This window comes from Amblyomma mixtum, chromosome 1 (assembly GCF_055824585.1).
Source record: "Amblyomma mixtum isolate Tamu chromosome 1, ASM5582458v1, whole genome shotgun sequence".
Classification (NCBI taxonomy): Eukaryota; Metazoa; Arthropoda; class Arachnida; order Ixodida; family Ixodidae; genus Amblyomma; species Amblyomma mixtum.
Genome location: NC_143012.1, coordinates 99,139,782 through 99,243,058, shown reverse-complemented (window position 1 = coordinate 99,243,058; position 103,277 = coordinate 99,139,782). Strand labels below are relative to the sequence as shown.

The 103,277-nt window shown below is 47.5% G+C and overlaps 2 protein-coding genes across 2 annotated transcripts; one reads left to right on the top strand and one right to left on the bottom strand.

Moving 5' to 3' along the window:
• Nucleotides 1-34,255: 34,255 nt before the first annotated feature.
• Nucleotides 34,256-91,510, top strand: LOC149367318 (putative peptidoglycan muropeptide transporter SLC46). The gene is made up of 5 exons (XM_089554972.1): nt 34,256-35,562; nt 78,255-78,494; nt 79,817-79,900; nt 85,799-85,955; nt 91,125-91,510. Exons 1-5 carry the CDS (start codon nt 34,611-34,613, stop codon nt 91,222-91,224), a joined length of 1,533 nt encoding a protein of 510 aa, XP_089411098.1. The 5' UTR covers nt 34,256-34,610; the 3' UTR covers nt 91,225-91,510.
• On the bottom strand, nt 63,597-72,760 carry LOC149367319 (uncharacterized). The gene is made up of 5 exons (XM_089571780.1): nt 72,449-72,760; nt 69,141-69,440; nt 66,611-66,787; nt 65,668-65,850; nt 63,597-63,922 (listed from the first exon to the last, which is right to left on the bottom strand). The coding sequence occupies exons 1-5, from the start codon at nt 72,758-72,760 to the stop codon at nt 63,689-63,691; spliced, it is 1,206 nt and encodes a 401-aa protein (XP_089427906.1). The 3' UTR covers nt 63,597-63,688.
• Nucleotides 91,511-103,277: the final 11,767 nt, after the last annotated feature.

Genomic DNA, 103,277 nt, shown 5'->3' with positions numbered 1-103,277 from the left:
AGCGTGACGTCACCGCTTCCTCTAGCACCGCTCTCCTCCTCTGTCGTAAAATGAATTCAAGCGCGGCATATTCAAATCAGTGCAATGAGTCGCAGATGGATTTCGCCTTCCCGCACTTAAGAGAGGTCTAAATGCCGCCAAGGAATTTTTCTTCCAGTTATAACCATGTCATCCACAAGAAGAACAGAAATGTTGAAATCACGGTCCTGGTTCCCACTAAAATAAAATATCTTCGGATTTATCACGGTGATAACTGACTCTATAAGGGAAAGTGACGCTTGGTTTGGTTTGGTTTATGGGGTTTAACGTCCCAAAGCGACTAAGGCTATGAGAGACGCCGTAGTGGAGGGCTCCGGAAATTTCGACCACCTGGGGTTCTTTAACGTGCACTGACATCGCACAGTACACGGGCCTCTAGAATTTCTCCTCCAAAGAAATTCAACCGCCGCGGCCGGGATCGAACCCGCGTCTTTCGGGTCAGCAGCCGAGCACCATAACCACTGAGCCACCGCGGCGGCCGAAAGTGACGCTGGATGGCAAATTCACCGTAGCCGGCCAAAAGCACAGAAGCCACAAAGCACGGTGGTTCGTGACTAAGCTACCGTTCTTCCCCAAAGCAAGCTACCGTTGCTTTGCACAAACACTGCAGCGCCTCTATGGCACACTGGCTATCCCTCCAGAGCGTGTCATCTCCGAGAATTGAAAAGGTCGGTGTTCTGGTATCTAGGTCGCGTTACGGATCCTCCGTTTACAAGCGCTTGGACCTCCCGGTGAACAGTATATCTTAAAACAACTAAGGATGCGATTTAACCTTCTTCCGACAGATGCTCCATTAAGTAGCGCCGTTTATTTGGATCGCCGCGTTTCTGCCTAAGCACAGGACACAGTGCCGTCCGGCGACTTCACCTTAATTGATGTAAATCATGCCTCCCATCGGCCGATGATACGCTACGCCGCATTGCACACCCCTGATAGGCAGCTCTCAAGCCACTACGTAAGGACTCGTGGAGTAAAATGGCGGATAGGTAATTTCTCGTGTTTCCTCAGTATTGGCCCTCAGAGCGGGCTCAGGTATTGCCATTTTCGATGGACTGCTCCAGAAAAGCCATCCCAAGCCATTGCTTTCGAAGGTTATGAGGAAACATGGGCCGTGTCAAAAAAAATTTACATAAACACCTCAAGTGCGCTGTGAATGGCTGAGGTAGCTGCAACTTGACATTAGGCTTAGAGGGATGCTTTTGAAAGAGGTGGTTGAGTTCTGCCTTTGAGGGGTGGTTTGCAGAGCAGGGTTTAAGAATGACTCTGATATGGAGTTCTGAAGGACTTTGCCATAGAAAGGGCTTTATTATTAAATTATTGATTTTCTGTATCAATCGGCGATGGCAGGGGAGGTTTTGTGATCAGTCAAAAATGTCGAAGGCAGGTGTCGTGACGGCCCTCACTTCCCCTTGACGCTTGTTGATCGCGCACCCAGCGTCATCATGCGCTTTTCGCAAACGCACTGGGTACCCGCGAAAAGGTAGCCAGGTTGCAGCGTATGCCTTCCCTCCGTTGCCAACCGCGTCCCTTCGCTTTTTTCTGCTCAGGGCGACCCGCTCGCCGGTGCTAATCCTCGGGCGGCCTGCAATCATGCGTGGCCGGCCGGGGAATATAATAATAAATACTTTATTGCGCTAAATATTAAAAAAAATGTACAAAACTCCGGCCTGCCAAAGCCTCATAGGGCTTGAGTGGCAGAGCCCGACAGGCAGCGGAACCGTGCAGACATACACTCAGGCATAAAAGCACATTAAGAATTACGGAACATCAAATAAGTACAGTGGAGAAATAAAAATACACAGAATACTCATGTTCCATTAAAAAAAAAAACGCGTCAGAAAAAACTGCGACGAAGGAAAACCAAAATGACATAACAATACCTTAGATCAATGCTAAAAATACAGTAGTATCCGATGAAATCACAGGATTTACTTGACAGGTGGTGAAGCATATGTGTACAATTTCGTAAATCCACTAATTAATGTATCGCAGCACCTTTTTTATTTTATATTTAGTTTTTGTCCGGCGAACACTTGGAGGTAACGTGTTAATGTAAAAGGGAACGCAATAATCTCTAATAACGTAATAACGTAATAACCTCGTAATAATATCTGACAAAGACTGAACGAGCGGGACGCCTTGACCCCGAGCGGCAAAAAGTGCGGGGCTACCCACTTGCTGCGTCATTGGTGGCGAGTAAGCAGAGCGGAGTGGGAGTCTCTCCAACCAGAGATCAATCACAAGGGGACGCACGTGGCTTCTACAAAACGGGGTAAAACACTCGCATTCTATTGCGAGGAGTGCATGTCCTCTACCATGGCGATACCCAATCAGAGTACACGCGGGTGTTCCCATGACTGCATCCGGGACTTGTGAAGCGGATAGGAGTGAAGAGATTGGTTGATGGTTTATTAGGCTTTAACGTCCCAAAGCGACTCTGGCTATGAGAGACGCCGTAGTGGAGGGCTCCGGATATTTCGACCACCTGGGGTTCTTTAACGTGCACTGACATCGCACAGCACACGGGCCTCTAGAACTTCGCCTCCATCGAAATTACACCGCCGTGGCCGGGATCGAACACGCGTCTTTCTGGTCAGCAGCCGAGCGCCATAACCACTGAGCCACCGCGGTGGTTGAAGACAGAAGGAAACTGTCTATGAGGGAAAGTGCAGTAACTCTCTTGCTCTTCGTGGGCTCCTCAACCGTGGTGTAAATGAATGTATGGAAAAGAGAGTGAAAAATTCACTACGCTTGCGCTGTGCTGCGCAAGTCGCGAAACTCATGATGATGATGATTAGTTTCGCGAAACTGAGCGAAAGGCAAACTGAACGTTTTCGATGTTGCTCTACAACGCGTTAGTACGAACTCATATCCAATACTGCAGCTTGGTTTGGGGAACAACAGGGGTAACAAATATTCATAGATTGCATTTGCTGCAGAAAAAAGCCGTCCGGTTCATAGCAAATGTGCCATTCCTTTTCCCCACAAGAAATATCTTTATAAAGTACGATATGCTTCCAATCTTGGCATTATACTTTTACAGGCTTCTATTACGCAATAAATACTCTTCACAACAACGTGATAACCCCTCACTGTACTTGGACAACTGAGAGAAAATAACAGCTGCCGTAACACTAGACACAAATAAACTTGGATCACTGCAACACCAAGAACTTACTCTATAAACCAGTCCTTGAGTTACAACCTTCCCGTTTTGCTAAACAAACTAAGCCATGATAATTTTGATATTACCAGAAATTCAAAACACAACATCCGCGACTACTGCCGTGACAATTTCAGTCTGTGAAAGAAGCAGACATATGAATTTCCCTGTTTGTGACATCTATCCTGCATATTCTAGTTATTCATAACATTTGCTTTGAGTACATGCGTGTATTGCGATTTTTCTTTTGCATGTATGTTCGCGCTCAGCGTAAGTGTGGATCTGTGTCGCCTACCCATGGCATTACGAGTTGATGTGAATGATGTGACCCTCGCCTTCCTTCTGTACTGCCACTGTCTCAAGGAGTCGGGACCTTCAGTCAAGCTGTTACCACAGCTTTTAGTCCCGGCTCCTCCTTTGTAAGAAAGGAAAATAAACTTGAACTTGAGTTCTTTTAAACGCGATAGCGTTATAGTTATTCGCATACCAAATCCCCGCCGACGTCAGAGACAAGTTTTGGTGATCGGTTCAGAGATTTCTTGTGACTTTGACGTCATCGCAACCTGCCCTGATGGGCCACTGTGGATGGTAGAAACAGGTCACGTGACCTCGGGTCGTCATTACATCCTGCCCACCTGGTTGAAAGCAACCTAATTTCTAGATAGCGACCTAGATACGGAATCGAAGTAAAAAATCAGAAATCAAATATGATATACGCAAATGTGGACACTGTCATAGTATAGTAGTTACCTGCTACTGCCACTAGCAGTCTCAATATGGCGGTTTATAGACCGACAACTGCAAAGAAACTGACGCAAACGCACGCAGAAGTTAAAACAGAAGGTGCGACAAATGTCAAAAGTGACGATATCGCATTGCTCAATCAAGGAGGCTTAGAGGTGCACTGAAGAGAAATCTGAACTTGTCTTATGCCGCGGGAACTCGATCTACCATTTTCAAAAACTTCGACTTATTGCCCTTGGCGGCCGATTTCTCTAATTAAATCAGATCAATGTCCGGCTACCGGGTTTTGTTTTGAATTCCCCGCATACGGTGGGAGGAGTCGACCAACGCATAGAGTCCCTTTCAGGCAGTCGCGTGGCGACTTTGCTTTCGTTTTTATTTGGTTTCTTTTAGATTTCAGTGAATAAGTAGGTCTAGTCAGAGACTACATAGCTGCAAATTAGGCCCACCGAAGTAAAAATACGCGTCGACTCTTCGCTTTCGCCGATCGCTATGTATCACTCCGCCGATGGCAGAGCGGCAAGCCGCCACGGGACAGGGTGAAAGGTTGGTCGACACCCCCCACCGTTTGCGGGGAATGAAAAAAAAAGGCGGGGGCTCGATGTTAATGCGATTTAAATTAAGGAAATCGGCCGCACAGGGCAATAATTCCAAGTTCCCAAGAACTCTCGGAACGTGTAGATCAAGTTCCAGCGGTAAAAATACGAGTTCAGATAACTCTTAAGTGCACCTTTAAGGTTCCCGATAGTTTTTTACCTGCTCCTTTTTTGCGCCTTCCCCAACCCCTTCCTTCAAGGAACAGTGCAGATAAAGGTAGAAATTTCGGATAGTTGGCGATTCGCTTTATGGAGCTTTGCAACAGAGTAAACAATGGAGGCATAAGAACAAGGACAGGACAATGGCTAAACGTTACTGGCCTGCACATGTTGCCGTACCACATTGTTTTATATGTCACTACCTACATTAAAGAACTGTTTGACGCCCGGAAATTGTCATATCTGCCTCTTTCCTCGTGTCGCCGTCTTTTAACATGAAACAGTTTCCCCAAACATTCTAGGTGTCCTCCCACTGTAGAATGGCTACCGTGGCTGTCCTTCCGTGTAACCGGTTATGACCCCTACACACAAGTGAACACAGACATTCGGATGTTTCGGGGCAGCGCGAGCGCGGCATGCGGCCAAAGCGCTTGCTGCATGTGTTCAACACGCAGCATGTTTGTGCATCCTGGCCTGCTGACTACATATACAAGTGCGAGACACGGGCTACTTTCACGGAGTGCTCACAGGAAGCGGCCCTCGCTCTGGACCTGACCACTCCCCATGTTACCACCACTGCCATTGATCCTAAATCAGCCGTCCACAATTACGGCGCGGGTCGGATATCCCGTCCGGCCCTGTCTGTCCTTCTAAAACACCATTCAACCCGCTCTATCACTCACTCTTCTTTCGACCCCCGCACACGCAGGCCAAGCGACGTGGTTTCACTGTCCTGGCTCCGGCCGTGAAGTCCTCCTTCGGCCACGCGACCGCGCTTAACTGCGCTGTACCGCATCATATCCTTCCATGACATATATCACCATTACGGCCTCGGTCGCCTAGTATATACTCCACTGCCCACCGCAAAACCTTACGATATCGAGAGATTCTCTGGCGTCCGCTTTAGGCTCGAACTTTTCCCACTCCAATCTTCCGCCACCTCATCCACCAAGCTGTCTATCCTTCCTCGGCTTGCAATTTCTGTCCGGCCAGAGCGAACGTCGACCAGACCGCATCACCCTTGCAGAAAAAGTTTTAGACAGTCTATAGAGTGTGTATAGACTTCTGTCTATAAAGTCTATAGACAAATCCTAGAGAACAATCTATAAGCAATACAAATGCCATAGACAGTCTATAGACCATCTATAGATTTATGGCCGTATACTTTTAGTAGACTTTTGTCTTTAAACAGTCTATAGTCTATGAATAGACAAAAAGCAATATCTATAGAAAGTCAACAGACTCAATAAGAAGTCTATAGACCATTTTTAGCACGCCGGGCTGCGTTCGTCGCCCCCCCCCCCCCCCCCCCCCCCCCACTAAAACCCTGAAAGGAGCAGTGGGAGGCTGCCCTACGCAGCCCAGCGCATGATCTCCAGGACAAGACCCCAGATTACGCTCCTAGAGTATGGAGGCCTACCCAACCTAGGACCTCCCTCCCCGGCTGTCCCCTTCACTTTGCGACAAATAAAGTTGTCAATCGATTGTAGAACGAAGCCAGGCTACAGCAGGAGAGGTGCCGGTTACAGTTACCTCTGTGAAAAGTTTTTTTTGTGTGTGTATTTACATGGAACAGCACGCGGGCGTATTTTGCATTCCGCCTCCAGCGAAGCGTGGCAGCCGCGGCAGGGATTTCATACCGCGTCCTCGTGCTCTATAGTGCCGCACGCAGTAAGCGCTGCCTTGGGAACGGAAGAAGAGAAAACGATCGTATTCCTGGCTTATTTCTTTTTTATTGTATATTCCGTCCTTTGAAGTTTGTACGAGTGTTAGTACCTTGAAGGTAAGGAGTCGGACGCCGCATTTCTCCCAGACGTCGCTCTAACAGCCACTGATATCAAAATATGTTTTCAAATTGGGCAGCCTGCTTAACTCAGATATGCCTAATCTTCCGCAAAAACAAACATTAAATATTTCTATACAAGTGTTCATTTCATTTCAGTATTCCGAATCATTCTTTCATTAATGGAAGTATTTTTTCAACATCGCCTTCTGAGCCGTCCTACGATGGAGTACTTAGGCAAATGCTCCACTTATTCCATGTCGTACAACTTGAAACATTTGACGTCGACTCTAATGTCGCATCTTTCATCACGCATGGGGGCTTTCTCATTACAATCCGCAAATCTTGTGTGCTTTTCTTCCGGAATCCCAACGTAGTTCCGTGCTTGAATCTGCTCACTGCTTCCAGAAAAAAAAAAAAAACTTACGGCTCTTTCTCAACGCACACAACGCAACGCTTGTCCGAGAAAAGTTTAAAACCTCTTGACCCTAAGCTTACGTGTAAAAGCTTCTATACAGTAAACGTTTAGAGTCATTGCTCAAAAATGCGATGTCATACATGTACCACACTACATGCGTACATATGGATTAGGGAACATGTAGACAGTGAAGGCAGGCAGCCTACAGATGCATGACTTGCAGTTCATTTGCAGGCCGGCTCGACAAAATTTGGCTACTTCGACTACTTACGTGTGCTGGATGGGTTGCTTTTCCTTCGTCTTTATTTTCATCATCATGATCATCAGCTTGACTACACCCACTGCAGGGCAAAGGCCTCTCCCATGTCTCTCCACTTAACCCTGTCCTTCGCCATATGCGGCCACTGTATCCCCACAAACTTCTTAACCTCATCCGCTCACCTAACTTTGCCGCCGCGGTGGCTCAGTGGCTATGGTGCTCGGCTGCTGGCCCGAAAGACGCGGGTTCGATCCCGGCCGCGGCGGTTGAATTTCTTTGGAGGAGAAATTCGAGGCCCGTGTGCTGTGCGATGTCAGTGCACGTTAAAGAACCCCAGGTGGTCGAAATTTCCGGAGCCCTTCACTACGGCGTCTCTCATAGCCTTAGCTGCTTTGGGACGTTAAACCCCACAAACCAAACCAAACCAACCACCTAACTTTCTGCCGCACCCTGCTACGCTTGCCTTCTCTTGGAATCCACTCCGTTACCCTTAAGTACCAGCGGTTATCTTGCCTTCGCAGATTGGCCGCTAGGGGGCCGTGTAGTACAGACGCACCCCACATCGGCACCGCACAAAGACAGCGGAATTCGCCAATCGCCAGCATCATCAGCCAAAATTTCACCACCCACGGACCTGCGAATGTGAGCGCTGCACGCCATCACTTTTTCGACCGCCTACGCCATTTTTCGGGCACCCACGGCCCTTTCTTCTCTGTGACCTCTCCGCCTGAGCGAGGCCTCGCTCCGCTGGGAGCTAGGCCTACTCCGACGGACGCTTCCGCCACCAACGCCATCATGGAGGTGCAGGTGCAGGGAGTGGTTCTTAACCCCAACGACTACGACCCAAGGGACTGGACGCACATTCTTAGTGTGCCTGCCCGCTCCAAGGACGTCCTTTCAACAACCTGACGCCAGGAGGGCGCAGCCTCTGCTACCGGTACCCCCAAGTCTCCATGCCTTGAAAAGTCACTGCACCTGCAAGCAACGCGCACACCTGCGCAGCGTTCGCGGCAGCAGCCACCGCTTCCTGTTGCAGATTACAAGATCGTTTTTAGATCACGAGGCGGGCTGCAGCTGGACCTGCTTCCACCCCGACAACTACGAGAGGCCATCCTCCAAGCGGCGTCCCAGCTTAAGGAGCCAGCGCACACCCAAATCAGGGTACACCCGGTCAACAACACCTGCACCGTAAGCACGCCCCTAAAGGATGACGCGCTCGCTCTGGTTCGGGTGAACACCATCACACACCAAGGCAAGCAATTCGCCGTAGCACCTTACATAGCCCCGCCGGACGGAGCAGTACGCGGAGTCATCTCCAATGCCTATTGGAATGAGACTCCGTCAGAGCTCCTGCAAGACCTGCTCACCGGCAACCCAGACGCCCTCATCGTGGACGCCCGCCGAATGGGCTCCACGCGTTCCATCTTAATAACTTTTCGGGCTGGACCTGTCCCACGCGCAGTTCTTTATGGAGGAGCCCTCCACAGATGCACACCGTACCGGGGGCATATAGACGCCTGCACGAACTGCCGCGTCCCAGGTCACCGGGCGGATGTGTGCGTCCATCCAATGTCTCATAAGTGCCCCCGCTGCGGGCAGTCCCACCCAAAGGAAGATGTGCCCTCATGCACCCCCTGCTGCATTCTCTGCGGCGGCCCTCATATGACCGGCACCGGGAACTGCAAGAGACGGGGCCGCAAACTAGCGTCCCCGAAGAACGCTCTCTCTCCTCCGGATACATCGCGGCTTTCCCGCTGCGATCAACCAGGCACAGCCAGCAGACGCAGCTCGACGACTTCCCGGTCGCCTTCTACAATCCGGCAGAATGGCAGCAAGAACGCCACGCGTCTCACCTGGGCAGACCGCGTTTCTGGCAAGGCTACCCGTCATCCCCCACCACCCCAGTCCTCCCAGGCAGATCCGAGAGACCAGGAGCTCAAGGCCTTGCGTGAAGAGGTAAGCCGCCTTTCCTCCCTCCTAAGCACCCTTGCCCCCTCCATGCCCCCTAAACCCGCACCCGCTGTCATTAACTCGACCCCATCATCCACAGACGCATCGAGCACCCCTCCCACAAAGAAACAACGCACCACAGACGCCACACCCCCTCCCGTACCCTCAGAAATAGACGCTAAATTAGCAGCACTCGAAGCCAAATTTGACCACAAACTAAAAGAGCTAGACGCACGCCTCGAGGCCAGATTCAATCACCTTGCCGCCACCCTCACCGAAAAACTTGAGCAGCGCATGGACGCTATGCTTACCAAGATGATGGAGCTCTTGGAACATAATCTTAACCATCGCTTCACCCAACTTCAAACCCCCTCCACTCCCCCCATCCTTCCTCCGCAAGCACAAACCACCTATCCTGAGCCACACATACCAATTGACACCCGTCTTACTTCCATCCTCAATCCCCCTACCATCCAATATGGCGGGGGGAACACTAATTATCTACACATTTTAACTTGGAACTGCCGCGGCTTCCGGGCAAAGCGCGCGCCTCTGCAACTTCTTCCCACCATCACACCCACGCCCCACATACTACTTCTACAGGAGACTGCACACCGGGCAACCCTCCCCTCCTACACATCTACACACTCGGATACCACTAACACACCCAGGGCCTCCACACTCATACACCGCAGCCTCACCTACAAAACTCATCACATCACGTCTGAGACGCCCTGCGTGATCACAGAACTTATACATCACACACATTCACTTCCTTCTATATTTATAGCAAACATATACCACCCCCCGTCCCTGCCGATGGCCCCGCTAGAATCACTTCTGCGAAAGCTACACCATCTAGCAGGGAAACATCCCCTACTCATCGGTGGGGACTTCAACAGTCAGCATACTGACTGGGGATACACAACCACGACACATCGAGGTCGCAGGCTCTGGCTGCTCTTGCAGAACCTCCAACTCACTGTGCACAACACGTTTCAGACGCCTACGAGGATCGGCAACAGTGTCAGCAGCATGGACACCAGTCCGGACCTGACGCTGAGCCGCTGTATCCGCGGCGTTACCTGGAACAGAACACAACATACACTGGGCAGTGATCATTACATTATACAAATCACTGTCCCGTACAAAGCATCCCGTCACGCAAATACAACACACAAACTCATTAACTGGGATGCCTTTCGCGCTGTACGCACCGCCCTCCCAGACACTCCCATCGCAGACATCGACGAATGGGTGCAGTCACTCAAGCATGACGTTCACCACAACACGCGAGACATTGAAACTACAACCGAAACACCTACCCTTGACACACGCCTAGCCCACCTCTGGGAGGCTTATTACAGCATCCTAGAACGCTGGAAAGGCAACAAACACAACAGAACGCTTAAGAAGCGGCTGGCCGCGCTGCAGACACAAATCCAACAGCACTCTGAGGAGCTCTGCCGATCCAACTGGGGACAGATATGTGACGGCATCGCCGGAAACCTGTCCAGCAAACGCGCATGGCAACTCCTCCGACACCTCATTGACCCCACGCGCACAAAATCAGCAACACAGCACCACGTGACACGCCTCACACATGAACACATTGACGATCCCGACACCCTTCTAGACACACTTCAAACCATGTACACATCTCCAGGCGGCCCCATACCCCTACCGCACTACACAGGACAAGCAAATCCAATACTCGACACCGACATCACGGAGACGGAAGTCAGAGCGGCCCTCCTGACTCTCCGCGCCAACTCCGCACCTGGTGCAGACCAAATCACAAACTCCATGCTCCGTAATCTGGATGACCAATCGATCACCCACATTACGAAATACTTCAACCAGTGCTGGAGGGAGGGTAACCTCCCGCAGTCCTGGCGCCACGCGAAGGTAATATTCATACCTAAACCCAACAAACCACTTACACTTCAAAACCTTCGCCCTATTTCGCTAACCTCATGCCTTGGGAAGCTCCTAGAGCATGTTGTGTTAGCGAGACTCACAAGTCACATGGCGGACAACAATCTTTACCCGCACAGCATGGTAGGATTTCGCCCCCATCTATCCGCACAGGACGCTATGCTGCAACTCTCACACGACATTTTCGACCCGATTCTTCCGGGTCACACCAAGGCAGTCTTAGCTTTGGATCTCTCCAAAGCTTTTGATCGCATTGAACATCAGGCGATCATGACTGCTCTATCCCCCTTGAATGTGGGTGTGCGCACGTATGCCTACATTCAAGCATTCCTCACTGACCGCACAGCTGAGATACAATTCGGCCCTCTGTCTTCCCCCTCCTACACTCTTCAGAGTATCGGCACCCCTCAAGGGTCCGTCCTTTCCCCCTTTCTCTTTAACATTACCCTCATCCCCCTCGCCCGAAAATTGGCCACTATTCCCCACCTGAAGCACACTCTTTATGCCGACGATATCACCCTGTGGACCACTCACGGCAGTGACGGAGACATAGAGAACACCTTACAGGAAGCAGCCACCCTCACCCAAAATTACGCACGGACCATCGGACTGTCTTGCTCCCCAGAGAAGTCCGAACTCTTCCTCATCCGGCCTAAGAACCACCGCTGCCCCCGCTCCCCCATTGCCATTGAACTGAATGGTGACCCGGTACATGAGGTTGGAACCCTTCGTGTATTGGGCCTGCACATCCAGAACGATGGCAAAAACACCACCACCCTGAAGAAACTCAAGCAGGTTGTAGGCGCGATATCGCACCTCATCCGCAGGGTTTCTGGACGTCATAGAGGCATGAAGGAGCGCGACCTATGTCGCCTCATTCATGCCTTTGTCCTCAGCCGTGTGCTGTACACTACCCCATACTTACACCTATCCAAACATGACATAAACGCTTTGGATGCTTTGATTCGCAAGGCATTCAAGGTAGCACTTCACCTTCCCCTCAACACACCCACAGACAGATTACTAGGCCTGGGCCTCCACAATACGATCGGGGAACTGGTGGAGGCCCACCGACAGGCCCAATACATCAGGCTCACACAAACCTCCACAGGTCGGTATATCCTGGACACCCTAGGAATCAAAATACCGGCCAACGACCCAACCCTCCTCGCCATCCCATGATCCCTTCACCGAGAGCTCCTCATCAGGCCGCTCCCGAGGAATATGCACCCGTCCCACAATGAGCAGCGCCGCAGAGCCCGTGCGAAGGCACTCCATCGAGCGTACGGCCCCCAGCCGGACGCCGTGTGGGTGGACGCTGCCTGCACGGGTGATGAAGCGACAGCAGCTGTGGTGGACTCCTCTTTATCCGCCCTCCTCACACTACCTCTCCCTCCAGACACGTCCCCAGAGGCTGCAGAGGAAGCCGCCATTGCCCTTGCTATAACCCGCACGGAAGCCCGGTACATTTTATCCGATTCTAAAACTGCGATTCTAAATTTTGCTCGAGGCCGAGTCCATGTCCCTGCTTTTCGCATACTGGACTCGCCCGATGCCCCCCCGCCCCGCCAAGTGGAGCTGATATGGGTGCCCGCGCACTCCGGGAATCCCGGAAACGAGGCCGCCAACCTTTTAGCCCGAGGTTCTTTAAACCGGGCTCAGGTGGCCTCGGATCGGGGATTCACGAAGGATCGCATGCACTCATTCAGTGAGCTGACCCAGGCATACAGAGCCTCTCGCCAGCTCTACCCCCCGCCCCACCCCTCCCTAGATAACAGACACGCAACACTCTGGCGCAGATTACAAACACATACTCTCCCCTCGCCCCTTACCCTAACCCACTATCATCCCTCCTTCCCCACTCCTGCTTGCGCCCTATGCCCAGAACCCTTCGCTTCTTCCCTCCACATCCTTTCCCTCTGCCCGGCGGACCCTCCCCCGCGGGACCTAGAGAACCTCAAGACCTGGGAGGACTGGGAGACCCTGCTGCGCTCGGAGGACCCGGCCGTGCAGACCATCGCCACCGGCCGTGCTGCCAGTGTTATGGACCTTCGGAACATAAACACTTGAGTGCAGTGGGGTCGTGCGGGGACCCTGGGGCGTGCCCCGAATTCCTCTGTAAATAAAGTTTTCTCTCTCTCTCTCTCTCTCTCTCTTGCCTTCGCACTACATGCCCTGCCCAAGCCCACTTCTTCCTCTTGATTTCGACTTGGATGTCATTAACCCGCGTTTCTTCTCTCACCCACTCCACCCAATAAATGTTTATACTACTACCAGTATTCTGAGTGTTCACGAATTTTAAACAATGTCATTTGTTCTTTTTGCTGCAAAAAAGAAAGGCCTAGTTCCAAAATTAGGAGTCACTTTGGCGACTAAAGTGGTGCAAGGCGAAAGCCTGAGTACAGCATTCAGCCACGAATGTGGTTGTGAATGATGATTCAAGTGTTGCCAGCGAATGACGCGTCCATTGGCTGTCTGCTTGTGTCAGTGATGTGTGGTTAAGATGTTAAGCTTCGCCTCTAAAAGTGGAACGCGACAGCGTCTTGCAACGCTGCCAGGGAGTCCACAGAACGCCATCGCCAATTCAGCTGTACGCCTTGCTGGACGGTAAATTTGTTTTTTGAGGAAAGGAAATGTATCTCTCTCGCATATCTGGGTGGACACCTGCACCTCGCTGTAAGGGAAAGGGGGAAGATGGGAGTGAACGAAGACGCCGTATTAGCTAGACGCGCCTTTGTTCATTCCAAACCATTCAGCTGGCATTACGGAGTGGCTAGCGTGCTCGTATTGCACTCTGGAGACCTTGGTTCGATTCCCCAACTCGACCAATTTCGTTCTCGGTTTTATTGATTTATGCGGTCTAACTAGAAAGGTTAATTAGGCTATTTCATATTTATATTATTGCAATTCTATCCATCGTGTTCTGTCATTCACCTGTGAAATGTTGGAACTGTCTAGGATGTTCGACTCAACGTATATGAAACGAGCAACGTCGAACTGAGTGGGGAAGTGCGTGGTGGTGGAGCGAACGCGGCTTCGTACTTATCTGTTTTTTCAGCAGCGTCTCCTTCCGCGGACGCGGTTGTTGCTGCGACGCGCGTCTTTTCTTTTCTTTTCTTCTGACCTCTTCATTCTGCTCTGTCTTAATTAGGCTAATTGATTAATTAAGCAATTAACTAAACTCAGTCCCACTTAGTTGGAGCATCACTATACGATATTGGTTGCATGGTTACTAGCCAAAGTATAACTGGCCCCATTTGAAATTCGCGCACTGTGACGTCACGAGCATTTCGACCAATTGAAAAGCGTGACATTTCTGTCGACAACTCCTGCTTACAACGATGAGGCATTAAAGGCTTCCGCCTTAATAATCAGGTTCGTGTTTTTGAAAGGAAAAGACTCAAAGAGAAACTGCAGCCTTATGAATAAATACCTTGGCAGAGGGAGAGGAAGCAACAGTTGCTTGATGTAATCACGCAATACACGCGTCGCTTTGTTAGATATGTACTACTTTTAGTGGCTGTTCTCCATCATTTAAAAGTGCCGAATCTTGTGCCACATGCCTCGTTCGACTAACGTCCTCACTTTACCTTTCTACCCGGATTCGAACCCGACCGCAGTGGCCGCGTTTCGATGGAGGCAAAACGCAAAAGGCACCCGGGTGCTGTGCGATGTCAGTGTACGTTAAAGATCCCCAGCTGGTCGAAATAATTCCGGAGAACTCCACTACGGCACCTCTTTCTCTCTTTCTTCTTTCACTCCCACCTTCCTCTCTTCACTTCCGGCGCGGTTCAGGTGTCCATCGAGATATACGAGACAGATACTGCGCCATTTCCTTTCCTCAATAACCAATTATTATTATTAATATTACAGTAATGAGGCAAAGTCAGCAATATTAGTGCAAAATCACTGTTCAGATTGGTAAACCCGAGCAAGATCTTGCGATGTTTGTGGCTTTCTGCTAAGTGAGCGATGTTTTTCGGTTTGTACTATGTAAAGTAAATAAATATAAATCAAATAAATATCCACGACTGGGATTTGAACCCACGGCGGCGCGAACAGGTCAGCTTCTCTGGCCACTACGCGAGAGCACTGGGCTATTTTTTTCTTCAACATGCTGTTTGTTACAGTGATGTAATGTTCTATGTACATGAACTATATACAAGCCATTATGAAAACAGTGGTAAACAATACATATTGAAAAGACCATGCACTAGCAAAGGGGCAATGCAGAGCACATCACTAATAGTGAGTGCCACTCCGGTTCGTACTCAGTTTGGGCATACACGTCTCTTAGATGAACAGCCATTCGACTGAAGTGATCCTTTGTAGACACAACAGGTTCACAGTGTCTGTCCATCATGCGGGTTTTCCTCCCTTTTTACTGGGCTATCGCCGCAGCTGAACACGCCTTGTGTTAAACTGCAGACTGCGACATATTGCTAGCGTTAAAATACACACAAAGGACGGAGAGCAGAAACACACAGGACAGACGCTAGACTTCGACTTCGGTTTATTGTACATGTATGCGAAGAAATCACTATACACATCTGCGCATGCTCGATACACAAGACATATTTGATTAACACGATCGCTGGTTATCGCCGACACATAGAGTACAAAAAAAAAATCACAACAGATTGAAGCGCGTACTTTCTGACAGGTATGCAGTTTTGTTACTCGTGAGGAAGGGGTGCTCACGTCGTACTCTCCAGCTTTATCGATACAAAATGCCTCAAATATTTCCCTATAGACTTGCCTGTCGAGCTCCTTCAGCACGCGAGTGCTGCGAAAAAGAATGGTGCATTCTTCCTCCTCTATTTCGCCATCTTTGTTTTGCACGTGCGGCAATGGGCCGCCAAACGGCCACCTCCCATCAGAGCTGTGACTGTTGTTCGATGCTTCCGCAATGTTTCATTCAGGCACTGGGCCATCTGGCCTATGTAGCACTTGCCTCAAGACAGTGGTATGAGGTAGACCACTCCAATGATGCAGTTAACAAACCTCGTGGCGTGCTTGGCTCCACAGGATATGACTTCCTTGGTGCTGTTCACCATGCGGCACATGCGCACTCTTCACGTGGACAACGTTTTGGCAGAAACGCGTTGGTGCTGACAACATTGCTGCAGAAACGCAGCACTGGAGCATAGGCCACCGGCGTAGATTGGGTAACAGTAGCTTGGTTTGGGCTAGTTGGTAACAGTTCTTCGAAAACATAGCGCAAAAAGGACACGGACGACACAGAAGTGGACAGGACAGGCGCTAACAGGATGAACGGTGGCAGGTGAGGATAGAAAATTGGGTAAATTGGCATTGACGATGAAAAGGTAACAGACGCGCCTAACTGGCTCCCTGTGTCAGTGGACACCTCAATAGTGCTTTCAGATACGCGGCGGGTGTGTCCACCTGCAAAAAAAACGGTCCTTTCCCACAATATTTCGTGCTTAGCAATGTTAAACCACCAGCCATTTCTTTCAGTATGCGCAATAATTCTTGTCGTATTGATAACACTTCTGTCCACAGTGTCAAACTAGTTATAAAAATAATATCTCAAGTTTTGGCTCACACTGTCAACTTTATTTTTTCTACTGAAGTTTTTCCAGCAAAAGTGAGTTACAAACGATCTTTCGTTATTCAAATCAAGCGGTAAAGAACACGCCCAGGATTGCAGGCCGATATCAGTATTACCAATAGTCAGTGAAAAATTCCTTGAGCAAGACAACTATTGGGGAAATCATAGCATTCTGTCCCCCTGCCAATTTTGCTTCACAAAAGAATAGTATACAACATCTCCTATTTCAGACTTTGCAGCCATAGCTATAAAATTCATACATTCTGGTTATAAGTCAACAGGCATACTTATCGACTTCGCTAAATAGTTCGATCGGTTAAACCACATGGTTGTAAACTGGTTATGGCGTAAATGGCACACTTGTAAAAATCAGTGAAAGCCGTTTAAAGGAACGTCATCAAGTTGTTTTTTTTTTCAGGAATTCAGATTCCATTGCTGAAGTAACAAGCAAATGTTGGAGCTGTCCTAAAAGCTGCGTTATGGAAGTCTTTACATTTTTTGCTTTATATCAATGATTTGCCTTTAGAATTAACTTTCACCCAAACTCTAATGCATGCTGACGACACGGCGCTAGTATTAGCAGATCGCGATGAAAGTGCCGTAATTAGTGAAGTAAGTAAACATAGAATTACAAATTATACATAAATGGGGCATACATAAATGCAGTGAAGCTTAATCACAGTGAAACTGTTTTCACCCGGCTCCGCTCCAAAAAAAAAGTTATTCCCCACCATTCGGATGCGAATTACATTAGCAGACTTATTGAGCATGATACCAGCACAACATTATGAGGAATTGTGATTGAAAACCATGTGCAGTTTGAATTAGACGTCCGCTCAGTCGTTAAAAAACCCTCATACGCTCTACATGTACTTCGAAAACACTCAAATTTCTTCCCAGTAGATGTTCCTGTTAATATTTATCATGCGTTTGTTCATGCACATAATAATACACGGAAACACGGAAAACGAGAAAGCTACTCTGGGCTACTGTTAAGGATGTTAAGAAGCCCGAGGATAAAGTGTACCTCAAATATGACAAATTAGTTGTCAATAAAGAGGTGTACGCGTGGGACGAAAAGAAGAACCAAAGGTATAAAGTAAGTGGTGCAGTTTTAGTTGATATCGGTCAAAACGCTCCGAGTAATGACGCAACTTCCTCTGAATCAGTGAAAAATGCGAGGGAAATGTGCTCACGCTTCTTCTACTTGACAGGCCACAAGTTCAATTCGGTCTTCCTTCAACGCCCTTATTACTGATCATCAAATTAAACAGGTACCGTCATCTGCAGAGAATATCGTTAGCAATTCTTTTGGCAGTCGGACGAAACCACCACCTGAAATTCGCCAACTACGTGTGATATCTTTGAATGCCAGAAGAATTGTTAATAAAACAGACAGCCTTGAGGTAGTGCTCTTCTCTTATGATCCCCATGTACTGGTGATAAGCGAGACATGGCTACACAGTGGTATTTTTGATGAAGAAATTGTGCCACCGGGCTACGTCCTTTACAGACGTGATCGCGGTTCACGTGGTGGAGGGGTTGCTGTGATTGCTAGGCGTGAAGTGAACGTAACGTTCCTTGACCAAATTGATCAGCATGAAAGCTTGTTTTTGCGCCTAGTAACGCATGGTTTCACCTTTTACCTTTGCGCTGTGTATCGTCCACCTGATGCAACGGATTATTTTATGTCTAGCCTTTTCGATCGTTTAATACATTACCGGAATCGGAATCTAATCCTTACCAGTGACTTGAATCTCCCTGCCATCGAGTGGGACAAACCGTCGTATCGCCTATGTGCCTCATGTGATATTGTTTTAGATCTGATGTTTTCTTTAAACCTTAAGCAAGCTGTTCGTGAATACACCAGACAGTCATCTGTGCTAGACCTATTCTTTGTTAGCTAAACCTTTTTTGATGGAGTGCTTGACGTTGAACCGGGGATATCAGATCATTGTCTTTTATACTTTTGTTGTGCTTCGCCTGGTTCTTCGGGGGTGCGTCCAGCTAAAATGATAAAGGACTTCGTTCGTGCTGATGATAATGCTGTCATCGACGCCGTACAGTCGCTGTTAAGCAGCTCTTCCGGGAATGACGTTCATAGTTTGTGGCATCACTTTAAGAATGCAGTGCAGTACTGTACCGAACATTTTATTCCACTAAGAAAAGTTCATATCAACCGTCGCAATCCTTGGATAAGTCGAGAAATTCTTCAACTGAAACGCAAAGTGAAGCGATTTAGGAAGAAAAAGATATCTTCCTTACAACAGTTCCAACTACTGAAACAGAAACTTGCCTTAAAGTTAAAATCAGCAAAGTTTCATTATTTTAACATGACGCTCCCCAAATTCATCAGAAGTAATCCCCAAAAGTTTTGGAATTTTTTAGGTCGAAAGAATGAGCCGTTGAGTAAGGTTCGAATTAATGAAGGCATTGTGACCGACTGCACAGTGATTGCAGAAGGTTCTAACTCTTACTTTCAAAGCGTATTTCTGACGGAGAGGGCAACCACAGCTAGAATTAGAGGTGAAGATCTTGGTAACTTACCGGCTATTTCTGTGAATGGTGTTCTGTCGATGCTGCGTAAACTTGATGATAAGAAATGTTATGGTCCTGATGGGCTTGCAAATGCTTTTCTTAAACGTTTTGCAACACAATTATCCGAGTTTTTAACACAGATATTTCAAGTCTCTTTAATTTCTGGTGATGTGCTGGAGGACTGGAAAATGGCCCGCGTTGTACCAATCCATAAAAAAGGAGATAAGTTAAGTATTTCTAACTACAGACCGATTTCAATTACTTCTTCTTGCTGTAAGTTAATAGAACACATAGTCACTGGCTACCTTATTTCGTTTCTAGCTGAAAATAACATTTTATCCCCTTTGCAGCACGGCTTCAGAAAGGGTATGTCCACCGTGACGCAGTTGGTTTCTACGGTTAATGGATTCCAAGTTGTTCTTGATAAATCCAGGCAGGTTGATGTTCTTATTTTTAGACTTCCCCGAAGCTTTTGACACTGTTTCTCATGGAAAACTCATTTCTAAATTAGATAGTATTGGCGTCCCTACTTATCTTGTCAACTGGATTCATGCTTATCTTAAAAATAGGAAACAATACGTAGACGTTAATGGCTGCAGATCTAACGATCTTCCAATTACTTCAGGTGTACCTCAAGGCAGCGTCTTAGGGCCACTGCTTTTCCTAATCTATATAAATGATCTGTGTGCTTCCATCCCCGGAAATGTCTCTTTAAAGCTTTTTGCAGATGAGTGCATAGTTTTTAAGACCATAAATAGCCAGAACGATCGCTACATCTTGCAAAATGCGCTTTTAGCTGTTCATCAGTGGTGTGTAAAATGGGATATGCGACTAAACCTTGATAAAACTGTTCTCTTACGCATTTCGCGCAAAAAGCATTTTAGTTCTTTCTCTTACACCCTGCAAAATCATGTAATCCACGAGGTTACACAATATAAATATTTAGGGGTAACGTTAACTCATGACTTAACATGGACTTCACACATTGCAGACATTTGCTCCTTGTCTTTTTCTTTTTCTAAGCTTTGCTACTTAAGGCGGAAGCTTAAAGATGTCCCAAGTAAAGTTAAACTCCTTGCATACTCAACCTTCATTAGGTCCAAATTAGAGTTCGCTTCGGTATTATAGAGATACAAGATAGAGATTGTGCAAAGGAAAGCGGTTAGGTTTATTTATAACAAATACAGGAGGTTAGACTCACCTACAGCACTAATGAAAGCCGACCATATTCCATTACTTGAAATACGCAGAAAAATTTCCCGTCTGTTGTTTATGCATAACCTTTTACACATAAACTAAACATACCCCGCCCCGTAATTCTCAAACAATTGTCGCGCCGAACACACCATTCACGAATTCATTTGCTGGAACCCATTTTTGCAAGGACTGACACATTCAAGCACAGTTTTTTTCCACGGACTGTTTTCGACTGGAACTCTCTTCCCGAGACCATTTTCCAGTCCTCAATTTTAAGTAAAGCTCTTGAGAAGCATTTTCTCGAGTGAATGAGCGTTGTATTTCGTTATTCTGTTCATTGTTTGTAACCCCATGTATTTTCTTAGTATTTGTCATTTTCAATGCCTTGTATAGCCCCTCCTCCATGGGCCAATCTATTGGCCTGCAGTATTTTGAAATAAATAAATAAATAAATAAATAAATAATTACTGTACCTCTATTTGGAGAGGCACGCATTCATCGCATCTGGCCCCCTTACGTGCTTTTCAAAGAAGAGCTGCTCGAATTGTAGCACTAAATATTCAGTGTGAACCATGTGATGAACTATATGCAGTTTTGGGTAACCTAAATATATACCCCCTGGTAACATGATATAATACTGATGCCTTAGTTCATCAAATCGTAAACGGCACATTAAATCAGCCAACCATGTGTCTTCGTTACTTACTACGCATCAGCACGTCCACAAAATGAAATTAGCTCCTGCTTCACATAATATTCATATAATACATGCTAATTATGACCGACAAACGATAGAATTTATACCTCATTTATGAAGTAGCATGACAGTAAGTTTCCGTTTTTACCCGCGCTTCATGTGTGGGTGTATTCGGCCTGGTTTACATTCTTTAGTGGTTTGGTTTGTTGTTTCGAGGCTGGAAACAACACGTTTTTACTCGATGTTTACGCCAGTCACCAGTGTCGGCTGCTTCGGTGTATTCCTTTTTAAATAGATTTTTAAATAGAATACCTCAGTTTACGTTAGTTTGGACGGTTCAAAAATTGTTAGGTAGCAGCATTTGCGCGTATTTTCGTGCTGTATGCTAAATAAACTTGCAAACTTTTGCGCAGTACGCCAAACACACAATTAGAGAATACGCCGCTTTGTGGTAGTGAACGGCTTTCGTGAGCGTTTTTTGCGCATGACGTTGGCTGGAAGTGATTCTGTTGTCCACGGCACTGCCTTATCGAGCGGCGACGAAGGGGTCGACTTTTTTCCTCGCATTCATTCGGGGCGTTCCTTTAGCAAGCAAGCACTTATCCACGCACTGGAAACGCAATCCAACTCATCCCTGATTACGAGCACAAAACCAGCTCTGCTGACACAGGATGCAGCCAACGCACCAGGGTTTGTCAAAACGCCAGACAAGAAGAAAAGTTGCTCTCAGTCATGATAACTTGATAACTCGAGCTTGTCGAAATTTTTTCTTGTCTTATCATCTATGTTCTGCGCTGCTTTGTTCATTGTTAATAAGCAGTGACAATGCGGTTGCTGACTCTGAACCGTCGTAATACATACTGCTCACTGCGGTAATTAGTTTATTGAACGCTACTCTTGGCTTGGCGGCTTGTTTTCTAGGCGAAAATATTATTTAAGGGTACTTTGGGCACTACAATTAATACGTTCTCTACTCAATTCATGCTGGTTGATATGATTTGTTTTTATGTCTTTTTGCACTTGACGTTTTCGCGAGCAGGCGCCTCACATCTGGGACCTGGATAGCATTTCAAGAAGTGCCATTGACCTTGTACATGATCGGATTAATGGGGCAGTGTTTATCGTTGGAATAAAGCGTGACAACGCATCAGTTTAAGACGCAGAACTCTCACGTGAATCATTTATTCACTATCTTTTAGATAGCTTTGTGCATTTTGTCCCCTTTGCACTACTAGAGCTTCCTGATTATTGAGATTTTTTCACCACTGCTTTGGTCGCTGTTGTGTTGACTCGCTCCCCTGCCACATGTAGCATGCTACGCACGGTTAATGACATGTTGAAGTCTGTCAAAACATGCGACGTTTATTGTCTCCTTCTCGTTAATCAGTGCTGCCAAAAACACTATGGTACAATAGACGACCAGACGTGAAAATTTCAGCAAATAAAGTGCCGTTATTTTTGGTAAGCAGTCTGCAGCCGGTGTATTGTGTGCACAGAGTGTGCTGTCAGCGATGAAATAAAGGGCGCCGAAGCACAAATGTTTGTTCTCTTTGGCGGGTGTTCCCTTCTCGAACTAATACAGAATACATGGAGTCTCACAACCAGTCATGATCTTCAGTATCTTCTCTGTTTGTGCGAACAGGGCTTATAATTTCTCATTTATTTTTATATACTGCAGGGCCACCCCGGCATGTCGGAGTGGGGATATTGCAGAAAAAAAGATACCGAAACAAAACGTACTACTTGAAAAACGCGTGACAAAAAGATTGATTTGACGACAGAAAAGCGAGTTTTGGCTCAACATGTACAAAGCAAAGGAAACAAAATGTCCAAGGAGAAGGCTGAGTCGGCCTGGTTGGTTCATGTTGAATGGTACGACGAAACAGCGCTGACGGACGGGACGGAAGAAGATGAGACACATGCGCTGAACTGACAACCAAATGGTTTATTCCCACAGAAGATTGCCTTTCTTTATCAGTGATAATTTCCCGTATGTATGCCATGTTATGTTTGACCCGCATTTTCTTCCCTTCTATGCTTTATATTGCCCCCCTCTTTCGCAATAAACCATTTGGTTGTTAGTTCAGCGCATGTGTCTGTCTCTTCTTCCGTCCCGTCCGTCAGCCCTGTTTTGCCGTACCATTCAACAAAATGTCACATGCTACATAACAACTAAGAAAAGTCAAAATCCTGAATTTTATTAGTAAATATTTCCATAGGAGTAGTCCTATGTCTTATGATAATTTGCTGCAATATGAAATCGCAAATGGGAATAAGGGATTGTTAGGAAATGTTAATGGTGCTAAATAGGCAGCTGTATAGTGCGACTTATTCGAGCTGAATGCCTGCTAGGTTCCTTAAGATGATGTGCTGTGTTTATGCTCCTCGGCAGAGGAGGAAAACAAATGTTATTTGGAAGACTAATCCAGAGGCTTGGTCTTTGACTCGCGCACGCTACAGCAACGGCTTTGGCTTTACATTGAATAAATATAGTTTAGAGAAAAGTTTTTCTTCGCTCAATTGTGTTGACCAGGTTCTCTCGGTACGAGCTCCAGATATGATCCTCGTATTGTAACTTACGCCTTACAAGGGCTTTACAAACATTGTTTTACTTGGGTGGGGTGATGCGGCCACTTCTCAGGAAGCACAGTTTTTGTTGTGAAGCTCCTAGCTTATGTTGCTGGTGAGTGTAACACCTATTACATTTGATTAGCCTCAGTAACTGAAATCTTTTCTAAAGTGTAAACACTCGTAAATTCCAGTGGCCTTTTCCTTTCAGTAAAATTGATCCGAGCTGTCTTTGATGCATTCATCCCAATCTTGAACGCCATGCTTTATCTGCCTGAAACGAGCAATTTAACTTACGTTGGCCTTCGTGTGTATTTATGAGGAGTAAATAATGCAATCGTCCTCAAAGAGTCAAATTTGAACTCGGTGTTCAATACATAACTAAATATTGATTTCGTTTCGTCTATTCAAAATCTTGAGGATGCGGGGTGCGGCGGCAAAAAGCCGAAGGAAAGGCTTGACAGAGGTGTATGCACCATAAAACTGTTTGACAGCAGTCTCAGAGTATCATACAGCATGTAGCATACACTCATACCGGTACCATTCAGATTGCATGAATATAAAAATAAAACGGCATGTGTGCATACAAGCAAAAAAAAAGCTAGTATAAATTCCAATGTCGAACACTGTCACCGGTATCTGGATGTACATCAATTCAGACGCTTTTTTTAATGAGCATGGAAGAGTGTAGGACAGCATTTGGCGACCGTGCTTCGTTCGTGTTTTAGTCTCAAACCATGTGAAGTCAGTAGAGGTAGCGTAATTAATTTGTTAGGTTTTAAAGTGGACAGGTGCATCAGAATTGACTTATTTTATTTAATATTCATTTCCTAGCGTCTTAACAGTACATTTCCATACAGCTTGGCAAGTGCGGTTGAGGCCAAGTGATGCAAAGATCGGTTCGGTATGTTCAAATCGTGAAGCATTAGTAATATATTTTCAACATTTTTCTCCTGAAGTAGATATAATCGTTTGAAATCAGTAAATGACGTTCTACCCCACACCAGGAAACAATAGCTAACAGAAGAAGACAGTGCATTGCACAGCATCTGTTTAATATGCTTCGGCCAGAAATATTGCAGTAGGGACGTGTTACCACCGACCTTTGTCGAACTGTCCCTGACCTGTACAACGTGTTCATCCCATGATAATTTTTATTCAGGAAGCACGGTGTGCACATCGCACACGGGCCAACAAGCAAGCTCCGAGCGTAACTTGTAAATGCTTTAAAAGGATCCCTTGCCACGGGCCAAGTTCGCTGGTGTAGTTTGTCGCATGCCTTGCAGCGATTGCCCAGCTGTCTACATCGGGGATACCGCCATAAACTTTGAGTGTCGCATAAGAGATCACCAGGGCGCCGTCAGTTGCAAGCGCGTGTCACAAAACTTGACTACCATGTTACATCTGGAGTCCTTGGTCATCCAGACGACACCGATCACGACGAACAAAAATCAAGGCACGCGTCATCATATCTACGGAAAAAGATTACGAAGAATCTTGAAGCCTATATAAGCCCCCTTTTCCAGGACAGTCTTATTGTGAGTCTTATTGTGGTACGGGAACCGAAACATCGTTTTATTTATTTATTATTTATTTCATACTGCAGATCATGTTACAGATCCAAGCAGAACAAATACATATTAGATAATACAGATACACCGGCAACAAGTAAAATAAAAAGACAAACTAAAAATAAAAAAAGGCATGCAGGATGACTATGCGCTGACATTCATCGTGTAGGAGAATTCCACTCGCTGATGGTGCGCGGGAAAATGAAAAATTTAAAAGTGTCAGTTCTAGCAAAATACGAGGCAAGTGAACCGGGATGATGGTGACGTGTGCTGCGTGTAGCTAAAAACGATAAATTTGTTTTTGACTTGGTCAGTGACCCGATCTTTGCCTTCTAATAATTAAAAAGCACTCTGAGACTTTTGAGCGCTGGAACTATTTCAACAAAGAAAGAGCCTGTCTTCAGGCAAATTTATGGGGTGCAAAGAATTTTATTTTGGAACCTAAAGAATTGGTGTATTTTCTTAGAACTGTGGCATCGAGATGCGCCTCCTTGTTCCCTTCTCTCTCCGCCCCGCCGCGGTGGCTCAGTGGTTACGGCGCTCGGCTGCTGACCCCAAAGACGCGGGTTCGATCCCGGCAGCGGCGGTGGAATTTCTTTGGAGGAGAAATTCTAGAGGCCCGTGTACTGTGCGATGTCAGTGCACGTTAAAGAACCCCAGGTGGTCGAAATTTCCGGAGCCCTTCACTGCGGCGTCCGCCATAGCCTGAGTTGCTTTGGGACGTTAAACCCCTATAAACCAAACCAAAACCAAACCAAAACAGCATAAAGAAGAAATTCGGGTATAAATTGTTCAGCGTTTGTAGGCCAGTACGACGCGTTGATCCATGTATACTAAGGTCTAACGCATCATTTGAAAGAATAAGGCACTCAAAGAAAAAATTGGTGTCTGTAGTCCTTGAACATGTCAGCTGTCTGGGTACAGGTTTCCGGTAGGTAACTGTCAAGTGGGAGTAGTCGCGGCAGGAGAGAGACGCGTTCGCAAGGAGAGACGTCATCACGCGCATTGTGGCTGGCAACGCGTCCTGAACTGCAATCCTGCTTCGTATAAGAACGCTGTGCCGGGATAATGCACTTCGAGCAGAGAAAATGTTTTCATTCTGAACGTTTCCGCTTGAGTGTCTGCTACGTGCGCGCGCACTTCCCTCTCTCTTGTTTTTCGCCAAGAACGGTCATTGCGATAGGCTCGCTTTATGGAAAGATTATCGAAGATAACCATTATCTTCTTGCACCACAAGACGAAACAGAACTGACAGGAGGAAGTGCTGGCTACTAACTGAACAACTTTTTCATTAGACGCACACAATATATGAGATAAGCGTTAAGAGCCCAGCCCAGGCTATGGTGCAAGAAGTGACAAGCAAAATTACGCGGTATGCAACACCACGACTGAACAAAGCAATCACAGTGGCTAGCCGCTTTTAATGCGATGGCACTGAGGCTGTCGTATCGCAAAAAATTACTGGCTTCTCCGTAACTAAATTCTCTGAGTGGTCAATTAATCCATGGCGTCATCAAGGTGAGTTGACCACAACTGACCAATCAGAGAGACCAGAAAATGTGAAATTTCCCACGAAATTCCCTGATTGGCATCACTACCTGCCCCCGGGATTGTGAGCAAACTGCCCTCCGTTGCCGCGTTCAACGCAATTGAGCCGAGGAAGTGGTGCATCGCTTAACCGCAGCACAGCTGCGCCAGTAGGTCTATGCGGACCCCTTGCGACCTACGAACGCGACTGAGAAGGACGGGACGTCATTAACACCGCGTGACCACCAGCGGACCAATCATTGGGTAGCTGCAAAGTTGGAAATATGAGTACCCTGAAATTTGGAAACTGGGCCACCCGCAAAAGTTCCTAAGGGCGCCCAAAATTTAAGAAGTAGGCCCACCACAGAAAAAAAATTAAGGTGGGTGGGTCAGATTAGTATAATTCTATATAACAATGCAATGGAAGCCACTCGAACAATCTGGAAGGTATTGGCAGGAAAATCGCAAGAACATTAGACGCTCATTATAGCCACCCCTGCAGACAACCTAAATGCTATCACATATTCTCCTCTAAGGCCCCGCCGCGGTGGCTCAGTGGTTACGGCGTTCGGCTGCTGACCCGAAAGACGCGAGTTCGATCCCGGCCGCGGCGGCCGAATTTCGATGGAGGCGAAGTTTTGGAGGCCCGTGTGCTGTGCGATGTTAGTGCACGTTAAAGAACCCCAGGTGGTCGAAATTTCCGGAGCCCTCCACTACGGCGTCCCTCATAGCCTAAGTCGCTTTGGGAAGTTGGACCCCAGTAAACTAAAACATTCTTCTCTAACAATATGGTAAAGAAGGCCCCGAAGTTTTTGTTAAGATAATCAAACTCTGCGTCCAGAAACAACGAAAATGCCTTGCACATTTATCAGCGAACATTCTTATTCTGGTAGCTTGCATAATCTCTCGTGCCGTCTTGTCCTTTTGCTTCCAAAGAACTAGCGTTTTGCAAAACAACAGGCGAGCTATTGTGGCTCTTTACATGGGCCGACAAGTGCAGGCTCGGGTCGTCATCCAGTGACATTTCATGCTCTCGGGTCCGCACACTGCGATAACGACCGGTCTGTGCCGTGTAATCAAGCACGCATGTCAAAGGAATAGAATAAACAACCCCGCAAACACATGCCACAAACAGAGCGGAGGGATTGACACTGTACCCATTACTTTGCTCACGCACTCTGTGACCAACGCCTTCTTCGTCACAGCTTCTTTTTTTTTTGCTAAAGACACCACGTTAACGTCATAGTTGCAAGCAACTTTCCTAAGAATGTGAGAGAAAACACGAGCATAAGGTTTACGGTTTGAAGTTCATGGACTACTCAGGCTGTTAGGGACACTATTTATTTATTTGCTTGTTTATTTATTTATTTATTTATTACAATACCTTCAGGGCCCTGAGGCGTTGTAGAGTTAGTTAATTAAAAGACTAGCGCATAAAACTAGGACAAAGACAGAGGAGACAGGATGAGCGCTAAACATCAACTGAAGGTTTACTACAAAAAACAGGTACTTAAAAACACTTCAGTGGCACATGCGCAAACTAGGTCGTGAGATTTGTGAGGCTTATCACATTAACAGGGAAGGTGACAAGTGTGTCAGCACGACGTCACTTGCCCTGACCAGGAAAGAAACCATGTATCTTCGAAACAGTTTGCCACTTCTTGATTAGTTTGAGCTCTTTGTAACCCAGTGTGCGCATGTGCCACTGAAGTGTTTTTAAGTACCTGTTTTTTGTAGTAAACCTTCAGTTGATGTTTAGCGCTCGTCCTGTCTCCTTCTCTGTCTTTGTCCTAGTTTTATGCGCTAGTCTTTTAATTAACTATGACACACCAACTAGCCCAGCTTTCCGCCTTGATTGTGTTGTAGAGGGTGTGGGTAAAAAAGAAAAAATACATAGTAAAAAGTACAGGCAAAAATCAATGCAGAGGCTTGTTCCATAACATGCTTGGTGATAAGTGGCTTGAAGGATGACGCGTCTTCAATGCAGGTGATATGGGGTGGAAGGTTGTTCTACTCAGTGCTAGTCTTCGGTAAGAAAGAATTCATGCCTACAGGTATGAAATAATAATCTTAATTAAAAACTTAACTAAAAAGCACATTTGTTTTACAAGTAGGGATGGCAACTTTATGCGGATGATCCACACGTGGCGATACCTATAATGGTATAAAGAAAAAAATTCATTTTTTAGTGTCTCATTGTGAAAGCAAATGCTGTTGAAAGACAGGCGTGAAATATTTCTACGAACTGCGACATTAGTCACACAAAGTTTTAGATTTCATTAAGGAAACACTAGCCGTGCGAGAATAATCGACAAGGATGAAGCAAGCTGACCGATTATGCGTATTCTAACGTTGGCCGTATTAGGGTTTGATGTAAAAGTAACTTCAAATTGGATGAAGCCTGAGAGAAGTTTCTGCGTACGTAACCAAGGGCACGGTTTGCATTGTTAATGGCATATTCTATGTGCATGCTCCAGGGTAAGTTATAATCGATGTGAACGCCCATGTATTTATATGGTAAAACATTCTCTAATGAAACTATATTCCTCTTGCAATCGAGCGCTTTAAACGGGTTCATTGGCGTGAGATGGACATAATTTTGCATTTTCATGGATTGAGAACCATAGACCATTGCTGACAATAAATTAAGACGTTATCAAGATCGGACTGAAAGAGAGAACTATCGTTAACGTTATGTACTGCACGAAAAAGAACTGTTATCGACAAAAGGCTTAAGGAAAGAGTTAATGCCAGTCGGAAAGTCACTGATATATATCAAAAAGAGCAAAGGACCCAGAACAGAGCCTTGGGGAAACCAGACATTACGGCACATGGGGATGATAGACAGTCGTTAGCTGATACAAACTGGATGCGGTTAGTCAAGAAAAATTAAATGCATTGAAGAAGATGGGGTCAGTATTCAGGGAACTCATTTAAGAATGAGTGAGTGATGCGATACCTTATTGAAAGCCTTAGCGAACTCAAGAAAGATGCAGTCGGTTAGTAAACCACTATCTAAAGACAACGCTAAGATATTAGTGAAAGATAAGAGTTGAGTCATGAAAGAAAATTTTTTTTCGGAACCCGTACTGACTGGCGCTTAAGAAAGAGTTACTTTCTAGTAAGAAAAAGGCTAGAATTTTAATGTGCTCTAGATGTTTACAAGGAATGCGTGTTAATGAAATAGGTCTGTAGTTAAGAAGAGAATTCGGATTACCTTGCTTGAAGAGAGGAATCCTCCTCGCTACTTTCCAGTCAGCTGGCCCTGTGGCATGTAGGACAGAGTGGGTGAAAAAGGTGCGCTAAATATATGCCAGAATAAATAGCAGTGTTCTTCAAAAACTTCGATCTAATATTGTCAACACCGCAACTGGATGATAAGTTCAAGCCCCGGATTAACGTCACAATGTCAGCAAAATCGATGACAATGGTGCCCATCGGAAAGAACTCGTCCTTACGCACTTCTGGATCAACATCCAAAGAACAGTCAGAAAAAGATTTTGCAAAGGCGAGCTTTAAGGCAGTACAACATTCTCCACCTGCCATAGTATTCCCAGCCCTGTCAGAAAGCTGAATGACTATTTGTTCTTTGGGCCTGCTGGTGTTCCAGAACTTAGACGGATTAGTAAAAAGGACTGATGGCAGTGTGTTACTTAGAAACACGCGCTTGGCTTCTTTGACAGCTAGTCGGTAAGTTCGGAGAACATCACCGTATGCGGACCAGCGTTCCACAGTGTTTGCACGTTTTGCAAGGCGAAAAAAGCGCTTCTTCTTGTTCAAAAGTCGTTTCATGGCGACGGTGAACCACGGTGATAGGGATTTTTTTTTTAATTCGGCGGATTGGGACGTACTTATCGACTAGTGACGAGACTGTATTCTTAAATAAAGCCCAATTTTGGTCAGTGGTTCCCTCGAAGAAGTCAGGCATGTAGCTATCTATGAAGACTGCTAGTTCGCTGTTAATTGATGTGTAGTCACCCCTGGAATAGTCTTGATGCTACTAACTTTCTTAGTAGTGCGCTGCTACTTCGAAATGACTAAGACAATGATCACTCAAACCGAACATGCAAGTTACACGATGTAGAAGATCACGATCAGTGGTAAGAATTAAGTCCAAAAGGTTAGGTGTACCAGAACCAAGCCTGTAGGCTCTGAAACAAGCTGTGTAAGGTTAAACTGCATGCATATGTTAAAAAAAGGATTGGCTCACTGCGGAAGTGTCTCTGACAGTTGGAAAGGGACCGGACCAATCTATCTGGGGAAAATTAAAATCGCCTAACAGAACTAAAGCAATGAAGAGAATTGTGTAACCCCTAACAGAATTAAAGCAGCGAAGGGAATTGTGTAGCCAAAACATTCGATACATCGTGTAAATCATCGCAAAAAGATGGTGCCGCGTTCGGCGGCCTATAGCGCAAAAAGAATAATGCACTTTGGCAGTGAAGGTTTATGCGGACACAAAGCATTTCAAGGGCAGTACAGACAATGACGATGTCTGATACGAGGTAATCGAAAATGGTAATCAGTACACCACCTCCGTGTTTTGGAGTCCTGTCTTGGCGGTGGATGGTGGAATTTTTTTCACGGTCAAGCAATTCTGCATTGCATATAGCGTTTGAAAGCAGCCTCCGTTAACACCACCACATAGGCCGCGCATGCATCAATTACAGACAACTCATGGCGTTTCTTCACAATACTAAGGATAATTGTGAAGAGAAACGATAGATTCCGACGGACGACATTAGGAGCATGTTTTTGGTTAGGATAAAGACGTACAGCCTTTGTCAAAAGTTTAGAGCCCAGGGGGTTTGCTTCTGAGCACTATTGCGGCGCTCCTGTAGGACGCATGGAAGTCCTACGCATCGGCGGGAGCAGCACCAAATATCTTCTTACCTTCAGGAGATTTGGGACGCTGAGCGCGCATTACGAGCAAAGCAGTGTGGCCCAGAAGCAAACCCCCTGGGCTCTAAGTTCGATCCCGGCCGCGGCGGCTGAAATTCGTCGAAGGCGAAATTCTAAAGGCCCGTGTGCTGTGCGATGTCAGTGCACGTTAAGGAACCCCAGGTGGTAGAAATTTCCGGAGTCCTTCGCTACGGCGTCCCTCGTAGCCCGAGTCGCTTTGGGACGTTAAACCCCCATAAACCAACCAAACCAATCAACCTTTTTCGCTATGTTATCGTCTAACTGAATTAGCTACTCTTCGAGCCGCCTCTGAATTTATACCTAGGGGCGCACTCGTCTGATAAAAAATTAGAAAAAAAATGCCCGTCATTCACGCCTTTGTGCCGTGCATGTAGCATTCGATAACGTTGCTTCCAAAGACCTGCTCCTTGCGAGTTTTTTCTGATGGCAAACGGTGACCGCCAGTCGCTGCCGTTCATGTTCGTCCACAGAAAGCTGTCTGCTCTTTCCACCGGCACCAGGCGTCGCCTTTCAAGGCATGCATCTTTGAAGGATGCATCTGATAAGAAGTCTTGCCGGCATTACATACGTCCTGTATTTGTTATTTATTTTCATTGTTTTGCTTTTTTTGAGTCACCGGGTTATTTCCGTAGGAAGGGGGTGACACATAGGCTATAGGTGACACTCGTCGCTCCTGGAAGAAGCGGTTGTTTTCGACAGCGGATCCGAGTTTACGGCGCCTCCGCGTTAGCTGTAACGGTAACGGAATTGTGCAACCACAAGGGGTTAGTTGTAGCTGAGAAGCAATGCCATCGTCGCAATACATATTTTGACGGTAACACCAGCATCATTCGTAATAAGCGGGCGTTCGCTATAACTGCGGCCATTAAAGGTGGGTTCGCGATCGACTGTACAGCTAAGATATGCTAACTATAGTAGTCTGGTTAACGACTGAGGTAACGGAACGTAGCCGGTGGGTGGAATAAAGAATGAACGTCTATTGCTTGGTGCTACTGGCTTTATAACGACACAGCAAAGGTCACATGACTGGTCATGATACGCAAGAGTGCGACGCGTGTGAACCGTCCTGCTCATGCTATACATCAGCACGCGTGCTTGATAATGCTACAACGACCATCAAGAAGTTAGCTTTTGAACTATTACTGTTCATCGTCGTCGTCTTTATTGACGGTCTGTAGCTCACCGCGGGTAATATTATCCATATCAGTTCTTAGAGTTTCCAAACGCAATTGCCCTCGGCGCTGTGGCCCAACACATTTTGCCAACACCGCTCCAAAATACATGTGCTTTCGAGAGGCTGTCAGACAAAGCAAACCCTCCAATGCACTAACTCGTCGAAATAGCCAAAATTTGTTGGGCCACTGCGCCGAGGGCAACTGCGATTTCGGAATTATAAACACTGATATGGATATATTACTTACCGTGGGCTACATATTCAAGAAAACATTGCGCAGAATGACACAATACGGAGGGAGAAACACGTACACACACACACGAGTGTGTGTACGTGTTTCTCCCTCCGTCTTGTGTTATTCTGCGCAATGTTTTCTTGAATATGTCGCTACACCAACTGGCCCAACGTTCTGCTCTACTAAGTGGGCTATATGCCTGTGAAAAAAGAAGGAGGCTAACAGTAATAGAAAGATAACAGTTCAATATTCGTTAACGAATTATGGCAAACAAGCACTTAATTTCCTTATACCTCTAGTTCTACACAGCTACGAATCTAACCAGCTTAGCATGTCTAACCTCCGACCACATGATTTAAAAGTGTACTTTGTAAATAATATTTCATAACTTCTTTTCATATATTGTAGTTTGTGTATGTATCGGTGTCCTTTTCCCATTTGTCATCAACCCACCGGTGTATAACTTTCAAATGCATTTGTTCGGTTGTAATGTTTTTTTTTCCAGATTCAAAGCTACCTCTCTGTGTAGCAATCCGTTCAACCGTAAATATTATAACTTGTTTCAATAGTGTGATCGTATGCGACCTGCCACAGTTGTATGTATGTGTTTATTTTATTTATTATTTTGTAATGGCTCTTCGATGAGCCACTGGCATTTTCAAGCTATTTTCTTTAGCTTTTGGTCTGTGGCTCATTCTAAAGACTGTAAGCACATTTGTTAAATAAAGTGCACCTTACTACCTTACTACTACTACTACTAACTAGCCTACTAGTTAGAACGTCTTAGCTGTATTCTCGTGCACAACAGCGGTAGCAATACTACGGCGAAAAAGCGCTCTTCTAAGTACAGAAACCCTATCTTTGAAAATTGCAGAACATCAAGTGAAACACGCGGTAAATAAATCCAAATGTTTCCATTCTTAGCACTCGTGTATGCGCAAACTTCTGCGCCGGCCACATTATACTCCCTCCGCGTTGCCGTCCGCCAGCGCTCCAAAAGGACGGAAAACGTTCCAATGAAACAAGCAAAGACGGGCACCGTTCCGTGAAAACTCTCCCCCTCTCGCCAGACCGGTCCGTTTCGAACGCTCGCCCCACATACGCGGCTCGCGATATTCGCGGTAGGAAAGGGATATCGCGCCCGTCCTTTCCAAGCTCGTCGACGGGGCTTTCCGCCTTCGAGCGACGGGCGAAACAAGTAACGTCTACGCTGGGCGACAAAAGATCGGCGCTGCGTCGGCACCTTTATCGCTGGCAACACCCTCGGTCGGTGAGCGAGAGAACACGATAGAGGCCGTCGCTCCCTCCCTCGCTTTCGGCGTGGTCGTTGCGTGCGCGTACCGTGTACGAGACTGGCGGCGCGGCCGGGTCTCCGCAGCGTGGGCTCTGTCGTCATCGCCAGCTGTTCGTTGGGGTGAGGCAACGGCGTTTCCGCACACGGGCATCCTTCGGCGTGTTGCTGCTCGCGCCGAAGCCAAGTCGGTTCCCGCGTCGCGCCGTGCTCCTAGCGCGTGCGGGACGACTATGTTGTTGTGTGCGCCGCGCTGCACGAGAGATCGATGATGGCCTCACCGTCTTCTCCCAGCAAGGACCCCGTCCTGCTGGGACCAGTCCTGGAGGAAAGCGTCGCCTGCTCTTCCTCGGTGGTGCTCGCGCCGGCGGACGAGATCTCGCCCGAGTGTCACCTTACCTGGCGCGAGCGATGGATCCCTTTCTTCCGCGGCCTGGGCCTCGAGTCCGTCCTGTTCCTCTACACCATCACGTTCGCCATGCGCTTCGTGGTCACCCAGCAGCTGTTCATCGCCAAGTCGTGCCTGGCGGCCTACCCCGAAGACGTGTGCGCCACGCTGAGCCAGCAGAATGCCACTGTCCGCGACGCTGTCACCCGCAACGCGAACATCCACAACCTGCTGCTGGTGCTCTCAGAGTTCGTGCCCGCCGCTATAATGTCCGTCTTCCTGAGCTCGTGGTGCGACAAGCACGGCAACCGCATCCCGCTGCTGCTTAACCTGTGCGGCGCCTTTGTACTGGACGCTGGCACCGTAGTGACGGTGCTGGTCTTCTCGGCGCCCATGTACGTGAACGTCATCCTGGGCCTCGTCTGCGGCATGACGGGCGGCCTGGTGTGCATGACGGCCATCGTGGAGAGCAACGCGTCGCGCTCCTCGCGCGAAGACATGCGAGCCGTCAAGTTCCTCTTCGTCATGAGCGCGCTGCTCGTCGGCGTACAACTGGGCCAGGTGATATCGGGCGAACTGTTCAGTGCCGGCGGCTACCTGCCCGTGTACTGCGTGTCCGTGGGCATAGTGCTATTCAACATACTCATGGTGGTGGTGTTCAACGCGGGCACGACCTCTTCGACGTCCCGTCTAAGGGACATGCTCAAGGACCTCAGGATGCATAACTTCAAGGAGGGCTTCGACGCCGCCTTCGGCTGGAGACCGCACGGGCTCAGGCATCGGCTGGTGCTTCTGGCCCTATCCCTGGGCGTTATCCTCTTCAACGCTGAAAGTCAGTGCACTATACTTTATTTGGCTCCGTTCGGAATCTTTTCTGGTTTGTGTGTCAACAAGGGGAAGTAGTTTATCGCTCTGATTCAAATTCCTCATCGCGGACAACGGGAAACTGAACGAAAGAGAGGGCTATATGTCAAAGCGATAAAAATTAAATTGAACGCTATTATTATTATTATTATTTGTGTTATTGAAGTCGCGAAATCAGCTACGGGGACCATCGGACCACTATTTATGTATTTATTTATTTATTTATTTATTTATTTATTTATTTATTTATTTATTTATTTTATATTACCCTCAGGGCCTTGCAGGCATTGCAGAAGGGAGTGGGCAGAAAATATAGAAGAAACAATGGAAAAAAAAAAGGAAACGGGTACATAAAAGATTAATCCTGTGTATACGACGTTAGCTAAGACAAAAATACATTAGTGCAGAACATCGTCAGAGTTTATACAACACCAGCCAAAGCTTTGCGAAAGTTATTTATGTCAGTAATAGATACAATTTCTTCAGGAAGATCGTTCCATTCCTTAGAAGTACGGGGAAAAAATGAGCGTCAGAAAAACTGTTTTGTATAAGGGGATGGCAACTTTGTGGGGATGATCAATGCGGCGTGATAAGTAAAATAGGGTCTATGAAAGAAATTATTGTGTAGGCTAGAGTGATAATATAACTTGTGAAATAGGGTTAGCCGACAAATTTTTCGTCGCGAAGCCAATGACTGAAGACTAAGGTGCTTTCATCCTCGGTTATAGTTCGAAAGAATGAAACGAGCTGATTTATTTATTTATTTATTTCGTTACTATCAGGGCCGTTGAGGCGTTACAGATAGGAGTGGTAAGTATACTTATACAAATAAAATACAAGGAGAGTAGTTAACATAGGTGATGAAGAAGAGCAGATCTAAAAACTTCTGGTTCAGAGATGGAGACGATGCTGGCGGGCAGGTGGTTCCCGTCTGAGCTGGTCTTTGGCAGGAAAGAATAAAAATACTGGTTAGTTCTGCAACTTGGAACACTCACTTTGAGTGAGGTATCGGTATTCTGAACACGTTCAAGCGAAGTAATTAAGTATTCATGGCTAGGATCCCATACTGCTGTTGAGTATTCTAGCTTCGAACGTATTAATGTTTTATAAAGAACTGATTTGAAAGAAAAAGGTGCGCGAGAAAAATTACATGGCAGATAACCTAAAGTTTTGTTAGCGTTATTGGTTATGTAATCTATGTGAAACCTCCAAGATAGGTTAGATGTAATAACATGACATAACTTCAAATGAAATTCCAAGTACTGATATACGTTTACGCAATGCAATTGTACCGACCCAGCGCTTGACAAGCGCTGATCACCGCATTCAAACAATATAGCAGGCTAGAGCGCTCACCCATCCTTTTCCTCGTTTCCCAACGGGTGCTGAAACTTGTTTGTGCAGCGCGCAAAGCGTTGCCTTCCGAGCGTGTGTTTGTCATCGCAAACACATCCGCCGGCTATGCATCTGGTACACAGGCTTACAGATGAGTGTGCATGTTCATAATAACAGGATGCATCGCTCACACAACAAGGAACAGAATGAAATGCAGCAACCTGACCTTTGCGCACAAATTCCTTCTTTTGAAAAAGGGCAGTGTAGGATGTTTTCAACAACACGGTTAATAGGTAGAATGCGACTTTGTTATCGGTCGAGAGCAGCTGTACGGCCTACCAGCCTTCCCACATGTCTGAACCATCACTGCCGCCCAGTGACAATGAGCGGCAGGCGTCACGGCTATCAGTACGAAACTTTGCGCCGCGGGGCTGTTTAAACGCGAGTTTGTTTCTTCGGTACCGAGCAGAACGTACTGTTCGTCAGCATTTACGCATTGCAAGAGTGAATTTTGAGCGGATAATTGTGCTCTGAGGCCTCCTCGTTTGTACTGAGCTTTGTTTTGTTGTTTGTTTTATGCATCTTGCTATATTTATATGTGTTTGCTGTTGCTGCTAGCAGAGTAGGAACCCCCTTTAGGGGCTGGTGTCCTTTTGAGGCAATCTTCCTCCTTAGCTGCAACACACGAGAACGTTGTGAACGCTCTGAGCACTAAGAAACCATCACATCTGCTTTACAGAACACTCCAGAAAGTTTGAAACGCCTAGGCGTGTACCGTAATATTTTGTCCGCGCCTGTACTTTCATAACTTACCCGCCGATTGAACCATGCTGTTGATAGCTAGCGTTAAAAGAAGTTTAAAACCGTCCGCTAATTGTAGACGTCGCTTTGGAAAAAGCGCAAGACAGTTTCTGAGAGATGCCCTCAGCTTTGCGCACTGACGAACTGCACTGTATGATGCGTGTTAGCGATTAAATCGGCTTTAATCTGAATTTGAGGAGCTGCGCTGGGGCGGCAAGAAACGGGTGAAATCGTGTTTCTTTTCCTGGAGTATACCCGCACCGTTATCCCGGTGGCCTCACTACATCTGTTCGCGTGTGCGACGACGGAAGAAGAAAGGAAACGCGCCTGTGAACTGTCATTGCTCGGCGCCTGGTTTTAGGCGCGTGCAGAGCCGCGCTGGAAAAGCGCCAGAAACGAGGATGACGAGCCCTGGCGCTCGCCCCCAACTGCGTACAGTTCATGGGCTAAACGTGTGGTGCATATACGAGGCGGGGGCGATTGCTGTCGTTTATTTGCTTTTATAGAAATATGCTAGACTTTTTTTCTCTCTCTCTCTTCGTATGCGCGCGCAAAGAGTTACTTTTGAACGCACCAGGTGTCTGTCCTGGTTGGGTCGTGGTAGATTTTACTGAAAAGAGCGACGGTGGCGCCACAACGCAGCGGTCGTGTATACTGCGGTGCCCGTCGGTGTCCTGCGCGCTGTGTTAAGTGAAAGCAAAGGATGCTGACAACCTAAACCGCAGTGACCTGGACTTAACAGGCTGTGAGCTTGTGTCACCCATTATAGTACTGGCTTACTATATACTATATATATTATATACTATATATATACTAAGCAAACAAATGAAGGGGATTGCTTAACGAGGCCCTCGGTTCTGGCAGCCTTGATGCCATAGGAATCATAAGGGGGCTCTCACACAGCTTCCAGCCTCGCCGTTCGGTGACGTTCCACGTCACACCAGTGGTAACTCAGGATGTACTACATCCGCCGCTTACGAATGTGGATGGCGCTCGTGAACACTCCCAAGGTTAGGTTACTTGTAAACATAAATACCCCCGAAAGCAGAAGATCTGACAGCCGTCGCCGTAGCTCAGTTCGTAGAGCACCGGACGCGCAATTCGGAGGTCGTCGGTTCGGTTTCCACCGGCGGCACGTGGTTGTTGCTTCTGCTTTTCTAATCAATAATCTTGAAGCGACAACATATTCAGTAATATTCTCCGTTGATCAACACCTCAAAATAAATATAAATAAAATCATCTGTGTTCCTTGGTTTCTGTGGCTGTTGGCTTCTCTTAAATTTAATATATATACTATATATACTGTGTATACTATATATACTATATACACTGTACTGTATAATGCAGCAACGCGTATTGGGTAGGTGCTGTCTATTTGCGCAATTACAGCTGCAGAAAAGAGATCGCATCCCGCGACGATATTCAGACTGGAACGAGAGCACACGTATGGAAGCCGGTGGGCAGGAGCCAAGGCTGCATAGTGACAGGGGGTGTCCTCGTGCAGATGCTATGGAGCGTGCATCGAGGCTGCAGTACTTCCTGCCGGCATCCTCTTTGGAGCTCTCGCCCCGAACAGACCGACCTTGCGGTTGTGTGCACTGGGAAAGACCATTACGAAGCGCACTGTCGATCCGACGACTGCGCAAGCGCCGGCATTGTCGTGACAGTGTGTGGCGATAAAAACAAATATACTGAAAATTGGAGGTATCCAACATTGAACAACGTTGAAATTTGAGCTTCTTGGTTCATACTTCGGAGCAATAGCGCAAACAGGACAATGGACCAGGAACGAGTAGACACACACAGCGCTAACTTCCAACAACTTTATTAGAAACATAAGCACAAGAATTTATACATGCATTTTTTGCCGTCTCATCCCAAAGCATGCGCAAATTCACTGCGAGCGTAGGTAAGCCATTTCTTTTTTTTAGAGTCTGACAGTAGGGGTGCTTACACAAGCACTTCCCAATCTGGCTATCTTTTCGGCTTCAATAATTTGACGAGCGCGCTTATCCTTACTTTTCCCAACTAAAAAACACTTGTCTAGTAACGGCTTGCGCTTTACACATGCGTTGCAATGTTTCACAAGTGCTCCATCATTTTCGTTGTTATTTCTTGCATTGCGATTATGCTCACGGAGGTATCCAGTTTGCATGCCACAAACACACTACGTGCACGTGCACGTGCACGATCGTAATCGCGGTGAGCGTCAAATTGGAATAGAGCTTTGTTTTGTTCATAATTCCGTTTAATATTTAACCTCGTAATGCTCACCGTATCACACACGACGCAGACTGCGCGCCTACCTGCGGTTTAGTTTCTCTTCTCAAGGAAAAGTAAAGTAAACCTTCGCACCGTTTGTAGGGCAAACACGCATTCGGAGGTTTATTTCTCGTAGCAAAGTTGAAATGTCAGCAATCCTGAGATACGGGACGCACGCTGTGAAATAGCTAACTGCGAAACTTCTCTCTCTGTCAGTGAATGGGCTCAAGTTTGAGTTCTCCTACCGAGACATAAGCAGTTGGCGGAATGAATCTCGAATTTCCATGCTGGTGCCTTGTGTACCTCGGCACGTGTGCGGAGTTTCATCATTTGAGGCGCCCAGAAATTGCCAGTTTACTTATTTCAATTGTTAAGGATAATGTTGTCATCTATAACTATACTAGATTTTCACGCGATAGCGTATACAGCTCGTTCGGTCGGAAATCCGTCGGCGTAGTACTAGTCGGCACCTCGTGTCGGAAATAATCGGGGGCCGCGTAAAAAAATCGTATCATGGTAACTTGTATTTCTAGTGACTGATGATTTATTGGTGCGTGAAAGGCGATGACGAGTTAATGAAATCATTGTAATTATTTGATTAATTAAATGAAAAAATAAAAGGGGTTTTTCAAAAATGTAAAAATGCTTAGAACAATGTTTGATTATGCTAATTAAGAAGATTCAGAGTGTGTAATTGATCAGTTGATTAATTGAAACAATAGAAAAAATGAAAAATTAGTTCAAAGGTGTCAGACTGCTCAGAATGGAAAGCGTAACGCACTAAGCTATCGCGTCACACCCTTCAGGCGCAGTTTAAGTGTCCTCTCCAATTTTTACATTTCTGTAGGATGCAATTAAGTGAAGGATAAAGTTGTGAAATTCGTAACCTTTACTCGTATTTTCGCTCTCTGGGCCTTGCAGAGCTTGAGCCTGAGATCTACCCATTAAGTGCCAGCTGTCCTAAACAGGATGCCACTTGCCGCATTACTTGTAACGGCGGTTTTCACATTCTCAGGACAGAACGTCTCATCGAGTATTGCTACACTGTGTTGCCAGCCATCATACAAAGGGGCCAGACCAGGCTCCTTTCATTACACAGCCGCGGGTCTATTACCGACTGCCTGTAATTTTTACTTTTTACCGCGAATGCCGATATTTACACATATGCCGCCTCTTTGGTATTGGCATCTTGAGATCCCATCTCGACAATCGGTACCAAGGGCTCGTACTCATAGGCCTGTATGGTTGTCAGTTAAATCGAGCTGGTGTATCGAGAATATTCGTCAAACAACCATCGTATTCAGCCGTTACCCTATATATAGCATCCCCATCTTTGCAGTGTGAACGTGAACCGCGAGAGAGCAATTACATGTCGCCTTTTGTTCTGTCGGAAAAACAGCCTACGCGTATGCAGGAAATTTCATCCTGAGGGCGCAGTGTGCAAAAAAGAAAAGAAAAAAAAAGATTAAGTGGAAAGTGGTCAGATATTTTGCTAAGATATGCCATTGCGCACTGCTGGAACAATGCCGCTGGAAACTGGCCTGATAGCATGGGAAGAGAATGACTGCGCGGACGAACAAACGGCGTCCGATATGTTATCGCCTATAGCGGTGGCCTCCTCTTTCGAAGAGGATAACGGAAAGAAGCGCAAGCAGCGATATGGAGACGGACGCATTCATTGGCGCTTTTCGAAGACCAACCGATGTGCATAAGGTTTTTGCGTCAGGTTTTATTGGGTCACAAAATGCGATAGTATCATGCCACGTTAGTTGAAACGAAAGCCTACTGAACTACAGACATGCACATTTAGCGAGGTCCTATGGAGAAGCGTGCGCCAAATTTTGTTTGCTTTTTGGCCGTTGAGGGCGCTCGGTTGCCCTGTTCGTCAGCTATAATCATCATCACCGTCTGCTATTTGATGCGTGCTTCTTAGCTCGTTCACGTAGTGCTTCTCTGCTCTCTCATTATCGGCAATGAAAACAGCCACAATGCAATTGTTTCCGCTCTTCAACAGCAAAAAAAAAAAAAAACGTCTCTCTTCTGCACCTTTTCATTTCGTAGGCACCATCGCACTTAGCATAGATAAATTGACGATGATGATCGCATGGGCACACGATAAAAATGTCTTCTTTGAAGTAAAATAATAAAGACGGCCTTTTTCCCAACAGGTATATATCAGCGCCACACCGCCGGTAGCGTTTCTATCCTAGCGACAAAAAGCACGACTCATGATGAAGTTAGCGCCAAAAACGAGGACTAAAGTAGCAGAGAAGACACAACACGAGCGCTTAACGAGCGCTTAAGGCGCGAACTAGGACGTGCCGTCTGTGCCGGTGTGTACTTCAATAGGTCTTGGTTGAAACCTCATAGGACATTAGTGATGCGGTGCTTAACAGTGCAAGATACAAACGCGCGTTCAAGAAACAGGGACTCAGACGTTCACGTGCATTCTGCGAAATCGGTGAAGTGCTGCAGATGCCTCCGAAACGTGAGAAGTGAGCACGCCAACTTGGACGTGTCACAACTGGATGGTTCGCAAAAATAAACAAATAATAGGAAAAAGTATTGATTGTGCCAGGCAGCTGGATAAACGGAACGCTCACAACGGCTCACCTCAAAAACAATGCCCTCCGGCATGGCATCCCCCCAAAACGCCCTTTGTCACACAGGCGTATGCGTCCATTGCATCGACTGAAAGCCAGTGAATTAGCGCGGAAACACAGACTTACTGAAGCTCTTTGGATGACGTCAGGTTTCGATGGCGACTGTGTCAGCGATCCTCCGCTCGCTTTCGGCCCGAAAGGGGAGGTGTACTTGTCGGTGGTGACCTAGCGTTTGTCCTGTCTGGATTCCTTCTGCGTGCGTATTCCTTGTGCGCTAGCCACTACGTCGAATTATACTTTATAAGCCTAGACTGCATGCACGGGCGCGGAGGCTGCAGGATGGGTTGTCCACGTTCTCGACGTCAGCTTGTACGAATAGAAAGATGAAGAAGGCGGCCTGAGGAGCCTCTGAGGGCGTTCAGTGGGAATGGATTTCTCCACCCAGGCTTTCATGGCTGTACAGCCGGCCAAATCTTTAGCTGGCGTGCGCGACGGCCCCCTTTTCTGCGCTCCTGATCTTTACGACGAAGCAAACTTGCGGAAAGCTCAATATTAAGCAGGGGCTTAGAGAGCCTGCGCTTTGATGTGATATTTTCGCAAGTTTGCTCCATCACAAGGTGCAGGAGCACGGAAAACGCGGCCGTCAGGCACGCCAGCTTAAGATTTGGCCGGCTGTACGGGCACTTTATTTTCACGCGCGAGAGATTCGGGAAGACCTAAACCCGTGCATCGCCTCAAAGTTCCTTCCTCTCGGAAGACAGGCAGCGTTCAATGTGGCAGGCACGTGCATCCACCGAGATATCAAGAGGGCGCTCCAGGATGTTGCGTCAGAGATGCCGGGCGCTGCTTTTGCGGATCCGCTTTCCGCTTTCTCAATTTTCGCTGCATACTTGCCACTTCGGTTGCCATTTTAGCTTCAAGCGACCACTGCGGCGGCAGAGCTGGGATACAGTCCCCCCCCCCCTCCCCCTCCGTGCGTAGCGATCGGTTCGACTGCATTCCGTGGTGGGTGTCATTATCGTAGAGACTAAATGCAAAAGCGCGTTTTTTCATATACGCATCTGTGTCGGTTATACAAACACACGTGGATGCAATGAATCCGGAGGAGTGGTGTGCCTCATGGTCCACGTGTAGGTACGAAACATAAATATTAGTGATATATAGGCTATGATATACAGATATCATAGCCTTATCATACAAATCATAGAAAATTATCATACAGTTGTAATACATTTCTGTAAAATCATACAGTCATCATAGAGATGTCGTAGAACATCACACAAATTATTCGTATATCATACAAATTGTACGATATTCTACGATGAGGCCTCTATTAGGTTACTGCATCATAGAACTTTTTTCCAGCAGGGTTCTATATCACTTCCGATAAAGTGCGCATTTAAAAGTTTCCAGCAGCGTTAAAGCAGAGTGCTGGCACTGATATTCGCATTGCTACCTATCAGTGTATCGGAACAGCTTATTTTTAAGGGCAGGGGTGAAGGCCGGATACATCCTAGCCATTGTTCAAGAGCGAAGAGCGGTGTGCCAGCGTAGTAGTGATAAGAGGTGGAAATCACGTCCGCAGGGATATTCCATCGATATGGTTGTCAATGATGATGATATTTATTTTTGTATGGCACAAGGGCATCTGAGGCCAAAGAGCTCCATGGCACAAGGTTGTTTCTTCTTCTCAAGGTGGGGTCGATGACTAATTTCTCAAGCATTTCACCCTAAAGAAGCCGAGCGCCAGGCCAGAGGAAAGGTTGTGTCCATTGTTTCCCCGGTGGGTGCCCGGCGGCACAGGGGATCGAACCTCGCACCAGCCGCATGCGAGGCGGATGCTCAAACGACTAGGCAACCACTGCAATGATATTTATTTATTTATTTATTTACTTAAATAAATAAATAAATATTTATTTATTTATGTAATACTGCCTCCAAGCAGCCATGAGCACAGATACAAATAAAAAAAAAACAACATATGCACGAACGTCATGCAAGAGCAATCGATGATGCGAAAAAGGAGCAGTAAGCGAAGTATACCATAAGGAACAGCGGAAGCCCATGCTGGCACCATTTTCAGTAGTGCCAGCACTGAAAATGTCTTTAAAAAAAGTAGCCAATCGCTGGACAGGGTGGCGATGGTTGATTAAAAGCGACCGCATATTAAATGGGGAACAGGTGATAGGAAAAAAATCATGCAGCCTAACGCAACGATATTGGGCACACTCACTAAGCAGGCATACTAAGCTACTCTACACTCGATGAAAAAAACTAGAATGGCGCCACAATGCCGGCGCAGTGGCTCATTGGTTACGGTGTTCGGCTGCTGACCCGAGGGACGCAGATTCGATCCCAGCCGCGGCGGTTGCGTTTCGATTTAGGAGATATGCCAGAAGTCCGTGTTCTGTGCGATGCCAGTGCGCGTTAAAACATCCCAGGCGGTTGAAAATATCCCGAGCCCTCCATTATGGCTCCCCTCATATCCTGAGTCGCTTTGGGACCTTAAATCCCATCGAATGGCGTCACGACACACTGGGAGGCACGAAGATCAGGCAGAGAAGAGCTCAAAGAGTGCCTCGGTATCGGCAGCCCCGCGACGAGGCTTAAACACACGGCCACGTCCGGCGAAGCAGGCTAGCGAGAAAACCTCAACCAAGATTTAACCAGTGAACTGTTCTTTGGGCGAGCTTTTGCCCTGAGCTATAGAGTAACGGCGTCATCACTTGGTGGCTTTTGGAATCGGGAAGCCTACAGCTCTAGACAAAGCTCCGAGTCAACATGACGCGGAACCTTCCGAGATAATAGGGTTGTTCCGAGATAATAGAGTTGCGTTATCTGGAACCTTCCTCGGCATTGCAAAGTCGCACGTGTTTGTTCGTGATTGTTCGCAAACAGGCCATTCGCGTCACTAATACCAAGCACTAGATCATCCGCTCGATTATGTGAAGCTGCAAATGATGCCGTGAGTGCACTGCTATTGGAGAAGAAAACTGAATGGAAGTGGAGACATAGCAAAATTTATCTGCGATATATCCTCCTGGGACCCAGCAACGACGGAATCGCAGGCACGGAAGCCGTGTTGGAAGGAGTGAAGGAGGTTTAGCGCCACAAAGAGCTCTTTGTGGGCAGCTTAAGAACCATGTACTGCTGTCTTTACCTCCTCAGGTGCTCTCAAAGTGCTCATAGTCAGTGCGAGTCAGTCTTAACGGGTCAGTCAAAAGAGGCAAGCATTCCAACCTGCATTCCAACGGACGGTTACGTACTTCTAAGCACTTATCTGCACTTGTGTAACAGTGCAATCGACACACACAGGCACGTAGTTTGATTTTAATCTTTGGTTCCGAAGCTTCGTAATCTCCGCGTATTAGACGTTTTCCGGTACACAGACACAAGTCTGAAACTCAATAAAAGGAATTTCAATGACGTTTTTGGACGAAAGTTATTATGTCCTCACCTTTTGAAAAACTTACTTTGAAAAAAAAAAAAAAAAAAACCTGCGGCACATTTTCAGTGTGGGACTAAGGACAATGTGCGGCCAGTTTCACGTGAGAAACACATCGCCGCCAATATTGGACCATTGCAATCGCGACGGTATAAAGGGCCAGACGGCGCCGGGCTTTGGTGGTAGTTGACGAATGTCTCAAGATATATGTAGCAAGGGCTGGCTATATTATAGCTGAGTTGGAAATGTTTATAAAGCGGGAGCCCAAACTTTGTTTCCGTGTAGCAAACACTGACCTGTGCTGCGCTGTATTGACTAAAGGTTGCTTATAACTTATAACCACTAAGATGGAAAGCAGAATGCTCCAATAATGGGATGGGAGTTGTCACGAAAAAGGCAGACCACCGCTACAGCCTTCTCACCACACCGAAAATGCGGGTAATGCATGAAGCACGGAATGTGTAAGCACAGGCCGGATGTAATTTATCACACGTTTTGATATTATTCGTGTAATGCGCTCCTGTTTTATTGTCACAGCCTTCCGCAACACCCTTTGATAAGCCTTAAAACACAGACGATGCGCTTATAACTGCGTTGTTCGCGCAAAAGATGTGACCGACCCATGCTTCGCAGCCGGCGTTGTCGTGATCATGGCAATGTTCACTCAGTCCCTACATAAAGCAGATGAAGTTCGCAGCTAAGAAAATTGGAGTAATTAGTCTGGAATCGAGCTCCTGACCTTTTGTTGAGAGACGGACGCGCTACTGCTAGGCCACGAAGGCACTTACTTTTTCTTTATCGCATGGAAGTACACCGACACTGACAGGCTTCAAGTCCGTCTTAACCAGGTCGCATCACGCAACCCGTCGTACACAATCACACCATCATCCAGCTATCACTTTGTCAGCACATCAACATTCCGGGAGACACACGCATGCATCGAGGAAAGCGAGCCAAGCAGTCTAACCTGTGCAGTCTAACCATTGTTGGGTTTGGGATGCCCCCCCCCCCCCCCTGCCTTGTGGATTAAGGCAGCTCGCGGTTCTCCTGCTGCCTAAGTGGATTAGGCAGCGACCTTCCAGGACCGTGGGACCATGGTCGCAGCGGCGAAGGTCAAAGACCGCTGAAGGCCGAAGATGCGGCGACGATGGCGGCGTCCCGTGGCCGAGTCGACCCTCGGGTCAACGAACAGAGTGGTGGTGTGCTGAGTGAAAGACAGCAGTGTTTAATTACTTAGCCTCTACCCTCTCCCATCAACCGAGCTGCGAGGGAGCGGGACAGCCAGCACCGCCCAGCCGTGGGTGGTACCCCCGGAGTCCACGTCTGCTCATGCTATTGGACGTCATCCTTCGAACTATATTCCCCAGACAGGGATCTGGGGAATCCGTGGGTTATTTAACGGGAAGTTGTTGTGAGACTTGAGAGCACTCCTGTTGACTCCTGAAGAAGCTCCCTTACACTGAGACACCCTCTCAGTTATCCTTTTGTAAATAATGTAAATATTCTTGCATAAACTCTCCTTTTCCTTGTAATCTACTCGTAACCCCGTCTCCCGCCTTCCTCGTCCCTTCTCCGGCCCGACCACGCTCACCCGAACCTAATACCATGCACACCACTCCCTGAACAGAGACGTCGATGAACGTGGCGGCACTAGTGGCGATCTGTCATACGGCTCATCTAAAGGCTAAACAGCTTGATGAGCACTAAAGGATCAGAGGGAAACTTAGAACCTTCCATTGTAGGCAAAAATATTATGGTGTAGGGCGTAATCTCAGTGCTCTTTTTGAGAGTCCGTTGAAGAATCTCCCAAAAGAACACGGCATCACGACATAACACTAAGCAGTGAACAATAGTCCCTGGCTGATGGCCTGTGAAAAGTCGCTAGACCACGCAGGTACGTTCGTACGACTTCGTTAAACCAGGGCGTTATATTTGTGTCGTGTGGCCTTTCGCATAATGATTGTGAAAGAGGAAACCGTTTCTTTGCCTACGTGGGCAAAAGCAACCACTTACAGGATCCAATAAAGCTGTTGCGTCACGACCTTAAAGTCCGTGCTTAAGTGTCCCGCAAATTTTGAACTTCTCGCTTACACTCGCGGGCTTCGATTTCAAAAAGGAGCGGGTTTTATTGATCAGCAAATATGCAACCGACGTTGGTGACTCATAGCGGAGCGGAGCAACAGAGCGGGGAATAAAAATATCGTTCGCCTTCCGGGACTAACGATCGCCGTTACTCTCGAAAGAACGAACAATCGCTTATAGCGTAGCGTCTGAACCCAAGTTATTAGGGGCGAAAAATAATGACGCTGGCGTCTTTGTTCACTCGATCGCTTTGGCCTGTTATTACATGCATTTATTACGTGTAATTACGTGAAATAACCACGTGTAATTACGTTGTTATTTCTGTATGATTGCTCACATTCGCACGACCTTCCAAAAATGCTTTACTCTCTTACGCGTGTCATTGATTACCTTGTGGGTGACCGAGACGTGACGGGTGGTACACAAGTAGCTTCAGACTACAAATGCTGCTCTTGGGTTGTCATCGTCATCAAGTTCCGGTAGGTAGAGCTGAGCTTAGTAAAAGATATTCATCCTAGCTTGGTGATAACCGCTATTTTAAGAAAAATAGTCCCCGTGATTGGAAGTGACTGACAAAAATTGTGATTACAGTGGTGACACTTATTCTTTCTGCCTTAGGTTGGGCGCCACATTTCGCTGTTGAAACTGCAGCTGCGTCTCGGCGGTGTGTGCGACGCTGCCGTTTCGTGCGTTCGGCAGAAGTGCACGTGGTGATAACGGAAGCGTCGAGGATGCACACCAGCGGCGGACTTTGCTGTCAAACATAAGAGCACGTGCTTATAGCCCATTCTGTGCTCGAAGCTGGCAAAACGTATCAGCAAGACAAACTGACGATACCGCGCTGATATAGCAGCTCCTGTGTTATCGTGAGCAACACTGCACTCTGCATTCTGACCTCAGCTTCGTTGTTCTCGCCCATTGTTTACGTGGCGGTATATATCTGACTGCCTCGACAGGGAAATGTTTTCTAGGGACTTGTTTGAACAAGACGCACGAGGCGGTACGCATGACGGAAGAGAGGCATGGAAACTGACAACGCGCCACTGAAACTAGACGTTTATTGCGCGTATCTCGCTCCATTCAGCAAGGTGCAAAACAAATGAGGCGAAAGCAACAGAAAAAAAAAAAAACTCAGGGCTCGACAGTGATATGCTGTCATTGGCACGGTGCGTGCTCAGCCTGATTTGAGGTTTTTCGACAACGACACCCAGAGGGTACTAACACAAGTTTCGCCTACTGTTTTGGTCAAAAAAAGTCTGGATGACCTCCCCGGCAGCTTTTTTCTTGTGATTTCTTGTGGGATAATATTCTCCTGCCATTCGGGTACCGGTCGGTTTTCTAATGGGCGCATGCATGGTTTCCCTCGCCATGGCGCTTAGCTCTTCTTGGTGCGGAAAGCTCAAAAAATCGGGCGACAGTGGGCTTTACGGTACGAGGCTGATTTCGGTCCATTGCGGAATGTCCATCCACGACGTGCTTGACTTGCAACTAGTCATGTACCAACTCGGCCATCAGTCGATTCTTCTAAACTTTTCTAGGGAGCCTGCATGCAGTCTTTTGCCTCTTCAGAGCTCCTCTCTCTTACCTACATCATATGACACTCTCTTGACTGGGCGCTTCCCCAAGCGTACCCGGATGCGTATTTACAAATTGGACACCGCAAAGCATGCGGTCTGTATCACCCCCGCTGTGCATGTTCCAACAGATCTGGATTGCAATGAACAACCTGAAATGCCTGTGAAGGAGGTCAGCGTAGTGAACTTTTATTAAGAAAGATAAAAAAAGTCATAACTCTCTCTCAAAAAAAAAAAATAGCTACCGGCGGCACTTAAGTTTCCTTGCGTGCAATGAACGAGAAAGCGCTGTGGACTACCGCTGTTTCCGTTGGTGCGTTTGGGGTTTGTCCGTTTGTGTAACTTAGTTCGTGTTGCCCACCAAACCGCACACCCTTCAGAGCTCCGTGGATGCAGCCACCCGTAGGGTTTGTGCGACCCATGTTGCTCTTCCCGAGCAACCTCGCACGCAGCTGGCGCGGCGCTCATCCGAACTTAGCCGAGCTGACCCGAGTTTGCCCGAGCTTCCTACCATTGGCTGAAGCTTGTGCGGCGCTCCTCCGAACTTACCCGAGCTGACCCGAGTTTGTCCGAGCTTCCTCTCATTGGCTGCAGCTTATGCGACGCTCCTCTGAACTAACCCCCGTTACTTTGTGGATAGTGTGGACACTTTCTGTGCGCTCTACGCATGAGGCAAGTAGTGCCTACACTTTAAAAAAATTAAACATCAAAGAGCTGGGGAACTGCATGACCGCACAAATTCCATTGCTTACCAGTAACAATCCTTGTTTTGCATTCATTTTTCTCTGCAGCAGTTTACGAAATCTTCGTCACCATCATCATCATTTATTTACCCTTGAGGGCCCTTGGCTTGGGGCATTACATAAGGGGTGGGGGGAGTCGTCGTTTCATAATACAGTGGTCGGTAGCATCAAAAAGAAATACAAAGTACAAGAAATAAATGCTCATTTGTCTCTGTGTTACTTTATAGTGGTTTTTTTCTTAGGACTTGCGGCTTGCTGGGATTAATGAAGGCGAGAGCATGAATTTGAGAAGTAGTAGGACTTACAGTTGTTTCCGTTTCTTTTTTTCTGGCGCGCGTTCACCTTCAAGCAAAGGCGACTTCAAGCAAAGGCGACTAGACAGAAGAAAATTAACTCCATTACCGCCTATAGGTATGCAAGCCAAAGAAAATGTGTTTAGAATGCGGTTTCAAGATTATTTCGATCAGAATACGATTCTTAGTTTTGAAGAAAAACAAACAAGCTGCTGTTTACTACGGAATGAACTTTTATTTCGGTAACTAGAAAAAAAAATTTGGGTCTGGAATGTCGTACTGGCTGCCAGACGAAAGCTCTTTGTCGCCCACATGCGTGAAAGCTGATCCGGAGTATGTGCTGTGTGAACAACTCGCCACCGGAGACGGCATTTTATGTGTGCCCAGCACAAATAAGAGTGTAAGTACGTAATATGTGGCAGAAATAAGAGCAGTCACTCACTAGTATTCCCTAAGCGGAGCTCTACGGCTACACGGGAAATGTGTACAGTTGGCACTGCTCTGGGAGTCGAACCTCGGATCATGCCCTATCCGAGGCACTGGTTGCATCAAATAAGCCAAAGGACTGCTAGCAGATCGCTGTGGGAGGCCCAATTCATGAACAGCTCGAAGTAGGAACGGTGGTGTTCCAAGGTGACTCCCTTAAGAAAAATTCCTCGAAGAAAAATTTAAGGGGACCTTAACCGCATTACGCGTTTACATTGCGCTAGCTTTAGAAGGCTTTGTGCACTACTTAATGATTTCTGTGACTGCGAAGTTTCTGGAAGCACTTTGCCTATCTGTCGGGCTGCTACCGCTTTTTTTTTCGGTCAAAGAGCCGCCCACTAAGATGTGGCGTTGATGTGAACTTTCAGAGAATATCATGAGGCAGGGAGGACGCGAAGTTTTTAACGCAACCAGCATAGCTTTACGGTTGGTAATGTGACAGGACATTGATATGTTGTCGCAAGCCAAAGAACAGTACGACTGACTGACAGATGAAATATGGTTTTTAATGCCTGCGGGCGCAGCACGAGTGCTCCGTCCCACACCACTGCCCGCTTCTTCGTCGTCGTCTTCGAAACGATAGGTGATGGCAGTGTAAATGTACAGGCGGGTTAGCCTTACAGTGGCCTGCCGGATACTGCTCCGCCTGACCAATTGCTCCGTCAGCGCTGTGCCCGTGTGCGCGTCTTGTCCTCGTGTTTCGCGTTGCGTCGGTAATGTCCGAGTCACTGATTTAAGTGATTGCGTCTCTACCACTGTTCCATAAGGCCAGTGTCCTCTAAAAACTTCAAGAGTGATCGTGACACTAATCGCCGCTCAGTTAGGGTGAACGATGCGAGAGATGTCGTCCAAGGGAACGTTGCATTTGACATCTCGTATTGCTTCTTGGCTATGGAAGGCGAGGTCGACGCATGTGTTTTGGTTTGTAGCTATATGTCGTCTTGGCTCCCTCAACTCGACGTCTGTTTCAATCAATCAATCAATCAATCAATCAATCAATCAATCTTTGAACCACGATCAGGTTACATATACGGGCCTGCCAAAGCCAAACATGCGCTTGTGCAAGTGCTGGGAAGTTGAAAGTATCCGGAATTCTAGTAATGCACGAAATACAATCCTAAGTGTATAATTTCACAAGCACCGGTGCGAAGTTCTAGAGCGATGTGTGTAAATGAAAAGGTTATTTTTTTTTAATTTACATGCGAGAATGTAATGAGGACATCTTACCCGGCAGGGTAAGGTACTATGGGTAAGCTGCACATAAATTATCTAGTGCATTCGACGTATTTACTACTCGCCCGAGGAAGACAAAACCGATCACGGGGGCACTGAGTTCGTCCAGGTACCTACGCAATACAAAACTAACTGGACCCCGTGTGTTTAAGCACAACAGTTTCAATAAACAAGATGGAAAAATCTTTTAGTTTCGGGCAATGAAACGCATCAACATTAGTTTTCGTTCCATACCGTACGTGACGGAGGGCGATATAGATTTCCGAACTCTATCAACACTGCTGCGACAAAAAAAAAAGACAGAAATAAGAGGAAATACCATAACGTCAACCACAGTATTCCAGAGCGTAGTTTATCTGTTGGCGTATTTTTAATTGACATTGGGACAATGGGTCTGGTAGGGAGGGCTAGGGCATCGGCTGCAATGTTCGGGCAGACGGCTACTCTTTACTAGGGACTCGACTGCTCTGCGGTGTTCTCGCAATCTGTCGTTTAGGCACCTACCCCTCTGTCCAATGCAGCTATTTCCACATGGCAGACGTATCTCATAGACCAGCACCGTTCTACAGGGGTCGAACCAGGTCTCGTGCTTTCTTTTGCAAGTCTCAATGTCAGTCATTTGCCCATTTACCTTGCGGCATAGCCGCGACAACTTTTCAGGAGCAGGGAACACGACTGGGACGCCACATTCATCAGTACCGTGGCCTGTGGCATACCTGTGCTTCCCGGAAAAGCGAACACACATCCAGAAAGTGAAGGCTGTTGTCCTCTGGCATCTCAAATGTCAAACCAAGCCCTTTCGAACAATTCGTTAACACGTCGACCGCTGTTCGTTTCACATTTCAGATGCCATAGGACAACGGCCTTCAGTTTTTGGATGAGTGTTTGCTTTTCCGGGAGGCAGAGGTATGTTGCAGGTACAGGCCGCGGCCAAAAAATTAGGCATTGTCTTAGCTCTGGTTAAGCCTGGATATACAAGCGAGAAGCTGCACTTGTGCCTGGTTTGACGTCATGGCTGTCGCAGTTGGCGCACAATGCACCGGGAGCACCACGACAACGGTGGAGGCGTTCGGCCGTCCACACACTGCCTGTACGGAGGCGGAGGAGGAGACGGAAATCGGCGCGGTTAAAATTCAGGGGACACTTTGGCTCTCTAAAGTGCTGCAAGGCGAAAGCCTTTCCTGGCGCGCTGTTTGTTTTTTTATTTATGTATTTTTTTTTTCATTTTTATTTTTATTTTTTATTTGTATTGTTTTCTGTTTTCCGTACTCTATATTTTTCATTTTATTTTTATTTTTGTTTGTTTCCTTTCGTGTTATTGTTTTTTGTTTTTCATATATTATTTTTTATTATTTTTTTGTTTCTTTATTTTCATTGTTTTTTATTTGATTCTATTTATGAAACCCATGCTGCAGTAGATGCGCCTTTGTTCCTGCTCAAACCTTGAGCCGTGACGTCACGGTCGCGCGTGACGCTGCGATCCTCGTTGTGAAGCTTTCCGCTTCAAAAATGTTTTAAGGTATGATTCGGCTCATTTGAAGCTAGTGAAAAGGAGAATCGGCGTTAACTGCCTGCGTGCTGCTCTCGCAAAGTCGTGTGCACACCTTATGGTCACCATGTAGTGTGCAGCACCAGCTCGGGTGCCTAAAGGTCGCGGGATACCCGAATGAATTTCCGGCGTCGGTAGCTGACAAACTTGCGGAAAGTGGAGAAGGGGAACGAGGGCGGCCAGAGCAAGCCAGAAAGCAAGGCCTGTTGCCGTTCCCTGCATTCATGGTTTCTCCCACCGGCTTAGAAGGTTGCAGGGAAGTGCGCCGTTCCAGTCCTGTTCTCTGCTCCTTACAAGTTGTCGCGGCTATGCCCCAAGGTAAACGGGCGCAGCACTGGCAATGACGCTTGCAAGAAGAGGCATGAGTATTGCTTCGTTCCATGTAGAACGGGGGTTGTATACTCTGTCATGTGGAAAGAGCTACGTTGAACAAACTGGTAGGTGTGTAAACGACAGATTGCGAGAACACCGCAGAGCAGTCGAGTCCCATTCAAAGAGTAGCCACCTGCCCGAACATTGCAGCCGGTGCCCTAGCCCTAGCAGACCATCGTGCACCCCAGAGTTGAGCAACACACGTGTGCTGCGCAGCTTCAAGCAGCAGAATAGCAGGGAAATTTTCGAGGCCTTTGAGATATACAATGCAGGCGATCAATGCGTTAGCACTGCCATCTGTTATCGTCAAAGGAGCTGTGTTATCTGGAGACTATAATGAAACGTGGGCCTAGGTGAAAGTGCTGGATTGTTAAACTGCGTTAATGCAGATGCTAATGTGTGGGGCATGCACTTGTGAGCTGGGGCTTCAAACATTGCTGTGTATTTATTTCTGTTCGTGTCAATAAACCATCCAATGAAGTCAGCGTTCGTCCTGCGTGTATCTCCTTGCTTGAACCAGTGTATTTCCGCGCTGAAAGAAAATGCTTTCTAAGCATCAGCTAATTTTCGATTTCGAGTAAGCATACAGGAGCGGCTTAGGTATATGGCGTTTCACTACTTTCGAGAAGAGCAGAATCGCTGCCAATAGGAAGCGCAACACCAGCCGCCGCAGTAATGCATCAGCGTTAGAGAAAAGATATCATGAAGGGCCTTGACAAAGCCTTTGCAGAATAAACTGCGATTGCTGACCCGAAAGACGCGGGTTCGATACCGACCGCGACGGCGGTCGCATTTCGATGGAGGAGAAATTCTAGAGGCCCGTGTACTGTGCGATGTCAGTGCACGTTAAAGAACCCCAGGTGGTCGGAATTTCCGGAGCCCTTCACTACGGCGTCCCTCATAGCCTGAGTTGCTTTGGGACGTTAAACCTCATAGAACCAAACAAAGCATTTGGGTCGAAGTGAATTAAAATATGGGTGCCGAGGGGAGCAGGCCGCGCAAGCACGGGACCAACCCGATAGGTCGTTGCTTGCACTAAGAAGGAGCCGCTATGAAGTTGCCGCTGAGAAGGCGATCATAGAAGCAAAATTGTGGACAAAAAGGTCGGAGCAGGACCATAGGCCGAATAGGCTTATAAATTTGTAAAGTGGTAAATTGGTTTTTGAGGAAAGGAAAAGGCGCAGTATCTGTCTCACTCATCTCGGCGGACACCTGAACCGCGCCGTAAGGGAAGACAGGAAGGTGGGAGTGAAAGAAGAAAGTGGGAAAGTGGTGCCGTAGTGCAGGTCTCCGGAAAAATTTCGACCACCTGGGGTTCTTTAACGTGCACTGCCATCGCACAGCACACTAACGCTCTCTGCGATTCGCCTCCATAGAAACGTGGTCGCCGCGGTCGGGTTCGCTTGCAAATTCAGCGTAGACGGTTTCGGGAACTCAGCGAAAACACGCGAGTTTTGCTGGACTGTAGGAAGCTTGCCGTCCGTAGAAACGTTCGTTTCTATGGACGACGTGCTTGAGTCTTCATACGGTGAACTAGTGTGCGGCGGCATTGCTACACCACCTCCGCTGTTTTCTTGACGTAGCCCGTCTGCGCCGACGGAAGTCGCTACAACGTTGTTAACGGTTTTGCACAGCACAGGCTGTTTGATGACTGTGGCCAGGAAGCATCTTCGGCTAATACGAGGTCTGTTAGAAAAGTATCCGACTTTATTTTTTTTTTTGCGAACACCTGATGGATATGAGACAAGCGCGCTTGCATCAGGCGACCTTAAACCTTCATGTGCATGCATGAATTTTTTCCCGCCTGCCGATAGCGTCAGTCGCTGGGAAGCAGCGTTTGAGTGAGGCAGTGTGCAGTGCTCTCATCGGTTTTTTATTGCAAGGAAAATGGCGGAGTGAAAGGAGCAGCGCTACTGCAACAAATTTTGCCATAAACTTGGCGACAGCCGAGTGGAAACCATTCGAAATATTCACACGGCTTTCGGTGAAGATGCTATGAGCAGCACACAGTTTAAGCAGTGTTACAATTGTTTTAAAGATGGCCGCACATCGGTGGAGAACGAGCCACGCTCCAATCGGCCAAAATGACCAGGTCATTGCCGAACTGAACGCTATGGTGATGCGGGACTGTCGTGTGACTATCCGAGAAATTGAGGAAGAGGTGGACATGAGCAATTTCTCCGCACATTCCATTATCACCGAAGATTTGGCCATGGAGACAGTTGCGGCGAAATTCGTGCCAAAGCTGCTCACGATGGAGCAAAAGCAGCTTCGTGTTGAAATTTCACAGGACATGCTGGATTCCACAAACAGTGACCCCGACTTCATCAACACCATAATCACTGGTGACGAGTCTTGGGTGTACGGATACGACCCTGAAACCAAATCCCAGTCGTCACAGTAGAAGCATTCCACGTCCCCAAGACCAAAGAAGGCCTGCCAAATGCTCAGCAACGTCAAAGTGATGCTGACTGCTTTCTTGGACTCTCGCTGTGTGGCACACCACGAGTACGCACCCCACAGGGTCAAACAATGACCAAAGAGTACTACAGGGATGTCCTCGGTCGCCTACGTGATGCTGTGCGGCGCAAGAGATAGGGGTTGAGGTCAACAGGAAATTGGCGCACCCATCGCGCCAATGCTCCTGCACATTCCTCGCACTCGAATCAGATGTTTTGGTGAAAAACCAGACTCCTGTAGTTCAACAGGCTCCTTACTCTCCTGATATGGCCCCTGCGATTTCTGGCTGGTTCCCAAAATCAAGAGGCCATTGAAAGGAGCGCGATTTCAGACAAGGAAGAACATTATGGCTGCAACGACAGCTGAGCTAAACTCCATTCCGAAAAGGGCCTTTTCGGAATACTTCCCACAATGGCAGCACCGCTGGGAGAAGTGTGTGGAGTCCCAAGGAGACTACTTTGAAGGTGACTAGGTCTGGAACGCTCCAGTTATGCAAGTTTTTTTTCAACGGCCAAAGGTCGGATACTTTTCTAACAGACCTCGTATTGGACGGAAAGCGTTTATAGCTATTGCTAATGCAACGGAGTTAGCAGACTGCCAGTGTGGCACCGGTATCGAAGGCTGAGTGGCGAGGCTGTCCGATTAATAATCACCCAACACGGAGTTCAGTAGCGCATGCACCGACAAAAATGCGGATGGTCTGCCACTTGAGCGTCGAATTAAAGATGACAGTCCGCGTTCAAAACTGATACTCCGTCAGCGTCACCATTATCAACCCATACAAGCTCGCACGAGGACACAAGCCTCTTACTGACGACCGGTAAGGCTTGGTTCTTGTAAACCAGCGCAACGGCTCGAAGCCAAACAAGGAAGGGACAAACACAGCGCTGAACTAACAACAGAATGGTTTTATTCAGGACACCAGTGCTTAAGTGCACGCTGGTATCGCAGAAAAACAGAAAAATAGAATATGCAGAACATCCAGTTTCAGAGGCTAATCATTCTGCATACTAGAAAATTGCAGCGCAGCAGTAACAAGGACGAGACGAGAAGAACGCAAACACAAGCGCTGACTAAAAACTGCGTTTTATCGCTCTGAGCCACCTTATATAAGAACTAGGTAAAAAAAAAAAAAAACAGAAACCAACACATCACCTCACGCATTCGTCGCACGATTATCGCAATTGTCTCCTGTACCTCCAATTTTCCAGTATGCAGAACCAACTAGCCAGTCACTATGTTTTAATCATTCTGAGCGCGCAAAAGCTTTGTCGATGCACGTAATCTAGGACATCAAGTATTCGTGCTCTTTCTTCGGGATATTCGTGCTCTTTCTTCGGGATAGCGATGTCAGTGCACGTTAAAGAACCCCAGGTGGTCGAAATTTCAGGAGCCCTCCACTACGGCGTCTCTCATAGCCTTAGTTGCTTTGGGACGTTAAACCCTATAAACCGAACCGAACCGAACCATTCTTCGCGATAGCGACAGAAGGCGTGCCTATGCATTCTGTACCTAGCCTCATAATCTCTCACGCCTCAATTATCTCTGTGGTGAGCTGGTCTTTGCTTTTTGCTGTGATTTTGCTCTTATCGAACATTGGTCGGCATGAACGATCACGACAATGAATCCCGATATGGCGGACGGCATTCTTCACATTACTGTTGTGCTCCTTGAGTCTTTTGTTTAAACAACGACCAGTCTGGCCGACGTACGATCCACCACAGGACAAAGGAATTGAATACGCCAAGTTGTCTCGGCACTGAACGCATTTCTTCTCATGCTACTACGTGCACACAAGAACATCGCGACATGTTTCTTCAGGCCGATTTACACGCGCGCACAAGACCTCAATTTTGCACTGGCTGAAAAAAACATCAACTCCAGCTCATTTACCTATTCTTTTCAGATTGTGGGATAGAACATGAATGTATGGAATTGCGTGAACATTTTTCCTCTGCTGACTTGGTTGAACGTAGCGCCAAGTTTCAACTACTTCAGCATACCCTCCGCCACCAAAGCCATTATTTGCAGAAGGTATTCTGCAGCAACAAGCCTTTCAACCTGGCATGAAAAACTGCATCGTCTTATGCATACAAGATTGTTTTATGGCATTGCCGAAACAAGACGCGGCAACGCCTCGTTTCACTAGCTTAAGAGTGTGAAGAGCTGTATGGAAGTAAAGGCTTTCTGCTTCTCGGCTCAAAGGCTATGTTGTACAGTTAGGCTTGTCTTGTGCCAGTCGTGGCCAAACTTAGAGATGCTGAGTTTGGCCACGTCCATCGCACGTCCATTTTGAGCTAGCGAAAGATACAGCGAGAACTGCGCGACCTACGGAGACAAATAAGACACACTAACGACAGAATTAGAGCCAACTTGAAAGTGAATTCGTTTTACGACAAGCCTGCCCTTCTGTAAGACAACATAGTCTTATCGCAGATGCATCAAATGCATCGCCAAATCTTAATAACGCTGCTGACGCTGCGGGTCAGCAAACATATTACCATCACCCGATGTACCGAGTCAGCAGTGTTATCAAGAGTTGGCGATGCATTTGCGATACGACTTTGTTGTCTTACCGAAGGGCAGGCTTGTCGTGAAACGAATTCAGTTTCAAGTTGGCGCTGATTCTGTCGTTAGTGTGTCTTATTTGTGTGCGTTGGTCACGCCGGTTTCGTTACATCTGTCACAAGGGACCAACCAGCCCAAATAAGTGTATTAGTCGGGCCGGCAGCGTCCGCTGAACAATGGCACCTTACAGGGGGAAAAAATAGTTGCCGATCAAGAGTGAGCTGATTAAAGTCAATGTGCCATGGGGAAAATACAAAGCTTAGGTTGGTTGGTTTATGGGGTTTAACGTCCCAAAGCGACTGGTGCTATGAGAGACGCCGTAGTGAAGGGCTCCGGAAATTTCGACCACCTGGGGTTCTTTAACGTGCACTGACATCGCAGAGTACACGGGCCTCGAATTTCTCCTCCAAAGAAATTCTACCGCCGCAGCCGGGATCGAACCCGCGTCTTTCGGGTCAGCAGCCGAGCACCATAGCCACTGAGCCACCGCGGCGGCGAAATACAAAGCTTAGAACAAGGGCATAAAGAAACCACAGACAAGAGCTGGTACAGAGTGAAAATTAATTTCGCAGGACAAGCAAACGTACAAGCAAAAGCAGGGGTAGCAACATGGAGAGAACACAGCAATCGCCCGATTTCAGCAGTATCAAGTCGATGAATAGAACAGAGATAAATTAAAGGTGTAGAGAGACATCCGGGGAAAAAAACAGCAAAAATGGGAAGTAGAAGTTATTGAAGAACAGAAGCAAAAAATTAAAAAAAAATTATGGAAGATTTAGCATGGTTAGCCCAAATACGAATTAGCCCTTACAAAAATTTTTTTACACAGTCCATACACTGTCTACAGACTTCTTTGTATAAAGTCTATAGACTGTCTATAGACAAATCCTGGAGAACAGTCTGTACGCAATACAAATGCTGTAGACAGTCTGTGGACAATCTATAGATTTATGGCCCTACACATTTAGTAGACTTTTGTCTATGGACAGTCTATAGACTATGAATAGACAAAAAACAATACCTATAGGAAGTCAACACAGTCTATAAGAGGTTTATAGACTGTCTAGTGTACCATTTCTATAAGGGAGGCGCACTAGCACTTCGCTTTTAACTTCGGTTTCGTTTCGACGCGCGGTTTTGAGGATAAAGCAGGCTCCAAACAAAGTAAAGTCGCTGTTTGGGCTTGTTGGTCAGTGATCATGGTTAAAGAATGCAGCGCGAAAAGACAAGGACAAATGAAGAAGTGGACAGGACTGGCGCTGACTACCAACACATTTATTCAAAGAAACGAGCAGCTTTTATAATGCCATCCAAGACCCACGTGACCAGATAAAGCAGCAGGCGTGGGAGATAAAGGAATTTTAATGAGGGAAAGGTGGAGAGGTCGGCCGGTGGTAACATGGCCCTGGCCTGGTATACTCCACACAGGGGAAAGGGAAGAGGAGGAAAAGGAAAGTGCAAATGAAGGTTGATGATGTGATAATACAATGAGTTTCACGGGTGATGTCTACACACACACACACCACACACACCACACTGGCTGGCACTCGCATCGCGGTTATTAGACGCACATAAAACTCATAAAACTGGTGTCTGCAACACAAACACCGACACATGTCATTAACCATGTAGGTTGTGCACAGGCGGTCACAGACGAGTATCCAGGCCTGTTTCACACAAAAGGTTGAGCAGGCGTGGGAAATCTAACACTGATACACATCATTGCGCACAACATGGAAGTAACAGCACATCGAGGCGACGCAACGTCACCCCGGTACCTAAAAACTGCATGACTAAATGACCAGGAAGAGCCAAAATAAACGAGTAGCAAAAGAATGAATTATCGTCTATTGCTGACAACTCATCGTGAGGCAATCGGCAGAAACAAAGAACGAAAGCCAAAACAAAACAATACCGCAAAACTGTGTAAAAGTCGAAGCAAAGCAGAGTCAGAGACAACACAACAAAAAGGAACGCTACGCGAAAGCTGTGTCAAATGCTGAAAGCCATACAGAGTCTAAGAAAAAGATAAAAAGTTCCAAAGAACATGTCAAAAGTTTTAAAGAACAAAAGTCAATTATAGCGGACCTAGAAAACTCAACTCCTTGTCTAAAAGTAAAATTGAAGAGGTGCTAACGCACTTGTTTCCAGCTTTGGCGATCAACCGTGCCTCAATGATTACCCTTTCTATTTCGGTCCTCGCACGTGCTCTGATCACCGTGCGCTTGAAGAATGGTTCGCACCCTTTGCAAATCTTGCAATTGTCGTCCAGGTGCCCGCCGCTTTTGTTGCGTACCTTCTGGCGGTACTCAAGCAGTCTCTCATTGAGGCACCTGCCGGTTTGCTCGATATAAACGCTCCCACACTTCAAAGGTATCTCACAGACGACACATGTAGCACACTGCGTAAACGGATCGACATGTCTTACAGGGCAAACCTTTTCCTTCTGCTTTGCCAGCAAGGTCGCCTCGATGGGCTGTTTCTTCCACGTTATGTACAATGATGTGTATCAGTGTTATATTTCCCACGCCTGCTGTTTAATTTGGTCACGTGGGTCTTGGATGGCATTATAAAAGCTGCTCGTTTCTTTTAATAAATGCGTTGGTAGTCAGCGCCAGTCCTGTCCAGTTCTTCGTTTGTCCTTGTCTTTTCGCGCTGCATTCTTTAACCATATTCAAACAAAGATCGGCGAAATCGCTTATTTGTGGCCTTTGTGCTAAAGCCCCGCCTTAAGGTTATGACGGAATAGCTTGAATGGGTTAGTGCACGTATATGCGGGATTATTCTCTACTCTACGATCGTATATCACGGGAAGTCCTCATACCACTCCTGGCGCTGTGGTGCAGCGGTTAAGCGATGCGCCACTGGCCTGCGATGGCAAGTGATGCCACCGGGGACTCTTCCCGAGCAACCCGCGTCGCCACACAGGCAGTGGTAGAATAGGTGATTGGGTGTTTTAGTCCTAGAGCACTAAAGGGTGGGCAGTGTAAAATGAGAAAATAAAAACGAAAAACTGCATTCACTATGTCATGATATAGTGGGCGGCTTGATATTCGGTTGGCGCCGAGATAATGATTAATCGGGCCAACCTGCCCACCACTGCACTCTCCGCAAGTTTGGAGGGGGAGGAGCGACAAACTTCTCCAACCAGCGCGCAAAAGACGAGATTCGACTGCTGACCGGCGATAGGGCCACGCCTGATTAGCCGTTGACCGGAGGCATGAGGCGTAGGTAAATTTCTTTATCAAACACCTTTATACTCGGGCAAAGGATAGCAACAAAAGGTTACAGCACCAAGCCCAACAATGTAGAGTCAATACATAAACGCGACGCGGATAACAAACACATAATGAGAAAGCAAACGACTATTAACAGGAAGAGGAAAACATCAGGGTGAGAATATACAACGTTACAAGAAAAAAGCAATACTGTCCAAAAGAATAGGACGAGAAACAGCAACATGACAAAGAGAAAATTACAAGCGAGTGGGGAGAAACGGTGGGTTAGCTGCGGGGTGGCAAGGTCCGGTCGCAGGGAGCGTTGGGCTGCGGATGCGCGCGGGGCTGATGGGGGGTTGCGGCTACGGGGGAACTTGGGCCACGCGTATTCGGGGCCGCCGTCGCCGCGCTCTACGCGTCAGACACCCGCCTAGGCTCGCTTGCCGACCACTTCCCTGGCTGACCTCACACACGTCCGCACGCACCGAAATCTCCAGGCCAACTAACTGGCTCGTGGTTGTCCCGCCGCCGCGTTCTCGTGGCAACGAAACAAAAAGCTAAAAAAGCTCAAGGCACAGTGCACCAACGATTTGCAGATGTTGAAAAGGGGGGGGGGAGAGAAACACGAAGTAACAGCGAAGGAAACCGAGAGAAAGCCTCGGTCCTAACGAGGAGCGATGCTAACTTGCTAAGGTCGGGAAGGGTGCTTCAACCGACAGCTCCCCGTTCCCGCAACGTGCAGGCGCTCGCTACCCGGCGATTATCCTAGAAGGAGGCGGAGTAGCCTTGACCCTCCAGCGTCGTGAGTGGTCAACTTAGGCCCCCCGGGAGGGGGGGGGAGGGGGGGGCAAAATCATCGCCGCCGCGCCGCGGCATGCTTGCGAACAACCGGCCGCTAAGGAAAAAGAAACGCTACGCATGCACGAACTTTGTGACACACTACAATATATCTTACGGAGACGAGTGCAGGATCGAAATCAAAACATCAAAGACGACGCGCAATGACCCGAGATGGAACTCGCTGCGCATGCCATACAGTGACGAGGCGTGTGAGCAAAAATTGTGTAATTTCAGTGTAGCGTCGGCGGAATCCATGGCGGCGCCAGCAGAAGCGCGGATAGCGCCAGGGCGATCAGGCTCTTGGCGGCGGGTCCCGGCCCGGGGGCGCCGTTCCAGAGCCCCGTGCACTCGATGCCGAAGCGCGAGAAGGACTCGCGCACGGCTCCCACCACGTACTGGCGGGCGCCCTTCTCCTTGCTGCAGTGGGTGGCCTTGAGCGCGGCCACGGCGCAGTCTTTGAACACCTGGGCGAGACACAGGAGGGGTGCAGGGAATCGAGTTCAGACTCGGGGTATTCATTCATTCATTTATTTTTGACAGAAACCGGTACAGTGTATATGCTTATACATATTTAATTTTCCCGTCTGGATAGCCGAGGCAAAAGGCGCATTCAAACGCCTGACGGTGCCTCGGAACCTTTATTGCACACGTGCCTCAGACAGCGGCGCGACGATAAAAAGTAACACTACACTGATGGGGAGAAAAAGCAAGAAAGCATAAAAGGGAACAAGAGCAAAAAGGTTGTGTTGCACTGACTACGTACAATATTAAACGATGTACACCAAAATATAAGGATACACGCAAGTGGTCTGCACAGAAAATGCATGCAGTGACCTTACAATTACAATAACACTATGAAGAACACTAATGCAATAACACTATGAAGATCATAATTTTGGCGGGAAAGAATTGGAAAGACATATGCAATGGCTGCGCACGGCTCAGTCTTTGAACACCTGGGCGAGACACAGAACGGATGCATGGAAGTGAGATCAGAATCGGGGTATATGCTGTGCAGTGGATGGCATCGGACAGTGTTGAGCATTTCATGGCGTTCCATAGCATTTGTTGGCTGCCGCAAGCAGAAACGGGCGCTGAACGCGATAAGATCTGATTCAGATCGCTCTAGGAACAACATTTTTTATGCAAATCAAGTACTGTCATTCCCATCCTTGCGTAACTATAAAATCGCTCTCTTGATAAACAGCATAATAAACAGCATAACATCGCATAACATAGCATAATAAAGGGGAGACCTAGTGCTCTCCCCTTCCGTTAAGCCTTTTTGTCCTACCTTCCCGTAATACAAGAAAAGCATCCAATTGTCAATTTAACTTTCCAAAATTGAGCAATGTATTCGGTGAACGCCGGATAGAGTTCGATGGAGCAAAAATATGGAACGGATTGCCCATCGAGGTAAAAGTAGCCAGAAATTTTAAAATGACTTGTAAACTGCATTACAAGTCTAATCAAGTTTTGCCTGAAACTCTTCTTTTGGGAATTCTTGACACCTCATTTTTCTTGGTGCTTGCTTTTGGTATGTTTTTTCTTTGTATTCCGTGTATTCTTTTCTTACTTTTGTGTTTTTTGTATTTTGTATTCTTTGTATTCTTCTTGCAGTCTTGATCAAGTGTTTAGGGGAATCCCCCAAGGTGGAGTACATTTGTAATAAGGGAGTAATTACTCATTGACGTCCACCCAAGCGCAGCCATACGGCTACAATGGAAAGCTGTACAGCTTTCTCAGAAACTTCGCAGTTAAAGAAAAATTCGTCCTGGTCCGGGGTTCGAACCCGGGACCAGCGCTTCACCGGAGCAGTCGCTCTACCAATTGAGCTAACCGGGACGGCAAGCTTATGGTAGGGCGAGAGTGAATTGATCAATAACTCGTGGCTTTGGGGTTCTTGCAGTCTCCTATCTCATTCTTGGCTTTTTGCTGCTTGTTTTTGTAACCGGCACTATTGTGTATTTCATGATCAACTATAGTCTCCCGCGCTCTCCGGCTGCACTGCGAGTAATTTTTGTATTGGACCGGCCACTAGCTTTGTAGCTATCGGTCCAAACAGTGTTTGTGCATATCACCTGTTCTCGCAATAAAGATCCCACTAAAAAAAAGAATGCACCGTGAAGCGTGAGACGGGCATTGCTATCGAGGCAGCGTGTTTTGCCCCTCAGCCACCGACACCCCTGTACAGCGCGTTGCCCTTCACCTTGAGCTCCTCGCAGATGTCCGCCTTCGCGTGCGCGTCCCGGGTGCGGATGATGCTGTAGCCCTCGCGCTGGCACTGCATCGTCTTCTGGCGAAGCTGCTCGAAGCGGCAGAAGCCGCTGCCCACGCCGCCGTCCTCGTCGTCGTATCCGCCGCGGCCGCCTCCACCGCCGCCGGGGGCGTCCTGGGCGGACGACGCACGAACGCTTTCAGCGGATTCCATTGGCTGCCTATAGTTATCAATCGATGCTCTTTCAAACAGTAATGAACGGACGCCACGAGCTCTGCGGTGTCTTCGGCCATGGCGGCCTTAAGGTCATGAACACAACGTCGAGGCTTCCTTAAACCTTCTTTAACCCCATGTCCTTAAGCCTATGCCCGGGACATAGGCTTCCTTAAGCCTATGTCCCGTGTACGGTTTGAGGAATTCGTTCTGGTTCGGATCACAGTGGCTTTGTGAACGGCGTTCTGTTACGTCACTTCGCCGTCGGGGCGAATATATAAAACGAGAATCGCGGTTGCTGCACACTGCGGCTTTTTCTCGACTATTCTGGAATGTTCCATCAACGCAGGGCGGACGCATTCTTTTGTCTTCGTAAAGCGTGGAAGTTGAAACTCGATTTAAAAAGTGAAGAGCAGCCTCAAATAATTTCGCTAAATCGGGAAATTCGCAAAATCGAGAAAGGCTCCCGGCCCTTCAAAATCTGAAATCGTAACGTACCGGCACCGAAAAGCTGCCGCTGCGTCGCATTTGCCGCTAACCCTAGCGAGCTATCGATGGCGTCCTGCGTCTTTTTCCATCATAAGCAGCACTAAGGGCTTCACTTGAATGCTACGAGCTACGCCTGTGAGCCTCACGAATGAAACCAGACAGTGCTCTGCAGACTTCGCACCATCGAGTCTGTCTGCGCAAGGAGTTTCGCAAATGGCGCGAGAGGCCGTGCCTGGTAGTCGCCCTCGCCCGAGTGTCGCTCCTTGCAGGCCGAGCTGTACTCCTTGAGCACGGTGTGCGAGAATCGCAGCAGCCGGTCCATCAGCTCCTGGTTGCCCTGGCACTCCTCGTTCTGGAAGATGGGCTTCACGCAGTCCTTGTAGTCCCGCACCGCGCGACACGCCTTCGCCTGCGCCGCGTGTGACCGTCCATTACGCCCCGTCCTGCCCGGGAGCCGGTCGAGTTCGGCTGTTTGTGCTTAGCGTTCATTCGAAACAGGTTTGGTTTATGGTTTTTTTTATGGGGCTTAACGTCCCAAAGCGACTCAGGCTATGGGGGACGCCGTAGTGAAGGGCTCCGGGTAATTTCGACCACCTGGGGTTCTTTTAACGCGCACTGACATCGTACAGCACACGGCCCTCTAGAATTTCACCTTCATCGGAATTCGACCGCCGCGGCCGGGATCGAACCCGCGTATTTCGGGTCAGCAGCCGAACGCTGTAACCACTGAGCCACCGCGGCGGCCGTTCATTCGCAACAAACTCGGCGGCCATCTTAACCACATTATTAGAGAAGAACGTGCCAGAGCACTTCGGTCAGCTGCTATGGTGTTTACAGCTAGTGTCTAATGTACAGTCTTTTTCAAAAGTAAGCAGGCTCCATGGTTTGCTTCTCATTCTTATAACAGAGCCCTCATGGCTTCCCTAAAATCAAAAAAGTTCTTTGAAGGTGAGAACAAGGGTTCTTCTTACCATACAGAGATTTAGAGCTTGAGGGCTGGCATAATAGCTTTAATTTACGACTCACAAGAAAAACGTGCAGCCTGGTTACTTTTCAGAAAGACTGTACTTGCGATCTTCCCGCCAAAACATTGCAGGGGACACGAGTTCTGCCGTAAAATTATTAGGCGATAGGATTAATTCCCTGATATGTGGCAGTGGTCATCCTCGACTTTACGTTCATAGATCCCTGAGAGTCCTTTTACCACTCTTGGCGCAGTGGAGGAGCGATTGAGCGATGCGTCACTGCACTGCGATGGCAGGTGCTGTCAGGGGTAGGCCTTGGGAGACGCAGGTTGCTCTTCCCTATAGACCTCTCGCGATCAAGCATTAACTTAACTGCCACCTTCTACGATGTTCAGTTTGCTCAGAATATGTGGGACAGGTTGTGATGATGCCACAAGATGACGTGGCCTAGGTTGCCCATCTTAACTGGTTCCTTTTCCGGGCATTTTCCCTTCACAATGCCGATGACGACGACCCCGGATGTTCTGCAGAACGGGAACCTTAACGCTAACGTCAGCCTTAACTCTAAAGCGTTAGGCTCCTTAAGGAGGCGTTAAGGAGCCTAAAGCTTTAAGACCCCGTTATCTTTATGTGGTTTGCATGAGTCATCGCCTTCAAGCATGTTCGAGTACCTAATGATGGATTATCATATGAGATTATATTGGTTTATTGGTTTATGGAGGTTTAACGTCCAAAAGCGACTCAGGCTATCAAGGGCGCCGTAGTGAAGGGCTCCGGAAATTTCGACCACCTGGGGTTCTTTAACGCGCACTGACATCGCACAGTACACGGGCCGCTAGAATTTCGCCTCCATCGAAATTCGGCCGCCGCAACCGGGATCGAACCCGTCTCTTTCTGGTCAGCAGCCGAGCGCCATAACCACTGAGCCACCGCGGCGGCGAGATTATACTAATCCGAAATAGTAATCCACCTTAATCCAAGCATTAATCTTTTAACCCATTTTCTGACGTGGGCCTAGTTCCAAATATTGGGGGGTCCTTTGGAATTTGGGGGGGAGGGGGGCAACTTCCATATTCTGGGGTCCACCTGACATGGTGGCCAGGTTACTACCGGCCATGGTGGGCAGTTTGTGATGATGTCACAGGGTAACTTTCTGAAAGCGCGCGTCTTTCGGCGCAAGGTGGCACAAATTCTTTCAACCACAGCCCAGAGGGTAATTTTGTTTTGGTAACTTTAACAGCCGGCTACATATCCCTAATTGGAACCAAGCGCCTGACTGTAAAGGTTAGAAGGTTATTATCAGAAATTGGTTAACCATCCTACTATAGGTAACATTATTCACCCGTTTTCTGGTGCCCGCCATCACCAGCATTACTATGCCCCAGAACTGGTCATCATACCTCAAAAAGCCTGTTTTTGCAAATTAGTGGCGGGAAAGTTAATTATGAGAAATAAGTTAACCATCCTACTATAGTTAACATTATCCACCTCTTTTCTGGTGCCCGCCAACACTAGTATTACTACGCCGCAGAACTGGTCTTCATACCTCAGAAACCCTATATTTTTGAAAATTAGTGGCGGGAAAGTTAATTATCAGAAATAAGTTAACTATCCTACTGTTAAGGTTATCCACCTTTTTTCTGGTGCCCGCCATTACTAGTATTGCTATACCCCAGAACTTATCTTAATACCTCAAAAAACCTGTTTTCAAAAATTAGTGGCAGGCTCCCCTGAAACCCCCTTTATATTTGCTGCTTCCGTCGGGGCAATGGCCGAACGCCCCATTCGACCGCGCACCTGCTCCTTGTAGACGTTGATGGACCCGACGAAGTTCTGGAAGGTGGACCCGCACTTCATGTGGTGGTTGATGAGCGCCTTGCCGTCGCAGTCGGCGCTCACCACGAGGCCCCCGCCGGCGGCGTACTCCTGGCGGCTGCTCGTGGAGCAGCTCCAGTTGTAGTCGTTCACGTTGGCGCGCATCCTCTGGCGCTCGCGCACCGTCAGGTCGGCCACGCGGTGGCACCGGGTCCTGTTGAGCGCCTTTCCCACGCACGCCGTGTACTGGTGCAGCCGCTGGCACGACTGGCCCCGCTCGCCCTGGGCCCACAGCGCACCCACACTGAGCGCGGGGACAGCCCGGTGAGGCGATCAACCACGTCAGTGCGCACGGTCAAGAGTGGACAGCGGTTTGTGGTTTATTGGGGTTTAACGCTCCAAAGTCGCTCAGGCTATGAGGGACGCCGTAGTGGAGGGCTCCGGAAATTTAGACCAACTGGGGTTCTATAACGTGCACTCTCATCGCACAGTACACGGGCCGAGTCTTTCGGGTCAGTAGCCGAACGCTGTAACCACTGAGCCACCGCGGCGGCTCGAGAGGGGAGAGCTGCTCTTCCTGCGCTCCAGTCTTGACCACGTGCCAGAGCAAAACAACATTGCGCGAAGGGGCCAGAGAAAGACGCGGATAAAAGACGCCTTAGGTAAATAGACGTTCTTTTGTTCTCTTTATTTGTTTCGCGCAGCTTTACTTTAATTCAAATTCAGCACGCACGCACGCACGTTTTGCTGGTCGGCAGTACTGCGAAGACCATAGCTGAAGCAGACACAAGCTCGACCGTTCCATTATTAGCGTTGTCTGATAATCACATAGTGCAGCTTTGCCGCTGTACAACATGAACTGGTGGGCGAGCTGGTCAGACATGGTTCTTGTAAACCAGCGCAACGGCTCGAAGCCAAACAAGGAAGGGACAAAACACAGCGCTGAACTAACAACGTTAGTTCAGCGCTGTGTTTTGTCCCTTCTTTGTTTGGCTTCAAGCCGTTGCACTGGTTTACAAGAACCAAAGAGCTTTACAGCGGCACAGTTTAAGTGCTCACCCCGTCAATGATTTTCGCTGATTTGTTATTTCCAAGCTCCTAGCGTAATATAGAGGGACATCGCCGATTAAAATCTAGCTTTTCGACTTTCTCAAAATAAATACTAAAGCTCAGTACTCTTTTCCTGTCTCCGGAAGTACTCCAGAAATTTCGACCACCTGGGGTTCTTTAACGTGCACTGACATCGCACAGTACAGGGGCTTCTAGAATTTCGCCTCCATTGAAATTCGGCCGTCGCGGCCGGGATCGCACCCGCGTCTTTCGGGTCAGCAGTCGAGCGCCATAACCACTGAGCCACCGCGGCGGCAATGCATTGTGTGCGTAATACACGTGTTAAGTACTGAGAGGTGTTTAGGAAGGAATAATGGTGCTAGGGCTTACTTTTGGGAATCTGGTTTTATGCCTGCGAGCGAAATTTCAGTTGGGGCTAGAAATAAACACAACTAGTGGCAAATTAGCAGAGCAAAACCACAAATGAGGCAGTACAGGGGGACATGGAGTGGCCATCGTTCGAAACACGGAAAGGTCAGAGTAAAACACTATATGAAGAATGCCCGAGGAAAATTGGACAATAACAGGTGGGCACCTTAGGTACTTAAATACTGGTACAGAAAGAGCGTTGACTCACAATGGCGAAAAGGACTAGGAAACTAACCAGTAATTTAGCATGAAATCAGGATGGAGAATGAAAACTTTAGACGACAGGTCAGAAACGCAGAAGGTAAGGACTGCATTGATTCAATGAAAAAGAAAAGCAGTCTAGGCATGTTTAATCATCATGAGCCTGACTACGCCCAATGCAGGGCAAAGGCCCCTCCGACATCTCTCCAATTTACCCTGCCTTTGCCAGCTGCAGCCACCGTATCCCTGCAAACTTAATCTCATCCACCCACCTAGCTTTCTGCCGCACCCTGCTACGTTTGCTTTCTCTTAGAATCCACTCCGTTACCCTTAAGGACCAGCGGTTATCTTGCCTTCGCATTAGATGTCCTACCCAAGCCCACTTCTTCCTCTTGATTTCGACTAGGATGTGATTAACCCGCGTTTGTTCCCTCACCCACTCCACACGCTTCCAATCCCTTAACGTTACACCTGTCAGTTTTCTTTCCATAGCTCTCTGTGTTGTACTTGTTTAAGCTGAACCCTCTTCGTTAGCCTCCACGTTTCTGCCCCATAAGCTAGTACCGGTAAGATACAGCTGCTGTCTTTTGCGTCCTCAAACGCGGTGCGCTAATTCACTAAGCCATAGAACTGATAGATCGTAACACCATATCGTGCTCCTTACCGTTGCTGGGTACGTCACATGACGACAACGAGCCAACAAGACACTCCGGCATTTTCATTTTTGGGCTATTCTGCCGGCTGCCGACTATGTAACCGCTTTCTGTGGCACATCTTGGTGACTACAGGGAATGAAAGACAGGGTGAAGCACGGAAGTGCGAAGAAGCACGAGTGCTCAACTTCCGGCGCTACTTTATTTGCCCGCGAACCGTTCAAATAAAGCGCTGTTGGAAGTTGATCGTTCCTGTTTCTTCACACTTCCGTATTTCGCCCTGTCTTTCCTTCCCTGCAGTCACCAAGAGTAGTGCCCTAGTCGAAAGTCCTCACTGGTGGCCGTGTACGCTGCCTGTTAGCCGGATCCTTACAGCGACGGACATCATCATCAGCAGCAGCCTGACTACCCCCAGTGCAGGGCAAAGGCCTCTCCCATGTCTCTCCAATTAACCTTGTCCTTCGCCAGTTGCGGCCACAATATTCCCGCAAATTTCCTAATCGCATCCACGCACCTAACTTTCTGCCGCCTCCTGCTACGCTTGCCTTCTCTTGGAATCCACTCCGTTACCCTTAAGGACCAGCGGTTATCTTGCCTTCGCAGTTCATGCCCTGCCCAAGCCCACTTCTTCCTCTTGATTTTTTCTAGGATGTCATTAACCCGCGTTTGTTCTCTCACCCACTCCGCCCGCTTCCGATCTCTTAACGTTATACCTATCATTTTTATTTCCATAGCTCGCTGCGTTGTCCTTAACTTAAGCTGAACCCGCTTTGTTAGCCTCCACGTTTCTGCCCCATAGGTGAGTACCGGTAAGATACAGCTGTTGTGTACTTTTCTCTTGAGGGACACGGGTAAACTGCCATTCATGATCTGAGAGAAACTGCCGTATGCGTTCTACCCCATTCTTACGGACGAGGCGTAAACAAATGTCGTTCGTCCCCTGTCGAGGGCGCTCACCTTTGTGTAGAGGCGCATCACCTCGTCCAGGTTGCGCTCGCACATGGCGCGCAGCTCGAGGTAGGCCTCTTCGCGGCACCGAGACTGCGCCCCCTGGGCCGCCCTGCGGGCACCCTCCCTGGCGAGCCGGCCGCGCATGGCCAACGGGGGCGGCCCGCCGGCGGCGTAGTCTTCGGCGTCCGGCCGGTACAGTCCGCCGCCGCCATCAGCCCCGTCGTCGGGCGCCGCCCCCGCCTGCAGGCTCTGCTGGGCGATGGCGCAGGCCGTGGACGCCAGGGCGAGTAGCAGCCGCAGCGGCGCCCGCGCCGCCATTCCGACCCGACCCCCGTTCACGGCCGCCCGCTGGAGGAGGCGACGATGGCGGTGGCGATGACGATGCGGTGGCCTTCCTTTCCAATTGCTTCCAACATAGTACACGCTGCTGGGCCCGAACTAGAAGAAGACGAAGAAGGATAGAAATGCAACGCTGCTAAGGGCCATTAATGGTGTAACAGCGCAAACTTATACAGAGAACACAGAACAAGAGGGGAGACACTACAAGCGCTGACTCGCGTTGTTGCAAGTCTGTTGCGTTTTACTTATAAACCTTAGTTGCTATAACAACGTTGAAATTCGGACTTGTTGGTTCATACTTCGGAGCAATACCGCAAACAGGACAAGGGACCAAGAACGAGTAGACACACACAGCGCTAACTTCCAACAACTTTATTGGAAACAAGAGCACAAGAATTTATACATGCATTTTTGTCGTGTCATCCCAAAGCATGCGCAAATTCACTGCCAGCGTAGGTAAGCTATTTCTTTTTTTCAGAGTCTGACAGAAGGCACTTCCTAATCTGGCTATCTTTTCTGCTTCGATAATTTCACGAGTGCGCTTGTCCTTACTTTTACCAACTAAAAAACACTTGTCTAGTAACGGCTTGCACTTTCAAAAAAAGAAATAGCTTACCTACGCTCGCAGTGAACTTGTGCATACTTTGGGATGACACGTCAAAAATCCATGTATAAATTCTTTTGCTGTTGTTTCTAATAAGGTTGTTGGAAGTTAGCGCTGTGTGCGTATACTCGTTCTTGGTCCCTAGTCCTGTTTGCGCTATTGCTCCGAATCCTTAGTTGCTAGTCAGCGCTTGTAGTGTCTGCCCTCTTTTCTGTGTTCTCTAAGTTAGCACTGTTACTCCACCGTGAATTCACATCAACTAGCCCAAATGTCTGCTCTGCTCCCAGAACCATTAAAGCTGAGGACATCATCATCATCATCAAAAAGCAATGCAGATTGCGAGGCGGTCATCGCATATGTTTCGGGATTGCTACTTCTCTTTGCCCATGCGCAAAATTCATCCGTATTCAAGGCATGCGATACTCTTCCCATAAAGCCCTGATCTTGAGTCCTGAGTCGCCTATCTCACAGGAACTGATATCTTCGTATTTTAATCGGCACACCTTCACGCAAATCTTTTTTTGTGTGTGAAAAATGCTTTTGCTCACCTGTCAGTTGCCGCGTGTGTCTTGGCCTACGCCCCGCAGTGGATATGTGCCAGTTATCTGATGACGACAATAACAACAGCAGATGATTCAATGGTGTGAAGACCGATCGCTGCCCTCGTTTTAGTCGTCGTACGCCTTGACCGAAAAGTTTTGCGTTCGCCAGCTCGTTTTGTTCACCCTGGACAACGATTTCAGAATCGCATACGGCGGCTTCTACGTGGCTGTTTCAGGACAGTTCACCGGCGTTTGATGCGTTCTCTTTCGTAGTCTTCTCTGTGTTTCGTAATTAGGATCTTGGCCCCACCACTGACCAATGAACCCACGAGCGCGACTCAGAATAGTGCATGATCATTCCCATGAAAGTGGGCGCCGCCGCGGTGGCTCAGTGGTTACGGCGCTCGGCTGCTGACCCGAAAGACGCGGGTTCGATCCCGGCCGCGGCGGCTGAATTTCGATGAAGGCGAAATTCTAGAGGCCCGTGTGCTATGCGATGTCAGTGCACGCTAAAGAACCCCAGGTGGTCGAAATTTCCGGAGCCCTTCACGACGGCGTCTCTCATAGCCTCAGTCGCTTTCCAATAAACCAAACCAAACCAAACCAAACCATGAAAGTGGTGGCCACTATCAGTGTTGCCTCTGTCCATGTCCTTTGTCACGTGATACCTATATTTTAGCGGCCGCTTAGAGATCCAGTTTACGGAACCACTCCAAAGTAGAAAGCCCATACTTCCCCAGGACAAAACTTTTCCATAATTCATACTTTTCCCTCACAACACGTCAGTGGAACTGTTTGCGTGCATTTGTTGCTGAATATTCCAATGAAAACATATTTGCTCCAGTGCAACTGCAGCACATGTAACCCTATCCTGCTTGGGCAGCGCTGCTGCCGGCAGTATTTGTAAATAAATAAAAAGAATAAAAAGCAGGGCAAGGTTTGGCTTTTTTGCCCTTCGTCTTCCGCGTACAGTGGATCCCTGCATCTATCCTCACTGGCCGTCGTGTGCTTCGGCGTATGCTTTTGCTGTTTTAATTTTGCCGTGTCCCAAGCTAACCGTCGGGATCCTTTTATAGCGAATAGCTTCGTAGGAGGCTCCTTTAGGCTAAGCGAACCCGCTTTCGCACGCCGTTGCCGAGGTCTTCAGCAGTGTTGTTATGGGCAGTTAAAATAATGTCTCCAAGTAAGCAGTAGCGGGCGCTTTGAGAACGCGCCAAGCTTGGCTATGTGATCCACAGGGAAATCATTCATGTGACCAGTAAAGTGGCTCTTCTGAAGAATGGGTAGCCCCCTCCCCGACCATGTTGGCTGAGGAAGGGGCAAACTGGGATGGCTGTTCAGGACGGACAAGGGGCACTCTGAAGAATGTGCCATGTCATCATCATCATCAGCCTGACTACGCCCACTACAGGGCAAAGGCCTCTACCATACCTCTTCAATTGACCCTGTCCTTTGCCACCGTGTTCCCGCAAACTTCTTACACTCATCCGCCCATCTAGCTTCCTGCCGCCCCCTGCTACGTTCTCCTTCTCTTGGAATCCACTCCGTTACCCTTAAGGACCAGCGGTTATCTTGCCTTCGCATTACATGCCCTGCCCAAGCCCACTTCTTCCTCTTGATTTCGACTAGGATGTCGTTAACACGCGTTTGTTCCCTCACCCACTCCGCCCTCTTCCGATCTCTTAACGTTGCACCTATCATGTATGATCATGTATGTGTAAAGTATGGGGACGTGATTGACATGGGACTTGAGAGACATGTCCATGTACAGTACGGCTTATGGTGCAGCTGCGGTTGGTGACCTCCGCCGCGGGTAAGGTCGTGAAGTCTGAAGTGTTTTCTTCTTCAGGGCAGCGCAATCAGCAACAGCGCACTGCGCGTGGCATAAGCACGCGGTTATCCTAACACGCACAGGAAAATACCAAGCGGACCATCAGTGGTGGCGTTTCAGCTTGTTGCATATTCGCTATCTCCAAGCTCTCTTTTGGCTCATTTCCACTTCATTAACAAATTTTCTCAGCTTTCATTTCAATTCGTTTTGAGTCTGCCAAAGCGTGTAATCTTGTGGCCAGTCGCACAAGTGGGCATTTATTTCACAATAGTTTTCTCTGCTTTTCTGATAGTTAAATGACACGCAGAATGCGGGCAATTGGACGGAAAAGCGCTAGACCTCGAATGAAGATGCTCTAAGCCGTAACATGGTTTGGTTGGAGCGAACATTTTGTTGGCTCATGATCTGCGGAAAGTGACAGTTTCCTAGAAAGGGATTGAAAAATATTTTGGTGGCATTCTTTGAGGACCCAAGTCGAACGCTTTCGGACATGTATCCGGATATATCGCCTTTTACTCTTCGATATGCCATTCTGTGTCACACACTTCTCTGTAATAAGCCGACGATTGTTTCCTTTCGCTTGTTCAGTAAGTCGAGATGTGCGCGATGGTAGCCCTTTTACAGCGACGGCTGTCAGTAGCGCTTTCTATGGTGTCTGCGGCGATGTCGTGCAGAAACCCAAGGATCCTTCTTACTCCTTTATCTCAGCCTACCGGCAAGAAACGAAGCTAGTACGTTGAGGAACTGGGGTACGCTGTCGAGCGAGCGAGCGCCTTCTACTGAGGCAGAGTACCCGGGTTCGAACCCGACCGCGGCGACCGCGTTTCGATGGAGGCGAAACGCAAGAGGCGCCCGTGTGCTGTGAGATGTCAGTGCACGTTAAGGATCCCCAGGCGGTCGAAGTTATTCCGGAGCCCTCCACTCGCTTCAAGTTTTTGTAATGTCTCACCAACACACTGAATCACTTTTTTTCTCCGTAACCCGCGCAGAGGTTTGTGGGACTGAACCCTCATCACCTTAAGTAACGATTTAAGCGGGGAATCCTGCACCGCATGAGAGTCATCGCTACCTCACACTGCCGGGATTTACGCGCATGAGCATTCCATGGATGCATGAGATACTGGTTGGTAGTCAGTGCTGAGAGCAAGGGATCGTTGCATGCGGTGGTTAGGTACTGAAAACGCTGAAAGCGATAGATTCCGAAAAGGATGACATTAGGGGCGCTAGAGGCGACAGGCGTTCGTAACTGGCCTAGCGCGAGCGCTCCGTCCCGCGGCACTGCCTGCTCACCGTCCTCTTCTGCGTAGCACAAATCCGTGCTTTCGCACTGATGCGAATGTAGTAAACAATCTGTGTGGATTTTTTTTTTGTAGTTATGTGAAACCGACTAGTCAAACTTCATGCGCTGATAATACTCGTATAGCAGCAATGCACAATAGCTGTCACGTCGGGTTTGAGAAATCGCCGATTACTTAAAAACCAGTTCATTTTACATACATACCAGATGTGCAGCGGCGAAAATTTTGCTGAAAGTACATTTGGCAGAAAAACGGGTCGCAAAGATGTTGAATCTTAGCCCAAATCAAATCCTTGATCAGGTGAAAGAAAGGCTCAAGAGATGGTCGCGAAGAATCAAGTTCGTTACAATGCTCGTGGCTCGTCTGGCTCTCCTACGGCCATTTCTCTGAGGTGTGACAGGAACTAATGCATGGAAGCTTCGGCTTTGTCTGATCATTGCTTCCAGGTTCACTACCAGCAGTCGTGTAAACGGACAGTTTATGGTTTACGGCGGATTATTTGTCAGTTGCACACACCACCCCTAAGGCACCCGCTCTTATACGTGCATGGACCAAAATATAACGTCCCATAAGGCACGAAATGCCGATTTATAGGGTGGTGATGAACTCTTTTATTATGCCCAATAACAGGGCGTAATAAAATAGGGGGAGGGGCAGATGGGTCACCCCGTCATAACGCCGCCTACAGGAGTGACCCATAAATTCGGCCCTGAGGCAGGACGCTGCAAATCGTGTCCGTTCTGCTTTGCCAATTCAGGGCGTCATTTGGCCTTCGAGGACTGTAATTCATCCAAGAGAGGAATAAGCCGGGCTAGTTGGTACATTACTTGCATAAAAACAGCGTAGTAGACGGGACCAAGAAGAGGGAACAAACAGACACAGGCGCTGACTGTCAACTGACAGTTGACAGGGGCGAATTTATCAACTGACAGTTGACAGTCAGCGCCTTTGTCTGTGTGTTCTCTCTTCTTGGTCCCGTCTACTGCGCTGTTTTTATGCAAGTAATTCATCGCAGACGACGGCTTCTCAGGTGAATAGGGAGTTCCGCGTGCGAGGCCTTGCTGTACCGCCACTATAGGACCCGTGTAAACTTTTTCGGTAAATAGTGCGAGTTGTGGAATGCAACCTCACGACCGTGGGTGCTATTCCTACGGCGCGTGTCACTAACTGCTGTCTCTCTCTCTTCTCTGCTGTGCAGCCGGCAAGAGCATCTCGTTCTACTTCTCGCTGCGCCGCTTCCACTGGAGCGTGGCCATGTACTCCAACATGGCGGCCGGCTTCGGGGCGCTGGACATCGTCTGCTCGGGCCTCTTCATCGGCTTCTGCAGCCGCGTGCTCAAGCTGCCGGACTTAGTCATGGCCATGGCGGGAATCCTCTCCATGACCGCCTTCCTGGTCATCAAGGGCTTCTCGCGCGAGCCCTGGATGTTCTACATGGGTGAGCATGTCCACACCCCCGCCTTCCAGGGCGTAGCCCCTATGAAAGTCGTCTATATACTTTCTATAGAATTTTTGTGGACTCTGTTGCCTTCCTGTACATATTTGTTTTTGTCTATTCATAGTGTACATACTGTCTCTAGACAAAACTCCAGTAAAAGTGCACGGCCATAACTCTGTATATTGTGTGAACAATATGTGTATAGCAAGCCCATGGATTTGATTGACTAAAGTCTGTGGACAGTCTATGGAGAGTTTAAAGAAATTTTTGTCAGGGAGGGGACTGTCTCCCTGTCACGCTGCTATGACACCTAGGGTGGCCCGTTTTGCAGTGCAAAAGGAGGAATAAAGGCAAGGTAATGGACCTTATAAAAGTGAAGCAAAGTTTTGCAAGGAGAGACAAAAGACTGGCCCAGGTTGGCCAGTCCGTTTGTGAGAGGGAGGTACAAATTGTATCGTTTTGCAGAACTACATAATTAGACCGTCCGGGCCAGGAGACTTGTGTCCCTGTAGAGAAAAATGGGCGATTTGACCTCGTCTAATGTAATATATCCCTCAATCACTGCACGCTGTTCATCTTCAAGAAGAGGAAATGCTTCTTTTAAGTCACTGAAATCGGACCTACTGATGGGGTTACTATTGCCACCAAAAAGTCGCATTTAATAGCCAAAGAAAGTACCGAGAACACCTGGTGGTTCAGTGTACGTATCACCTCCACAATGAATTTCTAAGGCCTCCTTAGAAAGAGCAGCCTGCCTTTCATAATTGGCCGCCGCGGTGACTCAGTGGTTATGGTGCTCGGCTGCTGACCCGAAAGACGGGGGTTCCATACTGGCCGCGGCGGTTGAATTTCTTTGGAGGAGAAATTCTAGAGGCCCGTGTACTGTGCGATGTCAGTGCGCGTTAAAGAACCCCGGGTGGTCGAAATTTCCGGAGCCCTCCACTACGGCGTCTCCCATAGCCTGAGTCGCTTTGGGACGTTAAACCCCGTAAACGAAACCAAATCAAAACCTCCTTAGTAAGAGCAGCCTGCCTTTCATCATTAAATGCGCGGGTAGTCGGTTCAAGCGTGTTATAGGGGCACGAAGTGAGCGCGTTGCGGTGTGTATCACGGCAAAGTGTGTTGGGAATCTGTACTGGTGTTGAACAATGATGAACTGCAAAAAAAAGAAAAGTTGCTGACGTCATCCAAGGGTCACGTGATAAGTGTCACGTGACAACGGTGAGTTGCAAAAAAAGTTGCCGATGTTCAAGCGCAAAACGCTTTCGCACTTCTCCAGCGCAGCAGGCTGCAGTGCTCCGCAATTTTTTTCTTCCTCGCAGGCTGTGCGCTCGGTTCGTTGACCAGCGTGACACCCGTGGCCATCCTCTCCAATGTGTCCAAGCTCATCAGCAAGGACGAGGCCGGTACGTATGCTCGTACGGCCGCACTTGAACGTACTTTTGCCAGGCAGTGCATTTGCTGCCCAAGGATTGGCCAGAAGCGGCCATAGTTCGACTACCAGACGCCCTCGTCGTTTTCCGGTTTAGGTTTTTGCGCCGATGGAATTCTTCGAAGGTGTTGGGTTGCTCCGGATACAAGTATTTTGCCCTTAGGCTTGGGGTGGGGGTTCATTCATTCATTTCATTTATTTATTGCTCTTTGTCGCTACACAAATATACGCAAACACTGCTCGGACCCATAGCCGACGGCTAGTAATAGATCCAATAGAAAAAGGTATTATACAAGCATGCAGGCAACAATATCCGAAAATAAAGACAGAGTAAGTTAGTATACAGAAAGCTATACATCACTCTCAACACTTGTAAGAGCATCAACAAAAGAAACACATATATACAGATTGTATAAACTAAAAACTTACAGATCAAACAAAACGCGTAGAACTTACACAAGAATTAAGGCATAACAAAAAGCTAGGGGAAAATAGCTGGTAAGTCTTTTCAAAGCATCAAAAGGGTACAACACACGAGAAGACGTTAAACAGAATTCGGTACACACTTTTTAATCACAAAGCTTTTTTTTTTACAATAGACACAAATGTATAAATCTATATATAAATCAAGGTATCAGTGATCGGCTACATGAAAATATTATCTGGCAGATATCTAAGAAGTGTAGTAATAAATGAAAGTACGAACTCAAAGTGTGTCATCCTTATTAAGGTAATAATTTTTTATTCCAGAGGAAAAGTTGTAGGCAGTCTTTAGGTCATGTGGTAGGTTATTCCAAATTTTTGCGCCTGTAAACTCTAGGGGACGCTCACCATATACATGGTCCGTTATAAAAATTTTCTAGCAAAATACGCAAACAATGCATAATTGATGTGACCAGAAACTGAAAAGTCACTGAAAAAATACAAGACAAGAGCGTTGCAGCGTCCCCTGCGTCCGTAACAAAACGGTGTAGCCGAAGGGCCGCATTTAGGACCCTCGCCGCTTAGCTTCAGTATGAGTGGTGTTGCGATTTCAGTTTATGTACGTTCACTCCGTATTAGCGCCATAGCGCTAAAAGTCCTGTTCGTCGCCGGTGTGTGCGGTAAAGTCGGATTGGTCGGGACGATCGGAGCTGTGAAATGAAAAGGGATTAAAACATTTCAAAACTAGTGCAATATGACACAAAAGCCATGACGACATGCAACTATAAAAAGTAAATGAATTACGCTAAAAATAAGATTGGGGCAATAGCTCGGAGATCAAACCCCTGACCCTTGACTTCCGAGTCAGGTGGGTCCTGCACCACGCTCGTACGGTTTGGTTGAATTGGGGATTTGTATGTTTGTCGTCTGGTCTTTCACGTAATATGGAAACAGTGTCTGTGTTTGCATGGGCAAGATAAGCCGCTGTCGGAACGCTATTGCCCTTGGAGGTGAAACTCAAGACCCTCCCTCCCCTTCCCCCCAATATTTTCCACCTGTGCCTTAAATGTCCTGGATACAAGGAAAAGGGTGGGGGCTTTATTTGTTCACCAGAGGAAGGGGAGCGTCGTCTGTCTGAAATGAACGCAGTCTACGGTCACTGGGCTTTCGCAGAAGAATGGGCGAAAGCAAAAAAGCACAAGTGCCAGATGATGATGAAGTGCAAAGACAAGGTGTACACAATTGCATGCGTGTGTGCTACGCTCGTCTTCCTCGGCCGCTTTCGTCGACAACCGAGAACCCCATTTGAAAACAAAAGAGACGACGAATTTGGGAACAAGGCTTACGGAAGCTGAAGCTTCAACAATCTTTTTTTTTTTTTTTACTGGTCGGCGTCTCTTTTGTTTTCATATGTACCCTCCCGGTCAGAGGGGACTCCGTCACACTCTCAACATGACCAACAACACAGAGGAAAAAAATACTTATGCGCATGTACAGTCCGAACGCCCAACTTTACGAGGACGATGATGATGATGATGTCCTCAGGCTTAATGGCACATACCCACGGCGGGGGATTGGCCAGGGTGCATAGCGGATATAAACGCGCTCATGTACAGGGAATGGAGTATTTTGATAATTTTGGGACGTACAGCTAGAATTTGTACAAAAGAAAAAATACTGAAAAGGAAAAGTAGTGAATTCACATTCTAGCAGAGGAATCTACCAGATGAGGGCGTCGAACTGTTGTCATTATTGCTGCGTCGTCGTCGTTGTTGATAGTTTGTCTGGAAACTATACGAGACAGACAGGAGGCGGCAGCTCCAAGGGCAGCGCTGCTAAAAGAGAGAGGGAAAAATCAGAGACGAGAAGAATACGTGCCGCGCATACACACAGAATATTGTATATGGGGAAAGCCGAGCGAAGCATACGAACGGCTTTCGTTCACACCACGCCCTTACGGAACAAGTTGACCTTTTTAAGTTCCGATAGGATTCGCTTTTCCTGAGCCCCGGTCTGTGTGGTGCCTGCATGAATTGCGTCTGTGACATCGAAGTCGCGTGATGATGACAGCGAGTCCCGCCGTCTGGAGCGCCTGACCCTGACGTCACCGAGCGCAGGCGACGCGCGGCAGCAGTAGTTCCGTCGGCACAGCTTCCATTAGAAGGCTGCACGTGCTCACTCACGAGACCTGTCGACGCGACAGCTGCTCCATCCTGTTCCGCCATCTGTGCTGCGCCCTAGCAGTGGGCGGGATTTCATTGTTATCCGAAGCCAGACTGCTTCCTGTCTGCGGACCCGGCACACGCGCACGACTCGAGCCGAGCTCTTCTCTCGAATGCGCGGCGCCGGGGCGCTGTGAGGATGACAGTGCGGCTCGCCAGGCAAGGCACGCGTTTTAAGGCGCGTGTCTATCTCCGGGAGGCGCTCCGTCCCGTCCCGTTCTTGTGTGTGTGTGTGTGTGTGTGTGTGTGTGTGTGTGTGTGTGTGTGTGTGTGTGTGTGTGTGTGTGTGTGTGTGTGTGTGCGTGTGCGTGTGCGTGTGTGCGTGTGTGCGTGTGTGCGCGTGTGCGCGTGCGCGTGCGTGTGTGCGCGTGTGCGCGCGTGTGTGTGCGCGTGTGTGTGCGCGTGTGTGTGCGCGCGTGTGCGTGTGCGCGTGTGTGTGCGCGCGTGCACGTGCGCGTGCGCGTGCGTGTGTGTGTGTGTGTGTGTGTGTGTGTGTGTGCGCGCGTGCGCGTGCGTGCGTGTGTGTTTGGAAGGGGGGTTTGGCGCGTTTATATTACAGTGAATTACCGGCCAGCCCAACAAGAAGTTCTGTTAAGTCTCCCAAGTGAAATGTGAGGACGCCCCCCGTCTCGTGAGTTTAGAGAAGTCCACGTGGCCGGAATAAATTCGGATCCAACCACCACGCCTTGTCTCCTAGCCCGCTGAGTTCAGCGTGTGCAGACTTAGATGGTTTAGAAGAACTTCAATTTGGGCTAGATGGTACATTATTTTAGACTGAAATGGTAATAGTACTACAGCAAGACGTACACAAGAGAGACTGACACAGGACATGCGCTAACTTCATCTGAGTTTATTTACTGCAAAGCCAGCAAATATATAGAAAATTTAAGGCGTGCGCAAAAAACCGTTACGACAAGGCATCAACAAAACCGTTCAAGATATGATATCTGTCTTGAAAAGGCGGACCGAAGTATCACTTACACAATCTAATCCCTTCTTTCTAATGTGGAATGCTTCCAAAAGCTCCCGCGCCTTTGTATCTCCACTCCTGCCCAGAACCTTTATCTCCCGAAGCCGTGGCTCACACTTCTTGCATTGCTGGCAATCTTTTTTGCCCCGGCCCATGTTCTGCCGCACGATTACACACGAAGCACTCAGCGCAGTGCTGCGAAAGATGTGCACCTCCTAGATGGTCGCCTCCCCGCTCCGCGAGGAAGGTATCTTCAATTGGAATAAAACCGCAGTGGTTGTCATTTATTCAACGGCAGAAAAAAATTAAGAATTCATTGCGCAAATATAGAGCACAGGAGCGCGCCTCAGTCTGATAACTAGTGAAATGAAATTATCTTTTCGTGTCGAATAAAGTCAATGCACAGGATGCCTCCGGCGAGACCTGTTCGCTCACCGGAAGAGTAGCTCCACTTTAAGCGCAAGGCTGGGGAGAACTTGTGGCAGCATGCATCTTGCATTTCAGCCTTATGAACACAAATGGCAGCAGTAGGGAGCAACGAACTAAGTCGGTTTGGTTTGGTTTGGTTTGGTTTATTGGGGTTTAACGTCCCAAAGCGACTCAGGCTATGAGGGACGCGGTAGTGGAGGGCTCCGGAAATTTCGACCACCTGGGGTTCTTTAACGTGCACTGACATCGCACAGTACACGGGCTTCTAGAGCTTCGCCGCTCGTCGCCGCATGCATGCAGATTCGAAACATTAGAGAGGCTTAAAGCGAGCTTTCACTGAGTACAGACCTAAACACAAGTCAAGGAAGTAAGGTAAATGCTTTGTGAAAGCAAGCTTGCCGGGCTCTCACCGGCGTATTCAAGCGCAAGAAGGGTGCTCAGGAAACCTTATAGGTTGTTTTATCACTAGACGCGTTTACATGACGGCGACAGCTACGCGTCTTATGAACTTTCTGGCCTCTCACACTCGTGTAAACAGCGAAAATACGCCGAGAGAGCACGTTGCGCTAATCCGCCAGGCAGGATTAGATCGACAGACTTGATGTGGTGCATCTAAACAGTGGCGCGTCGGCTCCTTGAGATACTTCAGAAAAGGCTATGCGCCCCTGTCGCATTCATATACACGCGACTACTGCTAACTTGCTGGACACTGCAAAAGTCGCGAGCCTCCCCACCTCCGAACATCCCGTCTCCCATCCAACTGTCAAACAGGACCTTGCTTCTGTGCTGCCGTCTTCGCTTAGGATTGCATGTGCAGTGCACCATTTCTTCCTTTTCTTTCTTTGAAAGATGCCATTCAACGGCGGTATCTTGTTTCCGAATTTATCGGGACGAAACATAGCAGCGGGCTGTACGACTTGCAAATTGTGGTGCAGTCAGCAAGCGCAAAAAAATTCAGGGGGGGGGGGGGGGGGGGTGGGGGGGCTTTGTTGACCTAAAGTGCGTTGAGGCGAAACCCTTAAGCGTGGTGTTGCTGCTTGTATCACTGATGTGTGGTTAAGATGTTAAGCTTCCCCTCTCAGAGTGGAACGCGACGGCGTCTTGCAACGCAGCCAGGGAGTCCACAAAACGCCATCGCCCGTTCGGCTCTGCGCCTTGCTCGTCGGTAAATTGGTTTTTGAGGAAAGGAAATGTATTTTTCTCGCATATCTCGATGGACACCTGAACCTCGCCGTAAGGAAAGGGAGGAAGGTGGGAGTGAACGAAGACATCGTGTTCGCTAGACGCGCCTTTGTTCATCCAAACCATCGAGCTGGCATGGCGGAGTGGTTAGCGTGTTCGTCTCGCACTCCGGAGACCCTGTTTCGATTCCCAAACTCGACCAATTTCCTACTCTGTTTTGTTTATTAATCTGGTCTGACTGGAAAAATGTGTTAGTAAGGTTAATTGGTTAACTAATTAACTAAACTCAGTCCCACTTACTTGGAGCATCACTATACCATCCCTTTAATTGGTTGCATGATTACTAGCCAAACTACAATTGGCCCGTTTGAAATCCGTGCACTGTGACGTCACGACCATTTCGACCAATAGAAAAGCGTGACATTTCATTCGGTAACTCCAGCTTACAACGATGAGGCATTAAAGGATTCCGCCTTAATAAATTGGAAGTGTTGTTTTGGGGCAGCTAGATGCGTAGCTGAGATAGTCGCTTAATTACACGCCCGAGTGTCGCCTACGGGGTAAGCAATGGACGCCCACCTACCACGCGACCACCCTAGCTCACCGCAGCGCGCCCTAATAATATGCTCCGTCTCCTGCTTTGCAGGCAAGGTGTTCTCCTTCTGGAGCTCGTGCGAGTCCCTGGTGCCCATCGCGGGTAACCTCTTTTCCAGCCTGGTATTCAACGCCGTGCTCGAGATCGACGCCGGCCTGCCCTTCTTCATCTCCGCGGGACTCATGGTCGTCCCGCTCTGCGCTGTCACGTGAGTTGCCGCCGGCGACGGCTGCCTTCTCGTACCACTCTTACAAAAAAATTCTTAGACAGTCTATAGACTGTCCAGACTTCTGTCTATAAAGTGTATAGACCCTCTATAGACAAATACGGCTGCGGCGGTCGAATTTCCATGGAGGCGAAATTCTAGAGGCCCGTGTACTGTGCGATGTGAGTGCACGTTAAAGGACCCCAGGTGGTCGAAATTTCAGTAGCCCCTCACTACGGCGCCCCTCATAGCCTGAGTCGCTTTGGGACGTTAAACCCCAATAAGCCAATCTATAGACAAATACTACAGAATAGTCTGTAGGCAATGCAAATCCTATAGACAGTCTGTAGACAATCTATAGGTTAATGGCCATACACTTGCAGTAGCTTTTTGTCTATGGACAGTCTATACACTACGAATAGACAAAAAGAAATCTATGCTAAGGCAATCGAGTCTATAAGAAATGTATAGACTGCCTATAGAGGATCTTTATAAGGGCTGCAGTTTCCGAAGTAATTTCTTAATGCAGCATGCAAGAGAGGCTCCTAAAGTCAGAGGAAATACCATGACGTGAAAGCATAACGAAAGACAAGAAAGTCATGTAAGACAAGAAAAGACAAGAAAGAAAAGTAAAGGAGGATAAATTTGGGAGAAGGGAATATCGTGCGCGAAGACTAAAAGAAGCACCTGGACGTTCGTAGAAGCAGAGAGAGTTATGAGGCATAGGACACAATGCGACCTTATTAAAAACATGACAGATGAAATAAAATAGCAATTAAAGGGATAATGTGTTACCTTTCTCAAAAATACGCCAATCAAGATGTTTTCTTCTAATCTCTGCCGTGGAGACTGGAAGGTCGTAACCTTCCGAAGGGAGAGGCTGGCAATATCTTTAGCCTCCTAGTCATTTGCAATGCTGCAGGACCAAAAGAAGCTACAACACTGCATTGCACCGTGGCCGGGGTATTTACGGCAAGGGATGTACAGTATGAAGAAATAAAGCAGTGCAAACAGTGACAGGCGCAGCCGAGAGGGCCTAATGCTAAAGTAGTAGGACTGTTAGCTTGAACGAATTGGGCATTGTTCTTGCCTGTGCTGCACGAGTCGCACAATTTTCGCATCCCTTTGATCAGTGCGTCGTCTTCTTGCATTCGCCTTAAAGTGTTAAAGTGCATTCAAATGTGCTGTCTTCTCAGTTTCTTCGGAATTTTTGTGCATTTTTTTTGCTATGATTTTTCTTTACTTCCGACGGACACGTCCCTATTTCATTAACTTGTGATTGGCTCAGTGGTTGTTGAGTTTTGCTGTTGAGCTCAAGATAGCGGTTTCGAATTCTGACTGTTACGGTTTCATTTAAATGATGGCGGAATGCAACAGACGTCCGTGTGCTATGTAATGTTACTGCACTTAATTAGCCCTAGGCGGCTCAAATTAATCTAGAGCACTCGTTCACGGTGTCTTCCATAGCCAGTGTGCCTCTTCGGTACGCTAAACCCCACGTACTAAATGTGGTTTTCTTGTGATTGATACCAATGAATGTGAATTTCTTGCAAGAGAGCTTGCTACTGCCAGAGCAGAAGCTTGGGCGAGTTGGTGGCGGTTCACTTTCCACATAGCGCTAAACAGACACGGACACAGGGAGACAAACTGGACGGGCGCTAACTTACAATCAAGTTAGCTCCCGTCCTGTTTTTCTCCCTTTGTCCGTGTTGCACCAATTGCACACAGTTGCACCAATGACTCCAATGCACCAGTGACCTGCCGTGAAAGGAGGGCACGGCACTAGTGTAGAAAGGCGTACCATCCGGAACGGGGTTACCGCGGAAGGAAGGGTATGGCGAGAAGGGAGCAATGTATCGCGGTCCATCTGCGACAGCTGCTGCGAAATGCGCCTAGCGAGGAGAGTATCACTGGCGGCGCTGAGATTATAGAGCGGCAGACTGGAAGCAGACCTAGACGAAAAACGACTGTGTGGAAAAGTAAAAAGAGCGCCCTAGAACTATGCAGATGTAAGGTCGCTCTCATATGCTCTGCCACAACATATCGTAAAGTACAAACTGTCACTGAATCTCGCGTTGACCAGTGGTAAGCGTCCAGACATTTTTTTCATGTTTTTTTTTTCATTTTTATACCCCTCGTTCTCCTTTGCCTGTCTAGGTCTTCGATCATGCCTTGCCAAAAGTTTTACTTAGCAAGGCAATGTCCAGCGGATCACTATGATATTCTCCATTAATTCTTAGCCCTAACTCTTGCAAACACGCTGTGAACAGGACAAGGAGAGACGTGTCTCCCTGCCTGGCATCCTTCCCGATTGAAATTTTAAAGTTTGTCGCAGTTTTATTTCCCTTTCTTCGCTCTCTTTGTGTATGTCAGAAACCATCGGCCTGCCCTGTCTCTCTAACGTGGACACACTGGTTACGCATTGCCTGCATGACTACCGAGGTTTCTACCGAGGGAAACGCTTTCTCGCAATTTATGAACTCTATATATAGGAGTTGGCCACATTCCCATCATTTCCCTACCATCTTGTTGGTGGTGTGAATATTGTGTGTTGTCGAGTAACCTTTCCGGAAGACAGCCCGATCTTCTGGTTTACTGACGTCTAAAGGTCATATAATACCATTAGCGATTACCTCAGTAAATACCTTGAACGCAACGAACGGTAAGCGGATCGGTCTGTTATTTTTAAAGTCCTTGAAGTCCCCGTTCTTATGTTTTGAGTTAATGTTACCGTCTTCCAAGATACCGGCGCGCTCGAAGTCGTGAGGCACTGAGTATGGAGAATGGCAAGTTTTGTTGCGAAAGCAACACTACGCCAGCCAGCCCGACTCGTCGCGTGGTCGCACTCCAGCCGTATGCCGTGGCCCACGAACGACCTTGAGCAGCCGTTGCCTAGGAACGCCGCAGCCGCGTTCGAACAGATGGCGCAGCCGTCGACGCCGCTGCCTTAGCCGCTCGCTCCACAAGATGTGCTCCGCTCGGGTAGAGGGAGAGGAGGTTAACTGCAGCCAATTTTTCTACCACGCTCTCCCCACAGTCCTTCAACAAATATGCAGTTATCGGATACTCGCCTGCCGCTTTTTCTGTTTTCATTGCTTGCAAATTTTCTTTGCTTCCTGTTTTGTTATCTGTCGGGTGTTCACTTCCTCCACACCACTGGCTTTATCATCAGCATCCTGATTATGTCGGCTACTGTATCGTTCTTCTCTCGTTTACTCTCTCGCAAAACGGGCTTCACCGGCTTCGCTGCCTCGATTCAAAGCAACCGTTGCTTGCTGCACAGTCCTCTGGTCGCTAGGCGTTTGTCAGGTTAGGAATCGTTAGCGTCATGTCGGCCTCCCCTTCTCTTTGGCGTGGGTGATTAAGGACGGAACTTGTTTTTAAAAAATGGTAAAAGTGGCAGAATTTGTTAAGAAATTAGCTGGAGTTTAGCTCTGGCTAAACCGAGCAAGTTGCGCAAGCAGCGTGGAGCCTGGTGGAGCGCGGCTGAAACGGTTGCTATGGCAACGGCGCTCCATCTGTTTCACCTCGGCCACCGCCGGGAGCTACACGATGGCTCGAAACCTGGCGCAGTATTGTTGTTTTTTATTTATTTTACTTTGTGTTAATTTTATTTTTTATTTGTGTCTTTTCTTATTTCTATTTTTGTCCCTTTTCTTTTTATTTTTATTCTTTATTCCATTTTTATTCTTATTTTATTTACGAGACCCATGTATTCCTAGATCAGCCTTGATTCATGCTCGAACCCTGTGCCTTCGTGGGGGAGTGGTAGCGTCTCCGCCTCAAACGCCAAAGGCCCTGGTTTGATTCCCAGCCTCGACACAGTTTTTTAAGGCGAAAGCCTTGTAAGCAGCAGTTGTCGACAGAGAATGTCACGCTTTTCAGTTGGTCGAAACGGTCGTGACGTCACAGTGCGCCAATTTCAAACGGGGCCAATTGTACTTTGGCTAGTAACCATGCAACCAATTGAAGGGACCATATAGTGATGCTCCAAGTGGGACTGAGCTTAGTTAATTGCTTAATTACCCAATGAGCCTAATTAACTTCTCTAGTCAGGCCATATAAATAAATAAAACCTAGTAAGAAATTGGTCGAGCTCGGGAGTCGAACCCCGGTCTTCGGAGTGCGAGACGAGCATGCTATCCACTCCGCCATGCCAGCTCGATGGTTTGGAATGAACAAAGGCATGTCTAGTGAATACGGTGTCTTCGCTCACTGCCAACCTCCTCCCTTCCCTTCCGGCGAGATTTAGGTGTCCACCGAGATATGAGAGAGAAATACGTTTTCTTTCCTCAAAAATCAATTTACCGACGAGCGAGGCGTAGAACCGAATGGGCGATGGCGTTCTATGGACTCCCTGGCAGCGTTGCAAGACGCTCTCGCGTTCCATTCTTAGAGGCGAAGCTTAACATCTTAACCACACATCAGTGATCACACTTTACGTCAAAAAAGTGCACCCCCCCCTGAATTTTGACCGAGATATGTGAGACAGTTACTGTGTAATTTACTTTCCTCAAATACAATTTTTATTTTCTTCATTACGGGCCATCTTCGTCTTTCTTCTTTCACTCCCACTTCCTCCGTTCCTCTACGGTGCGGTTCAGGTGTCCACCGAGATGACAGAGATTTACTGCGCCATTTCCTTTCCTCAAAAACCGTTGCGCTGAAACGGCAAGGCATCGCGCCGAACGGGTGGTGGCGTTCCGTGGACTCCCTGGCAGCGCTACAACACGCTGTCGCGTTCCACTCCTAAAGGCGAAGCTTAAGCTTAATTAGCAGTTAATTAGTATTCAGGCATTAATCAGTAATTAACCATTAATTAGTGATTTGTCATCACTTAGTAATTAGTACTCAATTACATGTGACGCCACCAGTGCCACAGAAGCACTGAAAGTGGTGCGGAAAACGCTTTCGCCTCTACGCACTTAGACAGTCAAAGTGCCCCCTGAATTTTTTTTAAGTGGTAGCGGTCCTGCCGCCTGGTGGAGCGCGGCTGAAACGGTTGCTATGGCAACGGCGCTCCATCCGTTTGACCTTTAGCCGGGAGCTACGCGACGGCTCGAAACCTGGCGTAGTATTGCTTACGCAATAAAACCTGAATGAGGACACATTCCGTCGTTAGTTGCAGAAGCATTGGGTGTGCTACAGTGAAGCTCGTCTCTTGCATTACAGGTACTGCCTGTACAGAGAGGTGGCCGTGTACTCTTCGCTCCCTCGAAGTGACGGAGACTGTGAGCAAGACTCCAGGCCTACTCCGACGGTGCCCTCTTAGCCCCAACTCGGCCCTGTGTGATGTGCGAGTGACAGATGTGACTGCGAGAAAGCACCGCAGTTTGTTTGTTTTTTAACTTCAGTCCCGCGATTGCAGCTTGTGTGCTCTCTGTGTTACGTATGCGATTCAACTGTGCCAAGAGAACCCTTCAGGCGCTCAAGCCCAAGCGACGTGAACGACAAGTCACGTGTGAAGCCACGTCGCACACGGTGTGATATACCTCATTCCGCCAACGGTGTGATCTCTTTGGTCGCACATAGAAATGAATAAATGTAGCACGACGAAATGTTGTCGTTCTTTCAATGCAAATGGTAAGAAGGCTGATTGTGGATGTGCAGAGATGTACCGCGAGTCTTTGTATGCGTTGATCTATGTGCGTATAGGTATAAAAGGGAGAAATGACCATGCCACACTTTATCCACATCAAGTATTTTCATACACGGCCATCTAACTTCGGTTTTTTTCGTGTTAGAGATCGCTTGGAGTAATAGCCTCGTGAGGATGGGTTACAGCCATTATTCATTCTCAGACTTGGCCGGGGACAGGACGCTACTTCTTGATAACTCCGCATCCAGGCAGGCGCCATATTCACGCGGGAACGTGAAGGAGCTTATGTCGCAGAAAAGCCGGTGCCAGCGTTGTTGGCGTTGTCATCGCTGTAACACGAGAACCTCCAAATAAGTTTTATTTTGAGGTACGGAAATCGAGCCAAGATCTTTCAGATTGTGAGACCAGCATGCGCAGAACACGCTACGAAGGCTCCTTTTTTTTCGTTTATTGCCCGGAAGTACATCCACCCTTTATTGTAGAATTCTCAAGAAATAAAAAAAATACAAAAATGTGAGAGGAAGCCCGCACCCAACCTGAGGCTATCGCAGGCGAACCAATTGAAAATAAAAGAAAAGGGGCCAACGCCCAAGGGAAAATTTAAGAAAACCCATTTACAAGAGAAAAAAAGGCACAAATGATGGCCGGGCAAAAAGTGATTTTTAGAGCAAGGCGGCCGGGAAGGATTCAGAAGAACACGAAATGAAAATGAAACATGAATGGGTTCAGCGTGCCAAGATTGTTCAGACAGGCTCGCAGGCGGCCAGGAGGAGGGAAGTTGCGGTGATCTGTCGGAAGGAAGAAGAGACAAGAAAAGAAAGCAAGGAGAAAAGAAAAAAAATCAAGATAATAGGCTTAAGAAAGCAGGAAAAGTACATAAAAGGGGGAAATAGAAAAGTGAAGCAAGGTAAATCACAATTGACAGGGAAAGGAGCAAAGAAAAAGAACGAGCGAAATTAAAAATAGCCAAACAAGTAAAAATGAAAAACTTAACAGCTAAAAGAAAGAAAAAGTTTAAAAAAAAAAACAAATTGAAAACAAACAAAAAGAATAAAAATTCACCCTGACAGGCTTCAAGTCCGACTTAACCAGGTCGCATCACGCAACCCCTCATACACAACCACGCCAGCATCCACTCTCACTTTGTCAGCGCATCAAAATTCCGGGAGACACACGCATGCATCGAGGAAAGGGCGCCAGGCAGGAGGTCGATCCCGCGCAGCTTATACGTACCCCCCGCACCATAGCAGACTGCCCTCTGAACAGAGACTTAGATGAACCTGGCGGCTCAGCGTGGCGATCTGTCATGCGGCTCTTGCAGAGGCTAAACAGCCCTATGGGCACTAAAAAATCACATGGAACCTTATAACCTTTCATTGTGGGCAAAAATTTCACTTGGACATAATGAATAAACAGCTCTAAAGATGAGGACGAAGAGTAAACAAGACGAGCACTGACTCTCAACTTACGTTTATTGAGGAAAACACACAATATATCCAAGCCAAGCAGCATCAAAACCACACACTCATCAAAAGCCAAAAACCATGTCATGACAACCCCCTGCAGATGCCCTGTTCAAGAAATCTAACCTCATCATCAGTTAAAGCAATGGAAGGGTCGATGACACATTCTTCCCCTAGTCTCATGAAATGTTTGATATGTGAGGGGAAGAATGTGTTAAGGACCCTTCCATTGCTTTAACTGATAATGAGGTTAGATTTCTTGAACAGGGCATATGTAAGGGGTTGTCATGACATGGTTTTTGGCTTTTGATGATTGTGTGGTTTTGATGCTGCTTGGCTTGGATATATTGTGTTTTCCTCAATAGACGTTAGTTGTCCCATTGTCCTTTTTGACAGACCGTTGAAGAATGTCCCAAAAATCACGGCATCACGTCCAAACACAAAGCAGTGATCAATAGTTTCTGGCTGCTGACACAAAGGACAGTTCAGACCATGGCACAAAAGTCCCTTTACTACGAAGCCACGTTTTGACAGGTACGGTTGACGTGTGAAGTTTAAAAAAGAGTATGTGGCGGTTCGAGACCTAGCGGATGCGTTGTGGCCTTTGATTTCGTGAAGTGTATTTGTGTACAGATGCGCACATGAGCAATTATGAGTATGCGAATTTTGAAACGGGATCTGATGACAATTGCGTTCTACTCTATGAAGCATTTCGGTTGACTGTCATGACGGGTGGAAGATTGGGGCGTCCGCTTTGAAACGGGGTTGTGGCAGTTGCCACCATGCTCGGCTTTTAAGGCGAAAGCCTTCAATGGCTCATGCTCGCGGTGTCCGTCCGTGCGCTGGAATCGTGCCAACTGTGGCCTCTCCTCCGCGCAGCGGCGCAACCTCCTCCCCTCCTTAGCAACCTGAGCGCCAGTGAGGGGCGCAGCTGGGCATAGCAACCGTGACGTCACACAGTAGCGGTAGTACGAACGCGCGTCGGCGGTGGCAGCTGCACCGCCGCTCCTTCGCCAGACGTCTCGTTGCAGTCGAGTGAGTGGGACGCATGGCTCCGAAGCGGCCCAGTGATTCCGCGCCAAGCGGTTCGGGGAAGCGGCAGTGCGTTGACCACACGGCTTTCGCCAAGCACACTTTAGAATTTCCAAACTGTCTTCGGTAACTTTTTTTTTTAATTTTTGTTTAACATTGCCGTAAAATGTTTTAAAAGCTTTCTGGGGATGGCGTTGCGCACACGAACAAACATACACAGGAAAAAGCAGAAGACATAGAGGCAGATAGAGCGCTCTGTCTTCTGCTCTTTCCTGTGTATGTTTGTTCGTGTGCGCAACGCCTTCCAAGAAAGCTATGCACCAACTCGCCCAGCAAGAAGTTCTTCTACATTGTTTTAAAAATCGCCATGTTCTTTGAATACGCTTGCCAAAAGTTCTAACCTTATGTCCCCTCTGCTTTAGAGCCACTAATCTTCCAATCGTTTTTTGCGAACTTCCACTGCAGATTTATTATTGCGAAAGCATTACTAGGCTATGTCGGCGGTGATCTGTCATCAAAAGTGTGTCCGCAGCGATTGTGGGAAACTATAAAGAGATAGTCTAAAAAGTGTTTATAATCGAAGGAGGATTACGTCAGGATGCGGCGCAAAAATTTTGCTGCCGATCGGAACATTGGTTAATTAATTAGAGCCAAAAAATCGACCAAATGTAGGCGTGTTCGGGCCCGGAGTGGGGTAAAATTTTAATCACCGGAAGTGCAGTACCACGTGACACACCACGTGATTTGCCCACGTAACCAGAAAAGCGGGCGGAGCCAACGCGCGGAGCGAAATTTGAACGAAGCGCGGTGGAACTGGACGAATTGCACGAATTCTTTCGGTCAGATGATCACGCAACCGACGAGAGATCGATACGTGATCGATGAGTGACTAATAAGTGATTGATAATGATAATACGTAATTGATAAGGGATCAATAAGTAACTGATAACTGATATATGAGCGATTGATAAATGATGATACGTAATTGATAAGTGAATGATAAGCAATCGATGAGTAATTCATAAGTGATCGATAAGTAAATGATAAATGATCGATGAATAGCTGATAAGTGATCGACATGTGATCGGTAAGCCGATGAAAGGGATTAAATGGAGTGTTTGATATAAAAAGAGGCATTTATCAGCAAAGTTGCAATGTCGCTAGTTGCAATGTCGCAGTCACTAACGAATTCACACCAACTAGCCCAACTGTCTTCCATGATCATTATCAGCAAAGAGATTCGATTAGGAGCAAAGAGAGGCAACTAGGAGAAAAAAAACATCGGCTGTGGCTTAGGTAAGGCCACGGTGGAAGAAGGTTAAGCCTGGATATCTCGAAGCGAAAAGTTCTCACTGCTTTTCAGCCAACTCGCAAGCTGCCACTTCTGGATCGGTGTTTCTGCGTCGTCCGACTGTTGCTTCTTCTTATCCTTCCATGGCGAGTGTCTGCGACGTGCGTGACGTCACTGGGTTTCGCGCATGTGCAGAAGTGTCAAATCTGTAGTGTGGCGCACGCGAAGCGCGGTGTTAACGAGCCTAGTGAAGCTTTTCGCTTCAAAAGAGACGGCGAGTGCCGAGGAAGTGTCAATACTTCCGCATTTCTCCAGTGTGGTTTCCGCAGCGCCCTCTAACGTTTTTTACATGACCATCGTTACCTCTAAACTTTAGGGCCTCAGGAAGAGTGACTGTGCCTGCATCGACATCCGTACGGATACCATCACATTTTTGTATAAGGTGTGTAATGGGTACGACCGGCAGCCTTTCAAGCGGTGGGACGAAGAGGAAGTCGCAGCTTAGGATGGCATCGTGAGAGCACTGACTGAGCACAGCAAACTCGATGGGATATCTATCAATCAATCAATCAATCAATCATTTTTTATTCAAGACAATAATACAAAACTATTGTCTTGGGGGACGTGACAAAAGGCGGAAAAGTGCCTGACGAGGTCACGCCAACCTGTGGCAAGCAGCGGTTTGACACTCATGCAGAGTTTACAACAGTGTTAGGTCTTTGCAGAGAAATGTCTTAGATGAAACTGTATCCCCCAACCCCCTTATTATATTTTTTTTACAGTGCAAGAATATGTACAGGAACGGAGTACAAGAATAAGTGCAGCAACTTCTACTAGCAATACATGTTAACAAAAACACTTCCAAACATAAAATACATGTAAACTATCGAACTTGAAGCACATGAAACATAAAATTGAAAAGAAGAAGAAAAACATGAAAACATAACACGCTAGTTTCCCTTTAAGAATAATCCCTTCAGTGTTTTCTTAAACCTGCTTAATGAAAGATTTCCGGTTAATAGGTCATGAATGACGGGATAGCTGTTTAATAAATCTGCTATCTGACAGCTTAATCTTTGATGTCCATAGTTTGTTCGAGCTCGGGGCTTGACTATGATGCTCTTCCTTAAATCGTACACACTTCGTTTTTCCTGGTATTTTGTTTCAAAGGTAGATTTATCCAACCGGTATTGGCGGTAAACTTCCAGGCTTAGTCTGTATTTGTAGAACTGAGGCATTTGGAGTATTCCATGCGATCTATAGTATTGCGCACAACTAGAGGACAGCTCTAAGTTACTGATAGCGCGTATTGCTCTTTTTTTGTATTGATAGTAGGGAATCTAAATTTGTTTTCGTCGTGGTTTGCCACACAATAGAGCAATAGCTAAAACGTGAGTGTATAAGAGAGTAGTACACCAGTCGTTTGATAGAAGCTGGCAGGTAACACCTCAGTCTGTTTAAGATGCCTAAGGCACGAGAGAGATCAGTTCTAAGTGTGTGGATGTGAGCATTCCATAAGAGATTTTCGTGGAATGTCACACCTAGAAATCTGGTAGTAGAAGACTGTTGTATGTCCAGGCCATTAAATTTTAAACATGGAATTGAATACATTTCAGTACCTTTGGAGCGAAAGAGTACATACTTTGTTTTGTTTATGTTTAATACGAGCCGGTTACTTCCCAGCCATGAGGTTAAGCCCAACATCCAATTGTTTGCCTCCCTGAACAGCACATCTAAATCCCTACCCGAAAAGAACACATTGGTGTCGTCCGCATATAAAACCAAATTCGAGGCACCCGGTATATTTACAATATCATTAATATAGATGAGAAATAAGACTGGCCCTAGGATGGACCCTTGTGGTACACCATACAACAGTGTTTGTCTCTGAACATACACCATTGATGACAGTATACTGCTCACGTGAAGTTAAATAACTCATGAGGAGAGTACCAGCTATACCCCTGACACCCTGATGCTGAAACTTTTTTATTAGTATATCATGTTGTACACTGTCGAACGCTTTTCTAAAATCGAGGAATATACCCAGAGTTAGTGCCTTGTTTTCGATATTGTGCAGAATTTCATCTTTTATTCCAAGTAGTGCTGTTTCTGGCGATTTTTTTTTCTGGAAGCCGAACTGTTGCCTTACGATAATATTTTCCGAGGTTAGAAATCCAACAAGCCTTTTGTTTATAATATTCTCAGCTATTTTCGAAAATACAGAAAGCACAGAGATCGGCCTGTAATTGTTCACGTCATCGAAAGAGCCTCCCTTATGTATAGCCGTCACACGAGCAAGTTTCATTTTGGCTGGGAAAACTCCCCTTTCCATTATAAGATTGCAGATGTGTGCAATAGGAGTACTAACTATTTGACTCACAGCCTTCAGTGGTTTTGGTCTGATCTCATCAGTGCCAGATGCACAACCGTCTTTTAGAGACATAATTATATCTTGCACCTCGCTGAAATCAGTGGGGGACAAAAATATTGTGTTCGGTTTGCTTGCAGTGACATACTTTTCCCAAGGTGTAGAAGAAGGTGCATTTGTTGCGTCGGCTAAAGGAGCACCAGCAGCAAGAAAATGCTCATTAAACAGGTTTGCAACCTCTGCTTCAGACAGATCGGCATTCCGAAAGTTCACTTTTTTTGTTTCTGCATTCTTATAGATTAACTCTCTCATGTAGGGGTGTGCGAATATCAAATTTTTCGAATACGAATCGAATACGAATACTTAGTTCCGAATATCGAATCGAATATCGAATAATGAAAGAAAGACGCATTTAACCACTGCAAAACATTTATTTGAGCATCCAAGAACATCACAGCTCAACTATCAATAAGTAAATGAACACAAAAGGTGTGTGTGGCTGCACAGAATGTATCGAAGTCTAGAACATTATTCTTAGAAGAGTAGAATTTTCACACAAAATGGCTAGCACACAACACTGATTGAATCTAGCATGTCATGAGCGCAAAAGCGCGTTGCTGAGATTAGCATTAAAGGTTGTTGTGAAGGAAAACCAGCTACTCCACATGGTCAGGCATTAAACCTGAGGACATCATCATCGTTCCCTTCTTGCTGAAACGACTTCTCCAGAGACAAGTAATTCCCTCTCGCATGGCACTGAAGTGGCAGGTATTGCGAGGAACTTCGTGCACAGCTTTGACTATACCAGCTTCGCAGGTATAGCCACAAAGAAGCTCACAAGCACAGTCAGCTACGGCATGGCCCTACATAACCCATGGCTCTGGACGTCGCCATGCTGTTATGTCTATGTCGATTGGAGTGGCGCACCGAAATGTACGCCGGTGCTCGCAATGAAATATTCGGCTAAATACGAATATTCGCATGGGATCGAATAATCGAAACAACACGAATACATAGATTTCGAATCGAATACGAATAGCAAAAATCTAATATTCGAACTATATTCGAAAATTTCGAATATTCGCACACCCCTACTCTCATGGTTTGCCATACCAGTCGTGTATTACCGTTCACCTGTGTAAATTTATGTGTGTAGTATTCGAGCTTTGCTTTTTTTAAGTCTGAATTTAGCAGATTTCGTACTTTCTTGAATGCATGAAAGTCACTTTCATCTTTTGTTTGCAAGAATGTTTGTAAAAGTCTGTTTTTCTGTTTGATTCTTTTGATATGCTATGTTGTTGACAGAAACGCGTACCGTGCAGGCTGCGATGGGGTGGATGCGCTGCGAGCTGGCCGTAAGGAGCCAAAAGTCAGACAGGGGCGTCGTCACCTTGCGAATTTTGCGGCCAAGAGAGTCACTAATCGCAGACACGGCAGCGCCCGTGTCAACAAGTGCGAGAACAGGAACACCTTCGACAAACGCCTGAATCACGTTGGCGGGAGGAAAAGGAGGACTTAACGAGTTTGCAAAAGAAGCTGTTCTTGCCTCCGGTACAGCGCCATTTAGTTTTCTTCCGGAAGGAGATCCGGGTGCCGGAGCATGGCGGGAAATTAACTTCGGCGAGGGGAAGACGAGCGGTGAGTAGGGTACAATCGGCGAGGCACAGACGTGCCATAAGAGCCACTGGGAAAGGGCGGCTCTGAATCGCATCCGTACGGGCACACTTGATCCCCAGAATGAAACAAGTGCTGACGGCAAATACGTGAGATGGGGCCCGGGAGCCCGAAAGCGCAGCAGATGGGCCGACTGTCGTCTGTGCGCCAAGGGTTCGTAGGGTGTCGTCGGATGCGAGGAAACGATGCTGGCGGATTTGGAGCGGATTTGAAGTGTCCTAACTTCAAAGAGGCCATCACAAATGTCTTTTAACAAATGAAAATGCCCTTCTGAAACGTGCATTTGTGACTATTTTATATGTGACGAAGATGTAAATCGGAGTGCTTTTATATCTGTATGCATGAATTTTAAACATATATATGTACGTAAGATGTTCTCTAACCATTTCTTGTGCATTTTGCTTTTGCCCTTCCTGCTTGGACCAAAAAGGTCTGCAGTATCATGTAAATAAATAAATAATAGGCAGGACTGCTGCGGTATGCTGGAGGGGCGAGCGAGCGTGGTGTCCGGGTGACGGCTTCAGAGTAGGTGAGCGGTGCTGCCAAAGGAGGAAGCGGGGGGCTGGATGGCAGGACTGCAGCGACCTGCTCCTGAAAAACAAGGCGGATAGCCGGCGCAAGGGACGGCGCTAGATGGGCAGTAGGGCAGTCTGGGTATTTAACGTGATGCAGAAGAGAAAGCTGGCGGGCGACTTCTTCGCAGATGAAGTCTGACGCGGTGCATGAGCAGGGATTGCTCAGAAGACGAGGGATCAAGGGCCAAGCCACCACTTTCGTGGCTTCCTGTTTCCTCTCCACCGGTTTACTCTTTTCACTTGTTTCATTTTTGTACTGATGAATAGTTTAACTGATTATAATCCCACTTCTCTCTGGGGCGTTTCTCTATTGCTTCCTCTACGTCGGCTGCTATTAGCGCTATGTGCTCGGCGTTTAATTTTGCGTTCTCTTTTCGACTTCTCTGCATTCCTCTTTTGATCCGGACTCCCAACTGTAGACTAATATGTTTATAATCGCTTCCCAGGCTGCACTTCCACTATTGTTTATTTTCATTAATGTGAGCATGCTATAGATCCCCTGCGACATTAGGCAATAGTAAATGGTTGTCTACCTGTTACGGAATTCCCACGTGATTTGTCCCTCGCATTTAATTTCCCTATTGACAATAACTAGGCTGTGCCGCTCACAAAAGTCTAGCATTAGGTTCCCGTTACAATCTGTGTATCCGTCTCCAAACTGCTTTATATCTTCATTCAGACACTTAACAAGGTCATATAGTTTTCTTGTCTGCATTTGTCCCCTGTCCCTAAATAAACTACCGCTATCCATGTCATTTTACCGGCCATTGTACCTGACACCCAGACTTGTTCTTTGCAAGTTGATTTTATTCTTTGCCAATTTGTTCCTTAATGTGTCAGCACGCCTAACCCAGGGCTCCTTCTCTGTTGTTGTTCTGTTGCTACTTTCCCAGACATAGCCATTGGTTAACGGTGTATCTTCTAGATCTCTGAGATCTGTCTCACATATCGCGTACACACCTTCTTCTTTGACCTTTAACCGCTGTTCTATTATTAACCATTTCGCTCTCTTTCTACCCCATTGCATGTTTATGCAACTGATTCTGGGGTTAAATTTCTTTTTAGTAGTTTTCTTCCTAGACCCCCTAGTGGTCATTTTGTTGGGGTAAGCCGCCATTGTTACACTTACTACTTCGCTTCTACGTACCCGTACTCCCTGAGCCACCGTGGACCCTCTTAAAAAGGCTACTGCGCCCGGCTTGCCAGGCGCCAGCTGATCTCTGCTCTTACCCTTCAACTACGATGGACGCCATCTCGTGTAAAGCTTCTGCCAAAGCCTGCTCTATGCACTTCCCTGCTTATGTTTGCCACTGCAAAGCCCTTCTCCAGGCTCAACTTCCTTACCTCTCGATTAAGAGTCACAACGTCCCTGTCAATCTCTTCGTTCCGTCCTTGCACCTCCGGCACAGTGCGCACCACGATCTTCACATTGCTATTGCCCTTATGTCGTCAACTCCCTCAGCTAATCTTTCCACTACTAGCGCGGCGTCAATTCAAGACATCATTCAGCCCCGCCGCTACCACTTCCAAATTACACCATGCAACATTCTCAGAAAGCTCACCTTTTGTCTCTCGCAGTACCGCGTCCATTGTCTTCCCTGAGAATATCCCGACTGCTACCCACCCGTCACCCTTTACACGCTCCATTATAGCTCTTGTGCACCTCCTCATGTTTCAGTCACCAGCTATAAGCACTAGCGTACCCTCCCGCTCCCTCCTAACTTCCAGGTTTTGCTGCCTCTTATCAGTGACTGTGACCTCATTCTTCAGGTTTTGTACCGAGGAAATCACGCTAAGTGGCACAGAAAGGCGTGAACACAGGCGCACGAAGCGCGCACTTGGTGTATGGCGGTGTCGTCCAAGTGAGTCTTGCATACGTTTCTTCGGATTTTGTTTTGGCGTGACCTTGGGTGGCTTGTTCGTTATGATGAGGATTCCATTTGCAATGGTGACAGTGGTAAGCCAGGTTTCCGGGGTGCGTTATCTGGCCACACGAGTTGGCGCGTTCTCTCAGTCTACGCTTGATGCACCTTCCGGTTTGTCCTATCCACCTCTTGCCGCACTTGATCGGTACGCAAACAATACGATTCGTTGCGTGCGACAAGGAAGTAATCTGTGACGCACCGCTGAAGTGGGGCAAGAGGTACGTAGGACAAACCGGAAGTTGCATCAATACTGGGCTGAGGGTACACGCCACTTCATGTGGCCAAATAACGTACCCGGAAACCTGGCTTCCCACTGTCACCACTGAAAATGGAATCCTCATCATAACGAACAAGCCACCCAAGGTCACACCAAAACAAAATCCGAAGAAACGTATGCAAGACTCACCTGCACGACGCCACCATGCTAGGCCGCGCGCAAACAAAAACTGCAAGACTGCAAGGACTATTGGTTTGGTTTGGTTTTATTGGGGTTTAACGTCCCAAAGCAACTAAGGCTATGAGAGACGTCGCAGTGAAGGGCTCCGGAAATTTCGACCACCTGGGGTTCTTTAACGGGCACTGACATCGCACAGTACACGGGCCTCTGGAATTTCGCCTCCATCGAAATTCAGCCACCGCGGCCAGGATCGAACCTGCGTCTTTCGGGTCAGCAGCCGAGCGCCGTAACCACTGAGCCACCGCGGCGGGTTGGACTATTAGAACAGAAAGCTGCATCAGCCCACCGTCAATAGCCCTCGAAGATTGCGAAATAACATGGTTGAGGTCACGGGCCAGATTATAGTTTATTTATTTATTTGAAATACTGCGGACCATGCATGGTCCTAGCAGGAGGGGCACATTCAAACATTACAAGAAATGGCAAGCATATGCATAGAGAAAAAAAATAATAATAATAAGTCAGACAATCAATCAGAATTGAATATATAGACAGGCATCGCAACACGAAACAAACAAAACTCATGAAATAAAGAGATGACGTTCCAACTCTGCTACAAAATTGCTTAGTTAGGAAGTCGGAGCTAGTTTTTCGGATGAAAAGTGTTTATTCTATTTTTTACTGACTCTTTCAGGATTATTTTATTTTTTACTCACTCTTTGATGCCATCCATTTCTGTATAAAAGCGCCACATCCTCTGAAATAAATCATTTGAAAGTACGCGCTCCGTCCGTCTGTGTTCACATGTTTTGTACCACTCAGCGCAATTTCCTGAGTATGAAACACCAAATAGCCCACCCTCTTGCCTCGTTACGGTTTGACGTGTTCCCTTTCTCTCCATCGCCTCCAGACTTCCTAGCTGCCACATGCGCGTAGCTGTTCCTGCCTGAACATGTCTGACCGACTGGCTTATCGCTGTCCATGCCAGTGCAAGCCCT

Coding starts and splice junctions, on each gene's coding strand:
- LOC149367319 (XM_089571780.1), bottom strand. CDS start 72,760: ATGGCGGCGCGGGCGCCGCTGCGGCTGCTACTCGCCCTGGCGTCCACG. Junction 69,441..72,448: donor TGATGCGCCTCTACACAAAG/GTGAGCGCCCTC, acceptor CTGTGGGCCCAG/GGCGAGCGGGGCCAGTCGTG. Junction 63,923..65,667: donor ACATCTGCGAGGAGCTCAAG/GTGAAGGGCAAC, acceptor TGTCTCGCCCAG/GTGTTCAAAGACTGCGCCGT.
- LOC149367318 (XM_089554972.1), top strand. CDS start 34,611: ATGATGGCCTCACCGTCTTCTCCCAGCAAGGACCCCGTCCTGCTGGGA. Junction 78,495..79,816: donor GCCCTGGATGTTCTACATGG/GTGAGCATGTCC, acceptor TCTTCCTCGCAG/GCTGTGCGCTCGGTTCGTTG. Junction 79,901..85,798: donor CATCAGCAAGGACGAGGCCG/GTACGTATGCTC, acceptor CCTGCTTTGCAG/GCAAGGTGTTCTCCTTCTGG.